At 56.6% G+C, this 139448-nt stretch overlaps 2 protein-coding genes across 12 annotated transcripts; one reads left to right on the forward strand and one right to left on the reverse strand.

The window, feature by feature from the left end:
* Window positions 1–6103: 6103 nt before the first annotated feature.
* Window positions 6104–42282, reverse strand: TRAPPC12 (trafficking protein particle complex subunit 12). 11 transcript variants are annotated; one of them, XM_055427800.2, is made up of 12 exons: window positions 42130–42282; window positions 33923–35137; window positions 28321–28437; window positions 24396–24509; window positions 22720–22858; window positions 16396–16508; window positions 12864–12936; window positions 12167–12240; window positions 10159–10257; window positions 8408–8508; window positions 7724–7811; window positions 6104–7610 (listed from the first exon to the last, which is right to left on the reverse strand). In XM_055427800.2, exons 2-12 carry the CDS (start codon window positions 35129–35131, stop codon window positions 7368–7370), a joined length of 2370 nt encoding a protein of 789 aa, XP_055283775.1. In that variant the 5' UTR covers window positions 35132–35137; window positions 42130–42282; the 3' UTR covers window positions 6104–7367. The 11 variants fall into 11 exon arrangements, 10 of the variants coding, with proteins under 10 accessions (XP_055283775.1, XP_055283776.1, XP_055283774.1 ...); XM_055427801.2 differs by having other exon boundaries at window positions 42101–42227; XM_055427799.2 differs by lacking the exon at window positions 42130–42282 and adding an exon at window positions 40926–41839.
* A 2998-nt stretch (window positions 42283–45280) lies between these two features.
* On the forward strand, window positions 45281–108506 carry EIPR1 (EARP complex and GARP complex interacting protein 1). The gene is made up of 9 exons (XM_055427809.2): window positions 45281–45462; window positions 52768–52851; window positions 60535–60667; window positions 85688–85844; window positions 94318–94417; window positions 101163–101299; window positions 103766–103933; window positions 105325–105492; window positions 108075–108506. Exons 1-9 carry the CDS (start codon window positions 45421–45423, stop codon window positions 108247–108249), a joined length of 1164 nt encoding a protein of 387 aa, XP_055283784.2. The 5' UTR covers window positions 45281–45420; the 3' UTR covers window positions 108250–108506.
* The last annotated feature ends 30942 nt before the right edge of the window (window positions 108507–139448 follow it).

A 139448-nucleotide genomic window follows, 5' to 3' on the forward strand; every position in this document is an offset into this window, starting at 1 on the left:
CCTATCCCTTCTCCAGGGAATCTTCCTGACTCAAGAATCGAACTGGGGGCCCCTTCATTGCAGGCGGATTCTTCACCAGCTGAGCCACCAGGGAAACCCTGCTAGGGGTGGGGGTCACATCTCAGGAGGCTGAGCCCAGAGGGTCTGCCTCCTCCCCCGGAGACCCTGATGTTGCTTCTCCCAGGAGCTCAGGCTGAACAGGCTTGCAGGAGTGCATCTAGGTGACCCCAGAGACGCGCCCTCTGGCCTCATCCTCTGCTCCTTACAGAGGGGACTTGGTGTAGCCGGGTTTGGGGCTCGCTCCTTACACCGCTCCCTGCCCAGCTCTGGTCTCCCAAAGCTGGGGGCTTGCGTGTCTGCCGAGGGGGCCGGGGTCACACAGCCTCGGCAGAGGGGCGCCGGGTGTCCACCTGCTGGAGGGCCAGCGTGCAAGATGCGCCCCCTCCCCCAAGGTTCTAGACTCTGGCTTCCTTCCAGGGTGAGAGGCCAGCCTGCTGCTTTGCTCGGGGAGGCGGGTCTAAGAAGTCCGCGGCAGCCCTGGGGGCAGTGGGCCGGTTCCGGGGAGGTCCCTCCTGGCTGCGTCCTCACGCGGCCCGGGGTGGGGGCGGCAGCCCTGCCAGGTCTTCCTGAGACCACCGCCCGGGGTGGTGGTGGGGGCCTGTGAGCCGGGGCCCCGCAGACAGGAAGCTGACGCTGCGGGTGGACAAGGGGGCCCCGGACTGCTGGGTGGGGTGATCAGCACTCCTGGTTAGAGACAGCAGGCAGCACCGCCGGGGCTTCATCACCAGCGCTAGTGCTGCGGGTGCAGGTGTGGGGGGAGTGTGTGTGTGTGTGTGCGTGCGCGTGGGGGAAGTGTGTGTGTACGCATGTGAGGGGGAAGTGTGTATGTGTGTGTGCATGGGGGAAGTGTGTGTGCAGTGTGTGTGCGCGCGTGTGGGGAATGTGTGTGCATGTATGTGCACACGTGCAGTGTGTGCGTGGGGGAAGTGTGTATGTGTGTGTGTGTGCGGTGTGTGTGCATACGTGCGCGCGGGGTGTGTGTGTGTGTGTGTGCGTGCACTGGGGAAGTGTGTGTGTGCGTGCGCGTGGGGGAAGTGTGTGTGTGTGTGTGTGTGCAGTGTGTGTGCATACGTGCGTGCGGGGTAAGTGTGTGTGTGTGTGTGTGTGTGTGCCCGTGCGCTGCTTCTGCAGATGCAGGGAAGTGTGCCATGGCCCGGCGTTTCCACGTGTTCTCCAGGCTCCGCCTGAGGAGGCCGTTTTCCCAGACATCCTGGTAGATGTCCACAGGGTTGCAAAGAGTCGGCCGCGACGGAGCCACTTAACTGAACTGAGCTCTCAGGTGCGGTGGCGACCGGGAGGAGGCCACCCAGGTCGCCCGGGGCCTGTGTGCCCCGCGTCCCCTTCTGGAGTGGGGCCTGCCTTTCTAAGGAAGCAGGCCCCCTACTCAGACCCCCGCCTTTGGTTTCCCCTTCCTGGATTTTAATGAATGCCTTTTATTTTTTGGGTTTCAAATGCTTGTGTTTGATATGCACGGAGAGTTCCAAGAAATCCCTGGGCCAGAAGGAGTCTCAGCTGAAGGATGCAGGAGCCCGGCGAAGGCTTGTCACTGCAGTCCAGGCAGTCAGCTGTCACACCGCGTCCTGGGGCCCGCGCCACCATTAACTAGTCCTGATGGCTGTCTGGGGAGGTGGGTCACTGAGGGGGGCCCAGGGACACACGGGCAGAGGCACACCCTGGGGGTCTGCGGATAGCGGCGGTCCCGGGGCGTCCGGGAGGACCCCAGAGGACAGGCTGTTCCCTGTCAAACAAACCTGCGTCCATCCTCCCGAGTGCTGCCAGCAGGCATCGCGGGCTGAGTACCCAACACCCAAGCCTCCTGTCTTTGGAGCCTCGGGACCTGACCTTACTTGGAAATGGGGCCCTTGCAGGTGTGACTGCACACGGCTCTCAGGGAGGTCCTCCTGGGCGAGGGCGGCCCTGAAGCCGGGCCCGGGGTCGTTACCTAAGAGGAGACAGGGGCAGACGCCGCGCGGGCGCCCAGAGGGCCGGGCGGGGCTGTGACTGGAGCCCCACAAGCCAGCCTCGCAGAGCCCGGGAGCGCACCGCCGGCCTGGACTGAGGCGCGGACTCGGGGCGCGTCCAGCTGCCTGGCTGTGGGTGCCTGCTGCAGCAGCGTCAGCTGAGCCCAGCCCGTCCCCCATTTCTCAGGTGAGACCCGAGGCTCCGAGTGCTCAGCTCTCCACCCGAGCTCCTGCAGGTCCCCTGGGCCCTGGACACCCCCGCGCAGGTGACCCCCAGTCACGTCCTTCCTCGAGGACCCCGAGTGGGAGGCCCCCGACGTGGTGGGCCCACCCTGCTCGCCAGCCACACGAGGCCATCTGGCATGGCAGTCACCCTGGGGGCGCCTGTGTGGTCTCCTGGTTGGATCTGCTGTCCCTGGACAGGGCTGGAGGCGCCGTCCCCACGTCTTCCCGAAATGAGTCCTCCCCGCTCCCTCACCCTCCTTGCCCAGCACCTGCCAAGTACCCTGCTCTCTGGAGTAACTGGTGGGGGGGATGGGGGGAGCTCAACGTGGGGACGGTGCTGAAACCACAGCAGGGTCCTGGGTGAGGGACCCTGAGGTCTGAGATGCTCTGTGATCAGTAACTGAAAAGGTTGGATCCATTTTCTAGGAGGGGGTCATGGATGGGTGGGAGGCTGGCATGCATTTTATCTGCTTTATTTATGCGTCCTTTGTGGGTAATAGACTTGTCTGAGGTTCAAGTAGGGCCACGTTTGCACATAATTCCCAATGTCTGAATTGGCCATCTCCTCTTACCGGCTGAGAAGGCTTGGTAACCAGCAAGCTGGGCTGGATGTGGCCATGGGTTGGGGGTCCTTCCCACCTGGCCCAGGCTTAGCCCTGGGGGTGGCCTGGGTCTGCCTGCTGGTGAGGAGGTGAGGGTGGGGGTGGGCGCCGCCCTGACTTGTGCTGGGGATGGAGAGGGACGCGAGGAGCCTCCTGCCCTCACCTCCTCTGGAGGAACAGAGGCCCCCTACCCGGGGAGGGGAGGGGATGGCCTGCTCCACCCCTGCTGGGCAGGAAGCCCTGCCTGTGGGCAGGTGTCCCCTGGCCTACCCCCCGTTCCCCCACCGCAGCCTCTTTGCCTGAGCTCTCAGGACCGCTGGCCTCGCTGTCCATGCCAGGCCAAGGTGGCAGAGGGTATCCCTGTCCTTAAACAGCCCCTGGCACCTGTGCCGCTGGGACAGACACTCTGAGCCATGAGGCTCCTGCATGTTTTTCTCCAGTTCTGCAAATGTGTATCGATCTACAGACGACTTCCCTGGTGATCCAGTGGTCAAGAATCTGTCTGCCAATGCCGGCAATGAGGCTTCAGTCTCTGATTCCACATGCGGCGGGGCAGTTAAGCAGCTGTGCCACGACCAGTGAAATCTGTGAGCCTAGAGCCCATGCTGGGCAGAAAAAGAAGCCCCCCGCAATGAGAAGCCCCCGCAACTGCAACTAGAGAAAGACCACGTGTGGCGATGAAGACCCAGCACGGCCAAGAAATAAACAAACAAAGAAACACACAAATCATGTGTATCTACAGTGTATCTGTTGCTGTTCAGTTGCTGAGTCGTGTCTGACTCTACGACCCCGTGGACGGCAGCACGCCAGGCCTCCGTGTCCATCAGCAACTCCCGGAGCTTGCTCAAACTCATGTCCATTGAGTCAGTGACGCCATCCAACCACCTCATTCTCTGTCGTCCCCTTCTCCTCCCGCCTTCAATCTTTCCCAGCATCAGGGCCTTTTCCAATGACTCAGTTCTTCACATCAGGTGGCCAAAGTATTGGAGCTTCAGCTTCAACATCAGTGAATATTCAGGACTGATTTCCTTTAGGATGGCCTGGTTGGGTCTCGTTGCAGTCCAAGGGACTCTCAAGAGTCTTCTCCAACACCACAGTTCAAAAGCGTAAATTCTTTGGTGCTCAGCTTTCTTATAGTCCAACTCTCACATCCATACACCACTACTGGAAAAACCATAGCTTTGACTATAGGGACATTTTGTCAGTAATGTCTCTGCTTTTTAATATGCTGTCTGGGTTGGTCATAGCTTTTCTTCCAAGGAGCAAGTGTCTTTTAACTTCATGGCTGTAGTCAACAAATGCAGTGATTTTGGAGCCCCCCAAAATAAAGTGTGTCATTGTTCCACTGTTTCCCATCTATTTGCCATGAAGTGATGGGACCGGATGCCATGATCTTAGTTTTTTGAATTTTGAATTTTAAGCCAGCTTTTTCACTCTCCTTTTACCCTGTCATAAAGAGGCTCTTTAGGTCCACTTCACTTTCTGTCTTAAGGGTGGTGTCATCTGCAAATCTGAATTTATTATTTCTCCCGGCAATCTTGATTCCAGCTTGTGCTTCCTCCAGCCCAGCGTTTCTCATGATGTACTCTGCATATAAGTTATATAAGCAGGGTGACAGTATACAGCCTTGACGCACTCCTTTCCTAATTTGCAACCAGTCTGTTGTTGTTCCATGTCTGGTTCTGACTGTTGCTTCTTGACCTGCATACAGGTTTCTCAAGAGTCAGGTCAGGTGGTCTGGTATTCCCATCTCTTGAAGAACTTCCCACAGTTTGTTGTGATCCACACAAAGGCTTTAGTGTAGTCAATGAAGCAGATGTTTTTCTAGAACTCTCTTGCTTTTTTGATGATCCAACAGATGTTGGCAATTTGATCTCTGGTTCCTCTGCCTTTTCTAAATCCAGCTTGAACATCTAGAAGTTCTGGGTTCACGTACTGTTGAAGCCTGGGTTGGAGAATTTGGGTATTACTTTGCTAGTGTGTGAGATGTGTGAAACTGTGCAGTAATTTGAATGCTCTTTGGCATTGCCTTTCTCTGGGATTGGAATAAAAACAGACTGTTTCCAGTCCTGTGGCCACTGCTGAGTTTTCCAAATTTGCTGGCATATTGAGTGCAGCACTTTCACAGCATCATCTTTCAGGATTTGACATAGCTTAACTGGAATTCCATCACCTCCCCTAGCTTTGTTCATAGTGATGCTCCCTAAGGCCCACTTGACTTCACGTTCCAGGATGTCTGGCTCTAGGTGAGTGTTCACACCATCGTGACTATCTTGGTCGTGAAGATCTTTTTTGTACAGTTCTTCTGTGTATTCTTGCCACCTCTTCTTAATATCTTCTGCTTCTGTTAGGTCCACAGCATTTCTGTCCTTTATTGTGCCCATCTTTGCATGAAATGTTCCCCTGGTATCTTTAAGTTTCTTGAAGAAATGTTCCCCTGGTATCTTTAAGTTTCTTGAAGAAATCGCTAGTCTTTCCCATTGAAGACTAGCGATCAGCAATGTATCTATTTCATTGTAAAAATAAATGGCATTTCAGAGCACATGAATCCTAACCCGGGCACTTGGAGGTGTGGGCATGCTCACATTCACGCACACTTGGGTCTCCCCGGTAACCAGTGTGTGCGCTTCTCAGCCAGAGAGCACGGCTTACTCTTATTAAAGGCAAAACACTTACCAGTTTTGGTGACTTTTTCCCACTGGTTATAAAGTGAAACTCATACACGTATACGTAGAAATGTGAGCTCAGTCATAAAAGGAAATAAAAATGCATCTCAGCCCATCGCTCCTGTGACTGTAGCTTCCGTTCCGTTCCATTGCTCAGTCGTGTCCGACTCTTTGCGACCCCGTGGACTGTAGCCTACCAGGCTTCCCCATCCATGGGATTCTCCAGGCAAGAATACTGGAGTGGGTTACCATTTCCTTCTCCAGGGGATCTTCCTGACCCAGGGATTGAACCCGGGTCTCCCGCATTGGAGGCAGAGGCTTTAACCTCTGAGCCACCAGGGACTGTAGCTTAACACCAAGTATTAGTTTTCAGCCTTTTCTATTAACACATGCACTGTGTAAACATATATTTGAGGACTTTCCAGGTCATTAACTTTTTAAACGATATGGTCTTGCGTGAACGCCTCTTAGGAATATGTGGTGATGAATGAAAACACTGGATTATAAAAATTCCTGACTCAGTTGACAGTTTATTTTCCAGAAATGCTCCATCGTTTTTCTGCTCCTACAGCCCACGTGTGAGTGTGTGTTCCCACGAGGCTCCCCGACGGCTGCGGGGGGTGGGGAGCGTGGCCCCCAGTGGTGTGGGTGTCTCAGCTCAGGTGACAAGTCCCACAGACAACAGCTTCAGCAACAGATGCTGAGCTGTTGAAGCCTGGGGGCCGGAGGCCTGGGGGCTGGGGCTGCAGGGTGGTCCCTGGGCCTCGCTCCTTGCCGGGTCCTCTCCTGCGTGTTCCTGGGCGCCCACCCTCGGGACTCCATCCCACCTGGACACCTCCTTGGAGACCCATCTCTGCAGATGGCCATGCTGGGGTTTGTGGAGATTCCAGGGGAGCAGCTTTTGGGGCACTTCCTGTGTGTGATGTGCAGTTAAGGCCTGGATCTGGGACCTGGAGGGCCTGGGGTATGGGTCTCCCCTGGGCTGGGACCCCCCCTCCTGGGAGGCAGGCCAACACTACTTGATGCATTTGATTTAGAAACTTAAAGGAAAACAGAGTGTAAAGCAGGTAGATCACAACTGTTAGCCCCAGGCTGCGGACGCTCTGGGTGGGGAGGTCCCCTCCCTGCTGAGCCGGAGCTGCCCCGCATTCTCTCTGGAGCCGTAGGCCCGGTCCTTCTGGCAGCCTCTTCTATCTCACAGGGTAACTAATCTGTTTCCATTGACTGTGTTGAGACCGTCTGCCCAGGAGATGCTGCGTTTGTGTGTTTACAACGGAAATGACTAGAAATACAGCTCGGCTCTGCTTCATGCAATACATGTTTATATCAGAAACTTAAGTGAACTCTGTTTTAAAATGTATGAGCAGAGCTTGAAGACTTACAGGGCCCCTGCCAGAGTTCTTTAATATCCAGGTGCGTGAGACACTTTAAGGGCAGGAGTGACCATTGAACACGAGAGCAGACGCTGTGCCCAGAGCTGAGAGCAGTGACCCCTGTCCTGGCTCCAGTGGACACGCAGGCCCGTGTCCTTGCCCCCATCCCCTGTGCTGGAAACGCGCAGGACGAAGAATGGATTTGCTCCCCTGGCACCACACTCCTCCGACGGGCCCAGCAGAGGCTGGAAAAGGCCCCATGGAGCAGAGTGGAGATGCAGCTCTGGGGTGGGGGGAACGGGCCCTCTCCCCCATCTATGAATCTCTAGAATGTTCCGGCTCAGGGAGAGAACCGTGTTGTGCAACCCTGAGGCTGCTGGGAATGGCCCCAGGACACCCCCGACCCCCGTGCTGTGCGCACCCCGTGAGTGCAGCCCGCCTGCTGGAGAAGGCGGCGGGCAGACACCGAGCGTGGGGGCACTAGGCCAGCTTGAGGCACTGCGTGTTGAAGCAGTCGCCCTCCTTGCTGGCCACGGCCTCCAGCAGGGCCTGCTTCTTCTGCAGGCTGCGGGACGACTCCAGCTCGTACATGGTGGTCAGGTTGAAGAGCACGCTCTCATGAAGATGCTGCCGAGGGTCCCGCTGGGCCATGGCCTCCAGCTGCCGCAGCGAGTCCTTGAGACGGCCCAGGTACAGCAGGCACACGGCAGCGTTGTTGTTGGCCTGGGGGGGCGGGGGCAGGGTTGGGTCGGGGTGTGCGGGTGGCCCAGGGCCCCCCCAGCCCTTAAGGGTGCCCGACGCCAGCGGATGCGCCACCTCTGCCCAGGGTATCTTACCACTGCATTTGATGGATCCACCCTCAGGATCTCCGTGAAGAACCTGTGTGCTTCGGCGAAGTTATTCTGACCAAGGTGAAGGAAAGCTCTGCAAATAAGCGACATGGGAAGGATGATCCAGAAGTCGGGATATAGGCAGGTGTGTGGCAGGGACACAGGGGGCAGCTCCAGGAGCTGGAACCTTGTGGGGAGGGTGTGGGGAATGCAGCCTGTAATAATGCCTTATCTTTGTGGGCAGACAAACCGTAACTAGACTAGTCGTGCTGATCAGTTTGAAAGAGAGAGACATCAGGTCACTACGCTGTGTAACAGGAATGAATGGTGTTTCAGGTCAATGACACTCCAAACAAACTCACAGAGAAAGATTCCATTTGTGGTTACCGGGGGAGGAGGGCGGGGACTGGATGAAGGTGGTCTAAAAGTACAAGCCTCCAGCTATGAAGAAGTACCCGGGGTGCAGGGTACAGCACCGTGAATGTCATCAGCACCGCTGTGTGTTACATGTGAGCGCTGAGACAGGGCATTGTCTTTAATTTTGTGTCCGCATGAGACGATGAGTGTCCACTGTCTGTGGGCATCACTTCACAATGTATGGAAATGAAGTCATTCCTGTTTACACCTTGAACCTGCACTGTGCCGTCGGTTAAATCTCAGTAAAGCGGGAAAACACAGAAAAAAACACACCTGTTCATCAAAACCATGATTTTGCCCTGTAGTCCATCCAATTTCTGTGTTACTTTCTCCACATCTTGAAAGTACTTTTCAGCTGTTTTTATGTCTCCAATCTGCTTTGACAAAATGTAGTAGTCAATTTAGGTGACGAATGTTAAATCTACATCCACACACAGATCCCTAATGTCAAGTGAGGATACTTAAGACATAATTACATATCAGGCAGGGTAAAACTTTGGTAACCACCTCCTAACTGTCATTTTTGATTAAAATAATAAAAAGCAAAAACCATTTAGGACAGAGCAGGATGTCAACATCTGTCCATGTGTCAGAAAGTGAATGATTAAATTATATATAAAAAGGCAATTAAAAAGGCAATATAATAAAAAGCATTGTGATATATCTAGTAAGCAAATAAGCAAACCCAAACTAGTTATTTGAAGAAAAAACATGAGATAATAAGTAGAAGAACTAATCAAGGAAAAGAAAGCGTAAGTAAACTAGAATCACGGACACAAGGGGAGAAACGGCCTCAGGTAAAATGAAACTGAAGTGATCATGAAAGAGGGCCCCTTCACGTGAACACACACGTGAACACACACGTGAACACACACGTGAACACACGGGGGCAGACGCGACCCTCATTTCGTCCCTCTAAACTGCCAGAATCGATCCCAGAAACAGAGAAGAAACCTCTCCCACAAGTGGAACACTAAAGCTGTTAATAAGCTGTCCCACAAACCCCAGGAGTGTGGCTCAGGCCTCTCTGAGGTCACTTATTCACATCTGCTGCTGCTGCTGCCGAGTCACTTCAGTCGTGTCCGACTCTGTGCAACCCCACAGACGGCAGCCCACCAGGCTCCGCCGTCCCTGGGATTCTCCAGGCAAGAACACTGGAGTGCGCTGCCATTTCCTTCTCTTCGGCATGAAAGTGGAAAGTGAAAGTGAAGTTGCTCAGTCGTGTCCGACTCTTCGCGACCCCATGGACTGCAGCCCACCAGGCTCCCCCGTCCATGGGATTTTCTAGGCAAGAGTACTGGAGTGGGGTGCCATTGCCTTCTCCGATTCACATCTTCTAGGAACAGATAATTCTAGAATTATCTGAGAACAGAAAAAGAAAAAGCAAGCTACTTCTATGAAGACAGAAAACAGATACCAAGTGCTCCTGAGAACAGTGGGCGTGCACACATGCACGCACACGCGCACAGGCACGCTCGCACACGCACGCAGGCACACACACAAATGCACACACACACACGCACACACGTACATGTACACAGATGCACACACACACATGCACAAACCCAGACCAACCGCAGCTGCAAAGAGCTGGGGCCCTCCCCCGGAGTGCGGGGTTTCGGGGGGGCACGGCCCTGAGTGTTTCTGTGGTGGAAACTGAAGGTGCTTCCACATCTGCTTCTGCCTTCCTTTCCGGGGAGGAGGGCGCGAGGGCCCTGGGGGGTCTGCGGTGGAAGAGGCACCCACGGTGGCAGCTCCTCGAGTCAACATGTTTTATTGCAGCAGGGCAATGCCTCGGTCACCCGTCTCTGTGCGGCCTGATGGAGATGTACGTCCATTCACGCGTAGCAACTGGCCTCCCCATCACACTGAAGCTGGAGGGTCGATACTCAGTAGTCAAACCAGGACCAGAAAAGAACCTGCCTTCTGACAGCAACAGAAGTCTGACTGGACACCCTTCCTGCGCTTTCTCAGACCTACAGGACCCTCGCTGAGGCGCAGCCCCCACCCCCAGCCCCTCGCACCTGCAGGAAGATGCGGCCGATGCAGCTCAGCACCTGGGGCTCCTGCTCCGGGTGGAACTGGACGACTGCGCGGTACGCATCCACAGCCAGCACGTAGTCCTGCGGGGACACGTGAGACTCAGGGGGTCCCACTCCGCGTGCACGGCGCCTGCAGACCGCGCAAGCAGGGGACACGCGCCCGCAGGCCTCACGAGCAGGGGACACGGTGCCCACAGAACTCACGAGCAGGGGACACAGGGGACATAGCACCTGCAGACCTTGCGAGCAGGGGACACGGGACATGGCGCCCGCAGACCTCGTGAGCAGGGGACACGGTGCCCGCAGACCTCGTGAGCAGGGGACACGGTGCCCGCAGACCTCGTGAGCAGGGGACACGGTGCCCGCAGACCTCGTGAGCAGGGGACACGGTGCCCGCAGACCTCATGAGCAAGGGGACACGGAGCCTGCCGGGAGGGGGGTGGACGGCCCAGCGGGTCCGGCTCTGGGGTCTGGGCAGGGCCATGGTCCTGAAAGCCCTCCTCTCCTGGGGGTCCGGCTGTGCGCTTGGCATGGGGGTCTTTCTCCCTCCATCCACTGAGCAGCAACTAGCATTTCACCTGCACCAACTTTTTCCTGCTTTTGTCAGCCCCCGGGCCCGAGCTCGGACGGCAGGCGGCCCTGACCCATCTGTGGAGGGGACGCCGTCTGGGGCTCTGCCAACAGCTCGCGATCTCTTGACGGGCATGGTCACAGACCACAGGCCTCGACGGTAGCTTTCTCCTGAGCCTCCGTCAAACCCCTGAAGGTACTTCTCTTTCTTTACTGCCTCCCATCTTCATCTTCATGCACACCGGGACTGGAGTCACTAGTTGCTAACAGGGGTGTTGGATGGCCAGGGACGCTCCACAGGAAAACCAGGCGCAGACCCGCCAGCTCGGCACCTTTGAGCGAAGCTCATCTGAGCGAACTGGGCCCCGAGGTGCCCGCGGGGAAATGGCCATACCCGCTGCCTGTGCCCCGCACAGCGTAAGTGCCCCTGTCCACGGCAGCGGGTAGTGGGCGAGGGCCCTCTCCTGGGGGCGCAGTGGCCCCGGGCCCCTCAGGCCTGGATGGGAGCCCCAGAGTAGCTGCGCTGCTGGGCTCAGGTGTGCTCCCAGGAGCCCGGCCGCCTGTGACCCGAACCCAGCCCAGAGCTGCTGTCAGCCAAAGGCCATTCCTGGAGACTGCCCTCTGCTGGGTGAGGACACGCCGCCCCTTCAGGGACATCAGCTGCACTGCGCTCTCCAGGGGGAGCGCCGTCCACTCTGGTCGGGCAGCCGCAGCCTGATGGTGCTGAGTGGCTGGCGCGCAGGGCTGGACAGGACAGGGTGACCCGTCGTGGGGCTGGGGGACGTCCAGGCTGTGACTCAGGCTGCTCTGCCTGACAGCTTTCCAGGCGGATGTTTGGGGCCGAGGCATACGGATGGACAGCTCACCATGGAAAAAGTAATTGACTGTCACGTCACCCGGTAGAACTGATGCCAGAGCCCACTGCCACCCACCCGCGGGGCTGGATCCACACCACGGCCTCACATTGCTGTACAAACGGGCTCGCCCGAGGTGGCAGCTGGATGCACAGGTGTGCCAAGGCTGTGACCGCAAGATGTGTCATTCCTTTTAACTCAAGAACACGAAAGAATCATCTAAGATTTCGCATTAAACCGCATTTGTACTACAGGCACTTCTGAAGCGCCGTGTCAGTTCTGTGCTGGGTTCTGAGAGTGCAGATGGCAGGCGGAGTCGGGGGGGGGCACCCCCTCAGTGAGCACGGGGCCGGGACCCCTCGGAGCACGGAGCGCGAGGCCTTCAGGAGCCCCGTTCAGACCTGCTGCAGCACCGAGTGTGAACAGTGCACTCTGCGGACGCTCCGTTTAGTAGGAACTAAAGCCCGCGGACCCCAGGCATGCCCCCGGCCCCTCTGCTCGCAGGCCGCACGTGGGCCCTCCCCCACCCCGAGGGCCCAGGGCTTCCCACCTCCGAGAAATGGTACCTTCATGAGCAGCAGGCAGTTGGCCATGGAGCACGTCACGCGGCCCAGGCGGGACCGCCACAGCTGCACGGAGGCTGCAAGAGAGGAGGGCTGAGGGCACGGGGCCGTGGCCAGCAGCCCGGCCACAGAGGGACGGAGCCCCACGTGTGGGACCCTGCCCTGCTGCAGCTTCCTGTGCCACTTGGCGCACACCTCGGGCTGTGCTCTTGACGGCCCCCCAGCTTCAGGGGGGACAGATCCTGACTGGACCAGGAGATGAGCCAGTCATATAGCAGGGCTGCCCCAGCGGGTCGTGGATGAGCAGGGCTCCCCGCTGTAGGGCTGTGGGAAGTCACATGTGGGCGTCAGCACCGGAGCCCTGGTGATAGCGGCCTGCCTGCCCGAGGCCTGGGTGTCCCACCCCCTTACACGGAAGCATGGGTTCCTAACCCAGCTGCCTCGCCGGGCTCCGAGGGCCAGCAGGGGAGGAGACGGGGTGGGAAGGTGGAGAGGCTGGGCGGCTCAGGCCCCGGGAGGACCTTCCTCCTGCTGCCGGCACCAAGGGGCAACTCTGAGGTAAGAACCTCCTAGAAAGGATGCTCGTTCTGGGAGGAAAGCAGCGAGGAGACGTGCACGGGACAGGGTGAGAGAGATGGACAGAGGCTGAGACCCGGAGCAGGCCTGGGCCGGCCCGCCGGGGTCACCGGGCGGCACTGACCTTGCCTGTTCTCCTGCGCGATGCTGCTCATGGTCCCGTCCTCCGCCAGGCCCTGCTCCAGGTTGGCCAGGATCTGCGGGACACACAAGGACGACAGGAGTGAGTCTGCTTCTGGATGCTCTGCTGAGACGCTCCAGGAGCAGCAGGTTTCTCTGCCGAGGAGGATCTCTGGGGGACTCGGGATGCACGAAGTGGACGGCAGACGGAGGGGCGCTCTGGCTTGAGGGGGGTTAGGGTTGACGACGCCTGTAGAGTGCCCAGGGAGCCCAGACGTGCAGTGGGTGCGCCCACGCTGTCTGGAAGCTTCAGGCATGGGACACAAGAGGCGATTATTCACTTCTGTGAAAACATCAGTCTCGCTCCTCCAGAACACCCGAGGCATGCGGCCCTTTATTAATCTATCACTGAAGTTCTGAACATCTGTCATTTTACACCATTTTTCAGTTCAGTTCAGTTCAGTCGCTCAGTCGTGTCCGACTCTCCGCGACCCCATGAATCACAGCACGCCAGGCGTCCCTGTCCATCACCAACTCCCGGAGTTCACTCAAACTCATGTTCACAGAGTCGGTGATGCCATCCAGCCATCTCATTCTCTGTCGTCCCCTTCTCCTCCCGCCCCCAACCTCTCCCAGCATCAGAGTCTTTTCCACTGAGTCAACTCGTCGCATGAGGTGGCCAAAGTATTGCAGTTTCAGCTTCAGCATCAGTCCTTCCAATGAACACTCAGGATTGATCTCCTTTAGAATGGACTGGTTGGATCTCCTTGCAGTCCAAGGGACTCTCAAGAGTCTTCTCCAGCACCACAGTTCAAAAGCATCAATTCTTCGGCGATCAGCTTTCTTCACAGTCCAACTCTCACATCCATACATGACCACGGGAAAAACCATAGCCTTGACTAGACGGACCTTTGTTGGCAAAGTAATGTCTCTGCTTTTTAATATACTATCAAGGTTGGTCATAACTTTCCTTCCAAGGAGTAAGCGTCTTTTAATTTCATGGCTGCAATCAGTATTTTACTGTTTGGCTAATGGCCCTGAATCACTTCTTTTGTGACTGTTTCCCTGAAAGAAAGGAAGTTGCTGCCCTGGTGATCTGGGCAAAGGATGGATTCTCATGGAGGGTAGAATGAGGAGAAAAAGGCTGTTAACAGCAAATTCTGTCTGCTGGGGAGAAAAAGAAAGATGTGTTAACTGGCGGAGAGCTCACGGTTCTGTGACGATGGGCTTCAGGCACGTGCTTTGCGGAGACACCCTCGCTCTGCGGCTCGCCCAGCCATCAGCACCGCCCTCCATGGCTCACCCCAAAGGGGAAGCTCACTGCCAGCAAAGCCGCTGCTCCAGGCTCTCCCTGGCCTCCTCCCTGTACCTGGGACAGGCCACTGGGCCTCCTCGCCCTCAGGGGTCGGTGCTTCACACCAGGAAGAGGACGACTCGCTGTGCACACAAAGGCCTGTCCTACCGTGACCACTCGGGACACACCTGCATTTTAAAAGTGTAACAGCTGCAGAGACGAGCTAGTTGGTCCAAACCAGGTCACATTCTTCAGCTACGTATTAGCCGCCTCCTGACCAGGAACAGAAGTCTTGATGGGCCGCTGAGTGGGGACAGGAAGGAAGGGGAGTGGGAGCCCAAGGGCCGTGCCGGCTCCCGTGGGCCCGCCAGGCGCAGTCACGGGTGCGGGTCGGGGGCCGTGAGCCTCTGCCTCCCAGAACCACCCAGGTGGGATGCACCCAGGGCGCCCAGCCTGGGAGGTGCTCAGGAAATGCGCAAGGGTGGGGGCAGGTCAGTTCCCCCCCGCCCCAGCTTCAGGCCAGAGCACACAGTTCCCGAGGCAGCTGCAGTACTGAAGTGACAGTGGCTCTGAAAAGTGAAGATGCTGCCTGGAGGTGAGGCGGGAGGCCTCAGGAGAGAGTGTGGGTCTGGGGGACAGGCCTCCACCCCGCGGGCAGGGCCGGTGTGACCAGAGCTGAGGCTGCGAGGAACCCGCCCGCCTCACCCCCACCCAGGGCCTGGCTCGTCCTGGGCTGGTCCTGGGTGGGGCAGGGTCCCTCGGCTGGGCAGGCGCCCTCAGCACCACGGACAGCAGCAGAGGGAGGCCCAGGGCCTGGGAGGCAGGTGCTTGGCGGTTCTGTCCAGGAGAAAACCCGCGGCCTCTCTCGGGCTGCGGGTGGGGACGGAGTAAGCACTGGGTTTATGGATGAAGTGTTCAGTCCTCAGACCCCTGCGTGCTGTCCCTGATGACTCACTAATGACCCACTGAGTCCACAGAGGGGCTGAGATTCCCCTGGAGCGTCCTGGGAACTTCCCAGCCCTACCAGCCTCTTCCAGACTTCTGGAAAAGAGGCTTTTCAAAGTGAGAAGAGGCTTCTTGGAGCTGCCCCAGGCCACTGAAGGAGTATTAAACACTCCCAGGAGCCAAGCGCTGGTCCACATCCATCATCTGACCCCACGGCATCCTGGAGGCAGCTGGGGACATTCCTCCTCCCCACATGATGTGCTCAAGGCTTCCAAGGGCCAGTCATCCCGCTAGGAAGAGTCTGCCTGGCTCCAAAGTCCCTCTAACCACGGCCTGTATACATGCCCGGCGGGCGTTATACTTTGAAATAACACTTGTCCCAGCCAGCTCAGAGTGAGAGCCTTCAGTGACAAGGTAACCCAGACCTCGCTTCCTGCTGGGAACCCAGAGGACCAGCCAGGGGCTCCAGCAGCATCTACCAAGAGCACCGGGGACTGGAGGCGTTCAGCAGCACAAAGAACCCCATCTCACGAACCCGTCAGACGGCGCTGCTCCTGACTGCCCATAGCCACGGCTCTGAAAGCCCCCCACCCTCCAAGGGCACTGCACCCGAGCCAGCCAGCGGGGGGTGGGAAAGGGGGCTAGAGCTGAGGAGACCACGAGCCAAACATCTCCGCCCCATCGTTCGGTGGAGCAGTCTGATGCTGCTCGATGCCTGCCACGTAACTGCTGCTTTACAACCAAGAACCACCCAGGATGCACTGTCGAACCTCAGCTGCCTTCGGAGCCAGAATTACGAATGACAGCTGCCATGATGCAGCCGTCCTGACGCAGTGTAACTGGCTTTCATTCTGCAACATTTCCAGCCATTATCTCTTTAAATCCGGCTGTGGTGCCTGTGAGACAAGGAGCAGGTGCTCGGAGCCTCCGCAGGATGTGCGAGTGGCCGGCAGCCCAGGCAAACGTTCACGGGTGTCATTTCTACGCGAGAGGAGACGCTTCTGCGGCACGTGTTCACGGGTGTGATTTTACACGAGAGGAAACGCTTCTGCTTTTCGTTTACTGACAGCACCAGGAAGAAGGGTTTCAGGCCTCAAGCTTTGCCAAAACCCACCCACCATCCCCCAGAACAGCTTCAGCAAGAAGAGCGAGCAGCATGGCCACAAGGAACTGGGCCACCTGCCTTCCTGGAGGGGAACACAAAGATGGGGATAGGGACAGGGCGGTGTGAGGGCGGGCATCGGGGTGAGCGCTCCACCAGGAGGGGAGGGAGCGGCCCAGCCGGAGCGGGGCTTACCTTGCTGCAGACGGCCTTCACCCTGTGGAGCCGGTCCAGGGACTCCTGGGGGTGCCCCAGGTACTGCTGAAGCTCCGCGTGCAGGATCCGCATGGAAAAGGGGACCATGGAGCCTGGAAGCAGAGCCGACGCGGAGTCAGTCTGTCTGCCATCGCCAAGCACAGCCGGGAACCCACGGATGTTCCCGAAGCAGGGAGGGCAGACCCTTCATTTCCTGGCAAAGCACACAATGATGCTGGTTCTCAAATGGGTCCCGGTTTTCTCAGTAAAGCGCGTGTTCCAGACGACGGCCACAGGAGGGCTGGCCATCACCCCCTGCCCACAGCCACGCCCCAAACGTGTGGAGGCGCTCACAGAGGGAAACGGTAGAGGCCACCACCTGCTCCAGAACAGGACACTCATGGACCCTCTGTGAAGAGGCCAGTGTCTATTTAAGAAATCAAATCAATAAGTAGTAACTTTCCAAAAGAGAAGGCGCCGGGCACAGACAGTGTCACTGGTGAGCCCCACAGAACGCTGAGGGAGAAGAGGCACCAACTGTCTACAGCTTTGTCCGGAAAACAGAAGTGGAGGGGTGCTTCCTAATTTATTCTATGAGGCCAGCATCACCCACATGTCAAAACCAGACAGTATCACAAGAAATGAAAACTACAGATCAACACGGCTGATGAACACAGATGCAAAAATCCTTGGCAAATTAGCAAGTCAAATTCAACTAAATTGAATCTACCAAAAAATTAGCAAGTCAAATCTAACAGTGTATAAGAGAAATTATCCACCATGACCAAGGGGGACTCATTCCAGGTGTGCAAGGCTGGTTCAATGTCCAAACATCCATGCAACCCGTCATGTCAAACAAGCTAAATGAGGAAAATCGCACGATAAATCCAGAGGAACTGAAAAAGCATTTGACAAAATGTAACATCCATTGATGATTAAAACTCTCAGCAAATGAAGAGTAGAGGAAAATTTCCCCAGTTTGATAAAGAACGTCTACAAAAACCCACAGCTAGTGACCTAATGAATGGTGAGAAACTATACACGCTTTTCCTCTAAGATCCTGAGTAATGCAGGGACGTCCCCTTTTTACTGCTCGTGCTGAACGTGGGACCGGAAGTCCTAACTCACGCAGACACAACAGGGAGCCAGGAGACCACGCAGCGCCGTCTGCTCCGGGCTCTCATGCCATCTTCCCTCCATGCTCCGTCCTCCATGGACTCCAGCCTCCACCAGAGCCCACCTGCCCTGGACCAGACTCCCACAGCCCCGGGAGGTGGCCCGAGGCGGCCCTCCATGTGCCCTGAGGCGGCCCTCCATGTGCCCCGTGACTTGCATCTGGAGCTGGGACTCTACTCAGAAGAGAGTGGAAACGGTGGGCAAGGGAGAGCCAGCACCGGCATCCTATACACACGCCACCCATGCCTGTGACCTTCCCGGAGGGCCCCGAGATGGCCGGGCTCAGGTGGGAGTTGGCTCCCTCTTCCCAGAGGGCCCTGAGAGAGCCAGGCTCAGGTGGGAGTCAGCTCCCCCTTCCTGGAGGGCCCCAAGATGGCCGGGCTCAGGTGGGAGTCGGCTGCCCCCTTCCTGGAGGGCCCTGACACAGCCAGGCCGAGCTCAGGTGGGAGTCGGCCTCCCCTTTCCTGGAGGGCCCTAGGATGGCCGAGCTCAGGTGGGAGTCGGCCTCCCCCTTCCTGGAGGGCCCTAGGATGGCCGGACTCAGGTGGGAGTCGGCCGCTCCTTCCTGGAGGGCCCCGAGACAGCTGGGCTCAGATGGGAGTCAGCTGCCCCTTCCTGGAGGGCCCCGAGACAGCTGGGCTCAGGTGGGAGTCGGCTCCCTCTTCCTGGAGGGCCCTGAGATGGCCAGGCCGAGCTCAGATGGGAGTTGGCTGCCCCGTCTCTCTCTGCACCACTGGGCTGGCGCAGCTTACACATCTCAAAGGACAGAACCCACGAGGGAAGCACACACTTAGCCTCAAGACACAGAGAGAAAAAAATGCCCCTCCCTAGAAAAAAACACGGCTCACAGAGCCAGGAAAGAAAAGGGGCACCAGGAGAAACACCGTCTGTTACTTCCAGCTTGAACAGGTTAGCTGGAGAGCCACTTACTCAGCAGGTTTTGCTGCCAAGTACAAGTGCAGGCACTGGACCTACAGATGAAGGGACGTGGCCACTGTCCCCAGGCAAACCCTGCAGGCTCATCAATAAAACAGCAGACACTGCTTTGGCGTATGTCAGGCCTTTCCTACTTTTGTCTTGAAGAAATACAAACAAAAGTACCTTTAAACTGGCTGTCTCAGTCCGGCAAACCCGGCCTCGCTGTGTGTGAAGAGTCACCAAGAATTGGTGAAACCCTTCACGCCAGTGGAGTCCGGCAACACGACCCACGCGGCTCCATGCCAGCCAGGGGCCTGTCTCCCCGGCAGGAAGCACGCGCCTTGAAAGAAAGCCTGTGTCAGAATCTGGAAGGAGACTGACTTCCCGGAAGGTCCCATGTGCGGTCATGACCTGCTGACTTCTAGGTCGGTATACACACTGCAGGAGCACTCCCATGAATCATTCAGGATACACTGAGTCCGAGTGCTCCTATGCTGTTCATGCTCTGGAGTCCCCTGCAGGACTGCAGGCCCGCTCGGCCGCCAGCGCCACAGCAGGTGCCCCAGGAATCACAGCCCGCCGGGCAGCGGGCCTGAAAGGCAAAGCAAGAGCAGGGACACCAGCCTGGCCCAAGGAGTCTGCCTTCCTCAGCAGGCGCAAGACTTCCCGGCGTGGATGGGCTGGGTCTCCGGCCACCCACTGGCCCCATGTGCTGGGCAGGTGGTGCCTTCCCTCCAGCGCTCTGGCCACCCGCAGAGGACAGGGAGCTGGACACGGCCAGGCTGCTGTGAGGCCTGAGAGGCAGACACAGGGGAGGACGAGAGGACGGAGGGGAGGATGGGGGGGGACGGGGGGAGGACGGAGGGAGGATGGGCGGAGGACGGGGGAGGATGGAGGGAGGATGAGGTGAGGATGGAGGGAGGACGGGGGGAGGATGGGGGGAGGACAGAGGGGAGGACGGAGGGGAGGACAGACCGGAGGATGGAGGGGAGGACGGAGGGAGGATGGGGGGAGGATGGAGGGAGGACGAGGTGAGGATGGAGGGAGGACGGGGGGAGGATGGGGGGAGGACAGAGGGGAGGATGGAGGGGAGGACGGAGGGAGGATGGAGGGGAGGATGGAGGGGAGGACGGGGGAAGGACGGAGGGAGGACGGGGGGAGGATGGAGGGAGGATGAGGTGAGGATGGAGGGAGGACGGGGGGAGGATGGGGGGAGGACAGAGGGGAGGATGGAGGGGAGGACGGAGGGGGGATGGAGGGGAGGATGGAGGGGAGGATGGGGGAAGGACGGAGGGAGGACGGGGGGAGGATGGAGGGAGGACGAGGTGAGGATGGAGGGAGGACGGGGGGAGGATGGAGGGAGGACGAGGTGAGGATGGAGGGAGGACGGGGGGAGGATGGGGGGAGGACAGAGGGGAGGACAGAGGGGAGGACAGACCGGAGGATGGAGGGGAGGACAGACCGGAGGATGGAGGGGAGGACGGAGGGAGGATGGAGGGGAGGATGGGGGAAGGACGGAAGGGAGGACGGGGTGAGGGTGGGAGGAGGGTGGGGGGAGGACGCGGGCCAGGGCCGCGCAGGCAGAGGGTCACGGGAAGGGCTCCCTGGGCCCCTGGCGGGTGTGCGGGCCCCGGCCCAGTCCACTCGGTCCTGGGTCTGTTCAGTGACCAGTCATCACTATTTCATGAGAACAAGGAAAGAATCCAAACTACCAGTTAAAAGGCGGCCTGAGTGTGTGGAGACCACACTCCCCTGCAAGGAGCTCTATGAGACTGCTACAAGTATCAGAGAAATACAGAAGACCACAAGAGTCTTCCTTTCTTGGATGAAAATGAAAAAGGGAAATTTCATATTTGCTAGTGATTCATTGTGACTTGTTATGAATACTGTGAATGGGTAAAAACTATGCCCAGTATTTAAATAAAACACATTTAAGCTCATTCATAAAAGTTATTTGTATCGTTAAGCTTCTTTTTTTCCAGCACAGTTTAATGGCCTGCTTTGCTTATGTATCGCAAGCTAAAATGAAACGAATGAATCAAAACCTCACATTTATGCTTGTTATACCACAAAATGGAAAGAAAAACTGGTAAACGAGCATACCACTATGGATGAACGTTAGCATGCTTTAGGTACAATATACGTATGATTTATGTCTATTTCATAACTTAAATTAGTTGCTTAATGGTGCAGGGCAACCAGCTCCTCTTTATCCCTAAGACAACACGCTGCAATTCCAGCTGGGATGGGAAGCCTGCTCAGTCTGCATACTGATGTCCCCAGAGCTGGGGGTGGGTGGGCGATGCACCGTCCCACACCTGGGCCCGAGGGCCTGGGTTCTTGCTTCACGGGAAGCTGGGTGTCATCTCCACGAACCTCTGTCCCCGAGGAGAGGGAGCAGGGCCGTAGCGCCCACAGGACCTGGTCCAGCACCCTGCCTGGCATCATCGACCAGGACCCTGGGGCTGCTGAGCGCCCAGCGTGATCAGGGCTGGACATGTTCACTGGCCGCCCTGGAAATACCTCCTTTTCTGTCTCCTATCATTCTTTTCTTAAAAAACATGTTTATTTATTTAGCTGTGCCAAGTCTTGGCTGCGGCACGTGGGATACAGCTCCCTAAGCAGGGAATGAACCCACGTCCCCTGTCCTGGGAGCTCGGAGTCTTAGACACTGGGCCACAAGGGAAGCCCCAGCTCGTCTCATTCTTAACCTGCAGTAAATTCAAAGTAGCTGATGTATCAACAGTTGTTTGAACTTAAAATTTACGTGGGCCTCAGTAGGAAGAGAAAATCAGCATTTTTACGCAGCTGTGAGTGTTAGGGCACCTGAAACTCAGGCCCACTGGGTGTCTGCCTGTGTGCTGAAAGGTCTGACTCTGTTAGTAGCAGACAGACCGGCCGTCAGCATCAGCTGCCCACCCCTGGGCCCAGCACGGGGTCCCGCTCACGGCATGACTGGGGGTGGGGGGGCCAAGGGGCAGTGAGGCTGGGGGTGGGGACACACAGGCCAGGCGGGGGCTGACCTGGCCAGAGCTGGGACATGGTGCCAAGAAACTATTTTTATTTTTTCTGTGCTGGAGGGAAACATGGCTGCTCCTTGTCAGAAGCACGGGAGAGCCGTCTCTTGATCATCAAAGTTTTCAGGTAGAATCTTTTTGAAGAGAAATATCCCAAACCTCCCATGTAACGTGTCTGTTACCTCTCCACAGAACGTCTCTCCCTATAAAAAGAGGTGACAGAGCCTGACACTCATGGGGGCAGAAGTCTGCTCACTGGCTTCTCTGGGGGGATGGACTGAGAAGGGTTGGAAATCTGGACGAGAAAGTTCATTCCCCAGTGGGGACGCGGCCCCCGACAGCCAGGGGACACTGGGCCCTTGCAACGCGCACGGAACTGAGTGCATGGATGCGCCGTATGGAGCAGAGGGGCTATGGCCTGCTCCCCGGGCTGAGGGGCTGCCTGTGTGAGTGTGGGGGTCACAGAGAGACCAGGTGGGGGCATCCTTTGTGGGTGTGGGGGGGGACTCTGAGGGACGAGGTGGTGCCCTGCCCGCCCTGTGCAGACACCATCAGACCTGCCGCAGGAGTCGTGCCGGGTGAGACAAAGCCAGATGGGCACGCTCCCACCCACCCCTTAATGCCCAGGACCCTCCCCTCCGCCCCAGCCCGCATCCCTCAATGTTGCTCACGGGGCTCCTGGCTTTGGTCCCTTCCCTCTTGGTCTTCTGGAGACCTTCTGGACCTGGGAGGCCACTGGGGGGCAGGACGTTTCACTAACATGGGATGGGGCCTGCTGCCCCTCCTGCATCCACACTGCCCGGCCGGCGGCCTCACCACCACGAGCCAGCTTTGTCAGGGCAACCGCCAGACGCCGGCCCTGTTCCGGGCTTGAAAGCCTGCCTCCCCTCCTCCTCCACGAGGGTGGAGTTCCCGCAGTCAGAAGGAAGAGACAGAATTTCAATGCTGGGGAGGCTAAAGGTCAAAAAGTCCCCCAGGCTGAAAATCCTCCTCCAAGTCTGGGAACACTCGGGGCAGCACAGAGCAGCCCCCATCAGCTGGTTACGTGGGGGAGACGACGAAGAAGGAGGGGACGCAGGAGCTAAGACGCGCAGCCCCGGCCTCCCCGCGCCCCACAGGGACGGGGCTGCTTTTCCAGGGGGCACAGCGCAGAGAAGCAGCCGAGCCACGAGCCGAGCGGAGCCCAGGCTGGGCGCCGCCACCCGCCTCTTACCCCTGCGCCCTGGGTACACGTGCGGGTAGTACTCGTAGTAGAGGTCCGGCTGGTCCAGGTTGCCGAAGGGCTCAAACTCCATCTCGGCGTTCTGGAACAGGCCCAGCTTCACCAGCAGTGCCAGCCTCACGAACCAGAGCTGAAAGCACAGAACACGAGGCACACAATGGTTACCTGGGCAGATCAGGTCCAGAGGTTCCTATTCCCTGCTGATTGCTTTAAAAATGTAGGTGCCTCTTTAAACCTTCAGTTTACTTTCATTTAGGCTGTGCTGCACGGCCTGTGGGACCACTGGACCGGGGAAGTCCCCGAGGCCCATTAATTTGATATCAGAGCTTGATTTCAAATATATTTAAACAAGGGCTAAACTAACACTCCTTGGTGGCTCAGCTGGTAAGGAATCTGCCTGCAGTGCAGGAGACCTGGGTTCGATCCCTGGGTGGGGACGATCCCCTGGAGAACGGAAAGGCCACCCACTCCAGGATTCTGGCCTGGAGAATTCCATGGACTGTACAGTCCACGGGGTCACAAAGAGTCGGACACGACTGAGGGACTTTCACTCACTTCACAAACTAACGCTCTTTCTTAGAAATTTACATAATTACAAGTTTATAAAAATGTATGTAAAAAGAAACACTCCCTCCCTGAAGGAGAGCAGAGTCCAGCTGGGGTTGGGGAGGTGGTGGAGGCGGGGCAGCTGGACAGAGGCGGGGAGGGAGGCGAGGGCACTGGTGAAGGACCTGGGCTCTCCAAGGGAAGCGGGGAGACCTGGGGGCACATGATGGGAGCAGGGCGGGTGCATGGTCAGCTCCAAGCGGCCGGAACACAGGGTCCCTTCTGGAACAATGGCCCCAAGTGAGAGAGCAGGACTGGAGACACTGGCACCGGTGGGGCTGCGGGGCGACCCGAGTCAGCCTCGTCCCACCCACGGGAGAAACGAGGTGCAAGGGACAGACAGAGGCTGGGCCCGTGGGCGGGGGGCTGCCTGGGGGCAGGGAGGCTGCCTGGGGCGTGGGTGGGGGGCTGCCTGGGGGCAGGGGGTGGGGGGCTGCCTGGGGCGTGGGTGGGGGGTTGCCTGGGGTGTGGATGGGGGGCTGCCTGGGGGCAGGGGGCGGGGGGGCTGCCTGGGGGCAGGGGGCAGCCTGGGTCCATGGGCGGGGGGCTGCCTGGGGGCAGGGGGTGGGGGGCTGCCTGGGGGCAGGGGGTGGGGGGCAGCCTGGGCCCGTGGGCGGGGGGCTGCCTGGGGGCAGGGGGCAGCCTGGGGCAGGGGGCGGGGGGCTGCCTGGGGGCAGGGGGCGGGGGGCTGCCTGGGGGTTGGGCAGGGGCAGGACTCAGCGGTGCTTTCGAAGCAGCTGGGCTGGGCCCAGGGCAGCTGAAGCTGCGTCCAGCAGTGGGCATGGTCAGGGAGAACAGTGCAGATGCTGGGGCCCTGGTGCCCCACCCCTCACCGGCTGTCGAGGGGCCCAGGGAACCTGGGGGACGGTCTGGCTGGGGAGGGGGTTCCCAGGGACATCAGCATGAGAGACCGTGGCTGGGGCGGCGGGCTCGGGGACTTGGGCAGCTGCCCCTTCTCCTTGGGGGGCTTTCCCGCCGTTCAGAACCGCAACCTCTGCACGTGAACCACTGGTGCCTTTGCGGTCCCTGGTGACGGTGGTCTGGGGAGGACGCAGCCGTACCTGCAGGGAGTCCGCCGTGTGGCTGGTCGGCAGCCCGCTCTTGCCGTAGCCTTGGCCGTGGGCCGTGAGCAGCCGCCCGCACAGGTCCACTGCCGCCCGCCAGTTCTTGCAGCTCTGTAAGACACGGACGGTCACCCCGGGGACCACCACGGGGACGGCCACACCGGGACAGTCATCCCAGGGGTCACCATGGGGCGGTCACCCCGGGACGGCCACACTGGGATGGTCACCATGGGGACGGTCACCCAGGGACGGCCACGCTGGGATGGTCACCCCAGGGGCCACCACAGGGATGGCCACCACAGGCTTGGTGCTCAGATGCGCAGGCCACACGGGCACCAACCGAAGACGCCCTTCAAGATGAGCCAAAGATAAACCCTTAAAACGTAACCACTGATAGAACTCCAGGAGCAAAACTCTTGTTGGAAAGCCCTGCTCTGCCCCCAAACCCATCAGGCTGTTTTCGGTTTAGCAAGGTAACTGCATCTTGTGATTTTTCTCCTGCCCTGGATGCCTTTATTTGTATCTAAGGTCTGCATGTGACTGTAAGTGGTTTCAAACGTTTAACAGGATTCTGTGCTGTCAGCATGAAAAATGACCAGTAAGTCGTGCTGTCACATCGTGATCCAGGCCGCGTGTCCACATGCAGCTCCCTGTCAGGACTGGACCCACGGGAGCCCAGCTGAGGAGGCTCAGGGGCTCAGGGACTCGGTCTCAGCCGCTCTTCGCTGCCCTGAGGGACGCAGGAAGGGGGGCTACCAGGCCGACGGGAGGAGGAGCGCCATCAGAGGGACCGTCTGAACCCCGAAGAGGCTGCCAGTGGACACTCAGTGTGCGGTCCCCAAGGACAGGCACTGCCCGCTGCCCTCAGTGCACAGGCCGGGCCTCGGGGCCGTCTGCGTGCCAGAGCGGGTGAACACTCACCCTGGGCCTTGCTAACCTCAGGTCCAGAGAGGGAGCTGGACGTTAGCCCGCTATGTTCTTTTTAAAGGATGCTCTGGGCATGCTGTGCTTGCAAAGTGCTTCTAGAACAAGAAGCTGAGGGCGCCAGGAAACCGAGTCAGGCCTCCGATGTCCTCAGCGAGAACTCACGCTTCTTCTGATGACGCAGCCAGGACCAGCTCCTTGAGGGGGATCCCCTTTCCTCGTCTTCCTGGGTGTGTGTCCGTGTCTCTGCGTATATGTGTCTGCGTGTGTGTACGTCTGTCTGTCTATTTGTGTCTTTGTCTGTGTCTCGGTGAGTGTGTCAGGGTGTGTTTCTGTGTGTGCATGCACGCACACCCAGCATACCTGGTGCAGCTGGACCAGGAAGCATGCTGGTGCGGCCTTACTGCAAGCTCCGTGGTTGTCTGGCCGTATGCCCTCATGCACCCCAGCGGACGCCCCAGCCCTGGGCGCCCCGGGCTCCTCAGGGCTCCTCTTGACTCAACAATCAAGGCTTGTTAGTGCTGAATGACAGACCATCCTCATGAGAGTCACTGCCACCCATTCACCTGCTCAAAGGCACCTCGTGTACCTGACTACTAGGTCACTTCAGTCGTATCTGACTCTGCAACTCCATGGACTGTAGCCCAGGCTTCTCTGTCCATGGGATTCTCCAGGCGAGAATACTGGAGTGGGTTGCCATTTCCTTCTCCAGGGGATCTTCCCGACCCAGAGATCGAACCTGCATTTCTTATGTCTCCTGCGTTGGCAGGTGGTTCTTTACCACTACTGCCACGGAAAGGCACCCTGACTGTTAATTTTTGGCCCTGGCGGATCGCAGTGCTGTGAAGATGTGTGTGGAACCTGTGAGTACAGGGCCGAGGTGGGGGTTGGCAACTTATTTAGTCATCGGTAAGAAGAGACCAACAAGAATATTAACACGTTTGCTTATTATCTTCAGTTAGGGGAGAAGCCACTTTTTAAAACACTTACATTAACTAAAAAAAATGAATATTAGGATAGCAGGTTTTTGCTTCATTTTTAGTAATGGTCTGGTTTGAAATACAGAAAACACATCTTAGTATAAAATTCACAGCAAGAGCATAACGCTTTTCACATGGTATATTTTACTATTTTTAATCATTTATTCACCTCAGTTGTGTCTGACTTTTTGCAACCCCATGGACTGCCAACACCTCAGGCTTCTCTGTCCATCACCACCTTCCGGAGCTTGCTCAAACTCATGTCCATTGAGTTGGTGATGCCCTCTAACCATCTCATCCTCTGCTGTCCCCTTCTCCTCCTACCTTCAATCTTTCCCAGCATCAGGGTCTTTTCCATGTTTGGTGAAATGTTTGGTGAAAAAACTGTTTTTTAAAGCTAGAATTTAAATATACCATTCTAATCTTTAAGCACTGTGCAGAAAATCTTATGAAAATCTCTTCATTACTGTATATGACATGCAGAACTCTGACATTAAAGGTAGTTATATATGAGAAAAAAGATCTAAATTTCAAAATATTGTTTTTTTAAAACTAGGAAATAAGATACTCTGTTTGAGAAACTGAACATAACTGAACATTCCAGAACTTCCAGAAGAGGAGAAAAACAGTCCAATGAAAATCACTCAAGTAACTAACAGTATGTACCAAAGGCAATCATCAATGTCACATGTGACATCATGGATGTGATTAAAATGTCCCTCTCCACGGGCCGTGACATTCATTTCCCCATAAATGGCAATCTTGGAACACTCTGACATTACTTAGGGAAATGTGTTGAGAAACTTCCCTAGTCTTAAAGACGAATGCAATTATTTTAGGATGCAATTAAAATACCAGGGCAAGGTAATGGTCTTTTCTCGAATACATTTCCCGCCTTAAACAGGTCTCCTTGCTAGCACTGTTAATATAGTTTCTACCGGCCTCAAGTATTTGCAAAGTATGAAAAAAATCAAACCAAACCGCATATACTTGACACCAAGAATAATGAAAAGACCTAAAAAGATCACCTGAGGATTAATGACAATGTCTGTGTGAGGCTTCGTGTGCCCCGTCCGAGCTCACAGTCACAAGTCATGCTTCAAACACAGCCGACTGCTCGTGACGCTGCTGCCCAGCAGGTGTTCAAGGCCACAGAAAGGGAGTGACAGCGGCCGCCCCCCAAGGCAGAAGGGTCATTCCACCGGACGCACGCGGCCGTGCATAGCATCACCTCCCACACCTGCGACTCCGGGAACAAGGGCCAGTGCACACAGACTCACAGACACTTACAGATGAGCTCTCCTCTCTCCCTTTTAAAAACTGAGTATCTCATCTTTCCTTCCCACAGCGTCTCATTCATGGGGAGAATTCTAGAATCACTTCAACGAAAGAAACTCAGTGAAATGTGATCTACATTTACTTAAAAAAAAAAAACCTAAACTTTAATGTGAAAATGTCAGCAAACCAGCTAAGCAAGTGTTTATTTGCACTTCTGTGACATCATGAAAGATGCTGCGGGGCAGACAGTTCCCAGCGGCTCCCAGGCCCCCGGGGGACTCCTGCGGCTCCCAGGCCCCCAGAAGCACCACCTGCCCAGGTCAGGGTGCCTGCGATCAGAGTCTCCCCTTCTGCTCCATGACTGCAGCTCAGGCAGGGTGTCTGCACTCACTCTTGTTAACGAATGAAGAAAGGCTTTTGTGTGCACTTCTGGGAAGTCTGCTGATTTAGTAATAAACCTTCTACACCAAGTACAGAAAACAGAGTTCTTTCAGGAAACCAATGTGCGGTTCCTTCACTCCAGCTATTTTGATGAGGCACATTTGATCACAGTGTGCACCACCTCAAAGAATTCAAATGTTGCATGATGCTCTCTGCCGCTCAGGACTGGTTATCTGATCCAACAAAACTCCGTTTCTGTGCAAGGGCTAAGGATAAGACACTGAGAGTGATTGGTCCTTGGAAAAATATTACGAAGGGAGGAAGAACTTATACGGAAAATCAAATACACTATCACTTACAATGAGCTGTTTCAATCCGACAAAAGACTGCTCCACCGAGCTGGCGGTTAGGACCCGTCTCTTTGCCGCAGCTTTTTCGCCCAGGAAGCGAAGCATTAAGTCTTTAACTGCATCTCCCTGGAAAGAATATCAGAGAAATATGTCAGGACAGTAGAACGCTAATTAAACTCAGCTAAGCGAAACTCACAGCTAACCAAAGTTTCTTTTATTCTCCACTGGTGTGTGGAGGCTAAAATGCGGTTATGGCACAGCTGAGCTGCACCTAACCAGACGCTATAGCACCCCAAGCGCTGGTAAGACGTGAAGTTTAGAGCTGCTTTCTCCTGGAGAGGAGGTGGTAAGTCAGCAGTGGCCGTGCCGCGCTGGAGGGGGCCGGGGCTCCTGCAGTGTGAAGGATGCTGCCCCTGGGAGGAGCACGGTGCACGCGGGGACCAGGCTGGGCGGGCGGGCCTGAGCCCTCTGCCCACAGCCCAAACCACAGCCCCCTGGTCTGGGCCTCTGGGGTCCCCAGGGCTCAGCCAGAGCAGTGGGTGGTGGCCCAGGGCATCCCCCTCCCCTAGGGCCATGTCCCCCCAGCCTAAGGAGGTCCTTCTGCCAGGGGGCAGCTGCACAAAACTCTGCACAGGGGGCTCCCTGCCCAGCCTTGGGTTAGCCCTGCCTGCACCTGGGCTGAGTGACTGCAGAGGGAGCATGGACGGGAGTGACCATCCGTGACCCAGAGCCCAGGGAGAGGCCGGGGAGGGGCGGGGACAGACCGCTGACACAGAGGGTGACAGAGGAGAGCCTGCAGCTCTGGGCAGCCTGCGCCTGCCCAGGGCCCCGCGACTCCTTCCCGCTGTGCCGAGGAATCGAGTTGAAGCAGTTCTGCTCAGAGGCAAGGCTTCTCTCCTGTGACTGCCCGCACGGCCGGTGTGGACCTGGTGTGCAGGAAGGCTGTGGCAGGCTCAGCTGCCTCCTGCTGCTGGAGGAGGGGAAGGCACAGCCTGGCAGTGGGGGTCCTGGGCCCTCAGCCTGGAGCTCAGAGGCTAAGCCACAGCTCCTCCTCACGTGGGGGCAAAGGCCTGGAAGCAGCAGGGTTACTGTTTCTGCCTCCAGAGAATAAGGTGAAATAGTTTAAATGCCAGGCCCCAGAAGGGACTACCTGATCCAGGAGGGTAATCAGACGGTGGAGCAAGGAGGCAGGCACACGGCTGCACAGAGCTCTGCACACAGGCGTCTGTCTCCGAGCAGATACAGAGCTGCAACAGAGCAGTGGGCCTGTGAACCAGGCAAAGGCAGACTCACCCTTAAAGCCACGGAGCCTGGAGGCGCAATCCGAGTCCTCCAACCTTGCAGCATCCCCGGTAGTGAGCCCACACTGCAGACACTGCCTGCCCTTTCGATTCTGCCAGTTAATTAGCATAGGACGCTCGAGACAGGGGCACCGTGGGGCTGACCAGCACTCACCCTGAAAGCCCACAGACGACAAAACATCCCGCCACAGACCGGCTCCCACCGCGTCACTTGGCCGGGGCGGTTCTGATACGGGGGTCCTGGTACCTTGGCTGCAGACCCTCCATGGTCACCGGAGTGAGGTAAGCGGCCTCCTCCCTGGGATGTTTGGAGAGCTATCTCCCTGCACCTGGGGGGCACCCACCTAGAACCGCACAGACCCCTTCTGCTCAGTACTCCCTCGGTGTGCCCAGGGCAGGGCGGTGGCAGACCGTGCCAACGGGTCTGCGGCTGGCCCTCCGCATGCAGAGGACGGGCTGCTCCCCCCCTGTTGCGTGCGGACGGCTTCAGCAGCACCTTCGCGGTTTAGTGGACGACGTCCACGTGGAGCACAGAGTGGCTGACTCACGGGGCGCGGTGGGTAAGCTCTACCGTCAGGGACGTCCGGTCACGGGCAGCGGTGCTGGAAGGACAGTGCCCGGCCATGAACAGGAAAGTGGTGACGGTGCCTGCCTGCTTCCCAGGTGGGACTCCCATCACATCCACACTGTGGGGGCTGGGGGTGGGATCCAGGAGCAGAATCAGACCCGGGCAGAGGAAAGGCCCAGCCTCAGGTCCAGATGTTGGGTTCGCAGAGCCCCCTGCGAGGCCAGAGCGCCCTGAGGCCCCCCCCCGGCCCTGTCACCCCCTCACAGTCGGCACCGACTCGCTGTCAACTCTGGTCTGTGGATCCCCCCACCACAATGAACGACCTTCATACAAATACTCTCCAACTCCATCCTTTCCTGATTCTGAACATTTCTGAACAGTCATCTCTCCACCAACTTTGCATCCAGTTCTTCAAGAATACAGGCCACCTAGACTCCGACTAGTTAGAAATGCCGACACTCCTGAAGCTTCTGCAGTTGGATGCAGAGTTACACGCTCGCCTGCGTGGCCTCTGCCCTGACTCAGGCTGCTCTAAGAAGTCACGTCACACAGAAACAACATAACACTCCCCTCTGTCCACATTTCATCCCTTAAGAAGGGAAAGTGACAGTGAAGTCCCTCAGGCGTGTCCGACTCTTTGCAACCCCATGGACTGGAGCCTGCCAGGCTCCTCTGTCCATGGGATTCTCCAGGCAAGCATACTGGAGTGGGCTGCCATTTTCTTCTCCAGGGGATCTTCCCGACCCAGGGATTGAACCCAGGTCTCCCGCACTGCAGGCAGACTCTCTACCGTCTGAGCCACCAGGGAAGGAATTTTTAATTTGGTACCAACAGGTGAGCAATTTGGAAAAAACCGCAAAGTATTTCAGAAAGCTGATATAGTGTTGCAACTGTAGCAGCAGTGAGGGGAGGAACGTGTGAACAGGTGAAGCCAACAAGTGCTTGGTCAACATCTTAAAAGCCTGGCGTGCGCAGCGAGTTACCACACGTGCTGGACCGATCTAACTCCTCTGGAAAATAACACAGCATTTCTGGTGTCAACCACACACTTTTTCTTTTCTGAAAAGTTCTTTGAAGAATAATACACGACTGAAGAGACGCAGGCGAAGAACAAACTGGCTCACTGGCTCCATGGGAAAGTCAAAGGCCTTTCGGGAACTATTCTGAATTCACGTTTCAATTCACCACGAGGTTTCCAAAACAGTCACTGTGGACTGCAAGAGGGACGGAGACACTGCTTAAGGATCTAAAGGAAGCAGAAAGGACACAGTGTCTCTCGGCTGGCTGCAGGGTGGGTCCTATCCTGGTGGCGGGCGCCTGACCCTGGCTGACCCCCGAAGGCCCTGCTTATTCCACGACCAGCCATGTGAAAGCGTCAGAGCTCTGAGGGGCTGTCACAGACCCCACACACCCCACGGGCGGGAATGGCCTCCATGCTCGAGTCAGCCTGGGTTCGCCCAGGAGCAAGCATCAGCACTTTGTCCCTCAGCTCAGGACTGACTGACCTGCTTCCCTGAAGGGCGTCGCGGGGCATTCAGCACCTCTGCCCCATGAGAGCACCGCGCTCAGCCCAGCCCTTCAGGGGGCCGGAGTGAAGCAGCTCTGTGCAGCCCCAAATGCACCTGAGGAGCCCTGGGCCCTGGGACCGCCCTGCGGACCATGGGGTTAAGGCATCAATGCTGACCCACAAATGCTGCTGACTTCCGAGCCCATAAATGGGATTCACTGAGAAGGCCAGGGAAGGCAAATTCATGCCCAGTGCGTTCTGCTGGAGAGGGCGGGGAGGGCACCTGGGACGGTGGCTGGCGGGCGGCGAGCCCCAAGGAAGACGCATCTTGTCAGCAAGTACCCGAAGAGAGCACGCGAGGATGTCCTCATCTGCAGGCTCTCATGTCAGCTCCCCACAGAGACCTGGGTCGGGAAGATCTGCTGAAGGAGGGAGAGGCTACCCACTCCAGTATTCTTGGGCTTCCCTTGCGGCTCAGCTGGTAAAGAATCTGCCCGCAATATAGGAGACCCTGGTTCGACTCCTGGGATGGGAAGATCCCCTGGAGAGGGGAAAGGCTACCCATGCCAGTATTCTGGCCTGGTGAATCCCATGGAGTGTATAGTCCATGGGGTCGCAAAGAGACTCAGAGACTTTCACTCACACTCCCCAGAGACAGCCGGCCGAGCTCACCTCTCCACCAGCCACTTTACTTCTCCACAGGATCAGCCTCGCGGGGCCGGGGCCCCACCCTGCGTGGTTTTCTGACCTGGCCATGGTGTGGGAAGGGGAACGCCTGCCCTGGGAAGAGCCCCTTCAGTTCCCAGAGTGGACAGCGCGGGACACGAGGCACAGACCCTGCAGACCCCGCCTGACATGCAGCCGAGCTCACCTCAGGTGGGAGTGTGCACACGCCCAATAAAACGTTACCACGTGAAGGCACCATGCTATGTGCCTTCCTGTATCTGGGCTTTCAAGTTTAACAAATTATGAATCTCATTAACTATTTTATTATAATATCATCTTCATTTTTTCGCAATAAATAAAAATCCTTATTTGAATATAACATTATTTTTGTGCATGTGTGTATGCTAAGTCGCTTCAGTAGTGTCCGACTCTTTGTGACCCCACAGACTGTAGCCCACCAGGCTCCTCTGTCCATGAGATCTCCCAGGCAATACTGGAGTGGGCTGCCATGGCCTCCTCCAGGAGATCTTCCCGACCCAGGGACTGAACCTCACCTCTACGTCTCCTGCATTGGCGGGCGGGTTCTTTACCACGAGTGCCACCGATAAAGCCATGATATCGTTTTTTCAGTCGAATATGTAAATATTCCACTGAAGAGATGGGATGTGGCGAATGTATTCAACCAGCCTCCTGACAACGGACTACCAGATGCTTTCAGATTCTTTCCAGTTATAAACCTCACTCTGACGGGCATCCTGAAAGCTGGCTATTCATACACCAGTGAGATTCTTTCCTCATATATAACTACTCAGGGTGGAATTTCTGGGTCAAAGCACATGCACATTTGGACATGCATTTTAAAATTTAAGAAAGTTTCTGCCAAATTACCAGTCCCCTCAGGGCTGCCTTAGCTGGCTATCTCCTCATATTCTAACAGACACAGAATAATTATAAATAACTCAGTAACAGAAAGTGAAAATAACTTCATCTTCTTTGATGACTGGTAAGACTGAACTTTTTAATGTTGTTATTTACAGTATCTAGTATTTATTTTATGATTATATATTTATATATCTTGTGATTTATGGAGACCATCTTTTTTTTTTTTTTTTACCAAATCTGTAAGAACTCTTTCTACATAAAGCACATTGAGTGTATCGCAAACACATTTTTCCATATCTAAAAGGAGAGGAAAGGGGATTTATCATCTACAGGAGCTCAGCTGTTATAATAATCTGATCACACAGTTCACAACTTCTCCAGAGAGCTGTCATGCAGCTCCCTTGCTGGTAACTATTTCTAAGGCTCTGATTAGCACCTTAAAGACCTTGGATCAGAGAAATCAACAGGGTTCCAAATTACCTAGTGACATCACAGCAAACACTCTCAAGATCAGAATCTTGGGAACTGCTGAAAACAATAAGGTTTTTTCAAAGCTCGACAGGTCTTTTCCGTGTGAACATAGGCAAAACAGAATCAGATGAGAAGCAAGGAGATCTGCCGGGGCTTTCCTGGCTGGCAGAGTGCGCCCACCGTCCCACGTGCGCGCTGAAGGCCCTCCGCCCTCACCTGGATGTTGTCGAACTTGAGGCCGGGCATGGTGAGGTCCTCCTTGTCCACGAACACCGTGCCGTACTGCTGCGTGGCGACTGAGGTCAGCACGCTCCTGGTCGCCTCCCCGGGGATCCAGGCGTCGCTTCTCCGGTCCATCTCGCTCATGCTCAGCGCGGTGGCAAAGGGGTCCTCGCTGCCGGCAAACACCGCCTGGATCTGTGAGAATGGCTTTGGGGACTGCGAGATCTCCAGGGGAACCGTGGAGACACCCAACCCTGATCTCTCCGCCCCTGGGGAGGAGGCAGCGTCCGCGGAACCCGGCGAGCTTCCTCCCACAGGGGTATCGGCCAGCGAAGACAGGCTTTCCGGAATGGAAGGGCTGGCGTTGGGGTTACTGACGGAGATGAAGGTGGAGCTTGTGAAGGAATCAAAGAAGTCCGAGGCCAAGGAGCTGCCGCTGGACGGATCGCCGAAGAACTTGCTCAGGCTGGGGCTCGGCTGGACCACCTGGGGCGGGGTCCTGGGGGCAGCCTCTCCGGCGCTGCTGAAGCTGGGGGACTTCACCATCTGGGACTCGAAGCCGTCCGGCAGGGCCGGGGGCGGGGCGCCGGGGGGCGGCTGGCTAAAGATGGTGCACACGGGCACCGGCTCGTCCTTGCGGGCTGGCTGCCGGGGGCGTGCGCCTGACGGCGGCCCTGCGGGGGGCACCTGCCCAGCCGCTGGGCCCGGGTCCTCCGTGCCGCTGTGTTCAAAAGCAGGCGGGTCTTCCTCGACGCCGGGCTCGGGGTCCTCTTTCAACGACGCTCTGCCGGCAGGGGTCATGTCCGAGAGGTCCGGAGGCGTGTCCCCGCCATCACTCTCGCCGCCGTCACTGAGAGAGCCCAGCGCGCCCTCTTCTGCGCCGGGCCCCGGTCTGTGATCGCCACTGCCCTCGGCGGGCTCCCCCACGTCCTGCAGACACCCCAGGTCACCCGCGTCATCCTCGCTATTGTTTGGGGAGTCGGAGATGAGCACGCTCTCCATCAGGGGCTCATCGAGCTTATCCGGGAAATTATTTGAGTCCTCGGACTCGAACTCGTCTCCCCCGAGATCGATGGTTTCCTCGTGGTAAAGAAGCTGTGCCTGGTCTCCCTGAGGCCCCTGCGAAGTGCTGCTCTGGCCTGGCGCCTGAGCGGGTGTGCTCTGCTCGGGCACGCGCTGGCTGGCACCTTCCGCGTTCTCCATGGCCACCTGAAACCGACAAAGACACGTCAACCTCAGAAGCTTACATCTCGGTTACTATTAGAATGGCTTTGTCTTACTGAAACCGTAGATGGCCTTGAACTACATCCCACAGGGCAACGCAGTAAGAGAAGACTGGTCATTAACCCATCATTATGTACACTGGATCCTTAGGACAAGAAGCAACCGTTTCAGCTACAGAAGATTAATAGATTATCAAGCAATGAAATTAAAAGACGCTTACTCCTTGGAAGGAAAGTTATGACCAACCTAGATAGTATATTAAAAAGCAGAGACATTACTTTGCCAACAAAGGTCCGTCTAGTCAAGGCTATGGTTTTTCCAGTGGTCATGTATGGATGTCAGAGTTGGACTGTGAAGAAAGCTGATCGCCGAAGAATTGATGCTTTTGAACTGTGGTGAACCTCTGCATATCTGAGGTTATTGATATTTCTCCCGGCAATCTTGATTCCAGCTTGTGCTTCTTCCAGCCCAGCGTTCCTCATGATGTACTTTGCATATAAGTTAAATAAGCAAGGTGACAATATGCAGCCTTGATGTACTCCTTTTTCTATTTGGAACCAGTCTGTTGTTCCATGTCCAGTTCTAACTGTTGCTTCCTGACCTGCATACAGGTTTCTCATAAATTCCCCAAAACTGTCAATTCTAAAAATCTTTGCCTACTTCACAGGTCAGATTTTGAAAAATCATAGCTTTAATCTGGGATTCCTTAGAAAGCATAAAGAATGGACATGAGATTGGGTGAACTCTGGGAGTTGGTGATGGACAGGGAGGCCTGGCGTGCTGTGATTCATGGGGTCGCAAAGAGTCGGACACGACTGAGCGACTGAAATGAACTGATGGGACACTTACTTATTGATAAGGGAATGCAACCTTTCTCATACACTCTCTTCCAACAACACAAGAGAAGACTCTACACATGGACATCACTAGATGGTCAATACCGAAATCAGATTGATTATATTCTTTGCAGCCAGAGGTGGAAAAGCTCTATACAGTCAGCAAAAACAAGACCTGGAGCTGACTGTGGCTCAGATCATGAACTCCCTATTGCCAGATTCAGACTTAAATTGAAGAAATTAGGGAAAACCACTAGACCATTCAGGTATGACCTGAATCAAATCCCTTACTATTATACAGCGGAAGTGACAAATAGATTTAAGGGACTAGATCTGATAGAGTGCCTGATGAACTATGGACGGAGGTTCATGACACTGTACAGGAGACAGGGATCAAGACCAATCCCAAGAAAAAGAAATGCAAAAAGACAAAATGGTTGTCAGAGGAGGCCTTACAAATAGCTGAAAAAAGAAGAGAAGCTAAAGGCAAAGGAGAAAAGGAAAGATATACCCATTTGAATGCAGAGTTCCAAAGAATAGCGAGAGATTAAGAAAGCCTTCCTCAGTTATCAATGCAAAAAAATAGAGGAAACCAATAGAATGGGAAAGACTAGAGATCTCTTCAAGAAAATTAGAGATAGCAAGGGAACATTTCATGCAAAGATGGGCTCAATAAAGGACAGAAATGGTATGGACCTAACAGAAGCAGAAGATATTAAGAAGAGCTGGCAAGAATACATAGAAGAACTACACAAAATAGATCTTCACGACCCAGATAATCACGATGGTGTGATCACTCACCTAGAGCCAGACATCCTGGAATGTGAAGTTAAGTGGGCCTTGGGAAGCATCACTATGAACAAAGCTAGTGGAGGGGATGGAATTCCAGTTGAGCTATTTCAAATTCTAAAAGATGATGCTGTGAAAGTGCTGCACTCAATATGTCAGCAAACTTGGAAAACTCAGCAGAGGCCACAGGACTGGAAAATGTCAGTTATCATTCCAATCCCAAAGAAAGGCAATGCCAAAGAATGCTCAAACTACCGCATGATTGCACTCATCTCACATGCTAGCCAAATAATGCTCAAAATTCTCCAAGCCAGGCTTCAACAGTATGTGAACCATGAACTTCTAGATGTTCAAGCTGGATTTAGAAAAGCCAGAAGAACCAGAGATCAAATTGCCAACATCCACTGGATCATCAAAAAAGCAAGAGAGTTCCAAAAAACATCTTCTGCTTTACTGACTATGCCAAAGCCTTTGACTGTGTGGATCACAACAAACTATGGAAAATTCTTCAAGAGATGGGAATACCAGACCACTTGACCTGCATCCTGAGAAATCTCTACGCAGGTCAAGAAGCAATTAGAAGTGGACATGGAACAACAGATTGGTTCCAAATAGGGAAAGGAGCAGTAAAGGCTGTATATTGTCACCCTTCTTATTTAACTTATATGCAGAGTACATCATGAGAAACGCTGGGCTGGAAGAAGCACAAGCTGGAATCAAGATTGCCGGGAGAAATATCAATAACCTCAGACATGCAGATGACACCACCCTTATGGCAGAAAGTGAAGAACTAAAGAGCCTCTTGATGAAAGTGAAAGAGGAAAGTGAAAAAGTTGGCTTAAAACCCAACATTCAGAAAACTAAGATCATGGCATCTGGTCCCATCATTTTATGGAAAATTGATGGGGAAACAATGGAAACAGTGAAAGACTTTATTTTCTTGGGCTCCAAAATCACTGCAGATGGTGACTGCAGCCATGAAATTAAAAGACACTTGCTCCTTGGAAGAAAGCTATGACCAACCTAGACAGCATATTAAAAAGCAGAGACATCACTTTGCCAACAAATGTATGTCTAATCAAAGCTATGGTTTTTCCAGTAGTCATGTATGGATATGAGAATTGGATTATAAAGAAAGCTGAGCGCCGAAGAATTGATGCTTTTGAACTCTGGTGCTGGAGAAGACTCTTGAGAGTCTCTTGGACTGCAGGGAGATCCAACCAGTCCATCCTAAAGGAGATCAGTCCTGAGTATTCATTGGAAGGACTGATGCTGAAGCTGAAACTCCAATACTTTGGCCACCTGATGCAAAGAACTACTCAACTGAAAAGACCCTGATGCTGGGAAAGATTGAGGGCAGGAGGAGAAGGGGAGAGAGGATGAGATGGTTGGATGGCATCACCAACTCAATGGACATGAGTTTGAGCAAGCTCCAGGAGTTGGTGATGGACAGGGAAGCATGGCGTGCTGCAGTCCATGGGGTCACAAAGAGTCGGACAAGACTGAGTGACTGAACTGAACTGAGCCTTTCTGAATAGCTCGGCAAAGAATAAAGCTCTCTGACAAGCAATTCCATGTTTACCAGCTCACTGAAAACATGTTTTTGAAGCAAACACCATCTGAAAGAAAGACAGACAGCCGAGTGAAAAGGGGCGCTTGTTCTGCAACAGTGTTTTGATTCTCTTCGGTAACTTGTTTCTATTCCAATCTGACTTTGAAAAGTGAAGTCCACCTCTTTCCTAGTGACACCATCTACACAGATGATTTTTACCCTGGGTAAAAACTGAACTGTGTACCGTAATTTCTAAATAAAAACTACACCTTTGTTAGAAACCATTATCAGAGGTTGACGTGTTGGGCCGAAAAGTCTTGCAAATCAGTGATCGTTACCAGCTGAGTGCCACTGTGTCTGAGTCATTACCCTGCACTCCATGAAATGACAGGAAATTAAGTTAACTGCAACCCACATGCCACCGCCTCTCGCCCCACACCACAAAAGAAAGCGAGATCTAGGTGGACGTGGGCAGTAGCAAAAGCCCCACCTCAGTCTTCCGACTTCTTTCCTTAGAAAACCTTAGAAGGTTCTTGTCACTCTCTCCGACCCTTCTGAAGGCAAATTTTCTATAAACTATTTTTATCAAACACTGAGTGATACAATATTTATAACGTGTGGCTGATAGAATACATCCTAACTCCCTTTTCAGACCTAATATTCTGAGATCTGTCATACTCTTGTTCTTCTTTCATTTTCCAAGTGTTTTTCCTCAAACAACATGTTAGATTTTTGCTTTTTACTTAAATTTCTCCTCCACTTTTAACCTTGAGACTCATTCCTGTAAGCAGCATGAAGCTGTGATTCCTCATTTTTGCTGACAACCTAGTATCCATTCTTTTTTTGTGGCCATGTCATGAGGCATGTGGAATCTTAGTTCCCTGACCAGGGATCGAACCTGTGCCCCATGTGTTGGGAGCACAGAGTTTTAACCCCTGGACTGCCAGGGGAAGTCCTGATATATCTATTCTTCTTGAGGTGTTATGTTTTTGAATACAAACAGTGCTGCTATGAACATTCCTGTACATGCCTCTTGCTGTATGTGTGAAAGTCATCACCTACGCTTGATATTGTTTCACTTCTTAATATCAAGGTATTAAAAATTCCTACAAATCAACAGGATTACAAATGATCCAACAGAAAAGAATCCTGAACCAAGATCTGAACAAGGTGAGAGGGATTCACATTTCACAAGCATTTGTCCTGTGACCGAAACAGCTGTACAGTTTGATTTTATTAGGAGGATTCCACATTGTACCAATGGTTACAGTCAAGTTAAGCGCCTCTTTTCAATCTCAAGAGTCCTCGCTGAGACAAACATGGCCCCATTACTCACGTGTCATGGAGGAAGTCCCTGTACATGCACACCATAAGCTGTGATCATGAATGCTATGAACAGGAAGTCCAGAAAATACCGCCCTTTCTCCAAAGACTTAAACCCTGGAAACAACTGCCTGTAGATACTGTAATAAAGAAACAGTAGTATACTCAAAATGCAGTGAAAATGAATGAGCTATCCCATAGCGAATGCCTCAAGGTCTGGAACTCACAAATCTAATTCTACACATTGAAACGGGTAGAAAAATAAACAGAAAGATGACTTTCTACCTGAAGTTCAAACAAGAAAATCAAACAATACATTACTTTAGGAATACAAAAGGAAAAACAGGGTGATAATAATGCACAGTTGGACTGGGGAGTGGGCTGGAAGAGGCCTCAAGGAAAGGTTCGATAGGGGCGGCGTGTGGGTCTAAGCCGTCGGCAACGCTGGCGCCAGAAGCCAAGTCTGCACGTGACTTTGTGGTTTCCATGTCTGTTACATGCAGCCTTTGCCTTTCATACTTTAAAAACTGAAAAGTACATGTATCTGCCCTTGATTTGCATGATATAAGTCTTCGCTTCTCCTATTACTGATTTAATAAATGCTCACATGGCGCTAGTGGTAAAGAACACACCTGCGAAAGCAGGGTACAAGAGACACCGGTTTGATCCCTGGGTCGGGAAGAGCCCCTGGGGGAGGGCGTGGCAACCCACTTCAGTGTTGCTGCCTGGAGAATCCCACGGACAGAGAAGCCCGGTGGGCTAGTCCATGGTCGCAGAGTCAGACGTGATGGATCGACTAACACAATATAAAACCACAGACATGGTTTTAAGCTTACATCCAGCATCAAAACGCTAGCAAAGAAATCAGACTTTTTCTTTGACTGGTTCTTTGCACATGAGCTTAATTAATGCCTTAAAATATTTTTAAGTGATCTAAATTTACTGCTGCTGCTGCTGTGTCACTTCAGTCGTGTCCAACTCTGTGTGACCCCATAGACAGAAGCCCACCAGGCTCCCCCGTCCCTGGGATTCTCCAGGCAAGAACAACTAAGAACAATGAAAACTACTGCTCTTTAGGTTCCCTTTCCGGACACAAGACTGCAATTACAAATCTTCCCAGAGTGCAATAATGGAAACCATATGTCCAGGAAAGAACTGTGCCACGAGGTAGGAATCTAATTAGTATACAATTGGAAAGGCCCCCATGCAGAGAACACTCACCACAGATCAAGCATTTTACATGTATTATATTTAAGCCTTAGGACCAACTTACAAAGCATAAGCTCCATCACACAGCAGAGGTCAAGTGATTTGCCTGATGCTGTCAACTGATGCGGACGGGATTCCTACACAGGTTTTTCTGCCTCTGCTGTCTTTGTACAGCTGCTGAGATAGGTCAAGATTGAGAGCAGAGGGTAAGGCAGGGAGAACTTGGAATGACTGCTTGAGGCTTGGGCTCACTACCAAGTAAATTGACCTCTGAAAATAACTTAATCCTTTAGTCTCTGCTTCCTCATCTGAAGATTGGGATCATGAAGATTAAATAGCAACGGATGCCCAGGAACTAGTAACTATCATTTTAATGAAGCAGAGTGGTAACACGCTGTCCTCGAACAGTGAAGATCCTATTAGGGGTCACAGAACGTGAGGACGGGTGACTGTATTATTCTCTTTGCATCCGTCCTTCCCCCCAGCCCATTACACAGAAAGCTGAACTCACTGCCATACAGTACAGCCTCCTGAATTTGCAAAAAGAAACAGGTATTTAAATATGATGCTTCCCAGTAGCCATAAGAAGCTGTGAACTGCAAGTCCAAGGAAATGCTTCCCTGGGGTTAAACTCCTGTGGGCTAGGTGAGAGCAGGGAGAGCTCTTCTGTGAGCCTTATACTCTTCATGCTTTCAATTCTTCCCAGTATGCATACTCCACCAGTCAGCTCTGTGCTGCATGATGCTCTGGAAGGCGTCAGCCAGCTTTTACAGAGGGACTGACAGGCCTTTACACAGACCACCGCGTTCTGTCCTCACACTGAGTCCGCTTGGGCAGGTTACTGTAAACGTCCATCCACAGAACAGGAGGCCAGGAGGAACGAGTCACTGAGTACTACAGCTGGGCCCAGGGGCGCAGACCCTCCCGAGCTTTCGGCGCCCGGGGGCCCGCCCCAGGGGTGTGGGGCCAACGGCCGCCCCTGCAAAGGGCAGGCACCCAAGGATCGCGCTCCGGACACTCAGGGCCATCCTGGGCCGGAGGGAGGCGGGACAGAGACGAGTCCCCGGGGAGGAGAGACCCCCGGGGAGGAGAGACCCCCGGGAGGAGAGACCAAGGGGGAGGGGAGACCTGGGAGGAGAGACCCCGGGGGAGGAGAGACCGGGAGGAGACACCCCCACCCCAGGGGCTGAAGCTTGAGACGGAAAGACCCCGTCTCCAAAGCCCGGGCCCTGTCCTCACCCGTCCCCCGGGGTTGGGGGAAGGGTCACCTGCGGCTGTGACCCGGGTCCGGGAGAAGCTGGAGGAAACCGGGAAACCAGGACGGGGATCGGCGCCTCCGGCGGCGTCTGCGCCTGCTCCCGCGCATGCCCGGTGCAGGAGCCGAGGGCCAGCGCGGTTCCGGTTCCGGCCGTGGTGGGCGGGGCCTGGGGCGGGGCGGGGCGGGGCGTCGCGTCGCTAAACCTGTGGCAGAGGGCAGCTTTTTTAAAGTTCGTGGCCAGTGCATCCTTGAAATACTTATTTTCAGAGATGTGTCTTTGTGCCTATATGTGTTTTCAACTTTTCTTGTTGAGAATACATCCATCTGTATTACTTGTGTAAGCACATTAAGGATAAAAATGGTAATAATAATACCAATGATAGCTGGGGGGAATTAATCCAGCAGTATGAAGATCCTGAATGCCTTAGCGCCACAACTCAATCTCAGGCGAGCGGAGCCGCCGAAGAGGATCCCCGTGTCTGTGCTTCTGCTTTCTTGACTTCCGCTGTTACCTTGGAGATACCCCGGTTCATCACTCAGCCTAAGTGTCAGGCTCAGCGCCAGGCGCTAGAGCACAGCTGAACCAGGCCACATCCAGCCATTTTCTTCTTATTCTTTAATGATTTAAAACAGTTTTATTTATTTTGAAAAATAAAAACCGTTTCTAGTTAAGGTGAACAACGTGACGTGCTGACATATCTAAACATTGTGAGATGGCCGCACTGGGACTAATGCCCTTATCCATCACCACACGCATTTTTTGTATTTGTGGTGAAAACATTTAAAATCTATTCTCTGCAAATCGCAAGTATAGGATGCATTATTATAAACTATGCCTCCAGAACTTATTAATTTTATCATTGAAAGTTTGCATTATTTGCTCAATAGCTACCCTTTCTCCCAACCCTCAGCCTCTGGTAACCATCATTCTACTCTCTTTTACAATGATTTCAACTTTCTTTTTTAGATTCCACCTGTAAATGGAATCATGCTGCATTTGTTTTTCTGTTATCTGGTTTATTTCACTTAGCACAATGTTTTTTAGGTTCATTTATGTCACAAATGACAAGGCCCCCTTCTTTTCTAAATTTTATACAAATTTTTAAAATTTTCTTTCTTTTTACAGACTGAATAATATTCCATTTTATATATATGAAAAAGCATGTAAAAAAACATTGACCAGCTTAAAATAGTTTTCCTCATTAAATAGAATGATTAACCAAATCTTGAGTTACTTTACAGATAGCACTGCTGCTGCTGCTGCTAAGTCACTTCAGTCGTGTCCGACTCTATGTGACCCCACAGACGGAAGCCCACCAGGCTCCCCCATCCCTGGGATTCTCCAGGCAAGAACACTGGAGTGGGTTGCCATTTCCTTCTCCAATGTGTGAAAGTGAAAAGTGAAAGTGAAGTCGCTCAGTAGTTTCCGACCCTCAGCGACCCCACAGACTGCAGCCTACCAGGCTCCTCCATCCATGGGATTTTCTAGGCAAGAGTACTGGAGTGGCTTGCCATTACCTTCTCCTCAGATAGCACTACACAGGTACAAAAGGGGAACCCATGTCTCCACAATGACTTTCAAATGAAGAACCTTCAGAAAACTAACAGAAATGTCACTGGAGCCCTTTATGAGGCAAGAAATCTTTCAATAAAGGAAAACCTGGCTTCCAGCAGACTGACTTGAAACTAGCCAATCAGTTCCCAAGTTTGAAATTCCCCTAACCCTTTAAATTTCACCCTGAATATTGGATGGGGGAGACAGGTCTGAGACTTGTCTCCTGTTTCCTTGCTGGTCAACCTCACAATAAACCTCATTCTTTCCTCAAAAGCAGATGTCACAGTATTGGCCTCTATGATCACTGGGTAGTGGTCCCTTGGTTGGTAACGTAGGTGCGTGCGCACACACACACACACTTTCCATCCAGCTGTGGATGGACACTTTGGTTGTTTGCACGTGCGCGTACACACATACACTTTCCATCCAGCTGTGGATAGACACTTTGGCTGTTTTCATATCTTGGCTACTGCAACTAATCCTGCAGTGAACATGGAGTGCAGGTATCGTTTCAAGATTGTGAGTTCATTTAGGTTGGATCACAGAAGTGGGATTTCAGGATGATATGGCAATCCTATTTTTAATTTTTCAAGGACCTCCCATACTGTTTTCCATAGTTGATATATCAACGTACATTCTCACCAACTGGGTAAAAAGATTCCCTTTACCCCAGTCCTGCCAGTGCTGCTTATCCTTTAATTTTTAATGATGACCACCTTAATCGCGTGAGGTGGTAGCTCACCGTGGTTGACCTGCACTTCCCTGATGATTTGTGAGCCTGAGCATCTTTTCATATACGTATCCCAGACCTCCTTACCTGAAACAAAGATTAAGGGGTGATGAGATGAAAGTCACATTGGCGGAGAAGCTGTGCATGGCCCTAGAACCTACAGAACCAGGATACTGAAGAATGTGCTTATGGCATTCTGGGGTTACATGCAATGTCACTCCTGTCTGCCAAGGGCACTGCCAAACGTCAAGGCAGGCCCTTTGGTGGACTCCTGGACGGAGGCAAACCTCTGCACTGTTGACAGTCCTTGGAGATCCAAGGACGCCAATCCGTCCACCGGACTTCCTTCAGAGGCAAATGTCAGGCGTCACTTACCACCCCAGCACTGGCAGTGCGACCCCTTGGCCGCGCCACGCACAAGGCCGGGCGCCTGCAGACATGAACAAGCCCGGGCTCTGACCCTAAGGCTCCCGGGCCCAGCCCACCCGAGTCGGCCAGCCCAAGCGCGTCCCGAGCCCTTCACTCAACACCTCTGTGCCCCTCAATGATCCCGAAACGAGCAGCGCTCGTCTGTAGAGCCTGAGGTGCCGCCTTGGATGGTGGGCCGGAGAGGACTTGACAGCGCCTGCAGAGCGCGTCCCGGCACCCGGCCGTCCCACGACCGCGTCAGAGCCCTAGGGGAACAGTGGGGCGGCCGAGCTGGGGAAGTTCGGAACTGCAGCCCGCAGGGAGGCGCCCCCGCCAGACCCTCCTCTTCCGGTCCTACAGGCCGCGGAGAGCCCGGATGGAGGCAAGTGCGCATGCGCAGAAGGTCGGCGTTGCCGTCATCGGTCGCCGCCGCCAGGGAGCGCGTTGATGACGCGTCCGGAAAACACAGGAAGTGAACCGTACGGGAGCCGCGGTGGCTCAGAAAGGGTCGCCGCGCGGCGCCGCTGGGGCAGGAGCGCTTGAATGGGAGCGGAGCTGGGGCGCGCCGGCCCCAGGGGACCCGCCTTCAGCGAGGGCGCTGCCGCAGCATGGAGGACGACGCGCCCGTGATCTACGGCCTGGAGTTCCAGGTGGGTGCCGGGGAGGCCTCAGGGGGCCAAAGGCCGCGGTCATCCAGGACCCGCCGAGGGCCCGCTAGACGCCAGCGGGGCGCGGCGGTCCGGCCCGCGACCCCCGGCCGTGGGACCCCCCGCCGCCTGCCTGCCGCCCCCCGGCGTTCCTGTGGCCTGACTCTCACGGCTCGCTTTGCTGTAATTGCTTGTGTACATTTCCGGGAGCCTTGCTGTTCTTGAAGGCAGGCGCTCTATCTGTATTACTATTACTGTTTTAATTTGGACACAGTGTTTAAATTTACACTAAAAGTTGCCAAGATGCAGTGGGAGTTCTTATGTCCCCTTCACCGACTTTCCCCTAATGTTGGCGTCTTCCTGTGGCCTGGGCACAGTGACTAAAGCTTCGAAATTAGCTTTGAAACCATCCTGTTACTTTTCCCTGGTGGCTCAGATGGTAAAGGAATCTGCCTGCATTGTGGGAGACCTGGGGTTCGATCCCTGGGATCAGGAAGACCCTGGAGAAGGGCATTGCAACTCGCTCCATTATTCTTGCCTGAAGAATCCCATGGACAGAGGAGCTGTCGGACTCCAGTCCATAGGGTTGCAAAGAGTCGGACACTACTGAGTGACTTTCACTTCAGTTCAGTTCAGTCGCTCATTCCTGTCCGACTCTTTGCGACCCCATGAATCACAGCACGCCAGGCCTCCCCATCCATCACCAACTCCCGGAGTTCACCCAAACTCATGTCCATTGAGTCGGTGATGCCATCCAACCATCTCATCCTCTGTCTTCCCCTTCTCCTCTTGCCCTCAATCTTATCCAGCATCAGGGTCTTTTCAAGTGAGTCAGCTCTTCGCATCAGGTGGCCAAAGTATTGGAGTTTCAGCTTCAGCATCAGTCCTTCCAATGAATATTCAGGACTGATTTCCTTTAGGATGGACTGGTTGGATCTCCTTGCAGTCTAAGGGACTCTCAAGAGTCTTCTCAACACCAGAGTTCAAAAACATCGATTCTTCGGCGATCAGCTTTCTTCACAGTCCAACTCTCACGTCCATACATGACCACGGGAAAAACCATAGCCTTGACTAGATGGATCTTTGTTGACAAAGTAATGTCTCTGCTTTTTAATATACTATCAAGGTTGGTCATAACTTTCCTTCCAAGGAGTAAGCGTCTTTTAATTTCATGGCTGCAGTTACCATTGGCAGTGATTTTGGACCCCCCAAAAATAAAGTTTGACACTGTTTCCACTGTTTCCCCATCTATTTGCCATGAAGTGATGGAACCGGATGCCATGATCTTAGTTTTCTGAATGTTGAATTTTAAGCCAGCTTTTTCACTCTCCTCTTTCACTTTCATCAAGAGGCTTTTTAGTTCCTGTTCACTTTCTGCCATAAGGGTGGTGTCATTTGCATATCTGAGGTTATTGATACTTCTCCCAACAGTCTTGATTCCGGCTTGTGCTTCTTCCAGCCCAGCGTTCCTCATGATGTACTCTGCATATAAGTTAAATAAGCAGGGTGACAATATACAGCCTTGACGTACTCCTTTTCCTATTTGGAACCAGTCTGTTGTTCCATGTCTATTTCTAATTGTTGCTTCCTGACCTGCATACAGGTGTCTCAAGAGGCAGGTCGGGTGGTCTGGTATTCCCATCTCTCAGAATTTTCCAGTTTGTTGTGAGCCACACAGTCAAAGGCTTTGGCATAGTCAATGAAGCAGAAATAGATGTTTTTCTGGAACTCTCTTGCTTTCTCCATGATCCAGCGGATGTTGGCAGTTTGATCTGTGGTTCCTCTGCCTTTTCTAAAACCTGCTTGAATATCTGGAAGTTCTTGGTTCACATAGTGTTGAAGCCTAGCTTGCAGAATTTTGAGCATTACTTTGCTAGCGTGTGAGATGAGTGCAACTGTGCAGTAGTTTGAGCATTCTTTGGTATTGCCCTTGTTTGGGATTGGAATGAAAACTGACCTTTTCCAGTCTGGTGAATTTAGCATTCAGTAAATGTTATTCTGATTATTATAATGAAACAGAATTGTTACAGGTGAATTCTCCACAAGACAATGTCTCAGTGCCCTGTGAATCAGGAACTGTTGGGCTTGACAGCTGGGTCTATCACACAGGGCTTCCCTTGTGGCTCAGCTGGTAAAGAATCCGCCTGCAATGTGGGATACCTGGGTTCGATCCCTGGGTTGGGAAGATCCCCTGAAGAAGGGAAAGGCTACCCACTCCAGTATTCTGGCCTGGAGAATTCCACAGACTGTATAGTCCCCGGGGTCGCAAAGAGTCAGACACGACTGAGCGACTTTCACACACGTGCTCTATCACTCAAGACTGGTGCCTTAGCGATCAGTTGAAAACGGAGCTGTGTCTTAGGCATTCTGCTTAACATTGTACATGCATTTTGTTTAATTCTGACATCAGTCATATTGTTAGATGTTAATTTTCCTGTGGTTGGGGTTCTCTTAACTAGTAAGTGGTAGGGATTCTGGCCTAGGTGGGCTTTAAGAAGGTGAACACATGGGTACATCCAGAGGGTGGAAGAGAGACGCTTCCCTGACCTTGTGCTCCCTAAAGCGTGCATCTGCTTCCAATGCTTCTTATCAACTTTTGATCTCTTTAGGTAATCCCCCAAATAACCCAGAGGTTTTGATCTTCAGTGTTGGATCTTTGAGGTAACTAAAATGTTGTTTCCTGGGATTTTGGACAAATCAGTGGAGTGGATTCTTGGCTTGGGCCTCAAGTATTTTATCTGAATATCTCTTCTTAAAAGAAGTAGCTGATTGTTGAACTTCTTTCCGCAACTCTCTGGGCCCTGGCTTTCTTGAATCTGAAGAGCAGTTACTGTGTGTGGGGAAAGAGCAAGTTAGCCAAGATGGTGGTGCTCAGGCTCTCTCGCCCCACATTTTGTGTCTACGTGGTTCTGTAACAGCAGAGATAACTTTTAGCTCTGTGTATCTCAGTGTCCCTACCTGGCCACCGCCATGTCTGTTCTGTAAGCAGGTATAAGCTCCACCCGAAAAGCCCTTGAGGCTGCGTTATGACTGTGTCTGCTTGTTTAGCCCTGAGGGGACACAGCATTTCTGCTGCTGTGGCTGCTGCGCCAGTCAGGAGAGAATCAGCATGTTGGCAGTTCTTAGGGCTCCTTGAGTTTTTCTACAGGCTCCCCGCTGGCGCCGAGCCTGCCTTGGGTTCAGCGAACAGTGTGCATGTAGCCAGCAGGATGAAGAGCCAGGCGTGGACCAGCCCCAGCAGAGAAAAAGAGAAAGTGCAGGCACAGAGGAGAGTTGAGAGCTGGGTCAGGCCTGCCGCACCCGCGCCTGCGGAGCCCCGAGGGTCCCCGGAGCCTGCACCCAGCCAGGGGGGACGCTCAGGAGGGCAGGTGAAGCGCAGAGAGTAGAAGGAGGGCGTGGGAGACAAGGGGAGAGCAGCGCCGTGCGCGGGGTCGGTGACACCGTGCGCTCAGCTTCTGCTCTGGCCCGGCAGGCGCAGGAGCCTCTGGAAGATGGTGGGCATCCTGCAGCAGAACGTGGGATGCCATTCTGCACAGCGCCCCATCCGCCTCTTCTGGCTCCTTAACCGCTTCCTGCACGGCGGCAGGCTTGGGAAAGTCTAGGGATGGCAGCAGGCAAAGGGGATGCACATCTGGGCTGATGTGCTGGCAGCGGGAGTTGACAGAGATCAAACTGATAAGGGACCTCTGCTCCTAGAGTGACGGAGACAGCTGAGACCAGAGCAGCAGATACTTGGTTTGGGAAGGGCCACAGAAAAAGATACAGGCAGTTCAGGTAGAAGATTACATGGCGTCCGCGAACCTTCCTTCTGATGCCTTTTACAGGCTGTGTCCTTAAATTGGATGGCTCCCTATGCAGAGGTGTATGGTAAAGGCTGTGTCCTTACCTTTGCAAACTGGATCTCTTCCTGTGTGGAGAAATACTGTATGGGCTGTGTCCTGTGATGTTCATTTAGTAGAAGAGTGTGCTGTAAAGGCTGTGTGCTGTGACATGCTTCTAACCTCTGAATTCTCTCCCAGATTTAGGACAGTTTGAAAGCATTTGGAATCATGTGTGTGGACTGTGCATGCCACAAGGTTCCCTCTTTGAAAGGGAGGGCCCAGCACCTGTGGGGGGATTGAAGGTCCTTAATAAAACCTGTCGGAGAAGGCGATGGCACCCCCCTCCAGTACTCTTGCCTGGAAAATCCCATGGACGGAGAAGCCTGGTGGGCTGCAGTCCATGGGGTCACTAAGGGTCAGACATGACTGAGCGACTTCACTTTCACTTTTCACTTTCCTGCGTTGGAGCAGGAAATGGCAACCCACTCCAGTGTTCTTGCCTGGAGAATCCCAGGGACGGGGGAGCCTGGTGGGCTGCTGTCTGTGGGGTCGCACAGAGTCAGACACGACTGAAGTGACTTAGCAGCAGCAGCAGCAGCAATAAAACCTGTGGAGGCTTTCCTGCCATCTCACAAGGACAGCCGGTGGACTGGACTTGGCCATGGAGGTAGAGTCACTGCACGTGCGGTGCGTGGCCCTTCTCGCCCCGTGAGGGCAAGGACTGCAGCGCGAGTTCAGGCGGCAGCTGGCATTGAGTTTGCTGTGTACTGGGCAAGTAACTGTTTGCTGTGGCGTCTCCTGCTGTTGCAGAATGTCCGTTCAAGGGTCAGTGTTACTCACCAAGGAAATATCACGAAAGTAGACTGTGTGCAGATTGTGAGGCGAGAGACCCTGAGCGGGTAGTGTGGGGAAGGAGCACTTGGTCAAGCGGCGGCCAGACCCTCTTGGCCCACGGCCTCTTGCTCTCGCCCCGCGGTCTGTCAGTGTGGTTCTGTAACAGCTGGGATCACAGTGCTGGGCGTGCGTATCGCTGGGTACCCGTTCGGCCACAGCCGCGTCTGTCTGTATATAAGCTCCACCGAAAAGCCCCTGAAGCTGCATTCTGTCTGTGTCTGCTGGGTCAGCCCCGAGAGGAGGGAATACAGCGTGTCTGCTGCTACGGCTGCGACCCCAGTCAGGGGAGTAAACACGTCTGCAGCTCCCATGGCCCCTCAAGGGTTCTCCCAGCTTCCCTGCTTGCGCCTGCCTGCCCTGTCCTGCAAACAGTGTGGACAGAGAGACAACTGGTGTAATCAGCAGGATGATGCAGCCAGCCGTTGACCACTGGCTGAAGGTCATGAGGTCTGGAGGGTAAAACGAGGCACCGCCGGGCCGATAAGAGGCAGAAGAGCAGTGTCGAGCGGCCGCTGAAATGAGAGAGTGCTGAGCACATTCGCCTTTCTGCAGCACTTTGACTTGTGTTCATGGTTTTCGTTCTTTTTTGTGTGTTTACAAAATTTTAAACAAGCAGTGCTTTCGAGTCATTTAAGTCAGTTACTGAAAGTCTGGTTAAAACCAGCAGACCCTAAACTTTCCCTTTCCATCCTATCTGGTGAGAATAACCTCTGTCAGCGTTTCAGGAGGTGTTTCTTCTAGTCTTGACCTGCCTGCTCTTACCCCCCGGACGTAACCTGGTGACTGGACACCGTGGCATCTGAGGATTTTTGGTTTTTCCCGCGCTCTCCTGTCTCCCGTCAGACTCCCAACAGTTAATCACAATCTTTTGCCAAATCTTTACTCAGGTTTCTCGTTTCTCTAATTACAGAATGTTTTGTTGACTGCTGCTTCAAGGAGGGTTCTCTGCCATGTATAGCTGGCATTCCAGGGCTTTTGCTTGGGAACAGTGTGAGTCTTAGGTTCGGGGCCCTGCTGTGTGTGTCTTGGCTTCTCCGGTTACTGCCTTGCTCACTGGCGGTGCTCACACTGCCAGGTTTCTCTCTGCGGGGTCTCCACTGCCTCGTCCTGCGTGCTTCTGAGCCGGTGCCCGAGTTCTTGTGTTTCTGTCACCACAGTGAGGAGCAGCTGCCCAAGATGGCTGTGGTCAGGCGCCCTCGCCCGTTTGTAGGCTGATGTTATGGGACTTAACAGTAATCGTCGCCAACCGGTCCGTGGATCTGCTGCTTCCAAACCAGCACACAGGGACGCTGCCTTTTAACCTGATGAACTGAAGCTCAGAGCCAGCCTTCTTACCGTTCTGTTTCACAGACCTGCTGCATCTTCAGAGGTTGCGTGCGTTCCTCATCGGGGTTTCTGTCCTTGCGCGGCGCGGGGTCTGGCTCGCAGTCCCGCCCGCCGTGCCGCGGGTTCAGCTGTCTGGGTGGTCTTGCCGAGCCTCTCCGATCTGTTCTTCTCCCTCTCGTTTGAGAAGGTGACTGCTCTGGAGTTTTGTGGGTGACCCGTGTGATCGTGGGTTCTGGCCCTGCTGTGGTCCGCCCGCCTGGCGTCTGCACCTCCCGAAGCCTTTCCCTTGTCTCCCTGTGGTCCTCCCTCCGGTCCTCCTCGCTGAGCTCCGGTGCTGAGTCCTCCCACCGTGGGCTCTGTAGGCGGACGCGGCCCGGCCCGGCCCAGCCCGACAAGTGCTCGCAGCTCCCGGTTTTGCAGCGCTCCTTTCCCCTGGGCCCCCCAGGGCAGCCCCCCAGCTCTGCCCCACGGAACTCCGGCTGCCTCCTGAGATGCTGGGAGGCCCCCCGCCCTGCTCCAGTTGGCGCCCCGGTGTGTGGGGGATCCCTGTTCTGGCTGTCCCCTCGGGCGGTTCCCGCACGGTCCCCGCTTTGCTTGGGGTGTCATTGCTGGCTTTTCCTCAGCATCTTCTCTCAGAGCCGACCTTCCCCGCCTCGGAGGCAGTATTCCCAGGGCGCTTTAGGATTGCAGACGTCTCCACGTTTCACTGAAGACGGCTGGTCTCTGCTCTGCACACCCCTTCCTGCCCTTACAGGGCTTCCGGGAGTCTGAGGAGCGAGGGGTGAAGCCTTTAGCTCAGGTGAACATGGGCAGGCGCGCAGCCCCCCCAGCTTCTTCCTCTGCTGGGCCTTGCTCACGCCTGAGGCAGCTTCCTGAAGCCTTGAAACAAGCTCAGGGTTTTGGTTTGAGTTTTTCCAGTTGGCTCTGCAGCAGACTTGGCTTAAACCACCTGCACTGCCCTCAGTGGGGGCTGTCTTCTGCTCTGCTATTAAGAATAGTTTGTTCAGCTGGTCGATGACTTAAATAATTTTGTTAAAAATGGTTTATGTCTTTACTGTTTAATTTTTGTGTCCAATTACAGTTGTTTCCTGATCCTTCGGAAGCGCAGTTGGGTCACAGATCGTACAAGAGCCGAGGGCTTCTGCACGTTCCTAAGCTGCCTGGCGGGCCCTCTGCCCCAGGGGCTTCCCTAGCAGCGGTGGAGGGGGCGGCTGCCCTCACTGTCCGTTCCCCTCCATCCACGTGTGCCCTCTCCTTCCCCCCGCAGGCGCGGGCCCTGACGCCTCAGACCGCGGAGACAGACGCCATTCGGTTTTTGGTTGGGACGCAGTCTCTCAAGTATGATAATCAGGTAACTATTTCTGACAAATGGATGCATGTTAACTACCAAGCCTGTTCTTAGTTTTATAGCCATTTTTTTCTTGATTTTTCAAGCAGCACATGAGAATTAGTGCCACGCAAACAAAACAGAGCTTTCATTGGGATTTACATAGCCAACTGTATGTGACAACTGGATGAGATAAATTAAACTTATTCTATCAGTGTGGCCGCAGTGCAGTGTTTCGTGGGTGCAGCGGGGTCGCCATGCCAGTGGTCGGTGTCGCCCCTTTGACCCTGGCCAGCGGAGGGCGGGTTTGGTGGCTCACGGCACTCTCTAGCTGAGGCTGGACGAGGCCATAATCCCGTCTCAGCGTCGACTCTAGGCTGTCACCTCTGGTCGATCCAGGGAGACACAGGGTGTGGCCCGTGTCTCTAGGGTAGGAAAAATGTTGGGTTCTCACGAGGTCGAGGTTCAGTTTGGCCTTGACCAGACCTCAGATGTCTGGCCTTGAACGAATGGACCAGCCTCGTTGGACTTCATCGTCCTTGTCCTCCAGTGGCGACGGAGCCGTGGACGCAGGTGCGGGGATGTTGCAGAGACTCACAGGCCTCAGCCCTGGGGGAGCACAGGCGCGGCCGTGCCACGTTTCGCAGCAGCCTCCGTAACCCCGCCCCCGGGGGTGGCGTCAGTCGCCTTGCGGGACTGTCTGGGGTGGGTGGGCGTGGTGAACCCGCCCCTGTGCGGAAGAATGACTTTGTGTCGGCTCGGTCACTGGGAGGTCATTTGGTGATACCCATCGAGAGCTTCACACGTAAATGTCACAGTATTTAACCTGTATTCAATACACCGAAAACATCGAAAAAGCTTTCCATACAGGGAGCGTTGTTGGGATGGTACAGAGGATGGGGAGAAAACGGGAGGCAGTCACACTGTGCAGAGGTTAGGTTGCCGAGTACAACATGCCGTTTGTGATGGTGAAGCCGTGTGGTTACCCTGGCTGAATCTCCTTCCTTTCAGAATGGTGTTCACTCACTGCATGCGCGAAAGCTGAGGCTCACGAAAGCGGAGTTGCCTCAGAAGCATCACAACTGAAAAATTCTTAAGTGATTCTTAGATGTTAAGATCGTATGTAGTGTGTGATCACTAGTGTGTAAAAAAAAAAATGCAATATATTCAAATATCAAATCACTCCATTGTATTCCTGAAGCTAATATAATGTTCTATCAACGATACCTTTATATATGAAAGGTATATAAAGTACAAAATTGTATCTCTGCGTAGAATACAGACTAGAAATAGGTCAGAAGGGCCCAGACCCCGAGCCATGGTTCTCTTCAGGGGGTGTCAGTGCGATGTAAGTTGTTTCCTTGTAATTTCCGGTTTCCTGAGTGTGTGTGTGTGTTGCGTTTCTCCTGGAAGATGTCAGATGGGACTGATTTACTTACAGAGTTAGCCGTGGCTGTCCCAGAGGCAAGAGGAGAGTGGCCCCGTGCAGCCTGGGGTGCTACTGGCAGCTGGGGGGAGGAAGGTGCCCGGCACCAGCAGGGAGGCACGTGCCTTCTCTGGAAGGACCGGCGCAGTGTGTGGTGGGGGCACTGGGGCTCTGGCACAGAGCCAGTGCACAACCGACTGCCTTCTCCCCAGCTACTTGCTTTTCAATTCCACTCGGTTCCAGGCCTGTACCATTGACCTTTTCGGTAGAACACCAGGTTTTATTTATTTTTTTCTGGCCTCATGTGAGTTCACCAACCAGGGGTTGAACCACGTGTGTTTTAAGATGATGAAAACACCCTCCTCCCTGAGTGTCCCTGTCAGCTTCCCTGTCCTGCCCTGCTTCCCACAGCGAGGGCGTCTGGGGGCCTCCCTCTGTCTCTCCACCCAGCGAGTGGCGTGTGTCCCGAGTGAGTGCTGTGTGCATCCCCCTCCTGGGAGCGCTCACAGATGCCTGCAGCCTCAAGCTGATGAGAGAAAAAGGCGGTGACACCCGGTCCTGGCCGGGGACGCTGGGGGAACGGGGGACTGGACAGGTCCCCGGGGGTGTGTGGGGTGGGCAGGTGCCCTGGCCCTATCTCCAAACAGAAGACTTGGCCCTGAGCAGCCACGTGGTTCCTCCCAGGGGCCCGGCTGCACTGTGGCGAGGTGGCCACTGAGCACCCCATCTCCCTCGCCCCTGCGCGTGCCATGACTGTGACGCCCGGGCTGCTGGGGTTTGCTGTTGGGGCGGCCCCAGGGCCAAGCCCCCCTGCCCTGCAGCTCTGACAGTGACAGTGGCGTCGTGTGACCCCCAGCCCGCCTGGAAGCCCCCCGGCCCTGCCCAGGCTGGACCCCTGCTGGGAAGGGGGGCTGCTGGAGGGTCTCTGGCCCCAGGCTTTGCCTCAGGCCGTCAGCGCCTCCTCGCACTTGCTGATTCCCAGGGAAGTGCCCAGCGCCAGAGTCTGTGCTCTTAATTCAGCTCGGCTATTTTTCCTGAAAATTTCAGGAGCTGTCACAGTTGCTGGCCTCTCTGTGTCTGACGAGCTGCTTTATTTTCTGTGCCTTCAGTGTTGCCCGGGGCCCTGCCTGCGGTCAGAGCCGGTCGGGCTGTCCTGGAGCCTCCTCTGTCACGGGCTCCCCTTCTCCCCGGGGGAGGTGCTCCTCTGGTTGGGCGCTGGGCTTTTGCAGCGTGGGGGTTTGTTTGCTTCTGCACTGGGCTTTCCCTGCAGAGGCTGCCTGCATGATGCTCGTCACCTTGGGGAGCGCCAGGCTGACTGCTGTGGGGTCTCCGTGAAGCCCTTTCCGGTCTGTGCCTCGAACCCACCCCACCCCGTCCTCCCATCTCACTCCCAGGATCCGCTCCCCTCTTTGTGGTCTGAGGGCTCTGGTCTCGCCATATTGTTCGCGTCCTGTGTGTCCTTCTTGAAGCGGTTCTGCTGCATGTTTCTAGCTTATACATGTGGTCACAAGGAGTGAGCCGGCTGATTGTCCCACTGACCAGCTTGCACCCCAACTTTTCCCTGGCCCCTGACCACGTGTCCCCTCGCTGTGGGCTGAATGCTGTGTCCTGAATGCTGTGTCCCTCCCTCCCAAACCCGCACATGGGAGCCAACCCCGACGTGACGGAGGCTGGAGGGGGCCCTCTGGAAGCCGCTGGGGCTGTGAGGATGGAGCCTCGCAAGGGTAGTCTCCTGGCTGGCGGCGGGGTGGAGGTGTGGGAGTCCCCAGAAAGTGACGGAGGCGTGGAGTGAGCCGGTGCTGCTGCAGAAGGGCCCCCAGGGGCCCTGCCAGGGCGGGCTGGCCCCGACCTTCAGCTGGGAGCCACGAGGAGCCGTGGGGTGCAGCGCCTGGAGTCGCCGCAGCTCGCGCCTGCCTGCCTGCCTGAGGTGTTGTCTTCCTGAGCTGCGGACTGCACAGCTGGTGGCTGGCTTTGGAGCCGGACGAGAGGCAGGGCGCGCTGGCAGGGAGTCCGTGGTGTCTGCTGGGGGCGGCTGAGCTGAAGCCTTTTGCCCGGCAGCCCCACGAGGGGCTGTGGTTGGTGCCAGGAGGACTTCTCACAGGAAGATGCTGATGCTTTACTTTTCCTAGGGGGGTGCTTTCACTTTTTAGTTTCCAATTTTGCCACATTTTTTTTTTTGCTTCTGAATTTTCGAGTTTACCGAGTTCAGTAAGAGATGAAACGGACAGGGCACATCGGCCTGTGGTCATGTGCTTGCTCTCAGGACAGGGGCCGCTTTCTCTGAACCCTGATTCTGTGAGAATACGAACAGCCTTGATTAAGAGCACCTATACAGACTTCCTAATAAGTTTGATTACCTTGGCTCCTAAACTCTTATAGAGTGTTATCTGTGCCCTTAGCCCTGCATTGCTAAGTCCACCTTTAAAATTTTAATAATGGTAATTCAAAATATGAGTTTGAGCTTCATTGAAAGTGAAACTGAAAGTGCTCAGTCATGTCTGGCTCTTTGCGACCCCATGGACTATACAGTCCATGGGATTCTCCAGGTCAGAATACTGGAGTGGGTAGCCGTTCCCTTCTCCAGCAGATCTTCCCAACCCAGGGATCAAACCCAGGTCTCCTGCATTGCAGGTGGATTCTTTACCAGCTGAGCCACTAGGGAAGCCCTTGAGCTTCATTCTAAGCTATTCAAAACATTTTAAAAGCTTAGCAGGGGCATGGAGACCTCAAGTGACACTTGCACCCCAGCCGAGCACACGCGTTCCCTGCTCGGAGCCAGCAGGAATCGCTCTATCTTCCTCATCCCCGTCATCTTTTGCCCTCACCCTAACCACAGTTTTCCTCTGGGAGGGAGCTTGTCTGTGTAACTGGCCTGCGACTGCAGTGTCAGTGCGTGTGACTTGGCGTGAGCGGTGTTGGTGGTGGTGCCCTGGGTGTAGGCAGTTGGGTCACAGCCACTCTCCTGGCATGTGGAACTGCCTGGCCCTCTGCTGACCTGCTGTGGTGCAGAGCCCAGCGTCGTGGCGGGTGGGCACCCCCTGCGCCCCGACAGTGTGGAGGGTTCACAGCACATGCTCTGGAACAAGCCTCGCTGCTCCAACTTTGTCAGCCCTGGTTTCTTCCCCTGTAACCATGGCTAGTAATGATAGATAATCCTGTCACCATCAAGCTCTTTTAGGATTAAAGGAGCCAGCATGGTACAAATAGCTCAAGTGTCTGCGGCGAATCAGTCGCCATTCCTTTGAGTCCTGCTTGTCGGCGGTACTGACGTCCCCCGCCCTGCCCCAGTGTACCTGGATGATAGCATCTCTGGAGGATGTAACCTGTGGCCCAGTCCATGAGCCTGCTGTGGGCGAGGATGTGTGGGAAGAGCCTAGACTCTGAAGCTTAAAGGGCACATTACTAGAGTGTCAGATTAGGAGAGGTGGACCTGGGGGTCGTGGACTCCTCCCCACCCCCACCGCAGAGGGCTGAGGCTGATGTTTACTTGCTGAGCACCTATGAAACGGCCGGAGGGAGACCTGCGTGGACCGCAGCCCAGAACCTGGCTGGACGCCCTGCCTTCTCCTCCTCACAAGAAAGAGGAGCCTGCCCCAGGCGGGCACGGGGACTCTGCAGCAGCGGGAAGCGCGGGAAGAGGTCAGGCTTGAAGGACTGCTCCCCAGCCAGGAGCTGCCCGTGTGCAGGGGAGGGTGTGCGCGCCCCCGGGTCCACAGCCCCAAAGGAGGACCCAGAAACTGGCACTCCCGTGCTCCCCAGCGGCGGTTCTGACGGTGCTCCCGGCCGAGGAGTGCAGCTCAGCACATCCTTTTCTCAGCGCTCAGGGATTTTCTGATAAGGAGGAAACATGTCAGATACTTAGGAAGAAGCTTCTTGCTCACTCTAACAAGACAGAAATTGTTCCTGGTTTTGTGTGTTGCCGTTTAGTCTGTGTTCCCGTGTGACTGTTATAAACTTTATATAGAAGCTGTTTACCCGGTGTATTCCCAAACCCACCGTGAAAACTACATTGGGCTCTGAGTGCTGCAGAAACTGACTGAAAACAGTTTCCAAGATTAAAAACAGTAAAAAAATAAAAAATAAAAACAGTGTTGCTGGTGTTCAGTCTCCTCACTGCCCCCGGAGAAGGGTGGCCTCTGCCTGGCCGCGTGGTCCCAGCAATCCCGGGGCCTTCGTTCCCGGTCATCACACTCGCGGGGACGCTGCGGCTCGGGTCGCACAGGCTGTAGGGGGCAGTGGTGGGCTTTGAGTCCTGCCCAGGAGGGCCCTCGAGGGCTGGGGAACGATTCCCTGTGAACGGGATGCAAGGGAAGCAGCCACGGACACAGCCGGAGGCTCTGGGCCAGCAGGGGGAGGTGCTTTGGGTGTCATGGAAACGTTTTTTAAAACAGCATGTTAGTGTTTGTTCTGACTGCAGAACAGTGCTTGAAAAAAATTAAAAAATAAAGCCAAATCACAAAGAAGTAAAGGAAAAGCCTCTATAATTTCATCACCCAAAGGTAACCAGTCACTTTCTGATTCTCTCACTGGGACGTGCTTACTTTTTAGCAAAAAGTGTGTGGAGCGTTTGTGCGGTTCTTTTACTGGTTCATTTTTCCTTTTGTCCCCTGGAGAAGGGATAGGCTGCCCTCTCCAGTATTCTTGGGCTTCCCTGGTGGCTCAGCTGGTAAAGAATCCGCCTACAATGCGGGAGACCTGGATTCAATCCCTGGGTTGGGAAGATCCCCTGGAGAAGGGAAAGGCTTCTCTCTGGTATTCTCCCCTGGAGAATCCCATGGAGTACACAGTCCATGGGGTTGCAAAGAGTCCGACATGACTGAGCAACTTTCCCCTTCCCTTTCCCTCTTGTACACGTTATGGACCCTTTCCCCAGCACTGAATAGTGTTCAGAGAAGAGTGGCTGGCTTCACAGTGTTGTATTATAGTCGGTTCACCTGAACAGTTCCCCGTTGCCAGGCACATGGGTGGCTTCAAACATAGAAGCCACATGAACATACTGTGGCTTCTACAACTTAACAGAGCCACTTCAGTGTGATGAAACATATGTCTCGTCATGACAGTCAGTATAGAAGCCACATGAACATAGTGTGGCTTCTACAGCTTAGCATAGCCACTTCAGCGTGATGAAACATGTTTCGTCATGACAGTCAGTATAGAAGCCACATGAACATAGTGTGGCTTCTACCACTTAACAGAGCCACTTCAGCGTGATGAAACATATGTCTCGTCATGACAGTCAGTATAGAAGCCACATGAACATAGTGTGGCTTCTACAGCTTAGCATAGCCACTTCAGTGTGATGAAACATGTTTCGTCATGACAGTCAGTATAGAAGCCACATGAACATAGTGTGGGTTCTACCACTTAACAGAGCCACTTCAGCGTGATGAAACATATGTCTTGTCATGACAGTCAGTATAGAAGCCACATGAACATAGTGTGGCTTCTACCACTTAGCATAGTCACTTCAGCGTGATGAAACATGTTTTGTTATGACAGTCAGCACCACAGCAAACATTCCTGATGGGTATAGGTCTCTGTGCAGATCCATGATTATCAATATAAACTGATTTAAAAAACTGTAAATTTTATTTTCCCCAGTGACTTGACTGTTGATAAGAGAGTGAACGTGAACATCATTTTCATTCCTCCAGAAATTATCCGGAAGAGCATGGCACTGGCATGTTTAACTTTTCATTCAGTGGCTGAAACACGATGCTGTCTTCACCGTCACATGGTCAGAGGTGCCGATGGCTGTTGGTCTTGCTTTTAGGAAGCGTTTTAAGAGCTGCTGACCTGACGCGCAGCACTCTCACCTGTTCCGTCCTCGGTTGCTTCCAACATGAGTTGTGTCCGCTGCGGAGGGGCCCGGTCGGGGCTAAGCCTGGCCCTCGGCAGGCAGCAGCACCCTACCCCACTCAGCCGAGCCGCAGGCCTGGGACGGTAGCGGCGGGCGGCCCCCTCCTGGAGGCTCTGGCCCTGACACCCACCGTGGCCTGACTGCCACGTGCGGGGCGGGGCGTGGAGCCTTCGGTGTCTCCTCTGGAGGATTGGGCGTGGCGGGGGCAGGGTTCTGCGCTCGCAGGCTTAATATTTGCAGGGATTTCACCCTACTCTTGAGAGGCACAGAGTCAGATGCCCGTGTGGAAGTGAACGCTGTTAGGGCAGTACGGAACTGGCAAAGGCGTGCAAGGGGTGTTTGGTTCTTCTGTTCTCTGTGGTCTGTGAAGGCGAGTGGGAAGTGTGTGAGCTTTTGACCGGCTCTTTCCTTGTATCTGTAGATCCACGTCATAGACTTTGACGACGAGAACAACATTATCAATAAAAATGTGCTCCTGCATCAGGTGGGGGAGATCTGGCACATTAGTGCCAGCCCCGCAGACAAAGGCGTGCTGGCCACCTGCTACAACAAGAGTGAGTATCCCCAGGGGGCTGGGTGCCCGTGGACCGCTTGTTACGAGAGTGAGTGTCCCTTGGGGGCTGGGTGCCCGCGGACCGCCTGCTACAGTGGAGTGAGTGTCCCCGGGGGGCAGGGTGCCTGTGGAGGGGTGGGTGCGTGGTCCCTAAGCCATGTACTCAGGGAAGTCTCGCTTCACAGAGCAGCTGTGATACTGTGGGTAGATGGAGACTATAATAAGCGATTATTATAGTCTGGAGTCCAAGAAAGGAAGCTGGAACCACAGCTGTTCCCTGAGCGTGGACCCCGGGGCGGGGGAGGGACGAGCCTGAGGGTCTCCGCTGAGGGGCGCAGCCACACTCATGCTCCCTCTCCTGCACCCTCAAAGGGCGGCGGGCTTGCGTCTCTCTCGCCATCTCTGTGCGGCGGGGGGGGGGGTGGTGGTGGTGGAAACGGGGTCTGGGAGCCACGCCTCTCAGTGTGCTGCGCTGTGCCCTCCGCGGGCCTCCGCCCGGCCCACCGTTCACCCTCCCGCCTCTGGGAGCCTTTACCGAGTGTGCAGCCTAGTCGCTGCAACCTGCAGGCAGACAGCTTCTGGCAGAGTTCTGTTCCCTCATAGAAATGATAGCGAATTTGCTGTCGGTTGAAGTAACCCAGATGTTCAGACACTTTCTCCGAGCAGGCCGCCTCTCACCTGTCCTGCGCCCCTCGGTGTCCCGGGAGGACTGGAGACAGATGCAGCGTGTGCCCCCCACACTGTTGATAGGGAGCCGATTCTGACTCAGCTGTCCCCTGTGAGTTGGGGAACTGTGTTCTCGGTGCCCGGGTGCTGGAGGGGGAGCCGTGTTAGTAGTAATCTCTTGGGACCCTCTTCTGTGTGGAGCTTTCTTGGGACTCCTGGATTCAGGGCACAGAACTGCCAGGGCCAGGCACGTGGTTCTGGGAGTCATAGCATCAATGCACTCTCTAGCGTCACGTTCACGTCTCAGTAACCAAAGCATCATCTGTCGTGTCCAGTGAGCATCGTACTTCCAAAGGGGAAGCAAAGCGCGTGCATCTGCCGACCCCCAGACTCACGGGGTCCTTCAGACAGGTCCCCACGTCCGGCAGGCAGAGGCCAGCCGGTCTGCAGGATGGCTCTCTCCGCCTGGCTCAGGGGCAGCCCGGCGTGGCGTAGGCAGGAGCTCTGTTTAGGGGACGGAGGCTTCTTGTGTCGTTGGAAGTGCTTGGCGATGACCCGCCCTTCCCTCCTAGGCCCCCTTCCTGCAGGCGGCTTCCAGGTTTGGCCACCGGCTCCTGCGGACAGGTTGGCGGGCGTTCCTCCAGAGACGGCCTCCTCTTCGCTCGGCCTGCAGTGAAGCCTCCCACCCTGTCCACATTGGCCCTGTGGGGGTGATCAGGGCCACAGTGGCGCCCCGGGCCTGAGCGGGCTCTGAGGGGTGAAGGTGACCGTAGGGGGTCCCAGTGCCCTGGCTGGTGCAGGAGCCACTTCTTCGGCCTGACACCTTTCACTTCTCCCCCAGTGACAGGCCGTGTGGAATGGGTGCGACTATGGGCTGAAGTGTGTCCTTTTATCTGAGAGGTTCTGTGTGGGCTTCAGAGGCTGGACTTCTTCCTCCTTGTAAGCACTGGAAGGAACCGCGGTATAACTGAGCTCATCTGCCCGTTTCTAGATCCCCAGCAGGAGCAGAGGCTGTGCGGCCTTTATGGTCTTGTTGTTCTTTAGTTTCTGGTGTGCAGCAAAGTGATTCCGCTCCACGTGTGTATGTATGTATGTTTTTCATATTCCTTTCCATTATGGTTTATTACAGCTGATACTGAATATGTAGTTCCGTGTACTGTACAGTGGGACCTTGTGTATTTTACATATAGTAGTTTGTGTCTGCTAACTCCAAATTGCTAGTTTATGCCTTCCCACCTTTTCCCCTTTGGTAGCCATATGTATTTTCTCCTGTGTCTGTGAGTCGATTTCTGTTTTGTAGATAAGCTCGCTTGTATCAGACCCCACATAGAAGAGGCGTCATGTGATATTTGCCTCTGACCCTGCACTTGGCGTGATAGCCTCCAGGTCCATCCACCTTGCTGCGAATGCTGTCGTCTCATTCTCTTATGGCTGAGTAGTGTCCCTTGTGTGTACGCACCGCGTCTTCTTTACCCATCTATCTGCTGATGGACGTCTGGCTTGCTTCCATGCCTTCGCTGTTGTAAATAGAGCTGTGATGGACATTGAAGTGCATGCATCCTTTCGAATTAAGAGGTTTTCCCCCCCCAGATGTCTGCTCAGCAGTGGGATTCCTGGATCATGTGATAATTCTAGTTTTAGTTTTTTGGGGGACCTTCTCCTTACTGTTCTCCATAGTTCTGCACCAATTTACATTCCCACCAACAGTGAAGGAGGGTTCCCTTTTTTCCACACCCTCTCCAGCAGTTATTAGATGTAAACTTTTTGCTGATGGACATTCTGACCGGTGTGAGGTGGTACCTTGTAACTTTAATCTGCCTTTCTCCAATAATTAGTGATGTTGAGCATCTTTTCTTGTGCCGGTTGGCCGTCTGTATGTCTTCTTTGTATAGGCTTTGTATGGGCTTCCCAGGTGGTGCTGGTGGTAAAGAACCTGCCTGCCAGTGCAGGAGACATAAGAGATGTAGGTTCGACCCCTGGCTCTGAGTTGGGAAGATCCCCTGGAGAAGGAAATGGCAACCCACTCCAGTATTCTTGCTTGGAGAATCCCATGGACAGAGGAGGCTGGTGGGCCACAGTCCCTGGCGTTGAGAAGAGTTGGACACAACTGAGTCACTGAGCACAGCACACAGCACATGTTTTCTTTGCAGAAAGACCCTCTGTCCCTTGTTTGATTGGGTTCTTTTCTTGATGTTGAGTTGTATGAGCTGTTTGTATATTTTGGAAATCAGACCGTTGTCAGTTGCATCATTTGTAAATATTTTTCTTCCATTGTGTAGGTTGTGTTTTTGTTTTGTTTATGGTTTCCTTTGCTGTGCAAAAGCTTATAAATTTGTTTAGGTCCCATTTATTTATTTTGGCTTCTCTTTCTGCTGCCTTGGGAGACTGTAACATTCTTGGTTTTAATGGATTTTGCCACATTTGGTTTATAGACCTGGTTTGGTGACTGATAACTTGCATTTAAGCTCGTGACAGTCATTACAGCAGAACCATCCCTGCTTTCTCAGCAGCCACGAGAGTGGCAGCAGTTGGCATGAAGATTGCTGGCACTTCAAGGAGCGGCCGCTTGTCATGCTCCCCTTTTACTGATGAAACTGAGGCGCAGGAGGGCTGAGCGACTGTCAGGGCTGCGCGTCTGGTGGGGACAGGGTTGGGACTTGGCCCTGGATCCTGTTCCGGGCGGTGCCCTTGACAACTGACAGCGTCTCTTCGGTCAGAGTCCCACCTGGGGAGGGGGGTCTGTTTAGAGCCGGCTGATCCACCTGGGGCCACACACCGGCACAGCACGCGTCCCCGGCTCCAGACGCTCACGCGACCCTGATGCTTAAAGTCACCACTCTTGAGTTTCTCCCGTACTTTAGACGTGGGGTGTGGAGCGAGGGAACGCCTTTCCTTCAGGCAGTAGGTGCTCAACTTGGAGGCGAGAGTTGAGTCTTCTCCCCAGATCCAGGTGCCGAGGATGAGCATGTCGAAAAGAAGTCAGAAAGTTCTCTGGGGAGAGCAATCTCTGGGGAGCCCCTGGAAGTGCTGTGCCGACCCCAGCCCTGCAGATGTGGGGGTGCCCACAGGGCCGGCCCCGGGTGTCCTCCCCACCCCAGACTGAGTACAGCAGGGCAGGAAATGGAAAAGGTCTGCCCCCCAGTTTAACACGCACAGGTTTTCTGGGCCCTCTTGCTCCGTGGCTAATAGATCCGATGGGCTTCTCCTCCCTGGGAGGGCTGTGTGCTGACCAGCGTCGCCCAAAGATGACGTCGCCGGGGGCAGAGTCCCAGGCGAGGTCCTGCGGTTCCGTGGGTGCCGTGCATGGGGGTGAGTGTGCTGTGTGATTGTGAGGTGTGTGTTTCGACAGCTCCTCTTCTGTCTGGGGTTCATGTGGAGGTCCTTCACTGGGGTCAGCGTGTCTGGTGAGAAATGGGAAACCAGCCACGTGGAATATTATTTTGGGATCAAGTTACTGTGTTGTTCCAATGTTGTTTCCTTCAGGATGTAGATACGACTCTTACTTGCCGGAAAACCTGCGTGTTTCTTTGCTGTCTGTTCCCCGGCTTATCCATCAGTGAGGAGAATAAGGTGGCCCTGGCGAAGAGAAACACACCCCCTGCCCATCTCTGGCTCATCTGCCACTTGCCTGCCTGCACAAAGGAAGCAGAGCTTCTGCACGGCCTGGACTGAGGGGTGCAGGGCTGAGGGGTGGCCCATTAGAGGGCCTTGCTGGAGGCTGGTGCTGGGCATGTGGGGCGTGGTGCTTGCCCAGAAGATTCGGGCTGAAGCCCCACCCCATGGCTCGTGGTGGGTGCGGGGCAGGTCACACACTGCTGCTGGGGGTCACAGAGCATCCTGTGTTATACAGCAGCTTCCCATCAGCCATCTGGCCTCTGACTTGAACCGCAGATGAGGAGGGTTCTGACTGCCGGGTTCATCTGAGCCTGGCTCACTCCTTCCAGTTTCCAGTTTTGGATACGGAGGCCTGGACAGAGAGCTCAGACAGCGAGGGCCGCCTGAATTGTCCTTCTGCAGCCATCTGATGGGAATTAGGTGGAGTTCCAGAACGTGGGGGAAGTTTTTAATTAGCTTCTTTTTTTGGAGACGGAATCCTGGATTGCTTCTTGCTAACCTCTTTGGATCCGTCTGCCTTGTCTTCTGTCCTCACTGACTTCCTGTAGCACCTCCAAATTTAGCATCATCTGGAAATGTAATTACTGTGCTTTTTACTGCTCCTTCCAGATTGCTCATGAAGATGTTAAATGCATGTGGCCCCCGGGCTGGCCGCTGGATGCCTCCTCACGGCTTCACACTCCGTCATTTATCAGTGCACCTTCTTTATGGCTTTCCTCCTGGTTTCAGGCCACGAGGGGGTGCTTAGACAAAGCCCAGTTTGAATGAATGTTTCCAGTAAGACTGTAAAACCCTGTGCCCGATTCCTCCCTCGACCCCAGCCGTGTAGTTGGCCTTGTTCCTCCCTGCCCTGCCCTCCTCTCCCGGCCCTCTCTCCCGGGAGTTGCAGGCGGGGCCGCCAGCTGCCCTGGCTTTGTGAGGCTGGACCGTCTTGAGGTGGCTCCTTCCACGGTGCTCTGCCCTGCCCACAGTCTCCGTCTGCTCCGGTCCGCACAGCAGAACCCACAGACGTGCGTGAACAGTTGCAGCCTGAGGTCCAGGGGTCCTCCGAGGGCCCTCCCCTCAGCTTCCCTCTGGGCCTGGCTGTGTCCCAAAGCCCTTTTGTCATGTGGATGCCGGTCCTTTTCAATCAGGGCTCCACCCTGACGACCTCATCTGAATCGCCTCTTTAAAGGCCTTGTTTTCCTGAGCCATCACTTTCTGAGGTGCTGGGGAGAGGGCTTCAGCTTGTGAGTGTGCGGGTCGGGGAGACATATTTGTGACTCGTTTATTTATGTAAGAGGTTTGGGGAGGGCTTCTATCCTGATTAGGTTCTCAGACCCAAAGGTAGGCAACCAGCCTCCATCACTCGTGTCTCTGGATTCCAGAAGCCAGTTCACCCATCGGGTGCACCTCAGGCCTCCCTGCACACGCTTTGCTCTTGTGTTTTGACTAGAGGTGAGACCTTGGCCTCTTGATGAAAGTGAAAGAGGAGAGTGAAAAGGTTGGCTTGAAGCTCAACATTCAGAAAACAAAGATCATGGCATCTGGTCCCATCACTTCATGGGAAATAGATGGAAAAACAGTGGAAACAGTGTCAGACTTTATTTTTTTGGGCTCCAAAATCACTGCGGATGCTGATTGCAGCCAGGAAATTGGAAGACGCTTGCTCCTTGGAAGGAAAGTTATGACCAACCTTGATAGTATATTAAAAAGCAGAGACATTACTTTGCCAACCAAGGTCCGTCTAGTCAAGGCAATGGTTTTTCCCGTGGTCATGTATGGATGTGAGAGTTGGACTGTGAAGAAAGCTGATCGCTGAAGAATTGATACTTTTGAACTGTGGTGCTGGAGAAGACTCTTGAGAGTCCCTTATACTGCAAGGAGATCCAACCAGTCCATTCTAAAGGAGATCAGTCCTGGGTGTTCATTGGAAGGACTGATGCTAAAGCTGAAACTGCAATACTTTGGCCACCTCATGCGACGAGTTGACTCACTGGAAAAGACTCTGATGCTAGGAAAGGTTGGGGGCGGGAGGAGAAGGGGACGACAGAGAATGAGATGGCTGGATGGCATCACTAACTCCGTGGACATGAGTTTGAGTGAACTCCGGGAGTTGGTGATGGACAGGGAGGCCGGGCGTGCTGTGATCATGGGGTCGCAAAGAGTTGGACACGACTGAGCGACTGAACTGAACTGAACTGAACTGAGACCTTGAAGGCCTGCCTCCTATTTTGATGACACTGTTTGGGATGTGGAAGGGGGCATGGCCAGGCAGGGCGTGGCCTTGAGGGTTGCCGCGGGGAGGCGTGGCTAGAAGGAAAGGGGGCGTGGCTGGTAAGGGGCGTGGCCTTGAGGGCCGCCATGGGGAGGCGTGGCTAGAAGGAAAGCCTGGCGGGGGCGTGGCCTGAGGGGGAGGGACCTTTGAGAGTCCGGTGGGGGCGTGGCTTTGGTGGGCGTGGCTTGGGCCCGCCCCTTAACCGGCTCCGGAGGAGCCGGGTGGCGCTGGTAGCCCCCAGGCTAAACGCGGTGCTGGAGGGGGTGGTCGGGGCAGGCGCTGTGTATGCATCTGTGGACAGCTGGGCCTGGGCGGTGACCACCGTGTGCTCTGGGCCCCCGGCAAGAGCAGGACTTCCCCGGGAGAGGCTGGGGGTTAGAAGCAGCCACTGGAAGGGCAGGCAGGAGTGATGCACCCGAGCCGCCCCAGCCAGGCGGTTTCGGGATCAGATCCCAGAGGGACGAAAAGGGGCGGAGGAGGGAGCCCTGACCGTAGGAAATCCTGCTCCTGCTTCTGTCAGGTTCACTCATGTCACTCTGTGGTCCTGTGACTCGCCAGACATAAAATCCTGTGAAAATAGTCTTTAAAGAACGGTGCAAGTACCTGAAAATGAGAAAAATCTCCGCGTGCTGGTGAAATTTCAGGAAAACGAACAGATGCCCTTTTTTTTTTTTAAAGTTGAACTCAAGATGGAGAACAAAGGTAAAAGGATGCACATAGGGGCGATGAGTTGGGGCTTTTAGAGGCTCCCATCCAATTGGCGGCGGGCTCCGCGCCTCCCGCGACCCTGGGAAGGCTGGGTGAGTGGCAGCGGAATCAATCTGGTGCCCCCGCGTGCGGGGGAGAGCAGCCCACATCAGGACCAGATGAATTTTTCAGCAGCAGAGGTGAAATGTCAGGAAGACGGTAGATCACGCCGGCGCAGGGTCCTCGGGAAATGAGAGCAGGGAAGCGCTGACAGAGCGGTGGTGGTGAAATACTGCTGCCGTGTCTGCCAGCTCCCTCCACAGTGAGCTGAGGACGACGGCCTGGCAGACTAAGGGCCGCTGCGCCGTCCTGGGCCCAGCGTCTCTCAGGCCCATGGTCAGGCGTGCAGTTTGGGGGTGGCCCAAGGTCTTGCTGGGACTGGGTGGGTGGGTGGGAATGAGCTGAAGCCTGAGGGGCGCTTAGGCCCGCTGATGAAGACCCCAGGGTGAGGGGTGAGGGTCAGATGCACGTGCTGACCTCTTTCTGGCCTCGCCCCCTGCTCCTCCCCCCACCTCCCGTCTCCTCTCTCCTGCCCAGGCCCCAGCTTGGGCTTTCAGGTCTCACCTTGACCTCTGTAATTTGACTCCTACAACAGATTTTTTTTTAAAGCACAGACGCAGGCTCTCTTTTGGCTTCACCACCAGCCCAGAGCAGCTGGGAGCCTGTCCTGGCCCGCTGTCTTCCCCTGACCTGGAGCATTTAGGGGCCCTCCTGGGCCTGTCTGTGTCTGTGAAGCAGGAAGTGTAACTGTGGGCTTTGGGTGCCCGGTAAGGGGCGGTCCCACCTGCCCGCGTCCTCGGTGACCTGCCCCACGCTGCCCTTCTCCTCTGCTTGCTGCCAGTTCTCTGGCTGATTGTCATGCTCATCCCTCCTCCTCAAGCATTCTTCAGTTGCCTGCCTGTCACCGTCTGTCTGTCCTGAGCCAGCCTGTTCCCTCCACCACCGCGCACCGGGCTGTGTGTGTCGGGAAAGGTGGGGGCTCTGCTAAAGACGGAATGTTCTAGAGCTTCCCTGTGCCGATCAGGTCAGGGGAGTAGACTTCTCCGGAGGTGTGTCTGTGCTGATGCTTTCTGTCTTCCCTGATCCTCTCCTGGGTTGCCTCCACCACTGCTGTTCTCCTGTTAAAGACAGCCTGGGTGTCATTAGATGAGAAGGGGGTGTGGGCCCCCTGAAGGCGTCTGTCCTGGGCCTGGGCAGGCGGCGGCCGCAGGGGAGCCCCCAGCTCCGCTCTTACCCAGGATGCCCTGCGCTTTTGGAGGTGAGCTGTTTTGCTAACAGTTTATTGTTGGAGCGTGTGTGTGTTTAATGAATCCTGCTGCTCTCTTTTAATTGGTGTATCTAGACTGTTCATGTTTTAAGTTAAGGGCGTGTTAAGGCTTTCCTGGTGACTCAGCCAGTAAAGAGTCTGCCCGCAGTGGGGGAGACCTGGGTTTGATCCCTGCGTTGGGAAGATCCCCTGGATCAGGACATGGCAACCAACTCCAGAATTCTTGCCTGGAGAATTCCATGGAGAGAGGAGCCTGGTGGGCTACAGTCTGTGGGGTCACAAAGAGTTGGACACAACTGAGCGGCCAACTTTCACTTTCAGACTGTTTATGTTTAAATTGTGTGTGTTGGGGGCTGAAGCGGCCATTTTGTTGTCTGTTTTCTGTGTCTTCCCTTCGTTTCTCATCACCGTCCCTTCCTTACCTTCCCGCGGGTTACTTCATTTATTTATGATGTTTCTGAATGTGCTGCTTTGTATCGTTTTCTCGGTGTTTGCTTTACATACGTGACTTTTCAAGTCTGCTCCTAGAGAAGTGCAGAAACCTTCCATGTAGGTCTCTCTGCCCTCTTCGGTGAAGAAATGTAATTATCTCAAGACTTTCTTGATAGACGTTGACATCAGCTGTGTCATTTTCTATACGTGTATATACTTTTGTTTGTATTGTTTTTGTTTTTTATTTTGCCTTTGATTAAAGAATAGGAATTTAGTTTCTTAAGTGTTCCTCCCTCTGCACCGCGTTACCTGAGGTGCCCTCTGCCCTCTCCCCGCCACGGCCTGGGGCCACTTCAGCCATTCCAGTTGATGTCCTTACCTCTGTGCTTGGGGATGGTACTCATTCCCTACAGAGTTACAGTTAGAAAAACAGGAAAAGTGTGACAATTCAGAAAGTCTCCTTCTTAAACCATGAAACCATTTCTGCAGGTTGGTTTTGAGTAATGGGGTTTCATGATAATTATTCTTCATTAGTCAGTCTGATGTAGTTATATAAGATTTAAAAACCATCCATTTAAAATCAAGCAGGAGCTGTTTGCCCAGATGGATCTCACACTCGTTGGTCACCTCTTTCAGCACACTTCTGTCAGGTGGTGTGATGGGCGGAGCCCTTCCGGGATTCCCTGGAAGTTTCCCTCAAGCCCAGGGCAGATCACTCAGAAATGTAGTCAGGGACTTATCTGGGGCGCCTCATCATGTTTTGAATTTTCTTCCTGTATTTGGGGGAAATTCCTAGGTTACTAGTCCTGTTTGTTATTAGTCCTTATGGAAATAAATCAAGTTTCCAGTTTCCCTTGCGGCTGGGACACAGCACGTGACCTGGGCTCCTCGGGTCAGAGGTGGCCACACGAGAGGACAGTGGGGTCGCCGGTGTGGGGGCTGCAGAGCCGTCAGCTTTGGGGGTGGCGGGCCGGGTGGCCGCAGTGCCGTGGCCTCCAGTGGGGAGCGGGTCCCGGCACTGCGGTGGGTTTGTTCTTTGACGCTGCCACCAGGCTAGTCCCTGGTATGTTTCCAGCACTGCCCTCAACAACCAGACAGGGCCCAGTTCTCGTCACAACTGACGCGCCCTCTCATTCCCCTAAAGTCACGCATCCTAAAGTCGTCTCCACTTTTAATCGATGGAGGCAGCTTTGTGGATGCAGCTGAGGCCCGAGGGCTGTGCGCTGTGCCAGGAGCTGCGTCACCTCCAGTTACCACCCCGGGTCTGCAGGGGTGACTTGGAGGCCCAGCCTGTTTCCATTCTCACTGGGCCGCCCAGGACCCCATGTGCCCGCCGCCTGCATGCTGTGTGCCCCTTGCCCTGTGGGGAGGAGACCCCGGCCTGCTTGGAGCTCGCGGTTGGGCGGGGAGGACAGGCCCTACCTGGTACCCCCGCAGCGGTGGTGCCTCGGGCGGGGGCTGGTGGGGGAGGTCAGAGGCGGGCCGCAGGCCCGGCGCCAGCTGTCCTGGTGGTGCCGCCCGGCCGAGGCGCAGGCCTGCCCCTGCTGGACGGCCCTCCTCCCTCCCTCCCGTGCCAGTCGTCGCGCTCGCTTCCTGCGGCCCGTCCGTGTGCTCAGAGGCCACACAGACAAGATGGGGGACAGAGAGGGGACCCCGGGGCAGGGAGGGGGGCCCGGATCCGGAGGAGGGCACCTTCCGAGGGGCGCCTGGGAGGCGACACTTCACCGTTTACTACGCACGTTGCAGTGGCTCCTTTCTGTGAGTGACTGGAAACCAAACACATCCTCCTAGCGTGTTGATGTTTGTTTTTCCCTTTTGAAGATGAGCTCTCCCTGTGACCTGAGAGGGCAGGGCCATCCTGCTCCCTGAACGGGGGCCGGGCGTCAGGCAGGGGCTCCCTCCTCCAGACACCCTGAGAGCACCCGCGTCGGATCCAGGGCTGGTCGGGTTCAGGGGAATTGGTTCTTTTACTGCGGGCCCAGAAGTTTCCCAATGCCTAGCTCCAGCGTCTCCCTCTGTCGCCACGCAGATATTCTCTGCGGGGGCTCTTCTCCTCCCTTCCACTCTGGAGGTTTTGTGTGGCTGTGTGGACTCCGGAGCCGCGTGAGAAAGTCCCCTGGGACTCTTCTCTAGCACGCCTAGACGTGAACTCTCAAACTGATATAACACGACCAGAAATACTTTCCTGAGAGTTGGTTTTTAATCCAACGTGGTTCAGCTGTGTTCACCTGAGGGCCAGTATATGCATCATGAGCCCCCAGGTGAAACGGCTGCCCCAGCTGGAAGGGGCGAGCGCCTCCTCCGACCCAGCGGCCTGCTTGGAGAGTCCGTCGGCCAGCCGTGGGCGCAGGCCTGCTCATGGGGCCTGATGAGCCTCCTCTGCCTGTGGAGGGAGAAGACCTGCTCTCCTCAGGGTCTGAGGGACCCCCGCCTCTGCCTGTAGAGGGAGAAGATCTCTCTCCATCGAGTTCCCCTGTGTGTTGCTAGGAGCTGGGTTGATCCCAGAAGGCGAGCTCAAGATGGAGGTAATTATCTTCGAGTGGAACCCAACCGGTGAGGACCGGCTTCGTCACCCCCGACAGTGCCTTCAGGGTGAAGGGACGCACGGTCTCTTTCAGGAGCACCAGCCCCATCACGCAGCTCCGCTCACGACCTGACATCTCCCAAAGGGCCCCCTCCTGACACCGTTGCACTGGGGGCTGGGATTTCAGTGCAGGAACTTGGAGGGGGTGCAGACTTTCTTCTTTATGAAGAAATAGGCATTGCTTCTGCCTTTCCTTGCTAGGGTCGTCATCTTGGCAAAAGCTGTGCGAGTGCAGCTGGTCATTTTTAAACCTGTTGTCCTAATGGAGGTTACATTGTAAATACTTCGGTAAAACTTTAAAAAATAGACCTTTTTTGTCGTATTATTTTGATCTATATCATAATGCATTTAGCAGGCAGCTATCTTTCCTAGCTCCCCTTTGAAAGCAGAAAGGTTACAAATGATAAATATTCAGGGCCCAGCAGACTCAGATACAGAGAAGGCATTCAGGTATGTAATGAACTGTGCGCTGTTCACATAAGACGCCGTCCCATTCTGCCTCCATGAGAATCCTAATTACAAAAAAATTGAATTCTTGACCTCCAAGTGTCTGTGGTCACGCTGCGTGTGACTGTGAGCTCTCCCTGAGCTGCGCCCCCTGCCCCAGTCATCCCCACCGCTGCGGGCACTGGCACTCACTCCCGGCGGGTGCTCAGTCCTCCACGTGGAGACAGGGTTCAGGGCCACCGAGCACCTTAATCGAAGCCAGGGAGTCTCAGGGACTCGAGAGAAGCTGAAGGTCAGGTCTCCTTTCTGTCCTGACTGGAAAGTGGAGGGCTGGCTCCCCGAGGATGGAGAGGTTCCCCAGGCCTGGGTGCTTTCCCCGGGAGCCCCCTTGCCTGGCCTGGCCTGTAGCGTGAGGGGACGAGATGGGCTTCCTCCATGTCCCTCTTGTGGCAGAAACAGACACGTGGTCCGGTGGACTTTAGCCTGGCTGGTCACAGAAGGAGGGGGACATGGGCTGCATCTTGTTCCCTTTCTGTCCCCGCCTTCCCTGGGCCTGCTTCGCCCTCGCCTCCATCGCCCTCACCTCCATCACCTTCCTCCTGGGCAAACCCTGGGGCCAGATTCATCATGGACGGCCAGGTGGCAGCCCGTGTCTCGAAGCCTGAGTCGGAGTTAACACCCTTTAGGAAACACTCCCAGAGGCGTCAGCCGGAGTAAATTGCTGTGGTCGTGACTGTGTTCCAGGTCCCTGGGAACGTCTGACTTTTCAATTGCAGTCTGACCCCCCCACCCCCACCCACCCAACACGTGTTAGTGACATAAAGCACCTTCACTGTATGGGTAGTCGCTTTCTATCCTTATGTGTTTAAAGACGGGTTTTGCATCTCTGATGTGATGTGACGATGACCACTCGGCTCTGTCCTGGGCCGTTTCCACCTGCCGGCCCAGGTCTAGACCTGGGGGTGGGCACTGGCTCACACTTGGGTGTAAATACAGATCCTGTGGAGGAGAGCATCCGGAGGTGCAGCAGGAGAGGCCTGGGTCCTGTGAGGCTGGGTGTGGCCTTGGGGCAGGCTGCGCGACAACAAGGGGGAGTTTGAGCGCCTGCAGGAGAGCGGACAGCGCGTGTGTGCATGTCACACGTGTGCACAGGTCTGGGAGACTACAGCGCGCGTGTGTGCGTGTCACACGTGTGCACAGGTCTGGGAGACTCCAGAGCGTGTGTGCATGTCACACGTGTGCACAGGTCTGGGAGACTCCTGCTCCAGGGCCTGCTGAGGGCCTGAGCTGGGCAGCGTGCAAGAGTCTAGGGAACGGGACGCGGCTGGGCTGCTGTGTGGGCGGGAGGCTGGTGACCTGGGTTCTGGAGGGCCTGGCAGGCTCGTCTCTCAGGACAGTGGGACACACGGCGGGGGAGGGAGGCGCATGCATCCATCTGTCCCACGGGTGTTTGTCCAGCTGCTGCTTGCTCTGCATGTCCAGAGCTTGAGGAGAACAGGCTCTCTCAGCCTCCCCCATCTGCACCCAGCTGTGGGGCAGAGGGTGGACGTGCCAGCCGGGGCCTCTGGTGTGTGTGATGCCCTGTGTCAGGAGAGCCCTGGCCTTGGCCCTGATTGTGGGGGTGGGACGCCGGGGAGCCTGGATGAGGAGCAGTTCGGGTTCAGCGCTGGACAGGGAAGCGTGTCCTGCATCCGGTCAGCGGGCTGTGGGGAGGCGGGTGACCTACCACTGAAAAGGAGGTGCCATCGGCATCTCTGCGGGTTGAAAGCCGAGGCGCTGGCCCCGCTGGGGACCAGCCTTGAGCCTGCAGCGCCTGCCTGCAGTGAGGGTGGGGGGCTGGTTCCATGCCCTGCTGTTACGAGTCCAGGCTCTCTCTGCTTGCTGCACGACAGGCTGATGATGGAGAGACGAGCTGGCGGGGCAGAGAATAGCGGCTTTACACAGAGAGCCAGCAGACAAAAGGTGGTGGGCTTGTGTCCCCCAAGGAACCATCTTGCCGGAGTCAGAATTCCTGCTGCTTTTATACTAAAAGGGGATGGAATAAAGTCAGATGCTTCCTCCTCCGCTTCGGGCCACCGGAGGAATGTGTGAATTTCTTCCTCCTGGAGCCGTTCACAGGTGGTCAAGAGAATTCCTGTGAGCTAAACCAAGCTCACTTCATGTTCATTACCTGGGAGCAGGGTTCCCGGAGATGGGCCATTACGGATAACTGAAACCTGGAGGCAGCATCTTTTTATGATGAACCTGTGACGGAACGCAGAGGTTCTTCCTTATGACCCTCGGTGTCCCGGCTAGGACGTCAGCACCCAGGGCACTCTCAGCCCTCGCCCGCCTCCTGGGCCTCCATCTCTTCCCCAGGTTCCTGTTTGGTTGTGGGGGTGGACCTGGGTCTCTGGGTCATGTCAGTTCTCCTTCCCACTGTCCACATGGAAGGAAGGGACATTCTGAGACTGGCGTCCTTTGTTTAAAGCCAGATAGAAGGCTGGAGTGGCCTCAGGGTAGCTGAGAAGGGAGGCAGAAAGTGGGTGCCCAGAGGCCAGGGAGGACGGCCGCAGGGGCCTGACTCCAGCCTCCCTTGCCAGGAGGTGGGGAGATGGAATAGACAGTTCTGTCCTGGGAAGAGAGCCCCGCAGGCAGTGAGCGCGGCAGAGAGTGAGCCTGGGTGGGAATCCTGGGCGTGGAGCACGGCGTCTGGTCCGGGAGATGGTGTGTGTTGGGGGGTTGTGAGGGGAGCGCACTGCGGCCGCGGCAGGGTGGCTGCTGCCGTCCATGCGGTGGTTTTGAGGGATGTCCAGGCTGCGTTCTGTGAGTGCCCCCCTCAGCCACTCGCTTCCTGTAAGAGGAGGGCTGGTGGAAGGCCCTGGGCCCTCCTTTGAGAAGCCCCCACCCCCAGTAGACTTTCCACAAGCGCAGGGTCTGCTGCTGTGTGTTTGGAGTAAGATGAGTTTGTTTTTAGAGGTCAGGCTCCAAGGCGGGGTGTGTATCCGCCGTCCTGCAGTGTCTGACCCAGTTTTCAGTGGAAGCTTTTCTCCGAGATGGTGAGGATTGCCCCTGGAATCTTCACGTTTGGACTCAAGTGTCTGCCACCCGGACGTGGCTGAGGGTCCAGGAGTGACACTTGAGGACCCTGAGGGAGGGCGGGGAGGGGAGCGGAGGCGGGCCCTGTTGCTTAGCGACGTTTCCAGTCAGCATCTCTTCTTCCAAGAACCTGGCCATGGCCTGGCTTTGTAATGGGAGCACTTTGGTTTTTCACAGTAGTGTCCCTGCATCACTGATGGCCGCCATCTGCTTGATGCTGCTGGTCAGAGAGGGAGAAGGACTTCCCAGACACCCTGGCAGCCCTTTTCCCAGCCGCACCGTCTGCTGTTCACCATCATCTATTTTCAGAGAAGTTGGGTAACTTTAATGACAATTTCTGAAACTACTGAAGGGTCCCCAGATCTGCTTCAGATTCGGTGTTTGAGCTCCCTTCCTGTTTGGGGTCGAGGTCATGGTCTGTGTTTTATGGGACCTGTGTGTCACTTAGCAGAGGTCGAAGAGCAGTTGGAGAAGAATGCCCCGCTTTTCCAGCGAGGAATCCGGGTCATGTGGGCCCTCTTCTGCTGCGGGTCCTTACTGTCTACACTCAGCTTCGAGATCTTCTCTCTACTCGCGTCAGAGTTGATGGGGGACAAAGCCCTGGTGGGGGGGACACTGGCAGGCCCCCTGGGAGCTGGTGGGGTCCTGTGCTTCCACCCCGAGGCTGCGTGTCCAGGGTTTCGGAGAAACCGTTGCTGGGGAGGGACAAGAACGGTTTCAGGAGAGGCCTCGGGGCACAGCGTGGAGGCCGGCGGCCTGGGCAGGGCCGGGGGAGGGGCAGAGCGGAGCTCGTCCCCGTGGGAAGGGCCTTCCTGGTCGTCCTCTGCTTTCGGGAAGTCGGGCGGCGCTTTTACTCAGCTCTCTTGGTGGCTCCCCGCGCCGAGAGGGAGGCTCAAGGCAGGAGCCACACTCCTGAGAGCAGCACTCAGGCGATGCTTCCTGTGGCGGGCTGCCTGTGGTGGGGGCGGAGCCTGGAGCCCGTGGGACCGGGGCGACGGGGCAGGTGGGTGACAGCCTGTGGGCAGTGAGCGCAGGGGTGGGTGGATGGCACGCCTGCGGGCAGTGAGCGCGGGCAGGCCTGTCTCCCGCGACCACATCTGCGGACTCGGATCCGTCCACCCAGCCCCTCCCCACCTTGTCACCTCTTGCAGGGGAGGAGGGTCAGGTCAGGTGTCAGCAGGGAGTGTTACCTGGGTTCACCACACGGACACTCCCCCGCACCTGCCCGCTTCTCAGCCCTCCCCGTCAGAAGCTTTTCAGCATGAAAATCGCACAGTGTGACTGACTTCAGCTGCCTTTGGGCTTTGCAAAGATCCAAGCACTTGAAGCTTGTCCAGGAGAAAGGACTGTAAATATGTAAAATGTTACCAAACCTTCCGAGTAACGTGTGTGTGTGTGTGTGTGTGTGTGTGTGTGTGTGTATGTTTCATGGAAAGATCCAGAATTTCCAAACAGTGACCCTGTTCATTTAAAAAAGACTGATGATCACACAGGCGTGGTTTAAGTTGGTCTCTGACTTTTGTATTTTGGAACCCCTCCTCCATGTCCTGCACTTCGAGCCGCTCTCAGCAAAATAAAGTGAGGAAGGAAGGAGGAGCATTCCCAGGAAAAAGACGATGGTCGGTCGTTCCAGGACTGTGAGCTCGTTTCTAGTTGGTGGGGGTGTGCGGCCCAGAGATGGCCCCTTCTGTCTGCTCCGTGCTTTGCTGGGCTGGCCCAGAGATGGCTCCTTCTCTCTGCTCCGTGCTTTGCTGGGCCAGTGAGGGGTGCTGTGTCCGCTCGTCAGGCTCCGAGATGAGCCTGCACATGTCGCGGGCAGAGTCAGGCTTCTGAACTGGTGCTGGCCCATCGCCCTGAGAGCAGTAATGGGCACCAGCGGGGTTCCCTGCGCCTGCGGAGGGCGCACACTGCAGTGACCATTCCCTGGGCAACGGCGACCTGAGCCAGCTGGCTCTGTCCCCGCCTGGCAGCGCGCATACCCGCCAGGAGCCAGCGCCGCAGCCATGACTGTCTGTGGGCTCCGATGGTGCGCGTTTGAAGTCAGGTGTCAGGGTCCAACACTAGGAGGAGGTCCTGGGTGGCAGGTCTCGGGGCGCTGGACCAGACATGCACACGCATGTCAGGGCACGGGTCCCTGAAAGGCGCTGTGTCTGTAGGAAGTCGGGTCAGAGAAGGGCAGAGCTCTCTGGGGTCTGCAGCGGGCCTGCTGGAGGGTGAGGCCTCGGAGCAGCCTTGCCCCACAGAGCTGCAGGGTTGGCAGTCAGGAGGGGGCCCTGGCTGGCCCTGACCTGCTCTCTGCCAGGCGCCAGCATAAGGGCTGCGGGGCGAGAGGCAGGCAGCCTGGGAGTGTCCCTGTGGTTGCTCAGTGCCACCCACGGGTGCTGCTGGACAGACTCGGGGAGTCAGGATGGTGCTGGAGCCACGTGGAGTCCAGCTACGGCTGTGAATGTCCCCGGGGGTCTCAGGAGTAAGGATGAGGGTGGTCCCTGCAGAGCCGGAGGCGCAGGGCCGGGCTGGAGCTCTGTGGTGAGTGAGATTGTGGGTGTGCACCCTTGCCTTTGGGGTCACTTGGCTCCAGCTGGCTGGGTGTCGGGGTGACGCAGGACTGAGGAAGGGCCAGCAGGCTGGCTGGGGTGGGCAGCCGGGGCTCCGGGCTGGGAGGCCACGGAAAGGTCGCTGCCAGCTGGAGGCAGCGGGGGCCTGGAGGGATGAGGGTTCTGGCCCACGGGGGGTCAAGCTCTCCAGACACCTGGCCCCACACCACTCACGGGACCCCTTGCAGAGCCTGTCCCCCTGCAGTGCCCAGACCCCTCCACCGGGAAGGCCTGGGAGGTGCCCAGGCAGCCGCGTGGTTGTCACAGAGCAGGCTGCAGCCGGCGCCTCCAGAGCTGAGACGGCAGTGCGCGGAAGGCGGCATCCCAGCTTTGTGGGCATGTGGGCCCTTCTCAGGCCCTTCCCGTCGCCTCTGCGTCTCCTTTAAAAGCAGCCCCGTCCTCTGGTGGGCCCCCGAGACAGGCAGCCCCCCGCCTGGGTCGGTGGCTGTGGCAGGGGCACCGGGAGGAGGCGCTGTGGGTCGGGATCCGCCCGCCCTGCTGGGCTGGCCGCTGTGCACGCCCGCAGCGCCTCGCATCTGGGAGAGCAGCATGCGGGACAGCGGCCTCACCGGCCCGGGGAGCCGCCTCCTGGAACCTTCTGCTGCCTTGCAGGTGCCCCATGGGTTCAGCGCAGGTGAGGAAGCTCCGCATCCCAGGGGCCCCCAGACGTGCTCCGTTCCCCCGCCCTATGGACGCGCCCCTTCCTGCCCCACCGGCTCTGCTGTCCCTGGAGGGGTGGGGACCCCACCCCCTTCCCGTTGTACCATCTGGAGTCTGCACACAGTGCCTGCCGGCCCTCTGAGATGGGGCCCGGGCCGCTGTGTGTGGGTCTGACGGTGAGACGGGGTGTGATGTGCTGGGCAGCGACTGCATCAGCTCTCATGGGGCCTTTTCCTCCTGCCACCGCTGCCCCGGGAGTGGCTGGCTTCTCAGGGGAAAACCTACAGGACGTTCTCGGGGTGCTGCTATGGGGTCGTTCCTCAAGGGAACCCAGGTCTCCCGGAAGGCAGGGCTCTGGCCTGTGAACCGTCTCAGGAGCCGAGTGGGGCAGTGACTCCACCGTGGGGGCTCAGGGCAGGTCCCACCCGGTTGGTCCCGAGTCTGTGGTCACACCCACCAGGTGCTGGAGGACCTGGCCCACCTCCTGTCTCCTCTGCGCGGCCAGAGCCCAAGACAGGCGTGCTTCCTGCCTGTGCCTGTCGGCGCTCACGTCCTGTCCCCCAACCCTGCTCCTGCCGAGGCATCGCCCGCCCCCCCTCAGGCATCTCGGGGTGCAGGGTTCCCACCTCTGGGACAGATACCTGTCTGACCTTTGTTCCTCACCAGGGCTGCTGGGGAGGTGTGGCGGGCACCTCCCTGGGCACTGGCGGGCCAGCCGGGTTACACCAGCTCAGCCGGATCCCACCTCGTCCATCCTGCTCAGCCCATGTCAGCCGGCAGAAGTCTCTGAAAATAGCCTCGGATTCTGAGTCACCGCGCCCCACGGAAGCCTCTTCCCCCGCGGCTGCGGATCAGACTGTATCCCTGGCTGGGCTTTGCTTAGGCTTACACAGGTGCTAATCTCCTCTGAGTCTGCGAAGCCTGGACTCCTGATTCCCACCGCAGTCCGCGCCCTGCGTGAGTGCATTTGGCAGCTTCAAGGGTGCTCTTTGCATCCATTTGCCCGATTACCTTTTTATCTCATTAAGTGCCTTCAGATCGAGTGTTACGTGTAAAAGGCTGGCATCAGGTGGGCCTTCGAGACACAGCTCACAGCGCACGTTTTCCCTTTCAGAGTGCCAGGCTGTTCCCAAGCCAGGAGGCTTCGACTGGCTTTGGACTGGTGCGAATGAGTCCCGTGAGCCGAGGGTGGGGGGTTGGGTCCCTGGGCTTCGGTCCCCTCATCTGAGAATGAGGGGTGTGGTGGGGAGCCGCCTGCGCTGGGTCGTCTGTGGGTCTGAACCTGCGGTGAAGAATGGGTTGGTAGGAGAAGGCCCTGTCCACGGGGTGTGGGGTGGGGGCCTCCCGGTCCCCAGAGTGGAGCAGTAACTCCAGCAGTTACAGTGCGGGGCCTGACTTCAGGGTCGCTTTGAAAACAGAGATAAAAGAAGAACGCCTCGGTGGTCATTACAGCATTTTCCTTCTAAAGATTGGGTTTTCCTTCTTAAGAGCACCTTGGTTTCTTTGATAGCTGGTGGATGTGTGTTGAATGCTCAGTTGAGATCCATACAGATATGGAAACCCTCAGACTTTCAGAGCCAATTTGTGAGTCTCGATGGGTATACCTCCAGCATCTCTCATTTAGCACTGTTTACCTTCCATTTCATCCGCCTCTGCTGCCGTGGAGAGTTTCGATGACGCCTGCCGTGTTCCTTGGGCCGAGAGCGCACCCTGACAGCACTCTGCAGCCCTGCCCGTCTCTCGGGTGGGTGATGTCGGCAGGCGCCTCCCGTGGGCCCCGGACCTGGTGGCTCTCTGGTCTCTTCCTCAGGACGGTTCTGGTGTTTGTCTTTCAGTAAGGGGCTTTGGACTTGCCTCGTGTTGATGGAATTCTTCCCGCCAGATGCGGTCTGGTTTCAGAATCACCGGCCTCCATCCCTGGTCTGGAGCAGGCCGTCCACACACCCGACTGGTCCCCCAGGCCCGTCCTGGTCTGGTCCTCGGAGGCTCCAGCCCTCGTTTCTTTCCGCGTTAGTTCACCTCGTTGTATCCGATGTGGGAGCGTTGGCCATGCTCCACGCCCCGGGCCTGCGATCCTGCTCAGAGCGCCTCTGTGCCCGCTCCATGTGCCCACGCCTTCCTGGGGACATGGGTCAGGTTGCTCCTGTTGCCAGCAGCTTCCACTGACTCCCCCGCAGCGCGGGCGTCTCCCTCCTTCAGCGCCTCGCCTGCATGAGCGAGGCACTTGCTGACCTGGACCCTGTGGTGCGCAGCCATTTGATCACGTTTTGCGTCCCTGTGGGCCGCATCTGCTCTGATGGGCTCCTTATCTCAGTCTCCCCGTCTTCTCCTCTGGGCCTCTGGCTGGACCGTTGGCCTCCAGCCTCAAGTGCACACGGCGAGGAGGGGCAGGGTGTGCCGTCCTCTTCCCAGCCCCCAGAGCGCAGCTGCTCCGTGGCTGGTGTCCACAAGACCCCGGCTGTCCATGCCCTTAACCCTTAAAGTAGGCCCCTGTCTCCACTGCCTCTGGCAGGGAGAGGGACACTTTCTGAGGCTTCCACCTGCTGACCCCAAAGGCCACGGGGCGGTGGGCCTCTTACCCCTGCTGTATGTCCGCCCCGTGGAAATGGCCTGTCTGGGTGGCTCTGCAGGCCTGGCTTTGTCCATTTATAGCCTGGCCCCCCAGTGCCCCAGTCTAACGGGAACATGGGACGCTTTGGGTTCAGTGAATCTTGAGCTGCCAGGGTGTGCCCTCTGCCTGTCGTGTGAGCAGCAGGGAAGCAGCAGGAGGTCCCTGGAGACCGATGGGGGTGGGGGTGTCTTGTTACACACCAGCCTGGTACTGCAGGGTCCTGACTGTGGGGCCTCTGGCCACATTCCCATCAGTGGGTCCCGTGTCTGAAACTGGCCCAGCCCAGGCCTGGGTGAAGAATTGTGACTTCAGTGGGTTGACTCCCCTCAGCCTCCTGCTCATTCACTCCTGTTTCCTTTGGCATTTGTGTGGACGCATGTCTCTGTGTGGGGGGACCAGTGGTACAGGGGAGGAGGGCCATCTGTTCTATTCTTTGGAGGACATATCCTGTTGTCTGTCTTCCAGTTGGCCTGTCTTGGCTGGTACCCTGGCCTGGTTGGTCATTAGGATAATTGCTGCCCCCTGGCTTCTGGCAGTCACCTACCACCAGCAGGCCACTCTCGCTTTGGGGCCAGGTTTAACTGCTGGGGTCAGAGAGTGGTCACAAAGCCTGTTACCAACAAGCCATGCTTCCCAACAGCTTCTCCTGAGACTAGGGTTGCAGGGTCCCCTGGTACATGGACGTTCAACTGCCAAAATGTTTTCCAGAATGTTTGAATTATTTTACACTCTTTCCAGCAATACTTGAGGGGTCCAGCTGCCTTTATATTGGATTTTAGCTGTTCTGTCAGTTATGTAGTATATCTTGTTTTGGTTTTGTTGTGCAATTACTGTTGATGTTGAGCATCTTTTTTGGTGCTTATTGACCATTCAAATGTTTTCTTTTGTGAAATGTCTGATTTCAGTCTTCTGCCTGCTTTTGAAAATTGGGTTACTTGTCTTTTTATTAAGTTGCAGAAATTCTTTATATGTATTAGATACAAGTCCTTTATCAGGATACAGATACATATATTCTGAATATTTTCTTCAAGTTCTGCTTTATTTTTAAAGCTGAGTCTTTCCAAGAGTGGCAGTTTTAAATTTTGATTAAGTCCAATGTCTTTTGGTGAATGAAGTTCTTAATTATAAAGTAGCCTGTTATCATTCTTTTTTCCTTGTCATTTGTGGTTTTTCTGCCTCAATTAAGAAGTCTTTGCCTATTCCAGAGTTAGGGTATTCTACTGTGAATTATAGAAAGATTTGTGTGGTTCTATTGGGCTTCCCTGGTGGCTCAGAGGTTAAAGCATCTGCCTCCAATGCGGGAGACCCGGGTTCGATCCCTGGGTTGGGAAGATCCCCTGGAGAAGGAAACGGTAACCCACTCCGGTATTCTTGCCTGGAGAATCCCATGGACGGAGAAGCCTGGTAGGCTACAGTCCACGGGGTCGCAAAGAGTGGGACACGACTGAGCGACGGAACGGATCTTACTCATTTCAGTCTCCAGTCTATCTGGAGTTAGTTTTTGGGTGTGTTGTGAAGTAGAATGCAGCTTATTTTTTTTTTCCGCATGGATACATAACTGATCCAGCATCTTTTATTGAAAAGACCATCCTTTGTCCACTCCAGTAACTATCATTTTGTCACTTTGTTTTAAATCGGGTGACCATCTCTGTGAAATCTGTGTCTGGATTCCATTTTCTTTCTCTGGGCTGTTTATCTAACTGGGTATCAGCAGTGAATTAATACCAGATTGTAAACCATCCTTTTGTTCTTCTGCATGACTGTCTTGGCCATCCAGGTAATTCACATTTCCATGTAAGTTTTAGCATTTCTTCCAAAAAAAAAAAGCGCCAACCAGAACTTTGAGGATTCAGGGCTCTTTACAGTAGAGAAGTTTCCCATCTATGAACATGGTATGCCCCTCCTATTAGTGAGGCCTTTGCTCTGTTAGCAGTGTTTTGCATTTCCTACCTCTTTCATTTGAGATATTATTGGATATTTCATTTTTTAATTAGATCATTAATAGTTTTTCAAATCTTATTTTAAAAAATCTTTGGGACTCTATAGATACCAGTTGAATTTTATATATCATCTTTGTGTCTAGCAGTTTGCTGATTTTCCTTTATATTTTACTGTCTGTGTGTGTAGATTCTAAGTTTTTTACACATATAACCATTAGCAAAGAATAGTACTTTTATTCTTTTCTCGTTCTTACAGCTTTTTTCTTTTCTTGCCATGCTGAAGTAGTTAGGACCTCTGGTGTGAGATTAACTAGAGGTGGTAGCACAGAGTATTCTTGTCTCGTTCCTCTTCTCAAGGGGGAAGCGTGTAACGTCTCACCCCCAGCAGTTACGTTTGCTGGGTGAGCAGGCAGCTGTAGGAAGAGTTGCCTTCCTGACACCGGAGCAGAATTCTCAGAGGGAGCCGTCCGCCGGGGAGTTCGGCACTGGCCGTCCCTCGCTGTTTCCGCCGGGGAGTTCCGCTGGGGAGCACTGGCCGTCCCTCCCGCGCACCAGCTGTTTCTGCCGCGTGTCACCTGCTGTCTCGTTGTGCGGTGCATTCCTTGTGCACACAGCCAACGTTTCGTTCTCAGGTCACGGGTCCCATCAGTTTCCAGGGTAGCACTTCCTTTTTCTGTCGTTTAGGAAGGTTAAAATAATCTGTGCCTCTGCTGGGTGAAGGTTTTGGGCTTTTGCTGCTGCCTTCCAACTCAGTTACCAGCTGTCTCTTCAGTTAGTTTTTCTCTTTTCAGGAGTTCCATTGCCAACCCCAGGGACTCTACAATGAGACTGTGGAACTTAAAATCTCAGCAAAAAAATCCATTTCGCTCAGAGAAACTGTGATGCTCTACTTTGCATGGTTAAAAGTGGATGTGTTTACATAGAATTTGTGTGTAACAGCCATGACTCTTTAAGCTGCAGTTCCCAGCTCTGTCTGACCCAGTCGGGATCATGAACAGGGTGCTGCGACTGGGACCAGAGACACGTGGCTGCCGTCCTGACCCTCCTGCCGACCGTTTGATTGTGGGTGACAATGGTGTTGTGATAAAGGCACTGGGGGGCCAGGGATCTCCCATGTGGTTGCTGCTGTGGGGTTCTTGGTTGATTAGTTTGGTGTTTAGATTGAAGGACCATTGCATGTAGTAAGAAGTGGGACATTTTCTAATGTATGGTAAGGTCCCCCCCCTCCTTAATTTTTGTGTAGGAATTACTACTCATGGGGTATTGTTTTCTACAATTATTTCATATTCTTCACTTGATACCAATTACTGATTTGATGTTGAAGCCTATTCATTGTTATATTACCATTTATTAAAGACTATTTTTAAAGGGGAAGGTGTTTAGCACATGTGCTGTTCAGAACCAAACAGCAAATTTTGGAAGAGTTTGTATTTAGGAGTTTGTGGTTCAGCTTTTATCGTATAAAATGTTAAATCTGTTTCTTTCGTCTCATTTGTGTCTTTTCATCTTATTTTGTGTCTTACTGCAAAAATCTGTTCACAAAAGAGGATTTGTTTAGAGGGCAGAAACCTGGAGCCAGCATGTTCCTTGCAAAGAGGGGCCCCACCTCTCTGTCCACAGAGTGGTCTTGTGTCTAGGTCGGGCACTGGGCTGCTCTCTGCCAGGCCTTGGCCTGTGGCCCCCGGCCCGCGCTCACGGCTTCAGCGGACAGGGGGCCTGCACACCCACTGACACCATCGAGCACATATGTGTGAGCACTGCACACGTGCTCCCCCACCCTCGAGTCTGGCGCTTTTGTGGGGCTTCCAGGGAAAATGTGTTTAATGCGGCCTTTAGACAGACCCTCTGCACCCGCAGTGATTATAGCTTTAGCTGCAGCCCACTCTCCCCCGCCCCCCCGCCCCCATCTCCCTCCCTTGTTTGAAGAACTATTGAAGAAGAACAGGAGGAAATCGATTTTGAGGAAATTAAATTTTCTTCGGCAGCAGGATGACGTGGGAGCAGGAGAGCAGGGGCTTGAGCTGCGCAGCCAGTCCAGTTTCTCGGGGCAGGGGTGCGGGGCGCCGTCTGCGGGGTGGAGGGCCAGCATGCTCTGCTGACATCTCCCTCGTCCTGCCCTGCAGCTGCAGACAGCAAAGTGGTGACCTGCGCCGCCGTGTGGAGGATGCCCGCGGAGCTGGAGCCCGGTGGCCAGGAGTCCCCCGAGGATGCTTCAAGCCCTGCACACGCCCTGGAGCTGCTCTGTCACCTGGAGCCCGAGGCCCGCGGCAGCACCGCCTGGTAGGCCCCACCCCGCGCACCTCTGGGGGCAGGTTCCCCCTGCAGAGGCCGCTCCGCCGCCGCCGTGTGCGGAGGCCATTCTGTGCGTGCGGAGGCTGCTCCACCGCAGTGTGCAGAGGCCGCTCTGCCGCCGCGTGCCGAGCGGGCGCAGAGGCCACGTCAGCAGCCTGCCTTCGCTCTGTTTAGAGCCAGTTCTCCAGGTGACGCGTCTCTGAGGGCCCTGCTGCGCACGTTCTGAGCGGAGCTGTGTCCGGGACCTTTCCCGCTCATGTCAGTCCTGCTGGTACCTGCCGGGAGGACGGTCAGGCGCTGGCCAGCCCTGAGCACTCAGTGCTTTCTGCCTCATAAGTGCACGTCTGCTCAGCCGTCCTGTGCATAAACTGACCTCTCTGTCGCCTTGGGCTGAAGGCTTCTGGTGTCACTTTCTGTGGACCCAGTGGATGCCCCTGTGCGGGTCACGCTGTGTCCCAAGTCCTTGGAGGCTTTGTCCCGAATTTATTTCCCCAAACGTCCCACACAGTGTCAGGACAGAGAGACGCCACCAGCCTTGCTCAGGGCTCCTTGGCGGGTGACTGCCCGTGTGTCTGTGGTGATGGGATGGCTGTGCCTCTGGGGTGACACACAGACTGACCTCAGAACACGCCCAGCTCACCCCTCAAGAAGCTGTGTTTCCTAGACGCGACCGAGGGAACGTGCCCTTGTGGTGGGTGTGCACGTCACCACAGGAGGTGCTGTCCTCGATGCAGTAGCACTCCTGAGTGTGCGTGTGCGTGCGCAGTCCCTTCTCAGCCCCCCCCAGTTAACCGCGTCTAGTCCAGCGGGTGCCGCACCTGCTGCGCACCCCACCTGGCTCCAGGGTGATGGGGCCGGGGACCTGGCCTCCAGGAGCCAGGCTCTCTCGGGGGAGTCGTGGTGTCAACATCTACCCAGGACCTGGGCGGGTGGGCAGGGGGCAGCCTGGAGTCGTGAGCCCTGTGCATGAGCCCCGAGGGAAGAGACACGAATTGGCGAGGGGTTCTCTGAGGAGGTGACGTCTGGAGCTGGGGCTGATCCTGGTCTCCACCATCTCCCCATCTGGGGGTGGGAGGTGGGGAGCAGAGCTGCGGCCTGGGAGGCTTGTTGGCCTGGGGGTGGGGGAGGGGTGTCAGCACACGCCATGCTGCGCGGATCTCTCCTGCCCAGGGGATGAGCCATCTATGCAGCAGGGGTGTGAGGACCTGTCCTGTCCTCCAAGGCCGAGCCACCCTTCACCCCACACGGAGCTGTTTGGAGGCTCGTTTCAGATGGCAGCCCCGTCAACAGCCCCGTCTCCCCAGGAAGTGTTTGCACGTGTGTGTGTAGTTCTGCTCAAGGAGGACCCAGGGGGATGGACAGCCTGTGGATGCGTCCCCGTGGAAGTACCTCTGGGTCCTTAGCCTCGGGCTGCTGTGAGCTGACTCTGAACAGTCTGTGAGCACCCAGGTCTCCGTTCCCCTGCCCAGTGCCCAAGGGCAGCTGCTGGGCTGGGTGGTGCTGCGTAAGTTTTGTGGAGGCAGGGGCTGCGCCTGCGGTGTGTGCGGGTCCCGTCCCGGCACCCTCGCTGGCACGTGGGGCAGCATGCACCTTCTCTGGAGTGTTGTCAGTGCAGTCAGCTTCCTCCTGACACACGAACTTGAGTCCGGAGGGGCGTGGGGGTGAGGGGTGCTGCTGGTGGTCACGTGTGCGGCAGGCGATGGTTCCGTTCCCTTGTTTTCCCTTTTGACTTGTTATCTGTGCTGAGAGCAGATCTAGGAGTGTGGCTCCCAGCCGTCCTGACCGTCAGCCGTTGCTGCCCGTGGGGGCGTCCAGGAGCACTGCACAGTCCCAGGGCCTCAGAGCGTGGCTCCATCCACTGGCCGAGGCTCAGGCTCCTGTCCTCAGGGCCACTGCGCTTGTTCTGTCCAAGCAGCCGGGACTCTGGGCGGACGGCCCCCACGTCTCCACCACAACTGTCAGGGTTGGGCGGTGCCCGGCGGCTGATGCTCGTGTCCTGAGCCCCCTCCAGGGACCGGCCAGGGCTGAGGGGGTACATTCTAGAGGGCCTGTGACTCCGTGTGCTTGGTGGGCACATGCTGCATGGGGGACCGAGTGCTGACATGTCCCGTGTGGGCCAGTTTCATCAGTTTCTCCATTCCTGCAAAGGAGGGGACGTTTCTGGTCGTGGCGGGGCCCCTGGACTTGTGGTATTGTCTGTACGTGAGGCAGTGAAGGGGCTGGTGTAACGTGCCCCCCAGACCCTTCGGGGCCTGACTCCCCACGTCTGCCCTGGGGACACAGGTCCTGACGTGGCATGGAGGAGCCGCCTGGGGACCTGCAGCCCTTGACTCCTGTGGGCTCAGTCTTGCCTCCTCAGAGAGGCTCTTCCTAACGGCTCTGTCCAGATGACCCCTGCTCATCCCCATTCAGGCCTTTCTGTCGTTTTGCACGATTTCTTCTTTTGTCGCAGCCATCACCGCTGCCTGGCACTCCACTGCGCTCGTGCTCCCGTGGCTTTCTGTGTAGGCTGAGTTGCTTTCATGGAGGGGCCCTCAGCACCAAGGACAGCGCCTGGCGCAAGGCAGCTCGGAGTGCTGCGGGAGAGGAGAGAATTCAGCACTAAGGACAGACGCCGGGCGCTGCGGGGAGAAAAGGAGAGACTTCAGCACCAAGGACAGCCCCCTGGTGCTGCGGGAAGGAAAAAAAGAGAATTCAGCACCAAGGACAGCCCCTAGTGCTGCGGGAGAGAAGGCGCGACTTCAGGACCAAGGACAGCTCCCTGGTGCTGCGGGAGGGGAAAAAGAGAATTCAGCACCAAGGACAGCCCCTAGTGCTGCGTGAGGGAAGGAGCGACTTCAGGACCAAGGACAGCGCTTGGTGCTGTGGGAGAAGGCGCGAATTCGGGCCACAGTGCTGACGCTGAGTCCTGACCGGCCCTGGGGGCGGGGTTTACGCGCATCACCTCGTGCGTTTCTCACAGCGACCCCATAAGTGGGAACCACCACAGACCCACCGAGTTCCCCGGGCTCCTGCAGCCCACCCGTTCCCTGTTCACCCCAGTGTCTCTTGCAGCCCCATGAGGGGGAGGTGTTCGGGAACACGGCAGGCAAGAGCAGGAAGGGGTGGCAGTCTCCTTGGCCCGCTCCCATGAGGTCTCAGCTGTATCATGGTTGCCATTGGCTGGAGCGCTGAGTAGTCTTCACGGGTGACTTGGCTCTGTGTCTCCTCCCAATGCTGGAGAGGCTCTCGAGCTGCTGAGGGGGTGCACTTCAACTGCGGGCCGGTCCCCTCACCGACCAGAGGAGCAGAGTCCAGGTGGTGGGAGCGGGCTGCTTCCTGGGTGGTGTACAGGGGGCAGTCCCACAGATGGAGTCCCGTGGGTAGTGAGCATCAGCTTAAAGGAGGCGTCACTGAGATCAGAGCCCAGAAGCTTTGGGGATGGAGTGCGGTTATGACAGTCAGCTGCAGCCCCCTCCCCATGAGCCCTGCTCCCACCTAGAGTGGAGGGACCGAGATGGCTGGGGAGCCTCACCCCAGGGTCACTCTGGGTCTCCCTCAGGTCCTCCCAGATGCTCCTGGCCCTCGACGGAGGACCACTGGCCTTTGCTTTCTGCGCCAGCTTTTAGGGGAAGTTCCCTCTTCAGTGTAGGTGGAGGTAAATATCAGGCTGACTTGTCAGCCCGGCTGAGGGTCGGGGATCCCGGAAGGTGACATCGACGTTACGGTCCTCATAGGAGAAGGAGAAAGGCAGGTGTTGGGATTGAGCAGGGAGGCAAACACAAGAAGAGAAGCTTGTGCATGTCCCTGAGCACTTGCGATGGCTTGGCCAGAAGAAGGGATGGGGTCTCATCTCTGGTTTTGTGGCTCTCCATTTCAGTCCACATGATGGAGGGGTATGCACTGGTTCAGATGAAATGTTACACGGAGTGAATTCTGAGCCATCCTTAATAGCTTCCAAAGCTGTCTCAGAGGATAAGTAGAGAAGATGTTGGAAGTTTTCAGAGAGCTGACGGTGTGACTGTGCTGTCAGTGAGGGTGGAGAGGTCTCTGTGGTTACGACAGCATCATCATGGGAGACTTGGTGGGTCTTTATAAGATCCGTGTGTGTGCTTCCACTCTCACCAAACCTGGATGTCCTTAGGTGTAAAGCTTATGAACTGGAGCCAAGAGGTCGCTCTTTTGCTGGAATGGTCTCTGAGCTTTGAGAGAAGTCTGGAAAGATGCCTGTGTGTGTATATTAAGTCACTTCAGTCGTGTCCAACTCTGTGGCCCCATGGACTGTAGCCCACCAGGTTCCTCTGTCCATGGGATTCTCTAGGCAGGAATACTTGCTTGGGTTGCCATGCCCTTCTCCAGGGGATCTTCGTGACCGAGGGATCGAACCTGCATCTCTTATGTCTCCTGCATTGGCAGGCAGGTTCTTCACCACTATGCCCCCTGGGAAGCCTCGCAGCCCTTACTTTGTGCAGGGAAAGAACAGTCGGTGGTCTCACAGGACAGTGTAAAAATGCCCTCCCCTTTCCCTGTGGCTGACGTCTCCACGTCAAATGGGATGGTTGTCAGAGCCACCCCGCGGAAGGAGGACAGGACGGGAGCCCCAGGGGGCGGTGTCCGTTGGCTCCACATCCACCCTGCTTTGTGATGAGGCCTCAGACGAGCTCACCCAGGGGGCTTCTGGGGAGGGCAGGTCTTCCCACCCGTACACCGTCTGTGGCTGGACTTTTAGTGTGAGGGTGTCTTTCTGTTAGTAAGTCTGTGCAGGCAAGCAGTGTTAGAATAAACACGGACCTTCAATAAGTAACTCACTGGTGCCCAGAGCCACTCACCCGTCTGTTCTCAGGAAGGGGTCCCTGGCTGGGCGTAAGCGATTGTGTCGCTACAAGTGTTCACGTGTCACGGCCACAGGAAACCTCGCATCCATAGATTTGATCAAAGGGGGCTTCTTGACTTAATGGTGTAACTCCTAAAGTGGTCTTTTTTTTTTTTTAATCTTCATAGCATTTATGAAAAGCTAACTTACATTCTGCTGTGAGTTTTTGAGCAGGAAGAAACTTATCAGGTTGCCAAATCTGTGTATTTTAAGAGAGAGATATATAAATTGAGGAAATAATGTATTACGTTCTTCTGGTAAAAGGTTTTCAAAACTTGACTGGTAACCGCTGATACAATCTCCAGTGACTTAATCTTTGTGTTTCTTACTTAAGGTTTCCCCTTTTTCCATAAAGTAACAAACGGGAGCGTTTGGGAGCGCCGCTGCAGCAGTGTCCTCGCCGAGCTCTCGTGCGCTCTGTCTTCAGTCCGTGGTGTTTGGTAACTGCCGTCCCACGTGTCTCATATTCGGTGGTCTCCACGCTTCTAGCAGCAACGCTGACCCGACAGCCCCCCTGCCTGCCAGGAGGGGCTTCAGGGGGTAGGTTAGAGAGGTGAATGATGTGGATTAAAAGTAATCGTAGCTCAGTTGGTAATGAATCTGCCTGCAGTGCAGATTCTGGGTCAGGAAGATCCCCTGGAGAAGGGAAGGGCAAACTACTGCAGTATTCTTGCCTGGAGAATCCCACAGATAGGGGAGCCTGGCAGGCTTCAGTCCATGGGGTCGCAAGAGTTAGACACGACTTAGCGACTGAACCAGCACCAAAAGTAGTCTTACACTGAGGTTGTTGTAAGAGTTTCTCAGTGTCCTTAGAGTGTCCTTACCCCAGGTGTCAAAATCTAGCATGTGAATCTTGCGCTTTGGAGCTGCTTGTCCGAGGAAGAGAAGTGCGTTTTGTTTGATCACGTGCAGCCTGTGAGATCAGGACCCTCACTCCTGCTCTCCTGGCCTTCTTGACTGCGCACAGAGCCTTCGTTTCTCTCGCTTGGGTTTCTTTGCAGAGACGGCCCTCTCCTCGTGTTTCTGTCTCAGTGAAAATGAGGGGGTGCAGTGAACGTACGTTGGGGGCGGGCCCTCTGGCTCCTGACTTGGTAATGCAGTTTCACGTCGCTCACATCTATGGGGAGAGGGTGAGAAAGCAGAAACGTGCGTGACATTTATGAACAAAGAAGTAAACGCCCTAGTTTGGAGCAGCAGGTGTGGCAGGAACGCTGGGTCGTTTTCCTGTGTTTATGGCGCTGGTTCCCTGGTGGTGATGTGTGATGCAGTAGAATTTCCTTTTTTATTGCACTTCGCATGCCCTGTGTATTCCAATCTCTCTCATCACAGGGGTTGCTCCCTGTAAACCCACCACACGTTCTGTCAGATGCGTCACCCCCGGGTGGGCAATAAACAGCAGCTCTGCCCAGCGGCTGGGCCCTGAGTGAGAGGGGTTGTCTCCTCTGGGGACGGTGCTGTCTGTGTGCACCTCAGACCCGCTCTTCTTTAGCAAGGACCCCGATTGCCTGGCCGTGCCGACTGTCTGGAGACGGGCGCGCACACGCCCTGCGTTTGTTGCTTCCGTGGGGGCAGAAGTTGTAGGACGAAAGGCAGACACCTGGAAGGAGTGCAGTGAGAGAACGTGGGAGCCGGGAGCCGGGGTGAGGAAGGCAGGCAGGAGGCGAGGGTTTGCGGTGTGCCTCATCAGCTGTGACCGTGCGGGACGGGCCACACGTCAGGACCGCGGCCGCCCTGCTCAGTGGCCTGAAAACTGCACGTGTTTTGCTCCTCAGTCCTGGTTTTCTGTGATGCAGCTGGGAGTCGCCCCCTCTGTGTGTGCGCCTGTGGGGTTTGGTTTCTTCTTACAGTTTTCAATAGTGAGCTGTCCCGAGTCACCGATCACGTCAGGTTTGGCAGATGCACTTCCTGACCATAGCCTCCCCCAAAACATGCCGGTTGCCTGCCCCTTGATCGTCTGTTTGGGGCATCTCTCCAGGCCCTGTGTGGGAGCCGGGCCTGCGGCAGCAGTGAGAACATGTCCCCGACCTGGAATGGCGTGTTTTCGTGTCCTTCCGTGCTCTCCCTGAAGCCTCATACCTGGGTTAGACGGAGCCCAGGTTTCCAGCGCACGGGCTTTCTCTCCATCCCAGGACATTGGCGGCTTTCTCCTTAGCCGCGTCTCTCTCACGGGAAGTGAACAGACTGTTACTGGCGTGGCTCCTGTCAGTCTTCTCAGGTCCCAGTCTTCTCTTCTGCTTTTCTACTTTGGGCATCTCTGGTCATCCAGGTGGGCTGCCCGGGGGCACAGCAGTGAAGAGTCCGCCTGCAATGCGGGAGACTCTGGTTCAACTCCTGGGTGGGGAAGGTCCCCTGGAGAAAGGGATGGCTACTCACTCCAGTCTTCATGCCTGGAGAGTCCCATGGACAGAGGAGCCTGGCGGGCTGCAGTTCATGGGGTCACACAGATCTGGACCCAACTGAGTGACCGACCAGAAGGCAGTGTTGTGATAAAAGCCGTAACAGCTCGCTGACAGTCTTGAGGGGTCGTACTCAGGAGGCGCCCCCAGTCGGTCAGTATCGTGTTCTGTGTGGAGGAGAAGCCGTGAGGGTCCCCGTCAGTGTCTGCAGTGGTCACGTGTGGGAGGATGTGAAATGGAGCTCTCTTCATAATCTCTGAACAGTTTCATTAGGGAAGACAGAAATTCATCCCTGCGGTCACACTGAAAAATTCTCAGCCTCTTCATGGTTCTATCGCCCGGGCGATGTGGTTTTTTTCTTGTTAGCTGCTCAGATATGCATTGCGTCAGTTAGGATGGCTTTGGCTGCAGGTAACAGGAAACCATGGCTCACGTAGGCTGAGGCAGAAGGACGTGACCTGACGTCTCGGGCCTGGCGGGTGACCAGGGCGCTCAGCTTTGCCCTCCCAGGAGGGGGCAGTGGAAGATGTGGACACAACCCACCTGGGCCCCTTCAGACCAGCCCCCAGCAGGCCCCCTCGCAACTCAGCGGCCGGGGTCTCTCAGCTGTCCGTGCCTCAGGTCCTGGGAGAAGCTGTCAGGAGTGTCTCAGCTCAGGTACCCTGATGAAACCTACAGCTGGGGGCCTATAGGATGCCAGAGTTAACTGTTCACAGTTCTTGGGGCTGGAGAGCTGGGATCAGGGTGTGGGCAAGTCAGGGGCTGGAGCGGGCTCTTTTCCCAACTTGCAGGTGGCTGCCTCCCACTGTGCGTTCACCTGACAGTGGGAGAGAGAAGGAGATGCGGGGACGGAGACGTGGGGACGGAGATCTAGAGAGAGACGGAGACACGGGGACGGAGACGCGGAGGCGGAGAGAGAAGCAGAGAGACAGACATACATATGAACACAGAGACGGGCTCGGGAACTGGTGTCAGTCCACACCGGGGCACTTACCTGTCACAGGGGCCCATCCTCCCGGCCTCAGTGAGCCCTGGGGAGGGATGTGGGCACTCCGGCCTCAGGAGCGTGGTCGCTGCGCCGGGTCACTGCCCCAGGTCACGCTGCTACCCCCTGCTGACCCGGTGGCTGGCAGGGCCTTGCTGAGGGCCGTGTGTCTGAGCTCCGGGCCTCGGGGTGGGCACCTCGTAACACTGTGCTCCCTCCTTCCCGCAGCGTTGCCTGGGAGCCTGTGGGAGACGGGAAGAGGGTCATCTCACTGGCCGACAACCACATCCTGCTGTGGGACTTGCAAGAAAGCTCCAGCCAGGCCTCGGTGAGTAATTCAAGCTGCACGGGTTCTGTCTTCTCTCTTCTTGATTAGAGCCTTCAGGCGAATTCAGAATACACGCGGTGGTTCATATGTGTTTAGAGTCTTGACGCTGATTGTGAAATCACTAAGAAACGGACTGGATTATCGTCAGTCAGGTGACGGACTGATTGTCTCTTTCGGGCAAAGAGATTCCGATTCGGGTCTCAGGGCTGGTTGCAGATATGACCTGGAACCTGGATGTTGACAAAACTCTCCCCTTTGGCCAGAATTTGCCCCGAATTACAGTTTTCTGTTTCAGGTGTGAATCTTTTTAACAAAGGGTTTTCAACACGTATTTGGTTAAGGTCACCTTTCAGAGAGGAGCAGTCGTGACACAAAGGTTTCCTGGTCGTGAAAATAGCTGTTGACCGTGACCTCGCAGGGTGTGGCTGTCAGACACGTCTGCCTTTCTGTCTGGGTGGCTGTGGCCGTCGTCCCGCCCTGTCAGGTGCTCCTGTGACCCCTGAGGTCTCGCCCTGAGGCTCAGGGGGCAGCTCTGCTACAGGGTCCCGACCAGGAGGTGGTGTCTCCCCCCATGGCCCTGTTCACCCCTAGACCTGCTCAGTACTACGTGCCAGCCTTCTTGGGAACCAGTCTGGCTTTCACATACTCCTCACTTCAGAGTGTGTCTTTCATAGACTGAATATTCTACCCATTGGTATGTATTTTTCCATAGATGATTTCTTAAAATGTCCTCTCATCAAATGTCTAGTATTACATGGATTCATCATTTCAGTGTATTTGTTTGTCAAAGCCGCAACTTTGGAGAGAAAGTGAAGCAATTTGACACGATAACGCCTCTAATGCCACGCACACCTGGGGCCCCGCTGCCACACCCGGGGGCTTGAGAGGCGCGCCTCTGGGAGACCCGTTCAGGGACCGCGTTCACCTTCTGTCTGCTTGTGCCCAGGACGCGTGCTCAGCTCTTTTGCCCCGTGTTTTCACCTTCTGGGTTGAGGTCACGTGTGTAGTGATGGATCGTTATCAACACCCGGCCTCGAAGTCAGACTCGTCCCAGTGTGGAATAACCTGTCCACATACAGAAACCACATGACTGGAAGGACCTCTCACAGGCTTTTGTGGGAAGTTAACAGTCATAATCCTTCAGGAAAGAAATCACTGTCTTTATTAAAATTAAGAAAAAAATAAGACATCTCTCTATCCTGGAGCAGAAAGCAGATTTCACTCAGACTGAGACCCAAGCGGGAACCTGACGGAAGCTGGCTCCTGTTGTTGCCCCGTGGGCCCCTGAGTCCGGGTAGATGCCTTCACAGTCGCCCTGTCCCTCCGCCTTCCAGGGTACTCTGCGGGGCGTCCAGACCAGAGTCCAGGATCTGTTCCCTGAGACCACCCTTGAGCCCAGAAAGGGACACAGCTGTTCTGTGATGGTGCCGGGCCTCGCGGCAGCGCTGGACAAAACGCCAGCCCTGGTCCGGGGATGCGCGGAGTGACCGAGCAGCCACTGCCCCCGGCGGGCGACACCCAGGGGGTCGTTAGGAGTCCACTGCCCTGGGGCCCCCACTTTGTGGGCCCGTCCAGTCATCAAAGTGTGAACAGCTCTTCAGACCCTCCGTTGTCTCAAAATGATTTTACGGTAGGGTGATTAATCTGTAACTGATTTTCTGCAGGGACCAATTTCGTTTCTCTCCCCTTTTTTTTATCTGCTGTCAGCAGTTCTGTCGATACCACTTTGCGACCCCGGGGCCGGAGTATTTAATACCGAAACCTTCCTATCGATTCCAGCCATCTTCACACCCGGCTCCTCAATTTTTGTCCTTATTGTTTGAGGATATTGCCTTCTGCAGTGAATCTAATCTTATGCTCACTGCATCATTACCTTTTGCAATTAAATCGGAGGCTCTCTGCCATTTGTAATCATTAGTGGAGCCCCGGGGAGGCCTGGAGGGGGTGTTCCGTGGGGCCCGGGACCCCGGGGCGGTGCCCCCCGGTTTGTGTCTGCACGTGCTCACGCCCGGGTTCTAGGGCTTTCCCCGGCTGTGGGAAGAACTAGCTTCCGCGGGGTGGAAAGGCGGCTGGCATCACCCGCATACAGGCCTGAGGGCCCGTGCCCAGGGGAGTACTTCCTGGGGGGAAGATCAGGCTTCAAGGACATGGTGTGCTTCCAGAAACCTCTAGTGCAGGCTTAAAACGTGCTGTAGGAGGCCGCAGCCCACATCGCACCCAGGGCGGGCTCACCGCCCGGGGACAGAGGCTGAGGGTGCAGCCCAGGCTCCCTGCCTCCTCGCCCACAGCCCCCTTCCCTCGGCTTCCCGGCTCTGCACGTGGCCAGCGGGGAGCAGGGCCGGCTCTCGGAGCCCCCAGGTTAAGAGTGGAAGGCACAGAGAGCCTGTCTCTCCAGTACCTCGCTTGTGGCTCCTCAGTGGGACAGGAACCCCCGTTACCTTCTCGCCCATCTTGGCCAAAGACCTTCAATCCGCCCTCACAGCCTTCCCTGTTTGAGTCTGTTTAGAGATCACACCTGTCGGTGGGTGTCAGACACAAACGTTTCTGTCCACGAGGAGGGGTTGGCTTTTGGTGCAACAGAGGGAAAGCCCTTCTCGCTCTCTTCTTCCTGCAGTAGAGTCAGTCCTGCTTGAAATGAACTGCAAATACATCGAAAACGACCTCGGGTTCCTCACCCTTGCTGGCACCTGCTGGTGTGCGTGCATTTCCTAAACATGGGGACTCTGGTTTCCAGGAGGCCGCTCTCAAATCCTGTGGAGCTGGAGCACTCCTTGGGGGCAGAGTCCTTCACGGGTGTGGGAGCTGCCAGCCTTGCTGGGTCTCGGGCCTTCGTGGGCCGGGGCAGGGCACACAGTGGGTAGCCCGCCTGCCCTGTGACCCTTGGGTGGGGGTGGGGGCAGCAGGACCCTTTCTTCCCCCTTCTGAAGGCAGCGATGGGCCTGGGGTGTCCTGCCGGAGTCCCGTTCCCATGACAGTCCTGAGGGCGCTCCCTGGGCCCAGAAGGCAGTGCCCCTGTCCCTCCCCCTGGGTCCCTGAAGGCGGAGCAGAGCTGTGGGCAGGGGTGGAGCTTTTTAGGGGCTCCTCTTGTTGAATCCTCATAGCCTTGGGGGCAGATTCTTTGATATCTGTCTTACAAATGAGACACAGGAGAGAAAGCCAGGCCTCAGAGAGATGCAGTAACTCGTGGTCACTCACTGAGAAAGCGGGGACCCACTCGGGGTCCAGCTCAAAGTGGGGCTGCCCTTCCCTGGAGGCACCCTGATGGCTTCGGCTCAGAGGGGCATCCTGAGTGTGTCGGTGAGAACGCGTTAGACTGCAGGACATAAGAAGTGACTTAGGAGGTTTTATTGTCTGCTGAAGCAGAGGCGGGGGAATAAAGCCCCCCGGAGTTGGTTAATTCAGGGTCTTCATCAAATCAAGGGCCCAGCGACTCTGCATGTTTCTGCTCTGCTTGTCCACTTGTCACTGCTCTCCCCGTCATGACCGAAAAGGTGGTTGCACAGGTTCCAGCCATCACAGACTCCACAGCATGCTTGGTTTGTAAGGAAAGCTTTTCCTGGAAGTCCCTTTGTCACCTTTTCACGCGTGACTGTGTGTCCAGGCCTAAACCCGTCTTGGAGACGGGAACAAGCCCACTAGGCCTGGCTCAGGGCCGTCTTAGTCCCTGGGGGCTGTGCAGGGTGTTCCAGGGAGAGGGGCTCCCGCGGCGGGGGCGGCTGTGTGACTGGCAGCCGGGGCCAGGCTCATGCTGGACTTGCCTCCATGGACGTGGCATCTCTTGTGCTGGAAAGGCCACAGCCTTGCAGTCGCTTCACCTTGGTGGGGTGGAGGGGGTAGGATGGTGGCGCTCGCTGACCTCTCTGGTCCCCAGGGGCATGTGCTGGGCCCCAGATTCTTGAGTCCTCCCCCGCTCCACTCTGAGTCCTCCCCCTCTCCACACTGAGTCCTCCCCCTCTCCTCGCTGAGTCCTCCCCCCTCCAAGCGGAGTCCTCCCCCCTCCAAGCGGAGTCTTCCCCCCCTCCACGCGGAGTCCTCCCCCTTTCCACGTTGAGTCCTCCCCCTCACGCGGAGTCTTCCCCCTCTCCACGCTGAGTGCCCCCGCTCTCCACGCGGAGTCCTCCCCCTCTCCTCTTTGAGTCCTCCCCCCTCCACGCGGAGTCCTCCCCCTCCACGCTGAGTCCTCCCCCCTCCACGCTGAGTCCTCCCCTTCTCCTCGCTGAGTCCTCCCCCTCCACGTGGAGTCCTCCCCCTCTCCACGTGGAGTCCTCCCCCTCTCCATGCAGAGTCCTCCCCCTCTCCTCACTGAGTCCTCCCCACTCCACGCTGAGTTCCCCCATCCACGCTGAGTCCCCCCCCCACTCCACGCAGAGTCCTCCCCCTCTCCATGCGGAGTCTGTGCCCGCTCCACGCTGAGTCCTGCTCCTGGCCCAGGTCTGCCCAGTCCGGCCCCCGCTCTGAGCTGTGGGGCTTGGTGATGGGGTTGCTGCTTGGGTCTCTGGAAACCTCACGCTAAGACTCCCCTTGAACTGCCCCCGCCGGCTCGAGTCCCAGCGTTTCGTTCATCGGTGGTGCCTTCTTTGTTCTTATCCTGCACCAGCCGCTCTTCTGAGAGAGTTGGGGAAGCCTTTCATCTCTGCTTCTGGACCAGGAAGCTCTGAATATTTCTCTTTAATGCTGGGAGCAGATTACCGTGTGCACTGCACCCTCTGGAGTTCTTGCTGAGTTTTGTCTCTGTGTCACCAGGAAACCAGAAAAAGTGATTGATTAACCTTACAACTTGCACCATGCTGGCTGCCCCAAGTAGCCCCTTAAAAAATTGATGGTGAGCTGTCTTTCAGATTCTCATTAAAATCTGCCTCGCAGACTTCTCGGCACCCATGGGCACGGTGCTCTGTGGCCCTGGTGGCTCCCATGTTAGAGCGAGTGGAGCAGCCGGAGCCGGTCCCGTTCTGCAGGGCAGCTGTGACCTCGGGCGGGGCCCCTGCCCTCTCTGCATGACCTTGGATGGGACTCCTGCCCTCTCTGTCGGGGTTGGTGGGCTGGGCCGCGGCCGCGTCTCCACTGCTGAATTCACTTGGGGTCTTATCAGTTCCCCACGCTTCCTGACAAATGCCCCCTGAGTTAGCACTTCCCACTGGCCATCATGTGGTTTCTGTGACAGTCAGAAGTCTGGAACCTCAAGGCTGGTGAGGCTGCGGGCCAGGTGTCAGTGGGGCTGGGGTCTCATTGGAGAGCTCTTGGATGTGCTTGGACAGAGGGCCTGAGTTCCTCATGGACTGTTGGCCAGAGGCCACTCAGTGTGGGTTTTGGAGGCAGACAGCGCTGGTCAGTTTTGTGGTCTTTCCTTCTCTTGGAGCCTGGCAGAGTCGGAGCAGAGGCAGTGCGGGGAGCTTGACCGGCAGTGACATTTGTTAAGCGTTTGACCTGGCGCTTGCTTCTGGTCATGGAGTGGGGGGCAGGGCGGGCACCCAGGAGGGCTCCCCGTGAACCTGGACGGGTGACCGTCTGCGAGTTTCCTTAGAGATGAGACGCTATCCTGACCCTGCGGCCGTCTGTCCAGCTCTTGGGGCATGGACTTCAGGCGTTCCATCCCCAGGAGAGGGGCACGTGTGCCCGGAGGACCAGTGCCGAGATGGGCTGGCACGAGGCCCGTCGTCCACGTGGTTTGCAGAGTCGGTGAGGCGGGAAAGTGGGTTTTGGGGAGAAAGGTTTTCTGGGACAGGTCAAGACTGTCCAAGAAAGAGGTGATGTACCTCCAGCTGGTCAGTGCCTCCTGGGCGGTGACCCCTGATGCTGCGGTCATGACGTAAATGGGGCCCTGGCTCAGAGTCATTCTTAAAGATGTCTCTGCTGTCGGACTTCTTAACTGGGCCAGGCTCCTGGGAGAGGAAGCCGGGTGGTTTTCCCCAGGTTCTGGTAGAATCCCCATGCACTGACCATCTGCCTCGTGGGCCACGCCTGGTGGGGCTGAGTCTGGGGCCTGATGAATTCCTGGGACCTCCGTCCAGCACTGCAGTGGCCACCTTGTGCCCCTTTCAGAGGTTCTGCAGGGCAAGACTGGTGATCAGGGTTGAGTGAAGTGGGTCACGGAGGGGCGAGTGTCTGAGGGCCACAGACGAGCCCGGAGCCCGCTGTGTCTGTCCCCACTGAGTGACAGGCCTTTGTGTGGAAGATCGAGGGCGGGTGGGCAGCGGGATGGGGCACCCGTCTCCCAGGCTCCCGCAGGACCGGTGGTCTCCACTGTTACCTACTGAGGTTAATGAACCCCCGAGTAGCAGAGCTGGAGACCCTCAAGGCCAGGCGGGGACTGTCTGAGCGTGTGTGTGGTCAGGTCGTGGCTGTTGGTCGCTTGGCACCTGGGGCTGCCTGTGCGGACCCCTACCGCCTCATCCTTGTCTTTGGAGGAGGCCGGTGCTTGTGCTGTCCCGTATCGTTGCCGCAGATTTGAGCAGATCCTCTAATCATAACCGGCAAATCCTGTCTGAGAGAGGCTCTATTAATAACCTTGCTATTTTTTCTGCTGTACTCCATTTTGTAAATATATATATATATATACAGGTTTTTTGCAAACATGGTTCAAACATTCTTGCCTTTTAAAGGGGAGAAAACAAAGACAGAGCTTCCTAATTATTTTCAATAATTATCTTCAACGATATCCTGTACAAGATATCCTGTTAAACATTCTGAATAGAGTGCGAATTACTTCTCTTTTCTTCTTCCTTCGAAAACATCCCCAAACCCACAGCTGGCCAGCTCAGCGTCGCTGGAAGGGAAAGGACAGCTGAAGTTCACGACGGGCCGCTGGAGCCCACATCACAACTGCTCCCAGGTAGCCACGGCGAACGACACAGCCATCCGAGGATGGGACACGCGGACCATGAGGTCAGTGCCGGCCGGAGCCCCGCCCCGCCTCCGTCCTCCGTCCTCCGGGCTCTGTTGGGGGCCACTCGGCCGGTCTGTGTTGGTCTCGGCGTGGTAGGGAGTTGCACAGCAGCCTTCCTCCTCCGCCCCCGCCTTCAGTACACCAGGGGCTGTGGTCCGAGCCCCTCACAGGTGGTCTGGCTCCTCCGGGTGCCCTTCGGTGGCCTCAGTCTTCCGTGGAGATCCAGGTCAGGCTTTCGCAGCAGTTCAGGCCCGAGACGGTGACCGCGGGCTGCCGGGTCCTGTGATGGGTGACTCCCAGTTGCGGGCTGCGTGCCTCTGGGGCGCACGCCTGGGGGTGAGCACAGTTTGTCAGCTGAGTCGTCACACAGAAAGCCACGCTGCTCACGGAGCATGGAGAGCAGCCTCTCTGCTCCAGGTGTGGAGCTGATGGGGAGCGGAGTGACGGGGTGCACTCTGTTGTCATGGCAACGGGAGCCCGGCAATCTTTTCTAAGATACAGTTTATCCCCTCAGCACACGGTAATTTATCACTAAGCTGCAGAGATGGAGGTCGGGAAATAACTCGTGTTGCCTTCAAGGGCGGGGGCACCGCCTTAAATCTCGGTCCGGGGCCCCCTGAAAGCGCAGCGGGTAATCCATAATCGACGTGTGTGTCTGTGCCGGGCTGTGCTGGGTTTGCTGTGAGGTGCTGAAAGCTGTGGGCTTGGCCCGTGGGGACTCGGGACCGGAATGCGTGCCTCCAGGGCCCGTGGCCCTCTTTCCCTTTTCTCATCGTTCCTTGAAGGATGTGAAGATTTTTGGGGTCTATATGAGAACCTCGAAGGCTAACCTCACAGACCCCAAATCCAGGGCCTGGGGGGCGGCGCCCTGCAGCCCCCTTGCCCGCCGTCCTTGGAGGGCGTCCCTGGGGTGCTGGGCAGCAGGTGAGCCAGGCTCTTCTTGGCGCAGTCTCTTTCCTGCCCACAGCCTGTGTGCCTCCTCAGCCAGCTGCTTCCGGCGCTGCTCGGGGGGTGCAGGGGGCTTTTGTGTTTAGGCCGCTGCGCCCAGAGCCGGCAGGAAAGCCTGAGTCAGCACTCTGCAGGCCCTGGGACCTCAGCAGACTTGGTTTTATCCATTTCCCTGCTTCCCTTGCAAGATCTTGAGACTTGGGCTTCTTGTTTTAGGAAGAAATTACTAGGCTATTGGAAAGGTACAGGATGTAGAAACCAGTTCCAGATTTAAAAGTGGTTTTGGCCAGAAAACGCGGCCTGGGAGAAAAGATGGAAAGGACTAAAGTCGTTGCGGTGAGCGGGAGCGTGGAAGTCTGGAGAGCCGCCCCCCGGGAGCCGCAGGGAGCACGTGACCCAGCACCTGCAGGAGGGGACGCTACCCCCGAGCACCACACAGAGAGGGCAGTGACGGGCATGTTGTGGGGCTGGGCTAGGCCTCGTCCATCCTGCTGGACGCAGGCCTCTTGTCCAAATTCGCTGTCCCACCTCAGGATGACCGCTCCTCTGGTTTGGGTGTGTGACGTGAGAGGGGGTCGCTGCAGAGACGGAACAGTGTAATTCCACACCCTGTGAGAGGCGGCTTGGAGCTGGGCGGTGGGGCATCAGTCAGGTCTGTGTGTGTGCGTGCGTGTGTGCGTGCGTGTGTGCGTGCGCGCATGTGCATGTGTGCACCTGTGTGTGTGCCTGCTCTTCTGTGCACGTGTGTGGGCATGGACACCTGCATGTGTGGGCACATGGATCCATGTGGGCACACACGTGCGTCGTGCTGTGTGCGTGCTCACATGTGCGTGTGCACTCTAAACCGCTGTGGCCGACTGAGCCCCTCCCGCTGCCATGTCGGCACCAGGCTGTGTGCGTGGATAGGGGGCGGGCCTGGCCGTGTGCTTGGATGGGGGCGGGCCTGGCCGTGTGCTTGGATGGGGGCGGGCCTGGCCGTGTGCGTGGATAGGGGGCGGGCCTGGCCGTGTGCGTGGATGGGGGCGGGCCTGGCCGTGTGCGTGGATAGGGGGCGGGCCTGGCCGTGTGCGTGGATGGGGGCGGGCCTGGCCGTGTGCGTGGATAAGGGGCGGGCCTGGCCGTGTGCGTGGATGGGGGCGGGCCTGGCCGTGACAGGCACTGTCTCCCTCAGTGTTTCTGTAGCTTCTCCTTCCTTTTCTGTCTCTGCGTCTCCCGACACCGTCAGCACCGTATCCTGCTTTCCACCCCCTTTCTGTCTCTCTGGTCCTTCTGGATGTGGACTGTCCAGTCTGTTTCTGCTCCTCTGTGACAGTCCCCTCCCTCTGGCTCCCTCTCATCAAGATGCCAGGTCACCCCCAAGAGCCATCAGCCAGCCCCGTCTGCAGGGTCACAGGCGTGGACTGTGAGCAGGTGCTCCCAGCCCGGACCCCACGCTGGCCGGGGTCTGGGAGGGGCTGTGGGGGGCAGTGCTTCCCACGTCCCCCACTCTTATGCGTGTGTCCCTGCTCTGCCCCCAGCCAGATCTACTGCATTGAGAGCGCTCACGGCCAACTGGTGCGGGACCTGGACTTCAACCCCAACAAGCAGTACTGCCTGGCCAGCTGCGGGGATGACTGCAAGGTGAAGTTCTGGGATACCCGCAACACCACCGAGCCTGTCAAGACCCTGGAGGAGCACTCCCATTGGTGCGTGCCTGGCGGGGGGGGCGGTAATTAGGGGATTTAGTTTGCTGATTACATCACCACTTGGAAAGGCAGAAACCAGCCGAGTTTGTGCTGCTGTGACTCATTCGACCAACCAGTTTTATTTTTCCTAAAGAAATAGTAATTCCAGATCTGAACGTGATTCATAAATGTAGGAAAAGGGAAACATTAGATCCTGTCTTCTCTTGAAACAGTGCTGGTTCATGTATGCAACCGTGAATGCGCACAGGTGTTCTGGGGCACTGTGTGCCGTGCAGGGGGTGGAGACCCCCAGTGCCCAGTGGTAGGAGGTCAGATAGGTCAGTCCAGCAGCATCCATGCGGGGGACAGTGAGGGCATGAGGCAGGGCTGGACGCGCAGCACACAATGCACCCAAGACCCACCGTTCTCCCTAACGTGTTTCTGTGTGTTCACCATGTGCTGGGGGCTTTTTGCTAAGTAAGTGAAAGAGGTCAAGTCAGAGAAAATTGTGCATAGTGTGAGCCAGTTTTTATCCAAATAAAGCGTGTTGTGTGTGTGTATGTGAGTGTGCACGCACGCTTCTGTCTGGGTGCATCTGTGTGCCTGTGTGTGCTTATGTCTGTCTGCATGTCAGTGTGTCCTGCTGCATGCGTGTGCACATCTGTGTGCATGTGTGTGCGTGCTTGCATCTGTGTGTATCTGTGTACATGTGTGGGTGTGTACATGCGTGTGTGTATATGCGTGTGTATGCTCATGTCTGTCTGCATGTCAGTGTCCTGCTGCGTGCATGTGTGCTTGCATCCGTGTGCATATCTGTGTACTGCTGTGGGCATGTACACTGCTGTGTGTGCACACGTGTGTGCTCATGTGTATTTACCATTTGAAGGCTGGAGTACAGTTTAGACAGTTTGGTCATTCCTACAGTCTGGGAAGAAACTCCCGTCCCCTGGACCCAAGTGGGCTGTCTGGCTGTCTGCTGCCCACCCCCCAGCCCCAGGTCTGCAGCACCTGCCCGGCGGGCGGCTCAGCACAGCGAGTTCAGGTCCTGTGGGTCAGAAGGAAGGTGGGCCTAGTGGCCAGACCAGACGGGAGGGCAGGCCTGGCCGGGGCAGTCTTCCTGGAGGCCGCCGGGGCGGGCGCGTGTCCCGGTCGTCTCTGGTCCACACTGTGCTTCTCGGGCAGTTGTGGCCTTTGGCGCTCCGGGAAGCCTGTGTGCAGACAGTGAGTCTGGTGAGTCCCCCTGCGGTCCCTGCTGCCGTTTGGTCATGTCTCTGTCAGTCGGGATTTGCAAGGTTTCCAGCTGCGCCACGAGCCTGCCCTTGCTGACCACCACCCGATGTTGGCCTGAGCGGGACGAGGCTGCCCCGTCCAGCAGGGCCGGTGGTACCAGCGCCCTCTCCCCCACCCCCCAGGGTGTGGAACGTCCGCTACAACCACTCGCACGACCAGCTGGTCCTCACGGGCAGCAGCGACAGCAGAGTCATCCTTTCCAACATGGTGTCCATCTCCTCCGAGCCCTTCGGCCACCTGGTTGACGACGATGACCTGAGTGACCAGGAGGAGCGCCGTCTGGAGGAGAAGTAAGTGCTTGCGACAGGCTGCCCGGGTGTGCAGGAGCGTCTCCGGCTCCCTGTGGTGGTATCAGGCGCGTCCACATGGGGGTGTGCGGGGTTGTGGGCGATGGAGTCGGGTGGGTCAGCAGCGCCGTCTGGTGTGGCCTCTGACACACGTGTCTGTCCACGTTCTTACCAAGCTTCACAGGTAGGGTTGTGAGGACCGCGGCTGGTCTGCACCCTCGGGAGTGAGCCGTGACCCCCGCTGGCCCTCGGGACACCCCGTGGGGCAGCCTGTGGTAGACATCCCTCCTCGCTGTGCTGTCCTGGGTCAGGTTGTGGCCCATCTGCCCTTGCTGGCAGGTGGCAGGGTGGGACCACAGGCCCAGATCCTGTCTGTCCCCCACGCCGCTTCCCCGGAGAGACCGCGAGGCAGTGCTAGGACCTCGATGTGGTGCCTGCCGTGACAGCCGCACCATCTTGTCGTGGTGGCGTCTTTCCCCTGGACCTTCCAACCCTACTTGCGTCTGCTCAGGGGCCCTCTCTTCACTCTGGGGCCCAGGCCCTGATACTCGTGGGGCTCTGGGCTTTGGGGCTCATACAGGGCGCCCTAGTCCAGGGTGTCGGCACCCGGGAGGGCCGGTGCCCTTTGTCAGCAGCCTGGGTGTTGAAGGAGGTGTCCCTTGTCTCTGGAGAGGACGTGTCTTCGTGTGCAGTGGCTGCATTCTGGTGTGAGGGGGCGTGATTCAGGCCTCCCTGGAGTTGGATCCTGGGCCAGGGGTCTGGAGTAGGGCCCGTGGGGTCAGGCAGCCTGAGCCCCGGAGCACGGGAGGGCTTCTCTCTCTGCCCTGAGCTTCCTCACTCTCCTCTGCTGTCTGATTTCTTCCGCTGCCCCCCGACCTCCCAAGTGAAAGTCCGACTCTTTGGTGTACCCCATAGATATATAGTCCATGGAATTCTCCAGGCCAGAATACTGGAGTGTGTAGCCTTTCTCTTCTTCAGGGGATCTTCCCAACACAGGGATTGAACCCAGGTCTCCTGCATTGTTGGCTGATTCTTTACCAGCTTAGCCACAAGGGAAGCCCAAGAATACTGGAGTGGGTAGCCTATCCCGTCTCCAGCGGATTTTCACAACCCAGGTCTCCTGCACTGCAGGTGGATTCCTTCCCAGCTGAGTTACAGGGAAAACCCCGTGTGAAACGCTGGCTTGGTAGCGACCTATTGATCGTCTCCCTTGACACCATCATTTTTCTGTTCAGACGCTGGGAAACACAGCATTTAGACACAACTGCGGTGGCTTCAGTCCAGCGACCTGCCACGTGCAGGGCTCGGGTGTTCTCTGCTGTCCTCTCTGCTCTCAGCCAGGCAGGAGTCTGTGTCCTGTCTGTACCAGAAACAGAGCCAGCAGCCGCTTCGTTGGCCCCGAGTGGTCCAGGGGTCCCACCGGCACGTGGCAGCTTTAGACAAGCTCACCAGGAGGGGAGGCAGGTGTGTGGCTGGCAGGCGTGCCCGGAGATGGCGTCATTGTGAGATGACCCACAGTTTCCTACCAGCCTGCTCCTGGGATTGATCCACACATCTTAGTGAATCAAGGGAACGGGATCCCCCTAAGGACTTGTATGAAGGGTTTGTACCAGGCTGCCTGCTGGCCACTGCAGGCCGGCTTCCTGGGAGGACAGGGCCGGGGGACAAGTGGGATCCTGAGCCCAAGACCAGGGGGCAGGCAGGGCGGGGTCTCCCGAGAAGGGTCCCAGAGCCTGGGAGCAGGGAGAATGCGGGGTGGGGTCTCCCAAGAAGGGTCTGGGAACCCGGGAGGAGGGGGCTTGCCGGGCGGGGTCTCCCGAGAAGGGCCTTGGAGCCTAGGACCAGGGGGCACCCGAGAAGGGCCTCGGAGCCTAGGACCAGGGGCTACGCAGAGTGGGGTCTTCCGAGAAGTGTCCTGGAACGCAGGGACTGGGGGGGCACGCGGGGCGGGGTCTCCTGAGAAGGATCCTGCGTACTGAGAGCCCTGCAGGCAGGGAGCACTGATGAGATGGGAGGCAGTGCCCCGAGGCCCTCTGGTGGAGAAGCAGCTGGCGCGCTGCAGGCCTGTGGTCTCTGCAGCCAGCTGGGCGGTGCAGCTCTGCAGGCTCCTGGGGGTCTGCGTGTGAGAGTGCCGTCCGGCGGGCGTCCCAGGGAAGGGACGCGTGAGTCCCGTTTGCAGGGGTTGATGGGAAGTCACGACCCCAGCCAGGCCCTGCTGGCCCTTCCCGCCGACTCCGGTCAGCTCCGCACCCGGTCCAGGCTGGGGCTCCCGCTGCCCACCCCTGGACTGTGCTGTTGGTCCCCAGGTCCCTCGGTCAGAGGCCACCAGACCATCAGCCGTTCTCCACTCAGCCACCGCCCGCTGAGCATAGGCACGTCCTGCTCCAGGGCTGACAGAGGAGGTGTCAGGCAGTGGATGGCCCCCCACCCCAGCCCGTGGGACCCTCTATGGGTGGCCGTGGGCTCCTGCCCCCGGGGGGAGGTGTCGGGCAGTGGACAGCCGCCCCCCCACCCCTCGGCTCCTGGGACCAGGCCTGCGGCTGGGGGCAGGGCGCCCGCCCCTCACGTGTGTCGGTGCCTTGCAGGAGCCAAGAGCCCCCGCAGGACAGCGTCATTGCCACCTACGAGGAGCACGAGGATAGCGTGTATGCCGTGGACTGGTCCTCAGCCGACCCCTGGCTGTTTGCCTCCCTGAGCTACGACGGGAGGCTCGTCATCAACCGTGTGCCCCGGGCGCTGAAGTACCACATCCTGCTGTGAGCGCCAGGCTGCCTCGGGACCCCCGCCACGGCGTGTGGGGCCCAGGCAGAGCCCCGTCGGACGTGGGCGTCCGTGAACAGTGAGAGGGCCTCTGCCTGCTGACCTCTGCGCCCTGCCATCTCTACCTGGGAGACGGACACAGGTGCCCAGGCTGAGCGGGCTGCGCTCTCCTCCCGCTCTGAGGAGCGCTGGGCGTTTCCCTGGATTTGTTTCCCTGACGTCAATGTCTTCTTGCGAGATTAAATGGAATAAAAGCAGCAGGGCGGCCGCTGGCGTCCTCCCTGGGGCTCTGCCCCGTCTTCCCCGTCTGAGCCCGGAGGTGCCCCACCCGGGGGGCGCTGATGCTGCCGGTGCCCCGGGTGTGCCCTGGCCGAGGCCCTGCCCCTGGCCGCCACGCTCCCGGGCCCCACGGTGTGAGGCTGACGGCCCCCTTGTCTCCATGGGTGTGCCCTGGCCGAGGCCCTGCCCCTGGCCGCCACGCTCCCCGGGGCCACGGTGTGAGGCTGACGGCCCCCTTGTCTCCACGGGTGTGCCCTGGCCGAGGCCCTGCCCCTGGCCGCCATGCTCCCAGGCCCCACGGTGTGAGGCTGACGGCCCCCTTGTCTCCACGGGTGTGCCCTGGCTGAGGCCCTGCCCCTGGCCTCCACGCTCCCCGGGCCCACGGCGTGAGGCTGAAGGCCCCCTTGTCTCCACGCCATCACGGCTGTCTCAGTCACCCGGACGCCTTCCTGCTAAGCCCGAGGTTGTCGGTGGACCCTTGGGGCAGGCGCGTTCAGCTCAGAGAGGCTGGCCCTGCACGCTTTCCCCTGACTGGATGCTGGAGGACCAGCAGCGTCACCTCACTCACCCTTGGCACTGACAGAACGCATGCCCACTGCATGGATTGGTGCGGGGATGCAGGCCCGGGCTGGCCCTCTGGCTCTTGGCGGTGGGCCCCTCCAGGCCGCGGGCCAGGTGGGACCCCAGAGTCAAGGCAGAGAGAAGGTGGGCTATAGACCCTCGGTCCTCAAAACTCAAAAAACTGAAGCTTGCTTCCTGGCGGCTCCAGCCAGAGGTGGACCTGAGCCCTGCCTGGAACCGTCCACGCAGCCACAGTAGGCAACACCCAGGCCCACGCGCCCAGGAGGGGTGCCCCCGAGTCCAGCTGTGCTGACATGGACACGCAGTGACCTGGGGATTCCAGCGTCGCTGTCACCCAGTTACGGTGGCTGCCCCCCGACCCATCCCGCCCACGTCCGCCTCCCCTGGTGTCCCCGGCCCGTCCTTTGAGACTGAGTCCAGCTGTCATCTCTCCTCTGAGGCGCCTCCCGGGACTCCAGCCCCTTGGTCAACCTCACGTCTTCCCGCCCGAGTTGTGTGCAGAGGTTTCTTGGGCAGCCCGTTGCCCGCATGGCAGCTCGGCCAGCACACCCTGAGCCTGCCGGGGTCCAGCAGGACTGCAACAGGCATGCCCCTTCTGCAGTGCCAGGCAGAGACAGTGAGGGCTCGCTGCACAGGGCTCTGGGGCGCAGGCCTGGCCCAGCGCCGGTCATGGCGTGTCCCCGGGGATGCCTCGGTTACCCCCCGTGATGCTGGATGCCTTCACAGCTCTATGCGGGAGTGAGTTAATTGATCCTGTAGCTCACTTAGGACCCTAAGTGTGTGTGGCCATTAATGGTCTTCTTAGTAGGAACACATACAGGTCAGTCCATTTTAAAATATTCTAAAATTGTAAAAGATCAGAAATCATATGTGTTGGGAAAGGTACAATCTTCTCTCTCCCCCTTCTAGTTTCTCCTGTCTGATCTAAGAATTAACAGGAGATAGCCGACAGGAGAAAATCAGATTTAATTCCATAGGTGCAGAGTGCCCTTGAGCAAACCGGGACCCAGGACGGGCTGGGCATGAGGCTCCTGAGCATCTGGGAGTGGGGAGGGGAGGGTCTCACGGGGAGAAACCGGGGAGACGAGTGTCTGGTGATCGGTTTGCTGGGCCACGCGGAGAGGCAGGATGGGGCAGGACTTTGGTCTCTGTGAGTCCCCCTCCCGGCCGTGTTCTGTGCAGCCATCTGTTGATTCTGCTCTCCGTGGGCTGGACTCCCCTAGGCAGGAACAAAAGCCAGACTTGCGGCCCGCATGTGGGCTGCCTGGGCCCCAGGTGGGCGAGAGGAGACGCTCTCACACCATGAACAGGGCGGCTCCAGGCTGCTCGGCGGGACTAGGGGCTTCCTCTGTGCTTACATATCTGGACAGGAAGACGATGAAATGACGATTTTCCAGGTTTCACATGAGAACAGAATTCATTCCCTGGGTCTGGCTGCACCCAGGACATGTGCCTTCCTGAGCCGGTGTGTCCAGAGCTCAGTGTGACCCCCACCCCCAACTCCCACCCTGGGGTCAGCAGGAGGGGAGACAGCTCCCATGATTGGGATGTCGCAGCCTGGAACATTCCAGGAGGATGGCAGGTCCTCGGCACCCGGCTGGCTGTAAACTGAGTCGCTTCCACCAGGCGTCAATGTTGGCAGCATCGGAGCTTGCTGGTCCCTCTGCTCTGCCCGCGGGCGGTGCCCCAGTGAGTCGGGCGACCCTTCTGTCTCCTGAGACCTGCATCACCCCCGAGTGCAGGGCTGGGGCAGGGCAGGCCCCCGGGAAAAAGCCCAGCTCGGGTGGAGCAGACCCGGGCCAGAGGCCAGGCAGAGGGTGTCAGATGTGTGCAGAGCCCTGCGGGCCAGCATGGTTGCTGAAGTTGGGCTTTGCACGCCTCCAGGGGCAACAGATCTGATCTTGGGACACCCCCATAAAGTCTCCAGGTTACCAAGCCTGGGGGGACATTGGGTGGGCAGGGGCGGGGCGGGGGCATCTGTGGCTGCGTCAGAACTGGGCTGGGCTCTCCCATCCGAGGTGGGGGTGTCCAGAGGGGCTATAGCCGTGGAGGGCCGGGGGGGTCCTGAGAGTGGAGCCCTGGCCCCTTTGCTGCAGGGTCCACGCACTGGGCCGAGCAGGGGTGCCTTGGACTTCTCCAGCATTGCTGCGTTCTCTGCCCAGCTGATGAGCCCCCAGCCAGGCCCGAGAGCTGACCGGCCCTCTGCTGGCCCGGAGCCGCTGCTGCCCTCCCAGGACGGGGCCTGTGGGGCAAGGGCCATGGGTGGGGGCCTCATGGGGTCCCAGAATCCTGCCCTGCCTGTTAGGTGCCTTCACGGGGTCAGCAGGGACCGCTTCTGTCGTTGTCACTAACCTCCTCAGTTGCGGGGCGGGGGAGGGGTGCTGCATACGCAGCCACGTCAGAGATGCGCCCGGACTGCCCGCGTCCATGCACACCCTAGGGAGCCCCGGCTCAGGCGCACAGGGAAGCATCCTTGTCTGCGGCCCCGACTGTCCCGGGTGGGAGGCACTTGTCCCGGGGGCGGGCGGTGAGCAGCAGCTCACAGGGGCGAGGCAGGAGGGCATCAGGCCTGAGGAGGGAGAGCCGCTCAGCAGCCTGGCCCGGAGCGGCCGCTGTGGGTGGGTGAGCCCCGGGCCCGCGGCTGAGGGGAGTCAGCGACTGCCCGACGGGCAGCTTGTAGGGTGTGTGTCCGGGCCGCTGTGGGTGGGTGAGCCCCGGGCCCGCGGCTGCAGGGAAGTCAGCGACTGCCTGACGGGCAGCTTGTAGGGTGTGTGGCGGGTCAGTGGTGTGGATCCGTGCTTTCCCTGCCTTCCAGCTCTGCGGCCACCTCTGAACCTGCTAGGAGTCAGAGCCGACAGGAGGCCAGGGCACTTGGCGGGCTGTGAGTCCTGGGTCTTGGCGGAGCTCCCTGCATGCGGTGGGATGTGATGGGCCCTCGGGGCGTGAGGGAGTCCCCGAGGGCCCGGAGGCTGGTGCTCGGCCCAGGGAAGGGCTCCGCGGGGTCGTGAGGGGTTGCAGGGACATGAAACCTGTCTGCACTGGTGAGGCCACGCCGGACCCTCGGGCCACGCCCGCCCGGCACCCCCGCCCCCTAGCACCCCTCCCGCAGGGCCTTGTACAGCAGCTGCCTTCTCCAGCCTTGTTTTTTAAGCACGATAAGAAACAGACTATTTATCATCCTCTCCGGTAACAGAATCCAGACTCGGAGAGAGGAGCTCATGAGCGCTGTTCCTGCCCAGCAGCTGCCTTATTTTCAGCTGTCGAAGCTGATGGCCCATCCACTTCTTGATGTAGCCATGATGGGTTTAGGAGATTTAGGCAGGATTTTTTTTGTGGCGTGCAAAAAGAAAAATAGGACTGAATATATGATAATGATGAATCCTCTGACTTCTGTGTCTAAAATTGCTTCGAGGCAGGAGTTCTTGCACAATAATTCATGCCCTGTTGTGTCTTATGCTTAATAAGCGCGTGGAAAACAGTTATGTCGGAATTGCCTTTCCTTTGTCATTTGGTGCTGTCTCAATGGTGCTTGCGTGGTGGCTGCCGTGGGGGGCTGGGGGCCCCCCACAGGAGCTGCTCAGGGGTCTGGGCACCCACGGCCGGCAGGGGGACAGCTTGGCCTGTGGCAGGACACTCCTTGTCCTGCCCTGGGTGCTGCTGAGGGCACGGCCAGCTGGCCCTGTGCTGTCTCTCCAGGCCGTGGGGCGGCCTTCAGCTCTGACCGTGATTGGGGACGTTGTATTCTTCCTGGGAGGCATGGCCGTCCTGCAGGACTGTCCTGGAGCCAGGCCTTGGCATAGATGCTTGTGTTTATATAGGGGACCAGCTCTGCCGCCGGCCCTGGGGGAGGTTCACTGTGTTCGATTTTGATTGGACAGATGGACACAGCTGCAGGGCTCCATGGCGCCTCCGAGGGCAGAGGAAGGCGGTGCTGCGGGCGGGTCCCTGACGCCACCCAGACCGCCGTGCCGCTTGCCTGGGTGAAGCCAGGCTCTCCGCTGACCCCGGGGCCATTCACACCCAAGAGGGTCCCGACGGCCCTACTGACCCGCGCCTCTGACGCCCACCTGCAGCATTTCAAGCAGAAACGGGGAACGTGGGTTTGCAGGCAGAGGGCCTGGGTTAGTAGGCTCACAGCACCTTTGCTGATAGGCACTCGGGGGCACCTCCGTGTCCCAGGCCATACTTTCCTCGTTTGTAGAAAGAGAAGGCCCTCGTCCTGAAGGCACAGCTTAGCTTGTTTGATGAACACAAGGTCCAGGTGTTCAGTAAACTTACTCCAGACGTGATGACTGGGAGGGTCTTGGTGACTGGTTCAGTTTGCTTACTCGTGGCTGGTCTGTGTAGATTTCCCATTTCTTCTTGGTAGGCTGCATGTTTCTAGGAATGTTCCCATACCTTCTGGGTTACCCCGTTTGTTGGCATTTAATTGTCAATAGTGATCTCTTATCCTTTGTATTTTTGTGGTATCAGTCATAACACTTCCTCTTTCATTTCTTTTATTTTTAATTTTCATCCTCTCTTTTTTTCTTGGGGAATCTGGCTAAAGGTTTGCTGAGTCTGTTTAACTTTTCAAAGAAATGGCTTAGTTGTGTGGATCTTCTTTACTCTTTTTCTGATTTGTTTTATTTCTTACCTTTATTATTTCCTTCCCCCTGCTAACTCTGAGCTTAGTTCTTTTCTCTAGCTCCTGAAGCTGCAAAGGTGCTCATGTGAGACTTTTCTTTTTTCTTAATGGGAATATTTTATGCTTATCCTCAAATCATCTGTACCTCGCAGGGTGCTGAGCAAACACCGGGTGTTGGGCAAACTCTGGGAGATAGGGAGGGCCGGGGAGGCCTGGCCTGCTGCAGGCCATGGCGTTGCAAAGAGTCGGACACGGCTTAGTGACTGAACAACACTTGTGACTCAGCTGGTGAAGAATCCACCTGCCATGCCGGAGACCTGGGTTTAATCCCTGCGTTGGAAAGATCTCCTGGAGAAGGGAAAGGCTACCCACTCCAGTGTTCTGGCCTGGAGGATTCCGTGGACTGTACAGTCCAAGAGTTGGACACTGAGTGACCTTCACTCACTCGCTGATGTGAGTGGAGCCCGTGAACCTCGAGTGAGTGCTGTGACCCAGTGAGCAGAGTTCACACCAAAAACAATCCACACCTTAAACAAAACTAAAAACCTTAAGGGAATACTGTTAAACGGTGGGGTGACGACAGTTAGCTTGACGCCTTGCAGGTGTTCAGGGCAGAGCACCATAGGATCGGCCACGCAGGGCTGTGACACGGTAGCATTCGCGGTCTTCCCTTCAGCAAACATGGGCTTCCCAGGTGGTCAGGGGTAATGAATCCGTCTCCTAATGCAGGAGATGCGGGGGACGCAGGCTCAGTCCCTGGGTCGGGAAGATCCCCTGGCGGAGGAATTGGCAGCCCACTCCAGTGTTCTTGCCTGGAGAATCCCATGGACAGAGGAGCCTGGCGGGCTGCAGTCCGTGGGGTTACACAGAGTCCATCACGACTGAGCGTCTGAGCACAGCACTTGAGCAAATGTGTACTGGCTCGGGCACTGGAGACATGAAATGCTAGGGATGGAAAGCAGATAAAACTTTGTCCTGGCTCGGAAGAGCTCACAGTTTAGTATGTTCATTCAAAGCAACAGAGGATGTCAGTTGGGGCACCCACGTTGAGGACATGTCTGAGCCCGGGGACCCCATACCCTAGCGGCGATGGTCCCCGTGCAGTGCTGGCAGACAAAGCGGCGATGGGAGCCCTGGGCCCTGTGACTCCTGTAGCTGCTCTGCGCCTGCCTGCCTCCCCAGGGAGGTTCCAGGGCTGTCGCTCGGTGCCTGGGTGATTAAGACACAAGTAACTGCTTCACACGGAGAAGGCAATGGCAAGCCACTCCAGTACTCTTGCCTAGAAAATCCCATGGATGGAGGAGCCTGGTAGGCTGCAGTCCGTGGGGTCGCTAAGGGTCGGACACGACTGAGCGACTTCACTTTCACTTTTCACTTTCACACATTGGAGAAGGAAATGGCAACCCACTCCAGTGTTCTTGCCTGGAGAATCCCAGGGACGGGGAGCCTGGTGGGCTTCCGTCTAAGGGGTCACACAGAGTCGGACACGACTGAAGTGACTCAGCAGCAGCAGCAGCAGCAACTGCTTCACAAAGCTCTGATGGGAACAGGACCCCACAGACGTTAGTGCCCCTGCAGCCGGTGTGGACCCCAGCTCGCGGAGCCCGCGCGGACTCCCTGGGGACACAGCCCCTCGGGCGTGCGCCGCGGGCATTCAGTCTTCACGACAGTTGGGCTGCCGCGGGGGTAAATCCGTGTGACCGTCACACATCATTGTCTAAAAACTGCTAATGTGTGCTCCTTTTGAAACATTCAAGATGTTGGGTGTGATTAAACGGGAGACAGGTTAAGGTGAGTTACGGCTTTATTTAAACTTCAGCGCGTTGGGGTCGACCTATTATGTGAAAGGACTGAAAGCGCTTAATAATCCAGGAGGGCAGGCACGGTGGTGGATCAAGACGTGACGCATCGCCGTGCTGGTTGGAATCCATCCTGGGCGCCTTCAGGCAGTCGTCCTGCCGAGACCCAGACGGGAGCCTGGCCGTCGCGTGCCCCCCGAAGGACTGGGCCTCATCCCCTGTGCCCCCGGAGGCCCAGGACGGGTGGGTGCGTCGGCATGTGGCTGGGGCTTAAGGTCCCAGAGCCCCCTGGCCTCACGTGCTTGGAGCCCCTCCTCCTCCAGACTGTCCCCAGCCGGTGGCCAGCTCGCCGGACAGACCAGCCTCTGAAGAGCAGAGGGTCCACCCGCAGCCATCGGAGTTTCGTGAAGTCCTCACCGCCAATCTCCCCGCCTCGTGCATTGGAAACGTCCCCGCCCCCCGGGCTCCCTCCGAGCAGGAATCCCCCTGGGACCCACTCCGGGGGGGAGGAGCTGGATGAGGACTGAAGAGTCACTGTTGGTGTCTACACTGCGTGCACGCTTGCTTCTTCACCCACAGGGAGGGGAGGATTCGCTCAGCCCGCTGTGGGGTCGCTGGAGGTCCGGACAGGCTCTGCGTGTGTGGGGGCCTCGCGGAGCTGGACTCCGGCCTGAGCTTCTTGCTGGTGGGTGACCCACCTCCTGCGTGCCTCTGTCTCCCCATCCGTCAAGTGGGGACACTGGTACCTACGTGCGTAGCCGTGTCCTTGGGGTTCGTGGTGTAACGCGTGGGAAGGACAGCGCCTGGCCTGGTGCAGAACCTCAGCCGGTGGCAGCTTCTTACAGGTGGTGCCCATGATGGCATGGTCCCCCAGACCCTCGCCGCTGCTGTGCAGCTCAGAGCCGGTGCCCTGGACCCTGGTTCCTGGGGACAGTCCCCTCCTGACAGGCCGTGTTTCCCAGGTCTGGTTGCTGCTCTGCCGTCTGTAAGCGCACACACGGCCCCCACAGTGTCTTACCTTGTGCATCTGGAAAACTCCCCGGTTGGATTCCTCTGAAGTGTGTGTGTGATGCTGCCCCCGACCGCATCGCCGAGTAGAGTTCATTTCCTGGTGGAAGTGACCAGGGCGTCTCCCCCAGTTTCTCCTGTGACGGGCCAGCTCTGACTGGCACTTCTAGTTACACACACTGGCATGGAGATGACAGGGATGGAGAGAAGGGCAAAATAGGTGAGGAGGCAGTGAGTCCCACCGGGTGGCAGCAATAGAGAAATACGGGCGACCCTGTAAGTGAGTGACCACTCAGGAAGGCAGGCTTGCTCACCCACAGAAACACACAGGCTTGCTTAGCAGCGCCACCGTGCAGCAGAGGCCTGAGTGAGTGACAGTCGCTCAGTCGTGTCGACTCTTTGCGACTCCATGGACTATACAGCCCATGGAGTTCTCCAGGCCAGAATACTGGAGCAGGTAGCCTTTCCCTCCTTCAGGGGATCTTCCTGACCCAGGGATTGAACCCACGTCTCCCGCACTGCAGGCGGATGCTTTACCGTCTGAGCCACCAGGGAAGACCCTGGGACACATGAAAAACAATTATGTGTGGACTAGCTTGACCATGCAGGACAAGAAGACTCCGCTGCCCTACTTGGGGGAGGAGCTGCCGACGGAAGCAAGATGTCTCCTCAGGAAAGGTCTTCTCCCCGCCCCGCTTTGCACGCTGCTGGTCTCTGACGCTGGCAGTTGGGGAAGACGGCAGACACACGTGAATCAGCCTCACTCAATCGCCAGTGTTGCACACACCCACCTGCGGGTTTACGGAAGTCAGGAGTCTGCGAGGCCGGTGATCGATGCTCTCACTAGGCCCCAGTGGGCCAGCTCCCTCCCTGGCCGCCCGGTCTCCAGACGTCACTGACTGGATGGTGGACTGACTCCCACAGATCCAGCATGAACCGTTCAGTGCACAAGTCCACACCTCTCTCCTCCTCTCCCCATCCACGGGGGAGACAGACAACTCTCATTTACGTCTCCTGCCTGCTGTGTGTCAACTGTTTCTTCTTGTTATGAAAGAAAGAGGATTCTGACTTGCTGCCTCGGACCGACCCAAAGACCAGAACCTGCAAGTTGGGATCAGGCCCGGGGTTGATGCGGGGAGGTGCCGTTGACCCCACACCGCCGGACCCCTGTGCATGCCCACGTGACCCGAGCTCTGGTGGGGGGCACCTTTGGGATGCACTGGGGGGGACCCAGAGGTCTGTCAGGGAGGGCTGCTCAGCCCGTCACCATCCAGTGGGGGACGGCATCCACGGGTGACCCTCGCCTTTCTCTGGTTGCCAGGTGGGGTGGGGGCACGGGAGATGAGGTGAAGGGCACTGCCTTCTGAGAAATAACGTGAAAACGTTCCAGAGCGAGACCTCCGCTCTCACCAGGGCCTTCAGTTCAGTCGCTCAGTCGTGTCCGACTCTTTGCGACCCCATGGACGGCAGCATGCCTGGCCTCCTGTCTTCCTGGGATCCTGAGCCTGGCTCATGGGGCAAAGCTGAGCTGGACGAGGGAGGAGGTACAGCCGCGTCCCAGGCCGGCCGCTCCCTTCTTACCCCTTCTTGCTGGCAGCACTGCTTCTCGGGGTCCTGCACGGCCGTCTGGGGCCCATCCGGGCGTCCAGCTCTGATCAGGGCAGGACAGCTTGGGGGGACCTGCTCCCTCTCAGCTGGCCCCAGAGACGACTTGTCGTCTTTGTTAAGAAGGAGAAAGGGAAGGAGTGAATCTGGGCGGTAAGTAGGCTCTCTTTAGAAATGAGTGGACCCTGTTTTCTTCTCTTGGGAGACTTTGAAGTTCCGTGTGGGTTGGCACGAGGTATTTTCATGTTTTCTCCTCCTCTGATGTGCTTCCTGAAGGAGGGGAGGGGTCTGGTAGCAGAAATCTGGGGGGCGAGACGGCAGACGCGCCGCTCCGGGTTCGGAGGCTCACCTGCATCGTGGGACCTCGGGACTGAGGCCCAGGCCCGTGCAGTGCCTGGTTCTGTGTCCCACAGGCCTCGTCCTTCCTGCAGCCGGGAGGTCCTCACTGCTAGCTGAACACAGAGGGTCAGCAAGGCCTCCGTGGCTGGTCTGGTCCAGCCACATGTCGGAGGAACCCTGGGTCCCTGGGGCCTTGTCAGCCTGTGGCGTGAGCAGCAGTGGATGTGGCACTGGGTTGAGACCTGCAGATGTCTGCTGTGCACCAGGATGTCTACCCTGACTGACCCCGCCTTACTGGGCAATCGCATCTCCTCCCTGCATTGACCCTTGGGGAAAACAGCAGACTTCCGATGCACTGCTTTCCATCTCATCTCAGTTTAGCCCCAGCTGATCGGGCACATGAGTCTGACCCCTTAGTCTTGCTTTTTTGCTTGGCACAGCAGCGTGGCAAGATAAGCTGCAGCAATCTCTGGAAAGTTCTGAACTCCTCAGAGCAAAGACTCCATAAGACAAGGTCTTATTATTCTCATAATTTTGAGGCAAGTACCAATCTGCCAAGTACACAGAGAAAAATTATTCATTATCCCTTAACTTGGACAGAACATAAGTACCGCCTTTGCCATTGGGATCTGCAGATCATTAAAAAGCAAGGAGCTCTGCCTGCCGATCCCCACCTTTCCCCCATCACAGCCGCGCCCTTGAGTCCCACCCTTCATGGGTGTTGAGCCCTTCACGGCCGTCAGAAGCCCAAGACGTGGATCTGCCTGGGGCGAGCCCAGCATGCGCGGGCCGTCCCTGCCGCTGGTGAGACGCAGGTTCATTAGGCCAGGTGGGCCCGGCGGGGAAGACTGTGCCACCCGTGATTTGATGAGTGAGGTGCTTACCGTGTTTGGAAGCTCCTTAAAGAAGCCAGGTGCTGAAAGTGATCAGAGAGCCGCTCACCTGCCTGGTCACGTGAGACGCAGCTGCATGCGCTCGGCACGATGCCAGGCGTCCCGGGCACGGCTGCCCCCGCCTCCCGTGGGAGGGGGCCAGGCTCCTGGACATCATTGCCCTGGGGTGGCCATCGGTCCTGATGACCGCAGGTTCATTCTGTGTCCCTCTCCAGACCCAGCCAGACCCGCAGGGTGAGGACCTCCAGGGGTAAGAGAAGAAATCGGGGGTCCCCCTTTATTTTGGGTTAGCGTCTTAGTTTGGTGTAGCTGTGGATGCACCCTGATCGTCAGAAATAACGCACGGAGCCGCCCCTCACCATACTCTGCCCGGCTTCCCTCGGTAGCGCCTGGCAGGCCTGCAGGCAGTCTCGCACCTGGATGCGGACGTGGATGCCGCCCGGTGGTCTCCTTCCCGCGTCCCTGGTCTCCTTTGGGCTCGTCTGTAGCCCCTCACGCAGGTCAGAGTGGCCGTCGTCAGAAAACACCGACACACAATAAGAGCTGGCGAGGGTGTGGAGAAAAGGGAGCCCTCCTGCGCGGTGGGTGGGAGTGTAAACTGGTGCAGCCCTCGTGGAGACCCCAGGAAGAAACCCACGATGTGACCCGCAGCCTGGACGTCCATCGCGTTCTCAGAGTGTATTGGCCCCGCCCCGCCCCGCCCGCCCGGCCACGCCTACGCCCCGCCCCGCCCCCGCCGGGAGGCGTCTCGGCCCCGCCCCGCCCCGGTCCGGCCCCGCCTCAGGCCCCGCCCCGCCCGCCCCGTCCGGCCCCGCCCCCGTCCGCAGCGCCCAGAGCACCCTGGGGGCGGGGCCGGCCCCGTGAGGCTTTGCTGAGCGAACCTCCCGGGCGCCCGTGGGTGAAGGCTGTGGCCTCTGAACTGAATCAGAGTGATCAGGACGCACTTGGCGAAATGCGAGAGACCCTGCAGAAATCTCATCCGGCCACACGTGTGAGACACTGCGGTGAGCCTCTTCTGACGGGAGGCGTCGGTCTGTCTTGACGTCCATCTGCTTGTGTGACGTGAGCCAGACACCGGTGGCTCTGCGTGAAATCATTAAAATTTAAGGCCAGTCAAAAAGTTGGCTTAAAGCTCAACATTCAGAAAACTAAGATCATGGCATCTGGTCCCATCACTTCATGGCAAATAGGTGGGGAAACAGTGGCTGATTTTATTTTTCTGGGCTTCAGGGTCACTGCAGATGGCAATTGCAGCCATGAAATTAAAAGACGCTTACTCCTTGGAAGGAAGGTTATGACCAACCTAGACAGCATATTAAAAAGCAGAAATATTACTTTGCCAACAAAGGTCCATCTGGTCAAGGCTATGGTTTTTCCAGTGGTCATGTATGGATGTGAGAGCTGGACTATAAAGAAAGCTGAGCACTGAAGAATTGATGCTTTTGAACTGTGGTGTTGGAGAAGACTCTTGAGAGTTCCTTGGACTGCAAGGAGATCCAACCATCCATCCTAAAGGATATCAGTCCTGGGTGTTCATTGGAAGGACTGCTGCTGAAGCTGAAACTCCAATATTTTCACCACCTGATGCGAAGAACTGACTCATTTGAAAAGACCCTGATGCTGGGAAAGAGTGAAGGCAGGAGGAGAAGGGGACGACAGAGGATGAGATGGTTGGATGGCATCACTGACTCCATGGACATGATTTTGGGTAAACTCTGGGAGTTGGTGATGGACAGGGAGGCCTGGCGTGCTGCGGTCCATGGGGTCGCAAAGAGTCGGACATGGCTGAGTGACTGGACTGAACTGAACTGAAAGCGTCTCCAGGTGCCCACTCCTGTGACTACTTCTGTTGAGTTACACTGAAGTCAGGGACCGTCGGTGGACGTGTCCCCCTGGAGATGCTCTGGGCACGCTGGGATCTGGTCTCCGTTTAGCACTCCTCACGGAAGGGAACCCCTGGGACCTGTGTGGGAGGCTTATTCAGTCGCCCGGCCTCATGAGGGTTTGGACCAAAACAGCTCGAACTCAGGTCCTGTAGGAACAGGGCAGGGAGTGCAGACCTCTGTGTCCTATCCACGTCCAGCAGCATTTTCCCAGCGAGGGACTCCTTGCCTCCTGCAACTGATCGGGCGGCAGTTCTTGACAGTAACCTGGCGGTCGTGTGGTGTCTGGAGACGGCTCAGATGTGCTTCCAAGAGCCCTGCCTTTGGAGCCAAGCAGACACAGGTGCAAATCCTGGTCACACCATTTGTTTAGACCCCAAAGTCTTTGCATCAGTTTCCTATTTGTGCATTTTCAACAAGGATGCTCCTTCTTTCCCGAGGAGCATGAAATGAGAGTGCTTATGAAAAGGCCAGCACCGTGCTTGGTCTATAGTTGAAAGAGGTCTCCAGGTTTCCGACCCTCAACTGGCAGGAACCAGAAATCACGGCCCAGTGATTTCTGGAGCATCTCGACCAAAGCAGAGCGAGAGGCAGTGTGGGTCAGCTCAGGGGCAGCCCAGCCCACGTGGGTGCTGACGCTGCCCAGGACGTGTGAGACCTTCCAGTGGTCGGAAGGATGCAGAAGCTGGGTCATCCTCTGTCATGAGGAAGAGGAGCTCACAGTTTCAGGGGGAAACCTTGGTAACAAGTGTGCAGCCAGAGTGGTCTGCGGAAACCAGTGCTGGTCTTGACCACCGGCCGTGTAAGGAGGGACTGCCCCTGGAGTCTGGCCCTGGGACTTTCTCTTCTGACGGAGGATGTCTGAGCCAGAGGCCGCCCGGGGCACGGTGTCAGGACTCATGCCCACGGAGGCCGGCCTGTGTGCAGAGCAGGTGGGGTGGACACTTCTTCCCTCTGGCGTCTGTGTAGACGGGTCCGAGGGCAGGCGCCTCCGTGAGAGTGACGTCAGGCTGCGCACCCGCCAGGCCCGGACTCCTGCTGGGCCGGAGGAGGGCTCCCAGTGCGGGGACAAGCCTGTGGTGGGTGGGTGCCCTTTCTGAGGGACCCCGCGAGCGGCCTGCTGCTTGCCCGAGGTGAGGACACAGTGGGAGATGCCCTGTGTGAACCAGGGTGAGGGTCCTCACCGGACTCGCGTCTGCCTGGCTCCATCTTCAGGCCTCAGAGCGGGCACTTCTGCCCCTGTGAGGGGCGTCCCTTGCCCGCCACTGAGCAGGAGGAGAGGGTGGGGGAGGCTTTTATAATATCCAGACGTGGATTCCTAGTTTATAAAAGCTCATACTATTTTTGGAATGAGGTTTGAAGTTCCTTTTGCAATTCCTTTTTTGTTCAAGAGCTGTTGCTATGTAGTTGACCGTATGCATCAAGGTAGGCGTTTTCTCGGGGAGGCAGCACGTGCCTCCAGCCTGCTGCCGGGAGGGGCCCAGGCCCCGGGCACACCGCCTGCCCCCCAAGATGGGCGTTTCTCCGCACATGTCCCAGGGCTGTGCGAGCAGCAGCGTCCTGCTCCTCCCCTCCTGGTGACACCCCCACCCCAGGTCTCCAGGGCAGGAACACGGGGAAGTCTCCGGAGATAGGGTGGCACCTGGGGATGTCACCTGGGAACAAGCTGGCGTCGAGGGGACCAGGCCCGAAGCTGCAGGGTCAGGCAGGACCCCCAGACGCGGTGCTCACCTCTGCGGGCCGGGGAGTGGGCGTACAAGCTGGGGAGCCATGAGGGGCCCTGGGTTCTGAGGCAGATGAGGTCTGAGGAAGAGACAGAATTTTCCAGAAAGCCTCTTCCTATTGTCTGAGAAAGTCACTGAGTCCTGGTGCTTTAGGGGGAGGAAACCTGGGCGTCTGCAGGGCGCCTGGCTGCATCCCCGCGGTGGAGTGGAAAATTGCAGCTGGGTGCAGATGCATATTTAATAAAGCCTTTCTCTCCCCTCCAGCCATCAGCCTGTGGCTTCTCTGAGCTCAGAGAAGTGCATGGATGGGGCATTTGAAGGTTACTTGGCTGCTGTTCTAATGGAACCGAAGAGCATGAATTCAGTCGTTAAAAATGTAAGAGGCAGAAAGGGGCTCCTAAGAGATCAGGGCATCGGAGGCCAGGCTGTCTTGGGGCCAGCGTGGCGGGCAAAGCTCCTGCCAAAGTTGCCTTCTTGGCCTGGGGGCCTGGCAAGGTCTGCAGACTCTGACTATCCCCATGTCCCTGCGGTGGGGAGGGACCCTCAGGCCCTCTCTGAGCCCTCACTTGACCTCCTTGTGAGCCCGTGGCCCCAGCGGAAACCCAGGATTCACGCTGGTTCCAAGCCACCCTCTCCTCTTCCCTGGAGGATGCGCCAGCTCGGACAGAGACCTTGGCTGCTGCTCTAGTTGGCTCCCCCGCTGGTGGCACTGGTGCCTGCAGGGCTCCAGCCGGACCCCAAGGTGGATGCTGGCAGACAGGGTGACGCACCCAGGCTATCGCAGACATGGGAGCCCTGGTCTGTCAGTTCAGTTAAGTCACTCAGTCGTGTCTGACTCTGCGACCCCATGGACTGGTGTCTATGGAGCAGCCTTGAAGTTCTCTTCAAGGAGCTGTTCACAGTTCTCTGCTCCTCACAGCAGCTGCGTGAGCTCCAGCCATCATGTCTGTATCACATACAGGGGTCGAGGCAGGATCTGGGCATCATTGTCCCTGCCATCCTGGTCTTGGCCTGTGGTAGATCCCTGAAGTCCCGACTCCTCTTGGGACAAGGTTCTGCCTCAGTGAGACCTGCAGGGCCAGTGCCGGAGGAGGAACACATGAAGGATCGACCCATGGTTTGCGATGACTTCTCTAGGAAAACAGAAACACAGGCCTGCTTTTCCAGCTGCCTTAAAATGCCCACCCATCTGGCCACCTGAGGGCCAGGCTTCCCGTTGGGTACCAGGGGGGCACAGACCTGCAGCCAGGCTCTCGGGGTATGTGTGGAGTGAGACAGGGAGCCCTTCCCCTGGATGAGGCTGGGCACTGCCCCCAGCCTGGTGACGGGCATTTCCAGGGCCCAGGCTCCTGGGCTTATTGCAGTGTGTCTGGTGGGGACAGGTGGCTGGGTCAGCTCACCGGGACGGGGCAGGCTGCCTCCCCAAGCCCTCCTCACTGCTGGGAGGAGGAGGCCTGGCATCGTCCACCGTCTACAGCCCCCCCAGCTGCCGTGGGGTCTGGGGCCGTCCACGCTGGCCCTGCAGGCCAGACCGCATCCAGAGGATGGACATCCAGAGGTCTCCTATGGGGGAGACCCTGCAGGGCGGTGGCCCCCTGCAGAGGGCGGCGAGGCTCTCCCACCCCAGGGACGTCCTCCTGATAAATGCACATCGGGCTCTGAGAAACAAGCCCCCGGGCCTGGCCGCCTGAGGGGAGTAAATCACCAGGGTCGCTGACGTTTCCCAGCTGGAGCCGTGAGGCTGGGCAGCCGGTCCGTGAGCGGTGGGGACAGTGCTGACCATGGCTGTCTTCTCCGAGGGCAGGGGTCGGGGGCTGGGGGTCGGGGGGCATGGGGCCGTGATCGATGTGGGGTCCTGCGTGCCGAGGTTTATTGAGTGTCTTCATTTATTTATGCTGGTTCAGCTCACCAAGGCTCACCCCGGCTGGTGGAAAACAGCATAAAGCACCATGCAGCTAGCGAGTGATGAGGCTCGGGTCTGAGGGGTGAGGGGGGGCGGTCAGAGGAGGAAGGTGGGAGAAGCACTTTCACCCTTGTTGCGCCTGCGCTAGGGACAGAGGCATCCGCGTGTCCACTGGGGCCCCCCGTGCTCAGGCCCTGTGTGCCTGAACCGTCCGCAGGCCGGCCCCCTGGACATGCAGGGAGGTTGGACCCTCGCCTCGCCGGGTCACACGTGGGCCTGACTCGGTCCAGGCCACCGTCCCGAGTGAGCTCCCGCCCTCGCCCTCGTCCCGCCACGCGACTCGCCCAGGAAGGGCCCGGACTGCTAGGCTGAGTCCCGGTCCCCGGGGTCAGGCCATGAAACTGGAGGGATTCCGTCACGTCTGCGCTGGGACAGCATGGCCATCACTGGCTCCCGCCTGGGGGGACCGCCATCCGCGGCTTTCCCGACAGCCCTGTGAGCCGTGTGCAGGCAGACTGTCTACCGCCAGGTCACCGAGGGCGTGACTGACCTGCTCCAGGTCACATGCAGAGCTGGGAGTGCAGCGTGCCCCACCCCGATCCAGTCCCTGGGGCGCCCCCCTCCCGGGGCTCAGGCGTCGACAGGGGGTCCGTCCTGGCTCCAGGAGAATGTACAAGGAGGTAAGGACTGTGGGGACAGGCAAAGGCCATGCGGAGGCCGGCCGGCTTGTGTGGCCTGGGGCCCTTTCCCAACTGCCGGGCCAGCCTCCCCTCCTGGGTGGGGCCATGTCTTCTATGCACGGCCCGCCTTGGATGCTCGGAAGGCTGGGTGTGCTGGAGTGACCCCTTGCCAGCCTGGTCGTGGGTGGGGGGGGGTTGCCTGGCAGTCCTGCTTTTCCTCTGGGACCCTGGCTCCATCCTGTCCCCCTGGAGAAGGACACCGCATGGACAGAGAGACACTGCCAGAGAACAAATGTGCTCCAGGGGCAACCCGGCAAGACCCCGTAGAGGGGAGGAAGCTGGGAGGAAGCCTCCGGCCCACTAAGCCGGTGGCAGACAGCTGTCCAGGGAGCCTGGCCGAAATCGCTGACCCTCGGTGTTGCGAGTGAGAATCAGTTGTGTAGGGAAGCAGTAGGTTCTGCAGTGGTTTTTAAGAGATAAGCCATGTGCGTTGTTAACTCACGTATGATGGCAGGCGGGTGGGAGTGGGGCGGGGGCTGAGGCCGTGGGTGCTCCCCGACCTGTCTGGGAGGAGGGAGGAGCTGGACACACACCCAGGGGCCATGTCTGAACGCCAGGCGTCCGGGGCAAGAGGGGAGTGGGGCTTCTGACTGGTGACTGTTCGTGGAGGATAGAATCAGTCTCGGTGGGGAGAGGCAAGCTTAGCACGCGGGCCCTGAGGAGCTCTTGGGGGTCTGCCTCTGCCCGGCCGCCTCTGCCCCCGACCGGAAGGTAAGGGAGGATGTCTGGGGGTCAGAAGGGGACAGGCCATTACTGACCGAGCCGGGGCCAGGTGTGGAGCTGGAAGAGAGCGCCCCACCCGGCTCCGCATCGAGGAGGCCTCGTCCCCGGGCGCTTTCTCGGCAGGAAGGCTGTGTCCCAGGGCAGACAGGACGCTCTCATGGGGTTTCACCCCCGCTGACGCCCTGCGGAGCTTGAATAAGGAGGCTGCGTCTGTGAGAGGCTGAGGGTGGGTCTGCCAGTCAGCGGGTTTGGAGACGGGTCAGCTGCTGCTGGAGGTGCTGAGAGGACCTTCAGCACCTGGGATGCAGACCCTGGGGGGGTGGGGGCCTGGGCCTCGGGCGTTCTCAGTGCTCCTTACTGGGGAGGACGGTTTTGAAGGTCAGACTGAACACGAAGCTCAGAGTTCTTGCAACGACAGCAAATGGGTTAAGAGACTGTAGCTTCTGGCTTCCTGCAGTTTCAGTTTCATTTCTCTTTGAGAAGCCGGTTCATTCCCGTCTGAAGCGTCCTGCTCTGCCGGCCGGCACCCCAGGCTGTGTTTGGTGCCGGTCCCTGCGCCTTTCGTGACCTCTCTCCTAGGAACTCAGCGCTCTCCTCCCTCTGTGAGGCTGAAATCCCTTGACAGCCTTTCAGCAGCTCATCATCTCCCAGGAAGCCAGACTCTGAGCATCGGATCTGAACTTCAGTGCAGCCTAATCAGGGCTTCCCAGGTGGCTCACTGGTAAAGAATCCGCCTGCCAATACAGCAGACATAATAGATGCGGGTTCAGTCCCTGGGTCGGGACGATCCCCTGGAGGAGGCCGTGGCAGTCCGCTCCAGTGTTCTTGCCTGGAGAGTGCCATGGACAGAGGAGCCTGGTGGGCTACAGTCCACAGGGTCACAAAGAGTCAGACGTGCCTGCAGTGACTGAGCATGCGTGCAGACTAGCCACCGTGAGGGCACAATTAATTACCTCCTTTCCTCGTCTGTAAAGTGGGGCTTTGATGACAGCAACACAGGCTGTTTTGAGGTTTAAATGAAATTAAGTCACCAGTAAGCCCTCAACCGGAGAAGGCAGTGGCACCCACTCCAGTACTCTTGCCTGGAAAATCCCATGGACGGAGGAGCCTGGTGGGCTGCAGTCCATGGGGTCGCGAAGAGTCGGGCACGACTGAGCATCTTCACTTTCACTTTTCACTTTCATGCATTGGAGAAGGAAATGGCAACCCACTCCAGTGTTCTTGCGGGGAGAATCCCAGGGATGGGGGAGTCTGGTGGGCTGCTCTCTATGGGGTCACACAGAGTTGGACACGACTGAAATGACTTAGCAGCAGCAGCAGCAGCAAGCCCTCAACACTGTCCCTGACACGTGATAAATGCTCAGGAGGGCTCCATCTTTCTCGCTGCTCTTGCTGATTATTAGCCTGCTTCTGTCACCGTGACGATGCCCACAGCATCTCAGATCCCAGAGGGGCCGTGCGTCTACACACGCAGTCCTGACCTCGCCCGGGGAAGTCACGTGGAGATGAAGAGGGCTGAAGCTGTCTGCAGGTCCCTGTCCCCTGGAGTCTCCATGGACCCGCCACCGCCCTCCTTTCAACCAGTGCTGTGATTTCGGCTGTAACCTCTGTCTCTTCTCTCATAAAAGATGCATTTCACATGACAGCCGAAAAGGAAGAAGGAAAATTAGCCGTGAGGAAGAGCCGTAGGAGCCTGAGGGTCCCGCCAGGCTCAGCACCCTCTGACAAACCCCAAGCGCTCCTCTGAAGTGTGGGTTCCACGATTAAGGGTTTCTTTCCTGCTGTAGTGCTGACCCTCACCCGACAGAAGGGGCGTGGCGGGTGGAGAGTGGCCCTGGTTTGCTGTTACGAACAGCTTTATGGAGTTGAGATTTGCATACACTGGAAAGCTCACCTGCTTCTAGCGCACAACTCAGTGAGGGTTAGTATGTTTGCAGAGCTGTACAGCCAACCCCAGTGTAGGTTAGTATGTTTGCAGAGCTGTACAGCCAACCCCAGTGTAATTTAAGGACTCTGCTGGCTCCCTGAGAAGTAATGTCAGGCTGCTTATACTCACTCCCCGGCAACATCAGCCCTGGCTTAAAACTCAGCATTCAAAACATGAAAACTGTGGCATCCTGCCCCATCACTTCATGGCAAATAGACGGGGAAAAGTGGAAACAGTGACAGATTTTATTTTCTTGGACTCCAAAATCACAGTGGATGGTGACTGCAGCTACAAAATTAAAAGACGCTTGCCCCTTGGAAGAAAAGCTATGACAACCCTAGATAGCGTATTAAAAAGCAGAGACATCACTTTGCTGACAAAGGTCCGTCTAGCCAAAGCTATGGTTTTTCCAATAGTCATGTACGGATGTGAGAGTTGGACCATTAAGAAGGCTGAGGACCGAAGAATTGATGCTTTTGAGCTGTGGTGTTGGAGGAGACTCTTGGGAGTTTTCAGTCATGTCCGACTCTGTGCGGCCCTGTGGACTGTATAGCCCGCCAGGCTCCTCTGTCCATGGGGAGTCTCCAGGCAGGAGTGCTGGCGTGCCTTGCTGTGCCCTCCTCCAGGGCATCTTCCCGACCCAGGGGTTAGGCGGGCTCTTCACCGCTAGCACCACCTGCGCTTTACTAGGGACCTCGTGTGAGCGAAGCCGCATGTGCCTGTCTGTTTGTGTCTGGCTGTTCCTCTGAGTGTAATGTCTTCAGGCCTTCTCCGTGCTGTGGCGTGTGTCAGGATTTCCTTCCTGTTGAAGCGTGAGTAGCATCCCACTGTGTGGACGGGCCGCATTGTGCTCGCCGTTGGTATCTGTAGACGCAGGGCTGCCGCCGCCTTGGGCTGTTGCAGTGACGCTGCTGTGAGCTCAGCGTACGGCTGTGAGCCCTGTCCTGCGCTCTTCGGGGTGCACTCAGGAGCGCAGTGTGGGTCACTTGGCAGTTCTGTTTCCGCGTTTTTGAAGAACACCCTCTGTTTCCCCCAGTGTTGCATTCCCTTGGGCCATGCCCAAGGGCTCCAGACCTGGTTTTCTCTTCCGGACTGGGAGTAAAGGGTGGACGCAGGTGTCCTGGACCCTCCAGGCATCCACGGTCTGAGCTCCCAGCTCCAGGGAAGATGGTGAATGCTCAGAGCAGGGGGGGCGCCTCTCGCCCAGGGAGCTCCTAGGTCTGGGGCGGAGGTGGGGAGGGAGCAGGCGGTGTCCTGCTTGTGTCTGATGTGCCGCGTGGAAGGTGGGTTGGCGGGGCTGAAGCTAGAATCACGGGTCTCCCTGATCCCAGAGCCCAGGCTGAGGGGCCAGTATCCCAGGGCAGGCAAACAGACACCACTGCCGGGGCAGGCAGGTGCTTCGAGGTGCCCACTGGGCCCCTGTTAACGCGGTTTCTGAACCGTGGACTCCTGCGTGTGGAAGGAAAGGGGGTGAAAATCTCGTGTCTGCGGAGAAGCGAGTCTGACCGTGAGGGTCTCCCAGCCTCAGCTTGGTGAGAAAGACAGATGGCAGTCAGCAGTGCTCAGGGAGGCAGCGCCGGCCTCCAGCCCCGACTCCTCGCACAGACCGCTGGCCGAGTCCCGCCAGACACCCGCCACCTGCTGAAAGGCCTCGTGTCACAGCCGGGGATCGTGGGTTCATTTTTTTCTCCAAATGAGGTGGGTATTGTGGGGCTGGGTGGCCGACACCTCTGTGGAAACTGGAGTCATTCCAGCCATCAGCTAGGCATGCACGTGTTTGTATGTGTCAATATGTGTGTACATGTGTGAAAGCGTGTCTGCACACACGTTTAGGCACGGGTGCACGCACATGCGCACTCACTACAGGTGCCGACACGTGCATGCATGTTTATGCGTAAACACACGCACACACATGTACATGCATGCACGCACACAGGTCATGTGTACACAAGTGTGCATGTGTGTGCACACGAGTGTGTATCTGTGTGCATGGGTGTGCGTGTGTGGTCATGAAGCTTGTACTGTGCTTGGACGGTGCAGGACTCAAAGAGGCAGGTCTGTGTTTTCTCCCGACTCTTTCCTCTCCGTTTTCCATTTTATCATTTTGACGAATCCCAGGGCTCCTTGGCTCCAGCCTGGCCCACGTCTGGACCCTGCCGGTGGAGTGTCTGGTGACCCTGAAAGGCAGACATGGCCTCGGGCGCCCCTGCTCAGAGCCCAGCGCTGCGGCCCTGCTCTGTCCCTGGGATGTGCTGATTTTCTGAGGTGGAACGTCCTACATTGTGGAAAGCAGAAAAGGGCAGAGAGTCGAGGAGGGCCTGCCCTCATGGTTTCTGGGTTAACGAGTTTTCACCACCTTCTCCAGTTGGGCAGCGTGTCTGTGAGGAGACCGCCTGTGAGCGCGTCCTCTGAGGCCACAGTCCCTGCAGCTTGAACTGACCTTGTGCAAAGCTTCTCCTCTCGTCCAGCTATTGATTCTTTAATGGTGTCTAATGATGTAAGGAAGCTGCTGGCTTGGAGTTTCACTGCCATTGATCGTGCCTTAAAGGGTCACGTGGGACCCACTGGCTCACATCCCGGGGTCTGAGCCCCCATGGACCCAGCCTCACCCCAGGGCCCCCTGTCCTCCCAGTTCCCCCCATCCCCCACCCCAGGGCCCCCCGCCTTCCCAGCTTCCCCCCACCCCCACCCCAGGGCCCCCCGCCTTCCCAGCTCCCCCCCACCCACACCCCAGGGCCCCCTGTCCTCCCAGCTCCCCCCACCCCCACCCCAGGCCCCCCATCCTCCCAGCTCCCCCCTCCCCCACCCCAGGGCCCCCCGTCCTCCCAGCTCCCTGCACCCCCAGCCCAGGGCCCCCGCCGTCTCTGGTGCAGGGCTCCGGGCTCCGGCCATGCCCCTGCCCCCGACGCACCCAGGGCACATCCCTCTTCATCTGCTTTGGTCCTACCTGCACTCTCCAGACACATCTCAAAGATCATTTCAAATGTCAACTAACAGAGTGATCTTTAGAAAATATAAATCAGATCATGTAATTCTTGTGCTTAAGCCTTTAATGTGCTGGTTGCTCTTTCCTCCTGGCCGGAGGCTGCCCTGCGTCCAGGCCCTGCCCTGGCTCCCAGCTGCCGTGCCCCGCCAGGCCTGGCCCAGCCCCCAGGCTCCCCGATGCTCGCCGCCCTGGGCCCTTGCTGTGCCTGTGTCCTTGCTGTCCCTGGGCCCTTGCGTCCCTGTGTCCTCAGGGGTGGCTCCCCCGTTCTCTGCATGGCCAACTCCGTCTCCTGTAGTCACGTCTGCATTTAACCCCTGACCACCTGCTGGAGGGCAGGCCCTCGAACGGGGCCCCCATTTTTGGCTCAGCAGTGCAGCCACTATGTCCGGGGGCTGCTGTGAGCTGCCTTTCGGGGGGAGGGAGGAAGGTCCCGGCTCTGGAAGATGAGGTCAGCCTGCAGCCTGGGTGGACAGATGCCCACTGTGCTCCAACACCTCCTTTCGGTCTCCTCTGCCTGGTGCTGCCTCCGACCAGCCAGCCTCCTTGGGTGCCACTGGCCGGGCCAGTGGAGGTGACTGTCAGGGGCGGGGGGGCCTGGTGACCTCAGCTCTGGGCAGCATGAGCGCCCCCTGCGAGCGCCCCGCGCATCCCCCAACAGCAGCTCCGTCCGGGTTCCTCCGGCTCTGCGAGGGTGGCAGGGAGTAATCTCAGGGACGGGCGCTGTCTGGTGGCGGGATGGTCTCTAGGGGTTTACTTATTTACAGGAGCAGATGGTCCGGACTTAGGAGAGGAGCCAGTCCGGCCAGCACCAGCAAACCAAAGACCAATCCTGCGGAGGGAGGGTGTTCGCCCTCCTGAAGAGGAAACCACGAAAGCGAGGACACAGTCCAGTCCAGTTGTTCTGAGCAGTGCGTGTTCGCCTGTTGCTCTGTCCCTGCAGGAGCTGCAGGAGAAACGGGTGCCGTGGGCTCCCGGAGGACGCCAGGCCTGGGTCTGTGTGCGGCCACGTCCGTCAGACGCTCCAGCGAGGGCACCGGCCGCCGCTGCGCCCTGGGCAGGCGTCTCCCTGACTCCCGCGGGAAGGCACCCAGACGCGGCTTTCTGACTTCACGACCTGAGGCTTTTGGCCCAGGTCAGGCGGGGACGGGAGCTCTGCCCTCCCCGGTGTTTGGTTCCTGGGGTGGCTGACCGGCTGGGTAGAGGCCACGTGCCCTCAGCTGTCCCCGAGTCGCCCAGCGTCTCTGCCGACTGCTGCCCAGCTCAGCCTAGCCTGGCTCCAGACCCACTGTCCGGCACCTTTCCTCAAGTAGTCAACCTCTGTGTCCAATCAATCACATCCAAGACAGCGGCCTGTGGACGGTGCCTTATTTCCTCTCCTTGACTGATGACAATAGACAATTGATTTCCTGTCTAAAGCTGGGTACTTCAGCGAAATTAAAAGAGTCATATCTCTACGGAGAATAATATTCTAATCTCGCTCACCCCATCGCCAGCAGGAGGCCCGCATTTCATGTCTCTGGAAGCAGACTTTCATTTCCTGTCGACTCAAACCTCACTGCTCCTGGGACTGAGGTTGCGATGCTCACGGCCGCTGTGTGTGACTCACACAACCTCCTCCCTGACCCACTCAACCCCTCTCCGACCTCCCACAGCCACTGTCTGACCCACATGACCTCTGGCCCTGACCCCACAGTCACTGTCTGACCTTTGCGACCTCCTTCCCTGACCCCACACCACCTCTCGACCTGCACAACCTCCTTATTGTAAAGAGTCAGCTTAGCGATGCGGGTGGCACTGGCCCATTTTACAGATGACGGGTTTCAATAAATTCACAGAATCTGCCCGGGGCCAGAATCTGCAGACAGCGGACAGAAGGGAGGGAACCTCGGTCCTTTTGTGCAAATCCTTTGACGGAGGGACCACACCTGTCTCCTCCCTCCTTCCTGCATGCCCGCCTGGGGCCTCCTCCACCCTGGGGTCAGTCCTCGGCCTGGCCCAGCCCGTGGTCCTGGTGGACGGTGTGGCACGGAGGACCGACGTCCATCCATCTTCACGGCCTGACGGTCACGGAACTCCCACGAGACAACAAGAGGGTCCTGACGAAGAGGGTTTGGATGGTGGGGGGCCGCCTGGTCAGAGCAGGGGCGTGCATGGGGAGCGGACGGGAGAGGCAGCCTTTCCTGCCATCACCTGGGACCCCGGCTCTGACCACCTCCCTGGAGCCACCCACCCCGGGCCCTCGAGAAGGCAGACCTGGGTGCCTCCTGCGAGTCACGCGCTGGCAGAGCTTTGCTTCCTTGTCTGAAAGGTGGGTGCGCGGCTCCTCTGGGGGTGGTGCGGTTTGCTATGTGCATCTTTGGTCCCGGAGCAGGTCGCTCTGGGGGCCAGACAAGCTGCCGCCCGGGCTGGGGGTGGCTGAGGAGACACGCAGGAGGGAGGTGTTGGGGGGCTGCACCTGAAGCAGATGACCCCCCCTGCCCCCCGCTTCTCGTGTTTGCCTGGGGACGGCTGTCTTGTCAGTTGCGGCCTTTTGTTTATTTTGAAAATCCCTCATGTCCTTGCCGAGGGCTCGGCGTCTCCCGGGGCCTGGAGTTGGCTTGACTTTGGGGTCGGCACCCCCTGGGGATGAATCTGAGCGCCCCCAGCGCAGCTGTCAGGCTGGGCGGCTCCTCTGGAGGCTGGATCCATGCTGTGCCGTTTCTTCCTCTCATACTGCTCTTCCTGAGGACCTCGGTGTGAGACTTTAGTGCCTCGTATTTCCTGCAGATGGGAGCCGTGAGCTCCCAGTGCAGGGGCGGGGGCAGGGCGGCCTTGCCCGTCCGCGTCCATCACAGCCTTGGGCGGGGTGCGGGCCGGAGCTCCCCTGAACACAGCACCCATGCTCTGGGATCCAGGTGGACTTTGTGGAGCTAAAGAGGAGATGCACTTCCTTAGAAAATATTTTTTTTAATGTGGAAAAATGACGACATTTATTGCATATAGTTTAGTTTTTCCATTATTGTTTTCTGAAGCTTCCTGTAGGCTAAAGGTGGAGGGCAGAGGAATTCCTAGCCTTGGGATGGAGATTATTTCTGCTCCGGACAGTTGATCTTCGCTTTGGGCTTGTGGAGGGTCTGAATCCCGTTGCGCTGACCCCAGATGGAAACTGACCGCTCTCAGCGTTTCGAGAGCTGCTGATTTGGAAGCTTTGGGCTGTTCTTGAAATAGAACTCCCCTAGGGGCTTCTGACGGAGAAGGCAATGGCAAGCCACTCCAGTACTCTTGCCTAGAAAATCCCATGGATGGAGGAGCCTGGTAGGCTGCAGTCTGTGGGGTCACTAAGGGTTGAACACGACTGAGCGACTTCATTTTCACTTTTCACTTTCCACTTTCACACATTGGAGAAGGAAATGGTAACCCACTCCAGTGTTCTTGCCTGGAGAATCCCAGGGACAGGGGAGCCTGGTGGGCTGCCGTCTATGGGGTCACACAGAGTCGGACACGACTGAAGTGACTTAGCAGCAGCAGCAGCAGCCTCTCCTGGGCCTCCCGCCTTGCATCTCACCCCCTGCCTGCCTGTCTCCCTCCCGGGCCTGGGGGCCTCACCCTGAGCCCCGTCTGCCCTGCAGCGGGGGTGCCGTGGGGGCATGGGTGGGTCATTCAGTGTCCCCCCCACTTGGCGCGCTTCCTCTCACGGCTTGTCTGTTTCACGTCACGCGCGCTGCATAGACCCCTCCCTGCGCCAGGTGCCCCGTGGAGGCTTTCACTGTGGACGCTGCGCCCCGGCTTCAGGGATGAGGGAAGGAGTCACACAGGTGGCTCAGGGCCCCCGCGACAGACCTGGAGGCAGGTCCTGCCCAGCTGTCCAGGCCGCAGTGCGGACTCCTGACTGACCGCCGTGGTGCCCAGGGCATCGCGCCTGACGCCGGCCCCCAGCGAGCTGACTACTGCTAGCCGCCCTGAGCCCTGGGCTCCCGGCAGGAGGGTCCTGGTGCCTCCGAGTCGTTGTCGTCCGTCCCCTTGCTTTTCCCTCTTGCCTTATTCGCGCAGCCTTCATGGCCAGTTCTACACAAACAGCTCCATTACGGTCTTCATGGCATTGCACCCGAGTCACGAGTTAGCTTGGTAAGCGTGTGCAGATTAATACCGGTCTTCTGATGTGGAACGTAACAGTCGCACAGCTGTGTCTGACTGTGTGACCCCATGGACTGTAGCCCACCAGGCTCCTCTGCCCGTGGGGTTCTCCAGGCACGAATACTGGAGTGGGTTGCCTTTCCCTTCTCCAGGGCATCTTCCTGACCCAGGGTCTCCTCATTGTGGGCAGATTCTCTGTCATCTGAGCTGCGAGGCGTCCTCTGATGTGGAATACACTGTGTTCATCTGCTGGTCCAGACCTTTCCCTGTGTTTCTCTGCTCTGCACGCATGTGGCTTTAATCCTCTGAGCCCGACGTACGTTTTGTGAGGTTAGTTTCCGGATATTCAACTTCACTACTGCAAATAGGATTCTTTTACCATTTGCCCAAACCGTTCGGGCTGGCCGGTGGGAGAACTGCTGCTCTTTTGTGTTTGTGCTAGTGGAATTTACACAATTAGTGCGTCTTTGGATTTGCTGGGCAGACAGCCCCAGCGTGTTTGAGTGATGGCAGCGCCGCCCCCGTCACCAGCGGAGGAAGGCGCAGTCATCTCTCTGTGGCTTTTCATTCTTTTGCAATCTGCTTTCCCACCCCTCACTCTGCTGTGGGGCCGCAGGACGCTGGCCACGGTCGATGTTGAGTGTTGGCTGTTGGCTTTGCGGTTCGAGGATGTATTTTTAATCTTGTCAGGAAAGTGTTACTCTTCCTTAGCCTATTTAGGCATTTTTTTAAAAAGGTAGATTTATCTGTCTCAGGCTGCGCTGGGTCTTGCGTGCGTCTCTGGGCTTTCTCTCGCTGTACAGAGTGGGGTTGCTCCCCGGGTGTGATGCGTGGCTTCTCCTGCTGCGGACCGCGGGCCCGAGTCATCCGGGCTTCAGCCACTGCTGCGCGTGGCTCAGCGGCAGAGGTTTGCGGGCTCCAGAGGGCTTCCACAGTAGCTGTGACGCACCAGCTCCGCTGCTCCAAAGCCTGTGAGATCTTCCCGGACCAAGGGTCAAAGCAGTGTTCCCTACATCGCAAGGTGGACTCCGACCATAGGGCCACTGGGGAAAGTGAAGGTGTCCGTTGCTCAGTCCTGTCCGACTCTTCGCGGCCCTGTGTGCGGTAGCCCGCCAGGTCCCTCTGTCCATGGTGAGTCTCCAGGCAAGGGTACTGGAGCGGGTGGCCCTGCCTCCTCCAGAGGAGCCCCTGTCACAGCGTTTTAACAGGTATATTCCCCGCCTATGGACGCGGTGGTGGTGCTTCTCTCCTCTCCTTTGTATTTGGGGTGAGTCATCAGCCAGTGTGAAAGGACCCGCTCTGGATCCGTCTCTGCTTCATGTTCGTCTTGGAGGCTCTCTTGTTAATACACTGCTGTCCTATTTCCCGCGTGGTTTTTGCATCTGTCTTCGTAAAGGACACCTGCCTTCCGTCTCCTTTTCAGCCTGTCCTTGCTCGTGTCTCTAGGATATGCTGGCTTTGGGAGATGAACCGCTGGGAAGCTCGCCATCTTTCCGTGTTCCCTGAAAGCATTTATCCAGCATGGAAACGATCCGCTCCACAGCACTTGGAAAACCTTGCCCGTGAAATGTCTGGGGCTGGTGCCTCATGAGAGATAATTCTTGAACAACACTTTCAATTTCACACACAGCGTTTTGCTATTGCTTATTGATTCAATTATGCTGACTCATTTTCCTAGAAAAGAGAAAAGCACATATCGTCTAAATATCAACATTAAGAATGAAACTTGTTTATCGATCTTGGCTCTCTAAATTGGGCTTCTCTGGTAGCTCAGATGGTAAAGAGTCTACCTGCAGTACAGGAGGCCTGGGTTCGATTCCTGGGTCATGAAGATCCCCTGGAGAAGGAAATGGCTACCCACTCCGGTATTATCGATCTTGCTCATATAAATTGAGGGAACTGGTGCGTTTATTTTTTGACCTCTCCTTCTAGCTCCTGTGTGTTTCTCCATTACATTGTCCCAGGCTGTCAGGTTTTTACATCAAATGTTTTCACTTTCAAGAAAAACACGTAACACGTGAGTCCAATTTATAACAGTGATGCAGAGTTGTTTGATGATGTGTCTTTCATGCCCTTTGCCAATATTTGCTGGCTTGGGTCTTAATTCTGAAACCTTAGCTGGATATAGAATTTCAGGGTCGCCGACTTTCCTTTTCACTGTTCAGTGAAGGCTTCACTTTTTTTTTCTAGAATTTACTGTTCTGGAAGGGAAACTGAGGCCAGGCTGATACTTTAAAGAAGAAACCTGCTTTTTTAAAAATTGGATTGTTGAAGGAAGCTTTATCCACAGAAGCCAAAATTTTCTCCAGGTTTTGATGTGGGTCTTAGAATCTATTGTAACTGGCAGGTGGAGTGTCTGTTAAGTGTCCAGATGTGTTTATTTGTTTCGAGGACTTTCCCCCCAACACAGCTGCCTTGGTGAAGAGGGAGGGTCACGTGAAAGGGGTCCCGCAGCCCAGGTGAATGTGGCGTCCTGGTGTGGGTGTGTGTGTGTGTGAGCGCCACACTCCTGGACTCCCTGCCCCAGCTGGCCTCTCACCTGTCTGACACTGTGGAACAGCCTCTGCCCTGTTCCTCGTGGTTGCTGCAACCCCGGTAGGAGGCTCGTGTCTCCTTGTGGATTTCTGTAGCCCCTACTCCAGCTTCTGTCCTGGGACTCAGTGACTCTGCATAGATACGCCTCTGATTAACTGCCCGGATTAAAGCCTGGTCGCCTGTGTTGGCCATGCCGGCCACCCCGCTGCTCTGGTGGGATGAAGGCTTCTGCCTCTGGTGTCCTTTCTCCCCAGGTGGGGGTGAAGCCATGTGTCACCTGCTCCAGCTCATTCACCTCCGCGACCCCATCTCCCAGGTGTGGCCCTCCCCTCCCACGTTTTAGCTCTAGTGTGGATTCGGGCGCTTCAATGAGTTCTTACTTTCATGCAAGAGAATTTGGGGAGTGGACAAGGAAAATGCACATGCCAATTGGACCGTTTTGAAAGAAGAATTCAGTGGGACAAGGGTTATTGGTAAAGATGGAGAAAGAGGTGTTTGGAGAGCAGGGAATGGCTTGGACTGTGAAGTTGGCCGTGATGGCCGCCTGGAAGAGTGCGTCATGTCCTTTGGGAGCAGAAGTCAGAGGGCCCTGTAGGGAGGGAAGGGTCAACTCCTATCCTGGACCCAGCTGGGTTGGCTGGCTTCCTTATTTCTCTCATACCCCTTCCCCCACTTCACATTTGGCAGATTTTGTCCTTTGCTTAACTGGAAGAAAGTGGGTCCCAGCTACCATGGGCCCTCACATCCTTCTTGGAAAATATGGGGGTAAATTAGTTAATTATTGTTTTCGAATTGATGTGCTAGTCAGGCTTCTGATTTATAATTTAATTGTGCTGCGGTAGGTAGCTTCCAATTTTTCACTGGATCCATTTGAATGAACTTTGTGTTGTATCCCAGTATTAGCCAAAGCGAGATTAAAAAGTAAGCCGGAGAGTTTAGTAGCTTTGTAACAATGGCATAAAATGTGGAATAATGAACTGTAAATGTGTCTAATTACATAAATAATGCATTTGTGTAATTGTCAAGTAAGGGGGTGTGCTAATGAATCAATTATTTTTAATTGTAGGATGCTTGATTGTTTCAGAAATATAATTGATTGTAATCAAGAATCAATTAAATGTTGATAGTAATTATGTTTATCAAGCTTAAATACATGACATCATTACACTATAACTGCTTCAGGAAGAAGAAACCAGGATGAGGTTGTTATAAGTGAAGGAGGAACAGCTCATATTTATGCCAGCAGCTCGGCAGCGCCGGGCGCGCCGTGATGAGGTAGAAAGAGACACTCTTCAGGGCTTATCAGTCAAGGCTGATGGAGGTGAACTGCTCCAGCTGTGAGCTCATCACAGCCCGGAGCCGAGCAAGCAGCTTTCTGCCTGGGGGCAGCCCTCAGAGGTGAGGGCCACAGGTGCACCGCGGGCACGGCCCTCACCCCGTGCGGTCCCTGGCAAACCCCGCGATCCCCGGAGTATCTGGGCTCTGGGAAGTGGGTGGCGTCTGTCTCGGGCTCCCTGTTTGACTCACGACGCT

The sequence above is a fragment of the Moschus berezovskii genome, chromosome 7, assembly GCF_049115385.1.
Source record: "Moschus berezovskii isolate FMDL1 chromosome 7, NW_MosBer_1.0, whole genome shotgun sequence".
In the NCBI taxonomy this organism is placed as follows: Eukaryota; Metazoa; Chordata; class Mammalia; order Artiodactyla; family Moschidae; genus Moschus; species Moschus berezovskii.

Coding starts and splice junctions, on each gene's coding strand:
- TRAPPC12 (XM_055427800.2), bottom strand. CDS start 35,131: ATGGAGAACGCGGAAGGTGCCAGCCAGCGCGTGCCCGAGCAGAGCACA. Junction 24,510..28,320: donor TCGGATTGAAACAGCTCATT/GTAAGTGATAGT, acceptor CGTGTCTTACAG/AGCTGCAAGAACTGGCGGGC. Junction 22,859..24,395: donor ACACGGCGGACTCCCTGCAG/GTACGGCTGCGT, acceptor CTGTGCTTTCAG/CTCTGGTTCGTGAGGCTGGC.
- EIPR1 (XM_055427809.2), top strand. CDS start 45,421: ATGGAGGACGACGCGCCCGTGATCTACGGCCTGGAGTTCCAG. Junction 52,852..60,534: donor CTCTCAAGTATGATAATCAG/GTAACTATTTCT, acceptor TTGTATCTGTAG/ATCCACGTCATAGACTTTGA. Junction 85,845..94,317: donor GCCCGCGGCAGCACCGCCTG/GTAGGCCCCACC, acceptor TCCTTCCCGCAG/CGTTGCCTGGGAGCCTGTGG.